This window comes from Durio zibethinus, chromosome 14, assembly GCF_047325235.1.
Source record: "Durio zibethinus cultivar Kanyao isolate XHJ-2024 chromosome 14, ASM4732523v1, whole genome shotgun sequence".
Lineage (NCBI taxonomy): Eukaryota > Viridiplantae > Streptophyta > Magnoliopsida > Malvales > Malvaceae > Durio > Durio zibethinus.
The window spans coordinates 12,068,798-12,212,976 of record NC_143175.1 but is presented as its reverse complement, the minus strand read 5'-3'; the positions used below and the strand labels follow the sequence as shown (position 1 = coordinate 12,212,976).

The 144,179-nt window shown below is 29.8% G+C and overlaps 6 protein-coding genes and 2 pseudogenes across 18 annotated transcripts in view; 2 read left to right on the top strand and 6 right to left on the bottom strand.

Moving 5' to 3' along the window:
* LOC111294516 (Zn-dependent exopeptidases superfamily protein) overlaps window positions 1–12,779 on the bottom strand; it is a 21,849-nt gene extending 9,070 nt beyond the window's left edge. For 2 of the 4 annotated variants that reach the window (XM_022887867.2, XM_022887870.2), the window contains exons 1-12: window positions 12,662–12,779; window positions 12,244–12,357; window positions 12,002–12,116; window positions 9,633–9,715; window positions 9,447–9,523; window positions 9,233–9,310; window positions 2,772–2,843; window positions 2,584–2,657; window positions 2,197–2,284; window positions 576–713; window positions 411–482; window positions 192–311 (exon numbers count right to left, since the gene is read on the bottom strand). In XM_022887867.2, the coding sequence (XP_022743602.1) occupies window positions 192–311; window positions 411–482; window positions 576–713; window positions 2,197–2,284; window positions 2,584–2,657; window positions 2,772–2,843; window positions 9,233–9,310; window positions 9,447–9,523; window positions 9,633–9,715; window positions 12,002–12,116; window positions 12,244–12,357; window positions 12,662–12,725 (1,095 nt within the window). In that variant the 5' untranslated portion in view covers window positions 12,726–12,779. The remainder of the gene's footprint in view (window positions 1–191; window positions 312–410; window positions 483–575; window positions 714–2,196; window positions 2,285–2,583; window positions 2,658–2,771; window positions 2,844–9,232; window positions 9,311–9,446; window positions 9,524–9,632; window positions 9,716–12,001; window positions 12,117–12,243; window positions 12,358–12,661) is intronic. The other 2 variants (XM_022887868.2, XM_089743548.1) reach the window with 1 other exon arrangement.
* Window positions 12,780–29,346: 16,567 nt separating this feature from the next.
* LOC111295385 (uncharacterized) lies at window positions 29,347–31,797 on the top strand. Of its 3 annotated transcripts, none has more exons than XM_022888849.2 (5): window positions 29,347–29,528; window positions 29,848–29,998; window positions 30,112–30,228; window positions 30,848–30,952; window positions 31,380–31,797. In XM_022888849.2, the coding sequence occupies exons 2-5, from the start codon at window positions 29,855–29,857 to the stop codon at window positions 31,533–31,535; spliced, it is 522 nt and encodes a 173-aa protein (XP_022744584.1). In that variant the 5' UTR covers window positions 29,347–29,528; window positions 29,848–29,854; the 3' UTR covers window positions 31,536–31,797. The 3 variants fall into 3 exon arrangements, with proteins under 3 accessions (XP_022744584.1, XP_022744585.1, XP_022744582.1); XM_022888850.2 differs by having other exon boundaries at window positions 29,349–29,528; window positions 29,870–29,998; XM_022888847.2 differs by having other exon boundaries at window positions 29,350–29,528; window positions 29,834–29,998.
* A 3,808-nt stretch (window positions 31,798–35,605) lies between these two features.
* LOC111294529 (Polynucleotidyl transferase, ribonuclease H-like superfamily protein) lies at window positions 35,606–41,715 on the bottom strand. Its single transcript, XM_022887884.2, has 8 exons — window positions 41,383–41,715; window positions 41,182–41,253; window positions 40,557–40,680; window positions 40,385–40,472; window positions 37,152–37,289; window positions 36,974–37,061; window positions 36,745–36,865; window positions 35,606–35,953 (listed from the first exon to the last, which is right to left on the bottom strand). The coding sequence occupies exons 1-8, from the start codon at window positions 41,465–41,467 to the stop codon at window positions 35,779–35,781; spliced, it is 891 nt and encodes a 296-aa protein (XP_022743619.1). The 5' UTR covers window positions 41,468–41,715; the 3' UTR covers window positions 35,606–35,778.
* Window positions 41,716–61,387: 19,672 nt separating this feature from the next.
* IQD12 (IQ-domain 12) lies at window positions 61,388–64,867 on the bottom strand. Of its 2 annotated transcripts, none has more exons than XM_022887651.2 (6): window positions 64,590–64,867; window positions 64,044–64,183; window positions 63,641–63,928; window positions 63,052–63,282; window positions 62,515–62,646; window positions 61,388–62,323 (listed from the first exon to the last, which is right to left on the bottom strand). In XM_022887651.2, exons 2-6 carry the CDS (start codon window positions 64,116–64,118, stop codon window positions 61,805–61,807), a joined length of 1,245 nt encoding a protein of 414 aa, XP_022743386.2. In that variant the 5' UTR covers window positions 64,119–64,183; window positions 64,590–64,867; the 3' UTR covers window positions 61,388–61,804. The 2 variants fall into 2 exon arrangements, with proteins under 2 accessions (XP_022743386.2, XP_089599673.1); XM_089743547.1 differs by having other exon boundaries at window positions 64,499–64,591.
* Window positions 64,868–83,579: 18,712 nt separating this feature from the next.
* Window positions 83,580–86,282, top strand: LOC111295667 (uncharacterized; annotated as a pseudogene). The gene is made up of 2 exons (XR_016327529.1): window positions 83,580–83,992; window positions 85,166–86,282. The product of XR_016327529.1 is annotated as an uncharacterized LOC111295667 (transcript).
* A 4,456-nt stretch (window positions 86,283–90,738) lies between these two features.
* Window positions 90,739–98,080, bottom strand: LOC111295666 (uncharacterized). 3 transcript variants are annotated; one of them, XM_022889263.2, is made up of 11 exons: window positions 97,461–97,918; window positions 96,906–96,993; window positions 95,965–96,056; window positions 95,740–95,858; window positions 93,761–93,876; window positions 93,558–93,685; window positions 93,377–93,463; window positions 92,718–92,778; window positions 92,574–92,614; window positions 92,370–92,490; window positions 90,739–91,220 (listed from the first exon to the last, which is right to left on the bottom strand). In XM_022889263.2, exons 1-11 carry the CDS (start codon window positions 97,814–97,816, stop codon window positions 91,203–91,205), a joined length of 1,227 nt encoding a protein of 408 aa, XP_022744998.1. In that variant the 5' UTR covers window positions 97,817–97,918; the 3' UTR covers window positions 90,739–91,202. The 3 variants fall into 3 exon arrangements, with proteins under 3 accessions (XP_022744998.1, XP_022744997.1, XP_089599672.1); XM_022889262.2 differs by lacking the exon at window positions 90,739–91,220 and adding an exon at window positions 91,656–91,952 and having other exon boundaries at window positions 97,461–98,080; XM_089743546.1 differs by lacking the exon at window positions 90,739–91,220 and adding an exon at window positions 92,019–92,303 and having other exon boundaries at window positions 92,340–92,490; window positions 97,461–97,927.
* An 826-nt stretch (window positions 98,081–98,906) lies between these two features.
* Window positions 98,907–105,786, bottom strand: ARP (apurinic endonuclease-redox protein). Of its 3 annotated transcripts, none has more exons than XM_022887896.2 (12): window positions 105,662–105,786; window positions 105,392–105,578; window positions 105,090–105,154; window positions 104,618–104,697; window positions 104,198–104,443; window positions 103,710–104,035; window positions 102,729–102,839; window positions 101,938–102,075; window positions 101,779–101,826; window positions 100,601–100,681; window positions 99,793–99,952; window positions 98,907–99,444 (listed from the first exon to the last, which is right to left on the bottom strand). In XM_022887896.2, the coding sequence occupies exons 1-12, from the start codon at window positions 105,709–105,711 to the stop codon at window positions 99,323–99,325; spliced, it is 1,614 nt and encodes a 537-aa protein (XP_022743631.1). In that variant the 5' UTR covers window positions 105,712–105,786; the 3' UTR covers window positions 98,907–99,322. The 3 variants fall into 3 exon arrangements, with proteins under 3 accessions (XP_022743631.1, XP_022743632.1, XP_022743633.1); XM_022887897.2 differs by having other exon boundaries at window positions 105,392–105,572; XM_022887898.2 differs by lacking the exon at window positions 100,601–100,681 and having other exon boundaries at window positions 99,181–99,444.
* Window positions 105,787–107,389: 1,603 nt separating this feature from the next.
* Window positions 107,390–113,428, bottom strand: LOC111295340 (glycosyltransferase-like At2g41451; annotated as a pseudogene). Its single transcript, XR_016327528.1, has 11 exons — window positions 112,894–113,428; window positions 112,283–112,430; window positions 112,120–112,172; window positions 111,364–111,473; window positions 111,114–111,248; window positions 110,916–110,960; window positions 110,514–110,700; window positions 109,685–109,826; window positions 108,791–108,837; window positions 108,191–108,278; window positions 107,390–108,052 (listed from the first exon to the last, which is right to left on the bottom strand). The product of XR_016327528.1 is annotated as a glycosyltransferase-like At2g41451 (transcript).
* Window positions 113,429–144,179: the final 30,751 nt, after the last annotated feature.

Sequence of the window (144,179 nt, the reverse complement as noted above, 5' to 3'; positions counted from 1 at the left end):
TTAAGAAGATTTAATTTCTTAGTTTACCCACTAGTTAGTTGTATATAAACCTAAGGTGCTTGTATAACTCTTAATGAGCAGTTTTTTAATATACATTCAATTTTACTCTTAGTTTTTCACACAGTTTTATTTCTTAGTTTTTCCACACAATTACAAGATGAAAAACAAATTCAACCAAAGGAGAAGGATACCAAATGCATCAATGTGCTCTTGAGGCCATGAACAGCATCTGACTGCTGATCAAGTTCAAGTAAAAATCTCCTGCTACCAAGGTAACCCCAGGCCTCACCAGTGAAAACAAGAAAGACAAGCTGCACTAAATTTATGGAAATATTAGCACACAAAAAAGTTTTCTTGGAGGTTGACCACCTCCCTCCAATGTAGCAAGAAAAATGCCAGTCTTAGAAAACCTGTCTATTAAGGTCGTCTAAACCATCTACATGAGAAAGGGCATCAACTGCTGCCAGCAATGATATCATTCCCTGGAAAGTATTTGTAACATAAATTTGGATTCAATCAGACAGAAAACACAACATATAAATAAATGAATCTTACTATGAAAGACATGAACTTACAGATATAGGGGAATCTGCACCAAGGCTTTTGTCCCGAAAAAATGATTGAGCATCCATAGAAGCCACTGCTAGTATAATGGGCTTGGACTGATTTGAGGATAACCTATCAATTGGTGGGAGAGCTGACCAAACACTGCCCTTCATGATAAGGATTGATAAAATTAAACATTGATGTAAAACTTCAGAAAACATAAGAATCCTTGAACCTCAATAACAGCATACAGCAACAAATAAGTTTTAGCTCATGACAAAACATGACATAACATTTCTTTTTTATTTAAATTTCGTTTTTTTTTTGGATAATTAATCACATTTTTGTAATATATATCTTCCCAAAAAGACATGATTTCCTACACATTACCTTCACTATCCCTTTAAGAACATAAGCCATAAAATGGTCAAATAATAACAGAGACGAGCTCTAAATTTCATCAAAATTCAGAATCAAAGAAAAAGTTAACCACAATTCAATTATCTACTTCTCATAAATGGATAAATGCCAACTAACTTAAACAAACTGAATAAAGAAGTATTTAGAAATTCCAAGGTCAGAAAGAAGTCATGCAAGGAGCTTTGAGGCAGAGGAGGGTGAGTGAAGCATACAAAAATATGAAGAGGTGAAGAATGTTGTGGTGATTATAAAGCAGGATGGCACCTTCACTTCATGGGCTAGTCTATTGGGTTGGCCATCTTGTGAGAATGTGGTATCAAATTGACCCACTGCCTGATCAAATTCCATGCTAAGTACCTTGAGGGGTAGGAAAGGCACGATGGAAACTAAAACTGGTAGCATTCACTTGAGGTGTATAAAGGGAAGGGAAAGTTAGCTCTAAGATGCAAATTCCAATTTGGGATTCCTTTGAAGATTTAGTGCTGACATGGGATCTTGATGATTTCCTTCAGGTTGAGTTTAGTTTAGTGTAGTTTGGTGCTGTTTTCAAGTTAATTTTATAGCTGTTTCTGTTATAGTTTTCATTTAGTCAAGTCTCTTATGTAACGCTTAAATTGGCTAGAAAAAAGTTTTATTTTTGTGTCACAGGTCTCATGTCAGTATAATAATATTGTTGCACCTTACAGGTAGGTAGCCCAAGAACGTGTTAGGGATACATCTAATGTCCCAAGTCTACTTATCTGTTTCTTTACTCTCTTAATTCCAGCATACCTAGAAAGAGTTTTCTCTCAGAATGTTGATTTCTTATAACAGGGTGATAGCCATATCTGTAGGTGTCCTAAAATTCCCCTTCAAAGCTATTGTCCAGCAACTCTAAGATCCTACATCAAGGCAAGATGGTCCAACTATTAACAAGGTTGTCACAACTCACAAGTTCAGATGGGAGAGAATAGTCAAACCAAGCACTCCAAGGAGTAATAAGCAAGATGCATCAATTACACATTGGATAGGAAGGAAAATCAAGGAGCTAATTAAGTGAGATAATTTCCTCACTTAGCAGGCTAGTCTTTTTTGGTTATGGCCCATCTCATGACAAAGGGTAGCTGAATTTTGGCCAAATGAAAAGGGATTTTAGGTTAAAACTAACACTGTAAACATTTTCCAGATGTGATTCTGTAGAATGAAATTCACAAATTGAAGCACAGAAATATAATGCAGCATAAGGCTCACCCCTCTGAGCATTCCACCGCGAAGTAAAATAGTTATGTCACCATAAGAATAAACATCACTCCTATTTGCAAAGCTCATTTTTTTTCTACTAGACAAATTGAAAACACAGATAAAACAAAAATAAATGAGGAAGCAATTGTTAATTAAGCAAATAACAAATTAAATGGTGCTTCACACTATTTCTCATATTATTCCCCAAAATATTAATCAGATTTTTACTTTGTAAAGTTTATAATTCTGAAAGGACAGAAATGAAGGAATTGATGAATTGCATACTTTTAGATACCAGACAAATAAGAATGTATTTATTGTGAACCCAAATTGATTAAAACTGAACTAAAAGATAGCACTATGTAGTAACTTCATAAGAAAAGAAGGAAACTTCACCTGTATCCACCTAATGGAAGGCAAGTCTCTTCTTTCAAACAAGATTCTGAATCATGAGTCCCAACCTTAGTTGTCTAATCCACGGCAAATGTATAAAAAACTAGAATATAAGTCATAAAGTGGTATGAAAAGTTATATAATCAACAAAATCTGCAAGACCACAGTTAAAATCAGTCGTAACACTATACCTGCATCACTACATCAAATTCTGCCACATTAGTAGTATAAGCTCTCTCTGTTTTCTCATTCTTCATAGCAATCTGCATTGTATGTCAAATCATTAGGACATTTGCATCAGACCAGGACTAAAATCTAACTGTGGGAAAACATTTAGTTACAATTGGTTGTAATCTATATCCCTAGAATTAAGTATGTTTTAATCTATATCCCTAGAATTAAGTATTTGTATCTCTAGAATTAAGACAGAAAATTAGGATAGACAATCCCTCAATTATAAGGATCAGTTTTAGGAAAATTTAATTTCCTAATTTACCCTCTAGTTAGCTATATATAAACCTGAAGTGGTTGTATAATTCAGCAGACAAGTTTTTCTATATATTCTCAGTTTTTCCACATAGTATCAAAGCTTTAGGTTCTTATTGGGAAGAAAACCATTTCAGCCTTCATTGCTGAATTCTATGACAAGCCTCCATAGCCAAATCTTGTTAAGTATTTCATAGTCTTATTTTTTTTTCCTTCTTTGGCCTTCTTTGCATAGAATCATCTCTGTTCAAATCTTTACTATCAAAACTTGTTTCAATCCTGAGAAAACTAATCATGTCAAAACTGCTCTACTGCTACTACCCGTTTTGAGAAAGTGACAAATCATCAAACCACAGAAGAACTACAAAATATCCAAGATACATACAAATTGAATGGAAAGAACTAGACTTGGCAATCTAAAACACAACACAGTGATACGACACGAATAAAGCACACCAAGGTGACACAGCTTAAAATTTAAGATATAATCATATATGGGTTTAACAAAACTGAAAATACACATTTCATGTTTTTGTGTCGACACGAATTTTGACACACAATTTTCGTGTAAAACATAGTATAAATATATGAATTTTAGTATTTTACACCATGAATACACGAATCGCCAGATTTAGAAAGAACTACTTGTAAGTGGTCTTGATTCAAACCTTTCTTTAAAAAAAAAAAGGAAAATTGAGCCATCTTCTTGGTACCGGTCCTAAGACAAGAGATCCAAAATTTGAGGCTTAGGTTAAAGAGGATTCCATGGTTATGTCATGGTTGTGGAATTCTATGACACCAGATCTTAGTGACACTTGCATGTTTTTGTCCACAGCCAAAGACATTTGCGAGTCAGTTCAGCAAACCTACTCCAAAGTTAGGGATGCTGCTCAAGTCTATGAGATAAAGATCAAGACTACAAACAGGGGAATAAATCAGTCATAGAGTATGCTATTCTTCTGAAAAATCTTTGGCAAGATATGGACCACTACCGGTGCATAGAGTTACGTGTAGTGAAGATGCAGCAACTTCAAAGATGTTTATTTAAAAAGATCAAGTCTATGATTTTCTTGCTGGACTTAATGTTGAGTTTGATCAAGTCAAAGTCCAAATTTTGGGAAAGGAGGATTTGACGTCTTTAAATGAGGTGATCTCCATAGTTAGAGCAAAAGAGAAGTGATACTTGACAACCAGCATGTAGAAGAATCTACTATGGTGTCTAATGGTGGGAATAACCAAAGCTTGGAACAATTACTAGTTAGTGAGAAAGGGAAAGGTGATTTGGCTAAACCCTCAAGTAGCGACAATCTTTGGTGCACCTACTGCAAGAAGCCAAGGCACACCAAAGATTGTTGGAAACTAAATGGAAAACCCTCAACTTCACGCAAAGAATGGGGTTATAAAGGAGGACAACCAAGAAATCAAAGGCAAGCTCACATGACTGCAATGGAGTCAAACCAAGAGAAGTCTCGAGAATAAGGTGAGTTTGACAACGAAGAGATTGAGAAACTAAGAAGCCTATTAGGAAGCCTTGAAAAGCCTACTGGTGTATGTTCCTAGGCACATCCAAGTAAGGTCTCTAGTTCAGGTAAAGTCTCTAGTTCTCATAGATTAAATGTCTCCAATAAGTCTATTACAAGTTCTTAAGTCATTGACTTAGGAGCCATAGACCACATGACACATTCTTCACATAAGTTTAGTACATATATCATGTGTCCTAGTACTAAGAAAATTGTTGTTGCAGATGGTTCACTTATTACAATGGCAGAATTAGGAGATGTACAAATTACTCCCTCATTTGCTCTTAAAAATGTTCTTTGTGTGCCTAGATTGTCTACTAACTTGATACCTATAAAAAACTTAGTAGAGACATGAATTGCAATGTGACTTTTTATCCCTTCTATTGTGAATTTCAGGACCAGGTTTTGAGGAAAAGGATTGCACTTGCTAAGGAGAAGAATGGACTATACTATCTTGAGACATCACTATCTTGAGACATCAAACAACACAAATAATATCAAGAATAATTTACCTTTGTCGTTTCTTTCTGAAAAATCTCCTAATAAAGACAAAATTCTAGCTTTATCATTTTCGTCTTGGACATCCTTCTTTTGGAACTTTGAAAAACATGTTTCCTTCTTTGTTCAAAGGATTAAATATCGAAAATTTCCATTGTGATGTCTGTAAACTTGTAAAGCATAAACGTGTGTGTCTTTTCTAGTTAGCAATAAAAGAAGTTCTACTCTTTACTTGATTCATAGTGACATGCTTGATTCATAGTGACATGTGGTCCCTCTACAATTCTTAATATTTATGGTGCAAGGTGGTTTGTTTCATTCATAAATGATTGTACCAGAGTCTTTAAGATTTTTTTACTTCAATCCAAATCATATGTGAATAGTATGTTTTTAAGCTTCCAAAACATAATCCAAAATCAATTTGGAGTGAAAATCAAGAGATTTAGATCTAATAATGTAAGAGACTATTTCAAACAGAGTTTATCTAGCTATTTCCAACAAGAGGAGATTTTTCATTAGTTATCTTGTGTTAATACTCCACAGCAAAATGGAGTGGCAAAGAGGAAAAACAACCATTGACTAACCACAACCCGAGCCCTACTTTTTCAGACAAACATACCCAAATCCTACTAGGAGGAAACTATTCTTACTGCCACACACAGTATAAATTACCTTCAAAGGTTTTGAGATTTAAAACTCCTATGGAACTACTCTCACAATTCTATCCCAACTTTAATACCACAAACAACCTCACACCTAGGACATTTGTTTGTATATCATTTGTTCATATTCACAATCATAATAGGGGGAAGTTGGATCCAAGAGAAGTTAAATGTATTTTTGTGGGGTATTCATCAATTTAGAAAGGATATAAGCGCTATCATCCTCCTACCATAAAATTCTGTCTGTAGATGTCACTTTTGAATAAAGTAAACCATTTTTTACTCAACCTTATCTTCAAGATGAGAGTTTATTCATAGAAGATAAAGATAAAGACTTCTTTTTGCTTTACTTGTCCTCCTCAACGTTTTCACCCATTAATTCTTCTCAATCTAAACCTATTTCTTAGGTCAAACACTGAATCTAAGTCTAAATCCATTCCAAACACAAAAACTATGACTAAAAAAAAATATTGTTCTTGATTCTATAAAGGAATTACAAGTGTACTCAAGAAGGAAATTTCCAACTCCTGAACCAATGCAAGTCCAAGAACCTGATCCTAACTCTAGAAATGAGGTAACTGCAATCTCTGACTCTATTTCTCAAAATGACCATGAATCTCCTAAAACTAAAACTAGTGACTATGATTTGGCTATTGCCATTAGATAAGGAACTAGAGAATGTAATAAGCATCCATTATACCCAATCTCTAATTTTGTGTCAATTAAAAAACTCACCATCCCACAAAAATTTCCTTGTAAGCCTAAACACTATTTCCATCCAACTACATTATCTGAGGCATTATCTAGTGAGAAAATGGAGGCAAGCCATAAAAATTGAAATGGAGACCTTAAAGAAAAATAAGACATGGGAATTGGTAGAGTTGGCTAAAGGAAAAAATCCAATTTGGTATAAATGGATTTTCACTATAAAATACAAGGCGAATGGTACTGTTGAAAGCTATAAGGTGAGGTTGGTGGCTAAGAGCTACACTCAAACTTATGGAGTGGATTATCAGGAAACTTTTGCTCCAATTGCCAAGATGAATACAATCAGGATTTTGTTATCCTTGGCTGCAAATTACAATTAGCAACTTCAACAATTTGATGTAAAGAATACTTTTCTATGTGGTAATTTGGAAGAAGTAGTTCCACCAGGATTTGGAGGTCACTAGAAGCAAACAAAATATGCAAGCTGAAAAAGACTTTATACGGCCTTAAACAATCTCCTAAGGCCTGGTTTAGGAGATTTGCCAAAGTGATACTAGCAATGGGATATAAGCAGAGTCAAGCGGATCACACATTGTTTATCAAGCACTCGAATTCAAGAAAAGTCACAGTTCTATTAGTGTATGTTAATGATATAATTGTAACCAGATTGATGAAAAAGATAGAGAATCTCTAAAACAATGATTGGCCAGAGAATTTGAGATAAAAGAGCTAGGGAGATTGAAGTACTTCCTAGGAATTGAAGTAGCTTACTCACAGCATGGTATTTCCATCCCACAACAGAAATATGTGATGGATCTTTTGAAGGAAACTAGGAAGCTCACATGTAAACTTGCAAATACCCCTATAGATCTTAATCATAAACTCGGAGAAGCTAACGAAAATGCTGCTGTAGATAGAGACATGTACCAAAGATTAGTTGGAAGACTCATTTATCTCTCACATACTACGCTTGATATAGCTTATGATGCGAGTGTGATAAGTCAATTTACACATAATCCTAAAAAAGGGCACCTACAAGCTGCCTACCGTATCACATGTAAACTTGCAAATACCCCTATAGATCTTAATCATAAACTCGGAGAAGCTAACGAAAATGCTGCTGTAGATAGAGACATGTACCAAAGATTAGTTGGAAGACTTATTTATCTCTCACATACTACGCTTGATATAGCTTATGATGCGAGTGTGATAAGTCAATTTATACATAATCCTAAAAAAGGGCACCTACAAGCTGCCTACCGTATACTACACTATTTGAAGGCCAATCCTGGGAGAGATATCTTGTTCAAAAGAAATTCAACGCTTGTACTAGAGGCATAGACAGATGCTAATTATGCACGTATGGTAACTGATAAAAGATCCACCTCAAGCTACTGCACTTTCCTAGGTGGTAATCTTGTGACTTGGAGAAGTAAAAAATAGAATGTGGTAGCAAGATCAAGTACTGAAGCAGAGTTTAGAGCAATGGCCAAAGGAATTTGTGAACTACTATGGTTAAAAATGATCTTAGAAGTCTTGAAGATAAAGTGAGATGGGCCAATGAGACTCTGCTGTGATTTGCACACTATATGTATCAACCAAGGGAAAACTTGCAGATATGTTAACTAAAGGTCTCAGCAATGCAACATTTTAGGAAATTATTTCCAAGCTGGGAATGGAAAACACCTATTCACCAGCTTGAGGGGGAGTGTGGGAAAACACTTAATTACAGCTGGTTGTAATTTGTATCCCTAGAATTAAGGATAGAAAACTAGGATAGACAATCCCTCAATTATAGGGATAAATTTTAGGAAAATTTAATTTCCTAGTTTACCCTCTAGATCACTATATATAAACCTAAGATGCTTGTATAATTCAATAGACAAGTTTTTCTATATACTCTCAGTTTTTCCATACTAACCAAATAAGTGAAAACACCCAGTGTGATGCTTCAGTGCCCTAAAATATTATATTACCAACAAATTTGCAGTTATGGTATTAAAATTGTACTAACTACACCTCATACACAATTAATTTGACACAATTTGAGATGTAGGGGCATCTAAGAACCAATATAGGGCTAAAAGGACAGTTCATGTCTTCAGTTTTACTAGCCTCTATTGCAGTCTTCACATTCCCTTGCATTATTGTCTCGTTTTATTAAAGAGTCACACAAATAACATGTGATTTACAAGCTTGGACAGTCTAAATTAAACTAGATGTGATGTTAAAGGCCATGATTGCAGAGAAATCATAACTTTCTCTAAAAAGTCTAGTTAGAGGCCATAATATTATAGTTTTAGATGCATATTTTCATTTGGTTGCCTTTTTTGGGGAACTTTTGATCTGCTTGCTTTGGCTGTTTTCCCATTTCCTACTTATATTCTGTTGAATTCTTCTAGCTTGACATCAATATAGCTTGAATAAGTGCATCACATATTGCTTTTATTTGAAATAAACACTACCCAGAAAATCAAAACCAGAAATGAACCAAGCAGGCATTGAAATTATATCAGAATCAGAAAACTAAATCTATCCTAGAAATTTAACACAATCACTTAATCTATTTTCATCAATCAACTAAAATTAGACTAAATGAATCAAGAAGATCATCAACTGTTAACCACCGTAGCAGGCTGGCAGAAACAACCTCAGAAGCTTCTTTCATTTCTTGCATGCAAGAGATATGATCACTACATAAGACTTAATACGATATTAAAATCCATAACAATGACATCATACTGAAAGATATTGGAAATTGGAAGCAACATGAAGTACCTCTTGCAAGGTTGATGTGCTACTTTCAGAAAGTAGAAACACAGGAAAATTATAAGATTTCCACATGATTCCAGATCCCTGAAAAAAAAAGCATGAAGGCCCATCATAACAGATATTAATGACAAAAAACAGAAAGTTCCTACAACAAGAACTAGCTAACAAAGATACTTCAAAACTCAAACGATCTTTATCCTACTATAGACTAATGGCATACAATTGGGTTCCACTCATAAGTGGTGTTATGATATGGTGAAAATTCAGCTTGCGGAAACTTCTGAGCAGGAGAGAATCCTGCAAGAAAAAGAAGATTAAACTGTTAGCAAAATAAACATAGTTCCTTGATGCACCCTAGCTCTGTAGAGAGAAGATTAACAGTAATAAGTAAGAAACTGCATTTTACCTTTTAGCTTATGTTGGATTTCAACACCCGATTCAACTAAAACACCACCAACATTCCTAGCAAAGCTTGAATCATTTGATATTCTGAAACAGAGACAGGTATTTGACAATAAGATTATTGAAGAGAATTACAGCTTCAACAAGCAAACTCATCAGAAAATCGTCTGCATACAGCATTCATTCCAAAATTTGCAATCTTCATCATCCTATAGAAAGCTAAAAGTCAGCACCTAAGCAATAAATTGCAATAATGGGCTAGTAGCTCTTTAATAGAAACTTTCACAAAATTTTCAACTTGGAAACATCTAATCAGTTAACATTGGCCAATGATCAAGCTGATATGATAAATACCTTTGGCCCAAGAACTGGTCATATTGCACTAATATTGCAAACTTTCCCCATATTTATTCCAGTGTAGTTGTCAAACTCAGAGTAGAGAAAAATATTTACATCAATTCTTAAATGAATTTGACATTTGAATATGGTCCTGAACGTAGAGAGATTGCCTCAAAACCCATCCCATATTGCTGCAATAAACATCCTTTTCCTCATAAGCTTTGTTATGACCCCAAATGCATAAAGATTACCTCAAAATGTATCCAAAGTGGCCACAATAGCCTTCCTTTTCCATATACTATCATAAAACATAGAAAAGGTACATTCTTATCTTTTTTGCCCTTAATTAACCCACAAGAATGTTAATCTTAAATAGCTTTCTAAAACTTCAAGAAAATTAATTCCACATTCACCAAAACAAGACCACTAATAGACCCTAATCTCATCCATATCCTTTAGATCATTCATCTCAAATTTAAAACTAAAATTGTAAAAAGATTAAAAAAAAAAAAAAAGAAGCATATCTTTGTTCTTGATGTAGTGCACTGCCAGCAGCCTTCAAAGGTGTTTAAAAACCATGCTAAACCGGCTGGGATGCCCAAACCTAAATTTGGCAGATGGCGATGATGAGAAGCTGAGATGGGAACTTGGGTAGGCTTTATTAGTTGCTTTTGAGTCTTAGATTTATGTTTCTTTATGTTAAAGTCATTGATTCTCATTTCATTTTCTGTTTTTCTTGAGTTTTAAGTGCACAGGTATTTTCTTAATTTCCTGTTCGTAACTGTAGAATCTTAGTTTGGGTAAGCTTATTAATTTTCTGTCTGGAGTCTAAGTATTTGTTAAAATCATGATACAAATAAGAGTTCTATTTCTTTAGGATTAGGAACGCTAGGAATCTATACAAACCAATACTCTCTGTGAAATATAGTTTAATATCAGAGAATTTCAGCATTATTGCTTTGTGATTGTATAATGCAATCAACCTTAGGTGTGACTCCTAAGGAACCTTAGTAAGGAGTTTAGGGATTGGTTTTCTTTTTTGTTTCCTTTATTTAATTTTACCTCTTCTCCTCAAGTATTTAAATTTAAAGAAAAAAAAACTGTCATAAATCCTAACTGCCCAGCAGTCCTACATCAATCCTAGCCATAGCCTTGTCTTCTCAACTTATGTTTCTCATCTTTGTTTTAAATTTTTTTTTTTTTTTGTTTCAGCACATCCTAGTCAACAGATACTAATCATTGCCACAGTGACAATATGTTAGCATTCATTTATCCAAGGTTTATTGCCTGTTCTTATGAAACCAAAATTAGAGACAAATTTTTAAGTATCATAACAATAGGACCTTTTCAAGAGTCTATCCAATTGATTACTTAGTACTTACTGAAATCAAAAATAGAAATGTAATTTAAAAGGCACTGATTCAATATATTATATAGTTATCTTTCTGATAGAATATTTAATACATAAGACAGTTTTGTGACAGGTTTGATATCATAATTCAAAGCAGTATAACATGAATGAATCAAAAAGAAGATTAATAAGAAATTACTATGCATACTTACACACCTAAAGAAAACAAAATTGAAATGAACCTATTGGTAAAAAATACCAGTTAATGAGGAAAACTAATCTGTAAAGGAGAAGGAATATACATTTTCCTTTATAATTAGAATTAGAAAAGAATAGAACAAAGACCCAGATAGAAGAAATGAAATGTGCATGCATTTGCGCAAGACAATCCCAAGGGGGCTTCAAAAATAAACTGATGCAGTGGTGGATCCACCTTTAGTGGGAGGGTGTCCATGGACACCTCCCAAAATTGAAAAATAACAAAATTTAAAGGAAAATTTTTCACTGGACACCCCCAAAATTTTTCTTTGGACGCCCCCAAAGATGAGAAAAAAAGAAATTTTGAACAAAAATTTTCCCTAAACACCATAAAATTTGTAAATCTATCAACAGTTTTTTATGTATATATTATAAGTGGACACCCCTAAAAAAAATCCTGGATTTGCCACTTCTGATATGCATACCTACTAAAGAAACCTTGCACATCATCCATTGACAACAAAATTGCAGATGGCTGAGCCAACTCTGTGGTGTTCTTGTATTTTATAATTGGAGCTACGACCTTGTCTCGTCCGGGATCTGAAAACAAAACATTAGAAGGAAAAGCATAAGTTGATGAACAGTAGTTGAAAGAATTACTCTCGGGAAATACTTAAATATAACTGAGCATGATACAACAATTTCGCAATCCTTGAAGAGGTCTTACTTGAGCACCCAATCTCTCCCGAAAGATTGACTAGTCGTACACAAGGGAATCCATCAACAACCATATACATTGACTTTTGAAGATCAGGAACTGACTCCATTGAGCTCATCTGTCCTAAAATTTCCAAATTAAAGAGAAACAAAATTCAATTCAAAATGTCTAATCAATAATGTCCAAAATAAAAACAAAAATGAAAACTGAAGTAAACCAAAAGATAGCAAAGTAGACATCGCAAAAACTGGAACAATCATAGAACAAAAATTAAAAAAAAAAAAAAGAAAGAAAATGATGCTTAGTAAATTTCACTGGATTTCCATTTTCTAAGCAACCAAATCAAAAAGCATATCCAATTTTAAGAGATTGTAAATTGAAGAAGAAATTAAGAGTTAGAAACTGCATATGCAAAAGAGAAGCTTACCAGACAGAGAGAGACGAAACTGGAAAATGAAGAGCAAAAAGAGAGAAACAATTTTCATGGCCATGACGGAGAATCGGACCGAAATCAGAAACCCTACGCCATTCGACAAACAAGCTTCAACATGGTAGAGCCGAAATTTTTCCTTAAAAGGAATAAGAGGAATGAGGTAGGGGATTCTTTCGTTGGAAAAAAAAAAAAGACAAAATTTTAGGGGTAGAAATGTCAAAAGATTAAAATATTAAAAATGCCTCGAAGTATATCATCGTGGGAGCTCGTAAATATATCTCAAATTACAATAGTAAGAATGGATGTAGTAAAAAGTTTAAATTTGACAAGAAGTTTGTTACTCAAAATTTAGTTCAAATTTAATTAAATTTTAATTTTTAAATTTTAATTTTTAAATTTTAATTTTTAAATTTGAATTTGATTTGAAATAATTATTAAATTATTTAAATTTGTTCAATTAGTTTTGTTTATTAAATAAAAAATAAATTTGATTTTCAATTTTGACTTTTAACTTAATTATTTGTATTTGAATTTGAGTTCAAATTAATATATAAGAGTAAAATAATAATTTTTTAATTATAATATTAAAAATATATTAAAATATAAAAATCTGATTATAGTAATAAGTAACTTAAACCAAGTATTATAATGCTCGACTCCCTTAATAAATCAAGTTATTCGAATTCGAAATCAGCTTAATAATGATCAAATTAAATTTAAATTTTATTTAAGTTGAGTTCAAATAACTAATTAACATTTATATATCATTTATATCTTTACCTTAGATAATGCTATGTACACTTTCCAATTTTCATTATAAAATTACCTTTAAATGAAATAATTTGATTATATTTTAATAAATTATGTTTTTAACTCTGTACACCCCTTTTTTAAAAGTTTATCAAAATATATTTTTTAGTATTTTAAAAATTTACAAAACTTCATTTTCATAAGTTTTAAAAGACTTATGAAAATTTAAATTCATAAACTTCTAAAAGTTTATTGAAAAGAATTTTTGTCAAATGAAAATTTAAATTCATAAACTTCTAAAAGTTTATTGAAAAGAATTTTTGTCAAACTTCAAAAGCTTATAGAAAACTATTTTCATAATACACAATTTTGAGAAATAAAAAATAAAAAAATCTAAAACAATTAACTAAATCAATTAAATTTCATCTTTAAATAGATTGATTAGTTAGAAATTTATGATTTGAGGATTTGATAAAGGGTTGTAAGGTTGAATTTGAGTTGAGTTTGGTTAGGACCAATTGAAGAATGAAGAAAATTAAGAAGAAAGGGTTAAATAGGTGAAAAGGCTATGAATGGAAAGATGAAAAGCTGGGGTGGGGCAAAAAAGTTTATTTTGTATTTTGAATTTTAGATGTATTTAGCATTTAGGTGTAAAGAGTATTTTTTTAGGTATAAATGAAAATTTTCTTTCATTATTCTTATCTAAAGTTTATATTTTTATTGTCTCTAAATAAGTTATTATCTTTTGATTTATATCAAATAAATATTTATTTTGTTTTAAAAAATAAGCATTTTATTTCAATGAAATATTGATTTATGTTAATGGTTTTATTTAAGAATGAATTAAAAGCTAAAGACTTATTTTCAGTACAAATTAAAAATTAAAATTTTATTTGGATATAAACTAAAAGTTAAAATTTTTTAAGTGCAATAAAATATTAAGAAATTATCCAAATAAAAATGATAAAATTCAAGGATTTAAAGTCAAATTATGTCATTTATCATCATATTAATACAAAATTTAAGATTTAATCACTCTAATATGATTCATAAAAAAATGAGATTTCTTACCATTTCAATATGGCAAAGTCAATCTAGTTGATAACATTGATAAAATTAGTTGCCTTACATTTAAGGATGAGGCTATTAACCTAAATGATGTGGCATTGATTATGAATTTTTATTGCATTTTAAAAAAGAAAATGACACTAACATGGATTTTTTATGCCATGTGGCATTCTTGTGAGTTGGGTGGGCCATTTTTCATCCAAGAAAATACCACTTGGTATTTATATTTTATGCATTAATGAGATTAAAAAAAATAAATACTATTGAATTAGAAAAAAAATCACAATTTGTCGGATTTAATCTAAGTTTTGAACTTTTTTTTCTGACCCAACTATCATATCCATTCATTTAGCAAACGGTTACAAAAAAATAACCTTAATAAATAAGGTTTCTGGTTAACATATATAAAACTATTATACAAACCAAACATTCTCTACTCTTATTATAGCGAAGACAGAAACCAATTTCAAATATCAAAATTTAAGGTTCATTGCTTATTGTAACTTCTATCTGTTAAAATATATTATCCCACATCTAAATAAGTATTCAATTGCTTGTAACTTTATATTTAAGTTTGACCTATCCACTTACTATCAATTGATTTTAAGTTAGTTATTTAACATGGTATCAAAGTCAAAAAAAATTTTTATTGTCCTTTCCAAATCTATAACATAGTAAGTTTCTGCCATCTCTGCCTACATGTGATAGGGGTCTGTTAAAGTAAAGAATCACACATCTAGTAAATATCTAATTACTTATAGTCTTATATTCGAATTAAACTCCTTAACTTACTGTTAATTAATTTTAAATTGAATGCTTAACATTGCCACCAAACATAAAAAACTTTAATTATATCTACATCCATAATAGCCAAATTTTCAACTTTTATGAAATAAAATCCAACCATTGCCAAAACACAAATAAAAAATTAATTTTCAAACTTTCCAAAAACCCAAAGTAAAAGAAATATCCTAAAATATTTTTTAAAAAATGATTTCCCTGATCTTGCCCATATCAAACCATTCATTTTCATCTGCATCGACAACCACAATGCTGCTAAAATCTAAGATCAATGGTTAAGGTTGAACCATCCACAACTTTTCTCATTTTGTCACAATTCTATACAAAAAAGGCTATTCCAATTAAGCTTATCCTACTTAAAGCTTAAGTTACAGTAACACAAGCAATAGTAATAACTCTATTGCTTTTATCAACAAACATTAGTGGAATGTTAGGGAAGGGGTAAAGGAAGGAATTTATGGTAGTTTTTTGACGATACAAACAGTAGAAAATGGCAGCAGTGGTGGTGAATGAGTTCTTTTTCCTAAGATTTTGGTTTTATAGCTTTTATGAGAATTTTAAGAAATTGCAAAGGTGGGAACCTAAATAAAGAGTAGGGGAAGATACGATTGAAGTTTAATGGCCAACAATGGCGGTGATGATAGTAGACCTACGTTTTACTCACGCAAGCTCTTGGGGTTTTTTAAGAGAAAAGGAAGGCATTTTGGAGAAATCAAAATCGTTAAAGTTATTTAAGAGCTCAAAAGGAATAAAATAGTGAAATTTTGGGTAAACTTTCTCGGGCAAACTACAGACGTCAACCATCAAGGTAACATGATAGCCACAATCTGGGTAAAAGGTTGGCTCTGTTGGAATTTTTGGGTTTTACAGAGAATCTCGTAAAAAAAGAGAGAAAAAGAAAAATAAAGTAAAAAAAAATGGCTTTTATTGTGAAACCAAAATAAAAAAAAAATGCATGTGGCATAAAAATCCACATCAACATCATTTTTTTTTTCAAATCAAAGTGAAAGCCATGTCAACGAAGTCTATACCACATTACCTAACAACTATAGCAGTAAATCTAACGGAGAAAATTTAATAGAGTTATTAATTAGATTGACATTGTCAAATTGAAATAATAAGAAAACTTATTTTTTATGAATTATACTAAAAGGATTAAATCTTAAATTTTGAATAAATACAAAGACTAATGATATAATTGAACTTTTATTATTATATTAATCATGTCAACATTACTTACTAAAGAAAATAAAGGTTTAATATCTAAATTTACTCTTAATTTTTATTTGGTGCAAATAAACTTATTATATTTTATTTTACTCTAATTATAATCATAAAATTTTAAAATTATATAAAAAATTTAATTGACTTAATTGGACACTAATTTTCATTATATATGATAGCTAATGTCTACATGTCATATTGACATATAAAATAAAAAGAGTTCTAAATGCACTCTCGTTTTTACTCTATGCACCCTCACTTTTTTAAAAAAATTTTATAAATAAAATTACTTAAATATCTTTCTTATAAGTTTTCAGATATTCACTATTTTTAAAAAATCATAACAATTCTCGAAAATGAATTTATGAGAAATCATAATACTTATTAAAAATATATTTTCAAAAAACCATAACAATTCTCATAAATGCATTTGGAAAAGTGAAATTTTATGAAAAATTACAAAAAAAAAAAGGGAATGTTGTTAAAAATATTTATAAATTAGTATAATGAAAAAATTTATAATTAAAAAATAATAAATTTAAAAACTAATAAAAAATTACTTTTACTACTTTGATTTAGAGTTAACATTTCAAAGGGTAGGAAAAAAATCACTCTTGCTATATCATCAGCCCTATAAGAATTTGAAAATCAATGGAAAAGGGTGTTAAAAGAATTAGAACTAATTCAAAGTTGAAGATTTTCTTGATTAGCATTGTATGCTTATGAATAAAAAGACAGTAATACTATTGATACTAGATAATTTTATCAAAATCTAATAAGCTAATTGGAGAAACAAGTCATGATAATAGATAGAGATATTTCTTCAAGAAGTTTAGTTTAATTAAAACTATTATATATTTTAATAATTGATAAAAATATTTATTATTCTTTTTCTAATAGTAACATTTTTATTACAATTATTTATAAATGATTTTAGTAAAATTTATTTTTTTGTAATTTTTCATAAAATTTCACTTGTCAATCTCAAAAAATATTTTCAAAAAATGTTATGATTTCTCGAAAATACATTTCTGAAAAGTATTATGGTTTTTGAAAAACAAATTTTTCAAAAATTATAAAAATTATAAAAAATATTTTAATAATTTCACTTATAAAAAATATTTTAAAAAATTATATATAAAACAAAAATGATGGCACAAATAGAATTCCCCATAAAATAAAATAAACATGAACTGCTTATATATAAAACATAAGGTGTGAAAATACCATATATTTGTTATTTCTTTCAATATAATCTTCTTTCTCTTTCCAGTTCTTCAAACTTTAAGAATAGTCACCTATATCTAGGTTACGACCATTCACCCCCGTGTCCCTCCCTCTTGATTGGTTCATGATGCAAATTCAAAATGCTAACAAAAAGTCAAACCACTTAAAACTAAACCTTTAAAATCCTTAATAACTGAAGAAATTCTTAATAATATTCAAACAACATCACGACTAAGGATGGTAAACCTATTTGAAATGGTTGGGTTTTAATTTAACTCTATAAAATTAATATTTTTAAAATTAATTATTAGGTTGAATTGATTTTTTTTTTTAAATTGGAGTTGAATTTTAAGTAAATCTATCTTGTTCCGACTTAGTATATGTAAATATTTTTAATTATTTATATAAATTTATATTTATATATATAATATTAATAAAATTATTATTTAATACTTTAATTTAAAATATTAACTTAATAAAAATATTATATTTTTATATAATTAAGTTGTAATTTATACTAAAAAATAATATTTTATGAATATTATATTAAATTAAAATTATTAAATTAATTTTGGATCAAGTTCGATTGCAATTTTATATATTTGCTGGTCGGGTATAAAAAAAATAATGTTTTGATGTCGAAGTCAAAATTGGGTGTAAATTTTATGAAGTCAAATTGAAGTTGGGCAAACAAAAACCACATAAAATTGAGATTAGATTTTGAGGGAAAAATGAAATTTTTTTCACATTTGCCTGCACTTAATTACATTTTCGGATTACATTATCCTTTCTAGTCTCCTAAAATTACAAAATAAATATGATTTTTGTTATTTATAGTTTCAACAATGATTGCATTTTTAAGATAAAAATGTAATGGATGTTACAATTATATTTTTAGAATTTCATAATTTCAACAAGAGTTGTATTTTTTACATAAAAATATAATAGATGTTGAAATTATATTTTCAAAATTCTATAGTTTCAACAAGAACTACGTTTTTAAAATAAAAATGTAGTCCTTATTAAAAATATATTATGAAAAAATTTTATAGTTTTAACAAAGACCACATTTTAAAAATAAAAATGTAGTCTGCGCATTTTCTTTACGTAGAGACAATCAATATTAAGATAGTAATTAGGCTTCATGCAACTTAACAAAATATATATACAAGTATTTTGAAAATATTTATTTACACAAATATTATTTGATATATAAAAATAATTTTAGTAATTTCTAATTTTTATTAATTTCACAAAAAATATTAGAAAATATGTACACTTTAAATAAATAAATAAACAAGTAATTTAAATATAACTATATGTCACATGTTATTTCTATATATTTATAAGTGTCACGTATTATTTATATGTAATTAAGGACAATATAATAAAAGACTTAATTAGGTAAACTTACTTTCCTCTAATCAAATATATAAATCTTACATTCTTAAAAGGTTAATAAAACACAAGAATCACCCATTTCCCCAATTCTACAAGTTTCCCTAAAATCACTTTTCTTTTCAAAATTTTAGAATTCATGAATCAAGCGCCCTTTTAAGAGTTTTTGGATTGATTTTTTGAAAAATCTAAGTGGATAGAAGCATAGAGGAGGAAAAGAAAATTTTGAATAGTTTTTTGAAGAATTTAGGTGTTGGTGGCATGATACCAACTGTGACAAGTGTGAATTTTAATCAGAATTTGGAAATTGGTGGTGGCAATTGGATTTTATTTATTTTAAATAAAGGGTTTTTATTTAGAAAGAGGAAAAGAAAGAAAAAAATGAAGTGAAAAACTTTTGGGTTTTATAATGAAGGCAAATCTTTGAGTTTTGAAGAAAAAAATAAAGAAATAAAAAAAATTGACAAAGAAAGGTTGATTGATCTTTTCTTATACCATATAATAAATTTCACATTTATTTTATTTTTTATGTCATCTTGACGAGTGCTTTTAAGTTGTAGTAATAGTTATTTTAAATAATTTGTAACAATAGTTAGTGTTAAGAGCCTTTATTATTATTTTTATTATTTTTACATTGGAGGCTATAGTTTGGGATAAGAAAAGAAATAGTAAATACTAATATATAAATCATAAACTTGTTGGATATCACATCTCAAGATAATTTATGAACCAACTTAGTTAAGATATGAGTTCACTTTTTTATAATTGTAAAAATTTAATTTATATTTACTATAAAATGAAAGATTAAGAGTTTATTTCCATTTAATAAAATAAAACGTGAAGAGCCTAATTTCATTTTGCAAAAGCAAAGGTAAATATTACATTAATACTAAAATTAGGTCCCATTATATTGGGATAGATTTTCTTGTTAAAAATTGTAAATGTTTTGAATATATTATAACTATTTTAATATAAAAATAATAAAAAATAAAACAAACAAAAATATATAAAAGTATTAAAATTAAAATATACATAATATTTCATATATTGCGATTATATTTTTTGTTAAATTTTTTTACTATGTTATGAATGTTGTATTTTAAAAAAAAAAACAATTATGACCAAATATATGATATTTCAATTTATTATAGATTATAATTTAAAAAAAATTAAAACAAAAGAAAAAATAAAAAGTAATTTAATTTTAAATTGTTATTTTTATGCTTTTTATTTAAATTTATCATTATTATTATATTATTATTTTTATTTTATTTTATTATAAATAATAAATGATAAAAACTTAAAACTCATAAAAAACAATTACCTCACAGCTCAAAACCTTATACCTTAATGCTTCATAATTCAAATACCTCGTAACCCAAAACCTCATAGCTATAACTATATATAATATCAGTCTCCATTTGATAAGAGATTCACAGCTCATCAATGTCATAAAAAAATGCTTAGCTAATTTTGGAATTAAACATTTTTCGGAAGCTTCTTGAAGACAAATCAAATCTAGCTTCTTGAACACAAACTAGAAAACCTAAGTCCAAAGGTAAACCTTTTTTGAAAAAGAATTCATCAATTTCTCATCAACCAAACAGAATTGTCGACTCTCTTAAAAACCCTAATTTTTTTTTTCTAAATTAGAGAGACATGAAGGAGAAAGAGGGGGAATAGAGATTGACAAAGTTAGAAAGAGAGTTTTTTTTTTTATTTAATGAAGGATGTCTATGGCAGTGTACGAAAGCAAGATATCATTGTTCAAGGATATCCTGTCATCACCATCAGCTTTTGTCTCTAAGAAGTTCAAGCGCTACTCACCTTTATCTCCTTCATTTATTTGTTTCACTCTGTCACTGTTTACATGCAACTTTGTTCTCAGTGTTCATTCCTATTTATTCTACATGCAGGGTATGACATATTTAGAGTATAATTTTTGTTTGGGTATGTGTTGTTTTGTCTTTTCAATTAATTATTTCTATTTTCATACATTAATTTCTTTGCTAGTGTTCATGAAAGTATTTCTTTACATGTGGTGATGGGGTTTTTCTACTTTTGTTTCATGTTTTGTTTTTATAAATATTATATCTCCAAATTTCACAAGATTCCGCCTTTAACCACAAGAGGAGTAGCAATGTTGGGCAAAGGTAAAGATGATTAAAAGACGAGACCTAAGTTGGTGGATGTGAGATGTGTTCAATATCATTGTTTCTTACAAGGTGTAAAATTTGGTTATAGCTAAAAATATGGGTTTAAAGCCAAGATTCTTGTAAAATCAGGGCATAACCTATGTATTTCACGAATTTATGTTTATGTAGGAATTTGTTTTAAGTTTTTATAATGATGATAATTTTATAAGTAACCTTTTCATAGATTCTAATAGGTAATTTTTTATGTTTTATCTTTTTTAAGAAGTATTGATTTTTAAGTTTGATATTTAAATTTTTGGGTACCCATTTGACTGCATTTTGTTATTTTGAATTCAAAGGTTATTGATATTTACAGTTTTCCACTTAACTGAATCTTGATTTAGAATAGTCCTTATTGTTCTTATTTGTGGGATTTATGTGATTTTTATGTTTGTTACCTTACTGTAATATAGGTTGCTTATGCCTTGGGTCAATTGCAAAATAAAGCTATTTCAGCTGCACTTAGCAATATACTCAAGATTGTGAATAAGCACCTAATGATTAGGCATAAAACTTCTAAAGCTCTTGATTCTATTGTAGGTAAGATTATGTGTCTATTATATTTATTTAATTACCATAAAGTTTATTGTCTGTTGGTAGATTGTAGTATAACTTATATTATTCTGTTAGAATAGTAAAGAGATCATAAGCCTAGCCATATATTAAAGTTTAAGTTTCATATACTTTCTCTAATCCTAACAAAAAAAAGATACACTTGAAATACATTTACTATATAAAAATTTTAATATATAAAATGATTATTAGATAATAAAAAAATTATCTATAAGTATATATAATGACTATCCCCTTTAAGTTTTAACATTGATAGGTGAGCAATGCCATTAAAAAAAGATTGCTAGGTTAATTTGGGAATACGTGTTGTTTTAAGCTTAAGTTTGGTAATTTCGCTTCTGTTTTTATTTATTTTCAGACTTTTGTTCTCTTTCTATCTATGCGTTCACTTTGTCTCTACTTTTCTTTGTTTGGTTCCTCTAGGTATGTTTCTTTTTTTTCTCATTTTTTTCTTTTTTTGGGGGTCTGTTTGTTCTTTTCTTCTCATGTTTCTACTTTTTATTTTTTTAGGTTTTTTTTCAATGGTAAATTTAAAACTATTGAATCGATAATTTGAGTTGTTGTTCAGTTTATTATTTTAATTTTTCATGGATTATTTTGGTTCATATTTTTTTGATTTGTGGGTTTTATTTTTGAGTTTTAATTTTTTTTTTGTATATGTTTTTTTTTTTGTTAAGTGGTGTTTTTTTTTTAAAAAATTTGGATTAGTAATCAAACGTGATTTTTTGATAGAAAGTCAGTTTTTATTTTATTTTAATGTTTTTTCCTTCATTTTTTATGTTTTTTGGTGGATGAAGAAATTTTGAATGTTTTAACTGTTAATTTAAGTTATTTCCACATATGGATGTTTGGTTGTGTTAACTATAACTGTAGGTTATTTTTCATTGGATTGCTTATTTTGGTTAGTATGATCTTGGATGATTCGCCATTATTGGCTCAAACATTAGTGGGTTTTGAAAAGAGTTCTTGACATAGAGGATAAAACATTTATAGCTTCATGATAGATTGTGGCTGAAGATCTTTCTCGGATGGTAATTCTCCATCATTATCTTATTGGTTTTGGTTTAGATTTAAAGGGAAATGGCAATTTGATGTCAATTTTGTTGTCTCTTATTCCACTGGCTAAATGACTCTCATAGGATAACCTTAACTTTTTGCTCAACCTTCTTTTTTCTATTGTCACTGTCTTAAGTATTGACCAAACCATTATGGTAATACGCCTTATGGAATGGCTTTTATATTATGGTTGTTTCAATTTGTGTATCAATCTTGAGATATTATTTTGGGGTTCTTACTCCTTTGATAAGTGTGCCTTTATGGTATTCAATTTTCGTGAGCTTACTCACTTTTTGCCTTAGCCTATTGTAATATGTAGAAGATGCTATAGCTTATCAGTTGTGTTCCTTGGGGTTGTGATTGGTGTTGTCTTTGTACAATCAAGGTATCTCTTGGTATCAATGTTTTTGTGTTCATACTCCATATAAGGCCTTTCGCATGGTATTCTCTTTTCTTAAATCTAAATGTATTTTTGTTTTCTTTTTCAAAACAAATATTTTTCTTGAGAAGTTTTTTTATTTAATTACATCTTATTATTTTGCATCAGATGAGTGTTGTTGATGGGTTTAAAAATTTTCTTATATTTTGAAGCCTCGATTTAATAAAAGGAAAATGGATTGGCGCTTATGATGATAACACTCTTCAGGTTTTTTATCATAACTTTGAGCTTTCTTTTGGTGTTTGTTTTCATGTTTTACTTAAATCTTTTTCAATTGTGATTACATGTTAACATTCCTTTAACTGGGAAAATTATGGTAAATGTTTCCTTCATGGGTAAACGGAAGACAAATAATCCCATTTCTTATACATATGATGCTTTTAATTGTATCAAACAAATGCTTCCAATTCCTCTTCACTTCTTTTGCTTATTTGCTATCATTTTTTTTTATTAAATTCATTATTGTCGCATCATATTGAAGAACCAATATGATTTACATAGTATGCCTTTGCTCTCTTTTTTAAAAATTTTCAAAGCATTTTATTTTATTTTTATTTTTCAAAGTCTTCCAAAGATTTTTTAAGGGCTTTTTTTCTAAGGTTGACAAATTAAATAAAAAATTAATGGTTGAGTTATTTAATAAAAAAGCTTAACTTTGCTCTGCTAGTTTGAGAATCTTTTTGAAGATGTGTGATTGATTAATTTTCTATTTAAGTTCATGGCATGATTATTGTTTTCTGAGTAGATATCGAATAAATGAGTAATTGAAACATTAGAGAATGAAAGGCTAATTCTAGATCTTAGGATTGGTGATATTTTAGAGATTAAATTAGTAATTCGCATTGCTTATTCTGCCTACTGTATCTTTTTTTTTTATGATTTAGTTGTTATTTTTATATTTTTTTATGTGGTTGAATTGTAAGAAGTTCCTAAATATAGATTTAGGCTATCTATATACAAAGGTATAGTCATATTAAAGCAAAATGCTAATATCCATAGCACAATTTGAATTCGAGGAATTATTACTGCCAATAGAGTTGAGATTGTATTCCCTATGCAAGTATTTCTTTTATTATAATGCCTAATTGTAATGATGACCATAAAACCATTTTCTTCATTTGGATTGAGCATAATGGTGGTTCAATTATTCTGCCTAATTAACTAACTAATGTATAATCTTAAATTTGAGAAAGAGAAATTAGGAAGCCAGATTTGTACATAATTTTCTTGAATTATAAAATTCTTGAAAATAAACAAGAATATAGAATGATTGCAAAATTGAAATCTTAATGACATACATGCTTATTAATTTTTATTGTAGTGACTTTTATGTAGTGTTTGGTATGATTCATTGTAGTCCCAAATTTTTTTATGATATTAAGATGATTGACCTTTTGTATCATATATGAAACTTACATTTGTTGTTACATATACCATGTCTATTACTATGATGATTTTACTTAAACTTTCATTTTTTTTTATTGTTGTTGCTGGTTTGATTGTCGGTGGGCACTGACAACTGCTTATTCGCCTTTTGAGGATTAAAAGTGAAATGAAAGGAGATGGTAAGCAACAAAAGGCATAACAACACCTTCAAAACAATCGTAGTCTTTTCACGTTTAATATGCAAGTAAAAGAATTTCTATTTAAACTTCTTTACATTTTATATATCTTATATTAATAATTCCAAAAATATGAAATCCATATCTTTAGATCGATTTTTAAGTTAAAGAAATGTGTTTAAATTTTGATTGTAATTGTTTTAAATAAGCATTTTATCCTTTTTTTTTTTTGCATTGAATATTCAATGTTTATTAATTGTTTAGTTTTTATGTTTTTATATTAAAATGGTTAATTTTAGAATTGGTTTTAATTTGCATTATTGAATTATTGTTCACCTGCGTAGAAATAACATCATTTGCGTAATGCAATAAAGTTGCAGGTTTGGTTTTTCTTTTATTATCTTTTGAGTTGATTCATTTTTTTTTATCATGTGCTTGAAATATTTAATAGTTCAAAGAATATCAATGATCACAAATCAAAAGGAGGCAAGGTATAATTTTTTATTTCTTTTCATATTTTGCCCACACTTTAACCTGTTTTCCATCCATTAGATCAAAATTAGATTGGCTTCCTTTTATTTTTGAACAGAGACGAGTATCATAAACGGTGAATATGTCTTTTTTTTTTATTTTCCATTTAATGGAGTCCTAAGAATTTGTGGTCATTTTTGTTTTTTAGAATCGTAGGTGTTTTAAGACGGACAATGCTATTAGGATGGTAGAAGGGTTGAGAGATTTTAGAAGGAAGAAATGTATAGGTTGATGGATATGGTTAGCTTCTTTAAGATTTGGAAGGTTGGCTTTTATCACCAATTTTAGGAAACTTCAATGTATTCCTCAAGCTAAAACTTGAGGATACCTTTGTGTTTGTTTCTTACAAGTAAAATCATCTTCTTATTGATTCAATTTTTACGCATTTCTTTTCATATTTTCATGATTGATTTTGCTAAGATTAAGGTGATTAAGGAAGTTAAGGGGTTTATAGATTTAGGATTGAAAGAAGCTAAATATTTGGTGGAAAAAGTGGCTACTTTGTTAAAGAAATGGGTTACTAAAAAGAAAGCTAAGAAGAGGAATGACCTATTTGTAATTTTGGGAAATATGCACTAGAAAAACGTGATGAAGAATTTAAGTAGGAAGAGTGTTGGTAATTCAAGTCAAAGAGTTCAACAGGGAAAGGGTTGTGTTGAAAACCGTAAGAAACCTATGAGAAAAAGGGATAATTTAAGGAGGAAAACTCTAATTCCAGCATGGATTCTAACTTAAAAAGCTCTAATTTTGTCTTTGTGTGTGGTCCATTTTCAATGACAAGTAATGGAAAGTAAAGTGGAAAGGCCATGGATTATGATGGGGAAAATAGTGATTAAACTCATAAAAGTGAACACCAAATCAGTGAGGACATTTAAACTACTTATAGGAAAAAAAATTTTGGTGAAATTGAAGAACTTACACCAGATGATTTAGTTGCATATTTATTTTAGGAGGCTAAGGTCAAAAAACAAAAATTAGAATCATTAGCCTTCACTAGATCAAAACTTATTGGTCAAGTCTATTTTTGGCCATCAATATATCTAGAAAGCCTTTAAAAATAATGTGTGATATCATTTTAATAACTTTGATAAACCTTTCTCATGGTTTTCTAATATCTTGTTATTACTCATAAGTACTACATTATATATCCCCCAAATCCAGCTTGATAATTGTACTCCACTCTTAATTTATCCATATTTTAGTTAGTTTATTTATTTAACAATCCTTAGAAATATTTCTGTAAGTACTTATTTAAAGTTAATGATAACTATGTTTTTCTTTGTTTCAGACTTGGGACAAAGATTAAAAAATCTTTCTGAAAAAGAAATCCAAGGTCTGAAGCAAATGTTTGCAAACATTGACATTGAATAGTGGCATGATCACCTATAATGAACTTAAGACTAGATTAGCTCGATTTGTATCAAAACTCATAGAGGTTGAAGTTCAACAGTTGATGGAAGCTGTAAGATACTATTTAAATTTATAATATCTAGATCTTATTTAGTTTATATCATGCATACTAACCTCGATTTTTTTTTAGTATTATGTTGCAGGTTGATATAGATGGAAATGATACTATTGACGACATTAAATTTATCATAGCCACAATGTGTAGACATAGGTTTGAAAGAGATAAACACCTAGACAAAAGCTTTTTGACATTTTGTTAAGGAAAACACCATGTGAGTTTCTCTGTCTTAACACTGAAGATAATTATACTATTCTTTTTCTGTGTAATTCTCCATAACTAGAGTTGGCAAAACATCATACTTGATATTTTCTTGGTATATTGAGTTTTGCTTTAGTTTGGTGGATATAAACATGTTATAGCATTTTAGTATGGTTCTATTATGTTAGTACTGTTATTCATGCATCATGTATGCATTCTATTTTGTTATTTTATTATAACAACCAAATATGCATTCTATTCAATTTATGAATAACAAAAAAAAAAAAAAAGACTTATTTTACTATAACAATGAAAAAGTATTTAGTCCCGTCACAACACATGGGCACGCTGGATACCAATTAAAATCAAAAGTCATCAACTCAAATATCTCATAACTCAAAATCTCACATCCCAAAGCCATCAAATTGAAAAAAAAAAAAAAAGCTATTAAAATTAAAAGATCAAATTATACAAAAGATGCCTATACTTTGTCAAAATTAAAAATTTAGTCTCTGTAATTTAATAAATTTGGTCCAATAACTAACTTTGTCAAATTTTTATTGTTAAAAATATTGACTTGGCTTTGACTTAGTGTGTGTGTCTACTTTACTGGCATGACAACTTAGATAGAAAAAATCAATTATTAAATTATGCAAATGGTCTCTGTACTCACACGAAATTTGAAATTTAATCCCTTTGGTATAATTTTATAAAAATTTCATCCTTTTACAATTTGAAATTAATAATGTTGGTACAATTACTAATAAAAATCATATTTTATACTTTTTTTAAAAATCATATTTTATTTTTAAAAAAAATCAAAATTCAAATTTTTAGAAAATTTTTTATATATTTAAAATATTAATTTAATATTTTTTAAATATTTTAATTTTTTAGAATAATATATATTTAAAATTTTAAAATTAGATTTTAATTTTCAAAATTCAAAAATTTTAATTTTTTTATAGAACTTTTCTAGTTTTTTTTTAAATGTTAAATGTACTTTTTTCAATATTTTACTTTTTCAAAAAAAATCATTTTTTTAATTTTATTTTTTCAAATTTTAACATTTTACTTAATCAAAATATTTAATATTTTTTTTCAACTTTTTGGACTTTTTATAAAATTTTCTATATTTTTATGTTTTTTAGAAATTATCTATATTTTTTAATATTTAAATAAAAAATAAATAAATTATACACAAGACACATTTGTTTTGCTTTGGTTTATTTGAGGTGAAAGAATAAAAGAATGAGAAATAGCAAAACATGAAAAGTTTTTTATTCTAGTTTATTATTTTCTTAAATAAGATTAAAAAAATGTAAAATATTTTTAAATTTTATACTTTCTTTTTAAAAACATAAAATATTATAAAAATTTTCTAAAAAAATAAAAATTAAAGTATAAAATATTTTATAAAAAATTAAAAATAATAAAATTAAGTTTTTTGTTTGAATAAAATTGTTAAATGTTGAAAAAAAAAAACAAAAAATTTTGAAAAATGAAATTAAAAATATTAAAAATATTGAAAAAAATAAATTTAATATTTTTAAAAAATCTAAAAAAATTATAAAAATTTTGAAATATTGAAATTTTATATTAAAAAATTAAAATTTAAATGTCATGTGAGTATAGGAATTAAATTTTAAATTTCAGATGAGTAGATAAATCATTTATATAGTTTAATAATTGATTTAATTTATCCAAATTACCATATCAATAAAATCAATGCAATGTCAATAAAGTCTATGTCATCAAATCAAAAATCATATCAATATTTTTAATGATAAAAAATTAATAAATTTATTAATTGAACTAAAATTATCAAATTAAAATTATATAAAAATAAAATTATTTAAATTACAATATAAAATTTAAATTTTAGCAGAGTAAACTTTCTGTATAATTTAATCAAATTAAAAATTGTAACAATCTCAAATTCAATATTCTCCTCCAATTGATTTAATAGAGATAAAAAATAATGAAAAATTATCAAATATATTAATAGTAAAATTTTTAATTTCATAAATAAAATTAAGATGATAATATATATCTTCATCATATATTTAAAAAATAAAAAAATTAATTAAAAAAAATATGTCATTATCTCAACTCATGAGTAAAAGATTTCAGTATCAAATAATTCTAAAAATGAAAGTATCTTATTGATTCCAATATTAAGTAAAAAATATAAAAATAAAAAGTGGAGGAGAAATTAGAGAGCAGAGAAGACGTGGGCTGCTGTCATAGGTCCTGTACCTTTCCACTCAAAAGAAAAAAAAACCTAACGCAGCTGAGCTCCACCCCTCGCTCTTCGCCGGCGGGTCATTTTCCCTCCCCACGCCCTACTTTCCGACGCCACACTCAGGTAATGGTTTTAGCTCTCTCGCATCTGTATCGCCTTCGTTTCCCTCTTGCTTTTCCTTTCAGTTTTTTTGGGTTAGATTTTCCTGAACAATTAACCATTAAAAATTTAAATTTTGTATACACGTAAATGCATGATTGTACTTTTATATGTTGCAATTTTGTTCAATTTCAATTGATCAAAATTCTGATTATGAGCTTATCACTTAAAGATAGGTTTGAATTTGGTAGATTAATGGAGATACGTTAAAGCATTTGAAATATTTGTGGTTATTTTAGTTTTCTAAAATCTTTGTATTTATGTGGAAGAAATCTTGAAATAGGAATTGAATGGCTTATATCCAGCGTGGCAGAAATGCCCTCAGGCGAATTATCAAAGACACCAATGCTCAGAATCATGATCGTTTGATGCAACCTCTCTTGTATGCCTGTCAAGGAGTTAGATATAGGAAGTTGGAAGTCATTCTTACAACGGTGAATACTTAATACTTCCAATCCATAAATCGTATAATTGTTTCGTTGCAATTTCCTTTTATATATATAGAAAAATTTATTATTCCTTTTTTGCTTACCCTCTATGTGTTTAGAGCATTGAGAAGCTCGGCAAAGCTGCTCCCGGTTATTTTCGCAACCACCTGATGCCAAAATTGCTTGCGGTCCCTAATATTGATAAGTTTGCTTATCTCAGTAGGGAGCAGCGTAAGGTCACTTTCTTCGTTGTTTTGTTGACTCTATCCACTTTTGAGTCCGTTCTATGTTTGGTGCTTGGAACTTTATAAAAGAAGTTTGTCAGTTGATATTGATAAGAATTAAATTCTCATCTTAACACACACACCAATTTGCTCTCCCTTAAACACACACATCTATATGCATACCGAAGTCTTAGATAAATCTTTTGTTATGACACATTCTAGGAAAATTGAGATTGTCATAAGGTAGAATGTTTTCATATCGCTACTGGTTTTTACTTAGGTTTTGCTGGTTATGATTTAAGTAATGCCATTTCTTAAATGTGTATCATCAGCTATTACAGCCTTAAGGAGGAAATACGTCCCCTAATGCAATTATATCCGTTCTCGGTTACTCTCACACTCTTTCACTCTTTTTTGAGGATTCATATGTTGCTTATGGATATTAGATATTGATGCAGTAAAAATGCATTCTTTATTTTAGATAATTATGCATATTCTGCTTTTCTAGTTTGTCAATTTAAGTTACCATTGTGAAATCTTGATTCACTGGAGTTACTTCTGAAATGGGGGATATCAACAGTTTACATTTTCAGTTTAATGATAACTTACCAGTGTTCTACTTGTGCATCAGATTTATCAACCTGAGGAAGAGGAGGTTCAAGTAGTCACAAAGAAAGTGGAAGATAACACAAAAGAATATGAAAAGGCAGCAAATCGTCTAGTTAATGCCTGGCTGGTTAGTTCCCTCTGTATAAAGCCCTTAATCTATGAGCCTTTTTTTAGGTTTAAATGTCTGCTATTGCCCCACCCCCCCCCCCCACCCCCCCCTCCAACACACAAGAGTCCCAGTAAAAATGTGATTTAGAAAGAAAAAAAAAGTTTGGTGGAACAAGGTCAAGGGGTGGGGGACTGAAACATTGGACCTAGACCCTCTACTGGTGGTTTAACAAAGGTACTAAGCATATGTTGTTAAACAATGGTGTTAAGAATTTGAATTGGGACTTGCTTAAATTCCGAAAGATGCTAGAAAGTGATAATTGATTCAACTTGTTATTGGTGAACAATTATCTTTTAAAAAATTTGTTGAAGTTCAGAAATAATAATTGCATTTATGTTGGCTTTTTGTTTGGATGTAGTGCATAACTTGTATTGCCATTTTATAGGTATTGAGGAGATTCATCAATGTTGAAAAGTTTCGAGCTCGTGCTACCAAAGATGATCCGATTGAATCGCGTTCACCTGTGACAAAAGATGAACTTATTACTGAGGTATGGCTGTGTTCTTTATTGCTAGTAATAGTTTCTCTCACATCTTTATAATACAATTTGCTTGTGTTATATCTGGTATTGGTGTTGTATATCTGCTCTTGTTTTTGCAAAAGGAAAAACAAGTGCTCTTATAATTTGCAAAGAGAGAGATATGTCTATAGAAGGTCTCTAAGATAAGAATATTTTTATGTGAAGTTTGTTTTTAAATTTGTTGGAGGTGTGGCTTTTTTTTTTTTTTTTTAATGAGCTACCTATAAATGTTTGAGATGTGGATTTGGGACATTATATTTATATATTTTTTTATTTCGATGTACTCCATTGTTTTTTATTACTATAACCAAAATAATGGACTTGAAGTTTTTTGGACTTTTGGCAATAAAACATTATTTGTGAGGTAATATAATTTCGAGTCTATTTAAATTTTATGTGTTTTAACTTTCATGTATTTTCTTTTTGGATTTTATTCTTAAGTTTTTTAATAAACACGTGATTAACAAATTCTACTTGCCTTCTTCAAGCAAATAGATTTTACCCAGTTGATTTTTTTTAGCCAAATAACCCCAATATCTTGCAGACAAATCCTTATCAAAATTGAAAACTCAAAAACCCGTATTATGGGAATATACCATGCCTCAATAACAGATTTTTTCTAAACTTAAAACGAAACCTCAGTTTTATCAGACCATGAAAACTTAGTTTTTATCAAACCATAAAAACTCAGTTTTATTAAACCACAACCCACAAAGAAACACCAACCTAAATTACTAAAGCCAACTTTTTCTTGAAAGTTAAAACCTCAAAGAGACCTGCTTTAAATCCAAAGACAAAAGAAAAGGGTTTAGTGGGAGGCTCGGGTAAGAGTTTTTTTTTAGGTAAGACAGTTTTTCTTTTTGTTTAGTGGTGTAGGACGGGAAGGTAAGAGAAAGGGAGAAGAAGAAAAACGGCACCACCAGAAGTGACACTGCCAGTGGCGGCAAGAGAAGTTTGGAGCACTTTGAAATTGTGAAAAGAAAGGAAAGGTGGAGGAGATAAACTTATTGAAAAGCAGGACCGTTTGGAGCAAGGAAGGTGGGATTTTCTGGGGATTGAAATAGCGGGTCTTCTTTGTAGATCTAGGCATTTTCAAGTGTTTGTTGGAAAATCCATGCAGATAACATGAATAAGAGGACCAAGACGGACCAGTGAATGAATTTTGGGCTCATTCCGACAACGAAGATCGACGATCGACGCTGGATGACGGCGGCTACAGTGCTGGCCAGTTGTCAATTTCTGGGTTTATGAGATGCCGTTGGTTTTGGTGAGAGAGCAAGTGAAAAATGAAAGATTTGAGAAATTTTTTATTTTATAGTAAGAATTTAATTTAATAAAAAAATTAAAATCAAACTTTCGGGTCATATTTAAAGTATTTTTAATTAATAAAAAATAAAAATTTATCGATAAAATAGATATTTAATAGCAGGTATAAATCAACACATTAAAAAACATTAAGTTTTATATTGATTTAAATTAGAATTAATATCTTTAATTGACAAAATGTCCAAATATTATATTTTTAATTGAGCATTTATTTTAAAAAATAATTAAGTAGTGTTTCATGTGTTACTGCGGTTCAATAATAAAAATATATCTATTTTATTAACTTGTGAAATATTAAATTTTTTAAAAATAAATATGAAAATCTATCATGAACAATAAAAAAAATTGAACTAGGTCAAGAATTTTGCATAACTAATAAACAAATTCATAATCAAATTCTTTCAATACCTTTCAATTTATAAGTTAAATCTTTTAATTAATGGGTTTTACAAAAATAAAATATATAAATTAGTCAATATATTTATCAATAAATCATAAGGTTTAAATAAAATAATAAAAAAATATTTACAAATCAACTACTAGTTTTTAAAACAAGTAAAATCTAGATGAAAATTGAAGAATAAAAAATAGGTAATTTTATTTTAAGGTTTTTCATAAAAGCTTTTGAAATATCAATAATACTAAATTGATTGAAAGTAAAATAATTAGATAAAGAATAAAAAGAGATTTCTTCATTTTTAGATTTAATAAATAAAAATTTTCATTTTTTTTCATTTAATGAACGGATTAATTGTGATAATGAGGTGAAAAAATTGATAATTATTAAAATTAAATACTTGTTGATTTGAATATTCTCTTGAATAATTGTAAAGTTCTAATTGTAAGTTAAAAAGTCTAATTGATTTGTAGAGTTATATAATCAAACAAATAAAAAGATTTTTTTAAAATTAAAAAAAAAGCTTATTTATGAAGTTGATATAAGTTCAAATAAAATTACATTAGATGTGATTGAGACAACGTGGCATGATAATGTGGTTAAATTCTTTTTATTTGTATTTTTTTTTTCCTTACTAACCGATGCCGTTTACTTCTCCCTGTGAAAGCCCAAAATTTTTTTTCCCTTCTCTTTCTCTACCATATCTGCAAAATCTAACCTATAAAAATAGAAGAGAACATCAATTGGAGGATTTTGGTGAATTTAGGAGGTTATCTAACGCCGACAATAGCGGCCCGACAGACATCCCGTTGTCAGAATCTATAATTAGGGGTGGCGGTCGGCGGTTGTTCTTTCCGAGCCAGCAAACCATACATAAACAAAAGGACAGTGGCAAGATCCTATCAGATTCAGGGGCGTGTGAAATTAAGAGGCTACTAGGCTATTAGTTTTGCACCCTTGATAAAAAATCCCATGCACAACTTCATTCTGGGGCATGGTGATACTAAATGTGATTAATGATAATTGCATCTTAAATGCAACTCTTTTTTCTTACAGGATTACATTTATAAATAAAATTACACTCATAATCCAATAATTTTAAGGTAGAAATAAATACCCTTGATTGTTTTGTTAGACAGGCATTGGATTAATGGACTCACTTTGTTTGTAGTCTTATGATTCTATGCAACTCCACAACCTAACAATTTATGCATATTAAGCACTGATTAACAATGTGCTTGGATTGAAGAGAGAAGAAGGAAAGAAAAATAACATAAAATAAAATAAAAGAGACAAAACTTTTTTTCCCTTGAATAAATATTTAATTTAAAAAAAGAGAAAGAAGTAAAAACCAAATAACTTTTGATTTTTTTTATAAATTCAATTTTTTTAATATCCCAATTTAAAAGAAAAGTTAGAGAAAAGAAAGTTGAAATTTCTTTTTTTATAAAAAACTATTATATCTATATTTTTATTAATATTAAAAATCAAATAAAAAAAACCTAAGCAAATCACATTCGTTTTGTAATTTTTTTAAAAGCATTTTTTTTTTCAAATAAATTTCATATATATCTTTCAATATAAAAATTTTTTATAATTTTTTGATGATTTGATTTTAATGAATAATTAAATATAAATAGATATATTTTTTATATTTATGAGATATCAGATTAATTCAAAATTTATCAATGCATATTTACAAAACATCTTACTGTTTCACTTAATTAAAAATCATTGATATAATAACAATTGTAAAATCAAACAAAATAACAAACATATTATGATTCAAAAATGCTTCATAATCACATAAATTAAAAAATTATAATTGAAAAAAATTATTATAATAAATCATTTTTTTTCTTTCACTTTTTATCCAAACAATAATTGTTAAAATTCTTTTTCTTTCCTTTCTTTTATTAATTTTAATTATAGTTACATATATCATTTTCTTTCTTTTAAAAAACTTTTTTTTTCTTTTTTTTCTTTTCCTTTCTTTTATTAATATTTATCCAAACAGAGTAAGAGAACAATAGTATGGGTTTTGTTGGCTCTTAGCTTTCGATCCTTCTGTTTCTCTTGAATTCAAATTATTTTCAATCCGTCCAATTACCACCTCGCCTCTAGACTCAACTCAAGGGTAACACATGGCAAAAGGAACAAGTTAGAGATGATAAATAAAGAGGGAACCTAAATCTATTGCCACAAATTGTTCATGGTTGATTATCACAAGAAAATTCCTACCATTGTGTTCTTATATATAGCAGAGTTTGGAGAATTGTAGTGGTGGTAGTTGCGTCAGCAAAGAGGCTGTTTATTTCAGAGATGTATAACAATTCGTATGCATATGGATGTTTGGAAATTGTGAAAATGAGGAGCAAAGGAAAGAAAACAAAGCTGATTTCTTCGAAGTGCTACTACAATCTCAACACATGGTGAATGTTAAGAATGCATAATCAAGATTGCATGGAATTTCATCAAGAAATATAAAATCTCAAAGCGAATCAAGGATTCAACAGGAATGAAGTCATCGATTTGATATTCCTAGAAATGAGTGAGCTGCTCAAGCTTACGAGTCTGGAAGAACTTACAACGCCCTTTGGCACTTGATTCCATTTCTTCACTCTTCCTCTTTGACGGGGTGAAACCAACATTCCTTAATTTCAACTGCTTTCCACTGCTGCTGTTAGCAACATCCTCATCCACTCTATCAGATTCCCTACAAATAGAATGCAAATCAACAAAATTTTTTCAAATAGGCAAACCTTACAGGTAGACATGTAGACATTATTTTTGGTAATCAAGGATCAGAGTAGCACGGATTAAGATTACCAATTCACCGTCACCCAAATTTTGATAGAAACAAGATCAAGATGAATATAATTGAAAATTCATTTTCTCATTTTATTCAGAAGCTGCTTTCTTAACTCTTCTGTAATTGAACAAATTTTAAGGTACTATTCTCTAACATTTCAAAACAAAGTCTCCCAAACCAGAAGGGTGGAAAATATTACATAGCCAAAACATCATTAAGCTGTCAGCCAAGAATACATTCAAGCTTGAGTTTGTCTGCTTAACTTGAGTTTTGAGTTTTGGGAATCGCTAAAGATTAATGCACATGAAAAACTTAGCTTAGAAGCTAAGGTCAAACTCTCTTTGCAAAGCTTATCAAAAAATCAAATAAAAGTCAAGCATCTATTGTAGTTGAGTCAATCTCAAGCATTCTACCAGTTAGCTCAGCTCATCTGTAGACCTATCCATAAACATAGAGAATAAATAATTCTAAAAGCATGTCAGGGTAACAACGTCTTTATGGTTCAAAACTGTTGTACCAACCAGGACTTTAGCATATATGCTTTTTCTTCTTTTCTTATAAATAATTAATCAGCTGTATTCTCTCGATTAAAGCACATGAGCACATATTGACATAGTAAACATCGAGAAGACAAGACCATGCACAATTATGCAGAAGCATTAAAACTGAAGGGAATTAGAGTGTTTGTACAATACCAGAATACTTCAACCATGTCCTTGTAATATGAAGTGCATGTACCCCAACTGAAGCGAACCAGTGTTGGGAATCCAAATACTGAGTGTTTGTGATGTGCCAGCCAGGCCTTTGTTTCAGGATCTAGATACATCACAGATAACCAGATTCCTTGTTTAATTAACCTTTTCTAACATAAAAAAAAAAAAAAAAGAGAAGTTATGGAGAAAGATGATTTCAAGCACTTTCAACCTCCTGGATATCCAGAACCAAAACTCCTATGCATGTTTTCAGTTGTTTCCTCCAACACCCATTCTCGCAAGGCTTTGTCTCTGGTTACCTGCGGGTTAAATAAAATAATAATAAAAAATAAAATGAAAGCAGTTTAGAATGAGCCAAAGGTGAGGATTTGAAAAGGGAAGCTAATTACCTTAGCAACTATGCTGGCCCCACTCACAACTGGATAAAGACTATCAGCCTTCTTTGCAACCACAAATTTGATGGAAGGAAATCTTTCAGACAATTTGATTCTATACTTGTCAGCATCTCCAACTGTATCAAGGTAAACCTGAAATACACGGACATACTTCCCCCTTCTAAGTTTTCCTTTCCCCAAGCAAATTTTAAACAAAAAGGGTGTTGCTAGTAAATTTTGCCTAGGGCTAACTCTACAACAAACAACAACACACTAAGTCTTATATCCCATATTCTGAGGTCGGTTGTATGAAAAATCAAATAAAAGAATCAAATTAGGTTATAGTTTGAATCCTCTTCCACCACTCATTTCTATCAACAACCATCTTTTCCTCTAATTCCTTAACCATTATATCGTTTTTTATTACTTGCACTCATCTCTTTCATGGTCTACCTCTAGATGTTTTGATCTCTCCTAGATCTAAGGACCAATTCTCCTAACCGGTGCACAGCTAGGCCTACGTTTCATATGTCCAAACCATCGCAAATGGCCCTCTCTCATCTTCTCTTCAATTCGGACTACCCCTAATTTTTCTCGAATTTCTTCATTTCTGATTTTGTCTCTTTTAGTCTTACCACACATCTATGTAAGCATCCTCATCTCCACTACGTTCATTTTCTTTTCATGTTGTTTCTTAACAGCCCAACATGTACTAGGTAGGAAGTCAGAGGTGGAATGCTACCTAATTAAGGGTTAACCATTCCCTCCTAGACATAGGTGTCATAACAATATAGTCACTTCACTTGACATGTGATGACCCAAAATATCAAGTTTGTCATTGATAGAGTTTTAAGGTTCTTAAATGTAGGAAGCAATACCTAGGAACTCTTGTTATCTTAACTGTAGGGGTTTACGTTGTAACATAGGAGAACTTATGGCACCTTATGACCAACGTTGTCTCCCAAATTTCACTGAGTGATTGAGACAGCACCAAAAGATCAAACTGCACTTAAATAGCCATGAAGGCAGCTGAAATGGAGAGAAAAGAAGGGACACACACCCCTCATGCTGCTGAACAATTCAGAAAATTTGTTTTCTAAATTTGAAGCATTAATAATTGAGTCATTTTGTGAATTCAAGGGCTGATCTTTGATTCAACATTTAATGCTGAATTCTGTTTCATATTATTACACTGTTAAATTTGATTTTGCGGAAATGAAGTGTTACAGTCTATTTTTTGCCACATCTGGCTGAAATACACTTTTTTATTGCAAAACAGCAGCTTCCAGCCATTCAAACATCCAAATTTATTCTGGATCACGGATAATCATATTTTTCATCAATCAAATGTTAACTAGGTATTCTAGCTTAATTTACTGTGTTGGATGTTTCTGGACAATTTTGTCAAGATTTCTTGATTTCTATAAACTTAATGCAGAATTTCACCATTCTACAATACTTTTAATGTGCTCAATCATTGTAAACTATAGATATTAGCCTAAATTAATCTATCAAACTGCTACACTAAAAACTAGATGAATGAACTTTTACTTGCAATGTATGATATATTTATCAGAATTTTGTAACTTTTTAATGAAATTGAGATTGAGCAATGAGACTATCAAATGTATAGTTCTTTGAGTATGACCTCTTATTTGAAGCATTGAAACTAATTCATGGTTTTTGTCATCTTCCACACATCACATCAGTGAAGCCCCAGATTTTATGTGCCAATTTGGATTTCACTGATGCGATATTGAACACATCCAATTCACTGGGCAATTGACCCGACCAATCCTTTGATAGGAGTTTGGACCCATCCAATTCACTTGTGGCATTTTAGTAAATGGACTTCTGAGCAATTAGTAGTCCTCCACTACTAAGGGAGTTTGACCAGTTTATATGCATCCACATTACTTTAAGTTTCACTTTATTACTTTCAGGAGAAATTATGAATGCTTAGATTCTTTCACTTGCTAGATCATTACATGACATATTCAAAACTGAATTGCAAAACAATTCGCTTTGAAAGTGTCCATTTCTGTCATAAGAAAGTGTGTTATACTAATTTCTAGTTTGAATTTTTTTCAGTGCAAACCCGTGAAGTCTACATTTGTCATTGTTTATTTTCAGTATCTGAATCATAATTTTGATATATATCCTTAACCACCTGATATGATATCCTTAAAGCTCTTTTGTTTGTAGTCTTATTCTAGTGTGTCGAAAATACCCAATTTGGCCTAGCTTACTTCCCATCATGCTTATTTGGGCATATTTCATTTAAATATGATTAGCTTAATTATTGAACTTTATAGCTCACTAAATTGCTTCTCTTTTCATATTAGAGCTCAGAAAGTTGGGTTGGAGTTGCTTCCTTTTCATATTCATGCTTGTATGTTATACCAAGTCCATGAATGTATATTTTGTGTTGTTATGGGCACAGGTTTATGTTTCGGAGGTGTTCTTGTACATTTGAGGTATGACCTTATTTGAAACAACTTGATTTTGTAGTAAATTACTAAAGGGTTAAAGCAAATACAGAAATGTGACTTTGTTATGTGGGTTTTTGATATATGAAATAGCTGGGTATGTTTAAAACAAGTCATTATGCTTTTCAGAATGGTTTGAATTCTACCTTATACAGTAATTTTCTAGCTTCGATCTTTTATATCTCCAAATGGCATTAACTGTTAAAAATCAGTATTAGTTCATTTTTGTATGCTTTGAATCTTGGGTGAAAAGTATGTATGTGTTGCTTGGGGTATGGCTTAGGCTATACTTCCATGCATGACAGAACAAAGGTTTGAAGATATTAATTTTTGTATGCTAAGATAAATAGATTTTATACTTGTGCATTCAAAATCTAGGAGTAAAATCCTATCATTGATCTTTTTTTTTTTCTTCTCATTAACCTCTTTCTAGTTTTAGATTAATCAGAATATCCAAGCAATATTTACCTCATCCAAAAACAATTAGCATTTTATGTTTGCTTAGTCAGTATGGTCAGTATTTCTTCCAAACTTTCCTCATGCATAACCATCCAAGTGTATTCAGACTTCCATTCCAACTGTCAATTGATATTACCTTACAGCATCCAAAAGCTAACAACTAATCAAACAATGTAACAGCTCATAATAATAACAACATGCCATTTAGTTCACTTTGTTATGCTTGTAAAGTACCAAAAATACTTGAAAAAGCCATACTAAAATAACAAATCTTTTCAGAAAGGTTAGAGAAAGTTCTACCTCAGTTAGAAGAACTCCCATGTTTAATACCCTATTGATCAGGCCAATTGCAGAATCATGTGATATTTCGTTCAGGTTCACCTTATTCCTGTTGATTAAAACGCATGAAATCTTGTAAAAGATCAGAAAAACACAAGGAAAAACTAAAAGATGTTATGATTTCACAACTGACTTCTTTAGCATTTTAGCAGAGAGCTCCCTCGGATCTATAACATCAACAGACCACCCTATTGACTCATCAGCCTTTAAATTCTCGAACAATTCTTCCCTCTTCTCTTCTTTTAGAGTCTTTGAATCTACAGGTGACAAAAGGAAACTGTAACACTCATGAAACCAAATAACTTCTTTTAAATTTATAAATAACTTTTTCATGATATTAACAAATACAAGAATTTTGGTTGATTTTTTATAGCTTAAGATGAGGAAACAAATGCAATGTTGGATTATAACCACCAATCAGTTAACGTAGTTAAATTAGTCTTTGTGAAATGCTTTTGAAAGAAAATCAGACCAAAATTTCCATACTCAACTGCTAATTTCCTCAAAGACATTCTTTTCTTCCCTAAATTTATCTGCTTAAACCAACCTAAAAACAAAAGAAAAGAAAAGCACATAGTTTTTATATTAAAAAAAACCCCCAAAATTGTTAAATAGAGCCTTTACATTGTACTCCACATTCTACATTATGCCTTTCAAGTGCCTAACAGTATAATATATCATTATTTCAAGGTCTAAAATTTGGGACAAAATGAAGTTAAAAAGGAAAAAAAAAAAAAGATATTTAGAGGGCTTTGAACCTGCAAAATTCAAGGTAGCAAGAGTTTTCTGATAAGAGCGAGCACAGTAAAGGCATCCGTACACCATGGGTCCTGAAACCAACAAAAGCAAAATAAAATCGGCCAAGAAAACATGGCTAAACCGTGTGCTAAAAATTGGGGGAAAATCAAAAGGACAAAAAAGACAAGGAAGAGAACAGAGAGAGAGAGAGAGAGAGAGACCTAAAACAGGGCCACGGCCGGCTTCGTCGATGCCCATAATGCAAGGAGTAGAGGCCCATTTGGGAAGAGCAGCTTCCGATCCCATTTCTGTTTTCCACAATCTGATTCACTCAAAAGGCCGCCTCTATTCAATATTTTTAGGACTTCCTTTTTTTATTTTTTTTTTATTTTCACTATTCCCGCCAGAAATCAAAGGGTTTTGGTTTGCCGTTTGCGCCTTTGCTGTCCCCGTACCCCGTTATTAGAACTTAGAAATTTCTCTGTAACTAGTGGACAGGCGTCTAAGGAAAGAATTACAAATCTATGATATCTACCTATAATATTGGATTAGAATTAGAACTCTGCTTCGTTGAGATTATTTTTTTATTTTTAAAAATTAAATTTTAAACATGTTAGAAGTAAATTTTTTTATGTCAAATGTTAATTAATGATAATATATAGATAAATATAAGTATATTTTATTTTTTAATATAAATTATAACTTAATTATATATAAAAATATTTTTCATTAAATTAAGTATTAAATAATATTTTTATTAATATAATACATATAAATATAAATTAAATAAATAACAAAATATATTTTTTATATATTCTAAAGAAGGTTAGACAAAGCATTTTAAATCCAATCTTGACTTAATTTAAATTATTTAAAAAAAATAAAATTTAACTTAATCTTTATTTTAAAAAAGAGAATCGATTGAATTATAACGAATCAAAATTTATTAGATATATGTTATTTTATCATAACTACATTAATTAAATTTTTTTTTAATTTATTTAATAAATAAATTTTTTAAAAAATGATAAGGCAAATAGGATGACAAGTGAATTTATTAATTAATATATTAAATAATATTTTAAATAAAATATATAAATATAAAATTAAATAAATAATAAATATATATTTTTATATATACCATGGTAGAAGTGTAATACCAAACTTTTACTCTCATTTGAGCTCAATTTTTTTTTAAAAAAATTTAAACTAATTATCCTAAACTAAAAGAATGCATACCAATTAGATTAAAGTAAATCAAAACACATCATATACGGATTGTTTTGTTATTTTTTATTAATTTTTTTATTACAAAATTTATCTAAAAAATAAAAGTAAAAAAAATTAAAAATCATAAAATGAAAAAGAAAAAGTTTTAAAAAACAAAAAAAAAAAAGAGGTGTTACATGAAAACTCAAGATATAGTAAAACACTTTAAATCCGTCTTCAATCTAACCTCATTTTCAAAAATTATTTGATCGAATCTAGGCTTTTTTTTTTATTATTTTGTAAATGCACCTATATTAGATTGATATGAATAAAAACCAATCAAATGGGATTGTTCTATCTTCCTAATTTCATTGATTTTTTTACAAAATTTTTATAATAAAAAATAAAATATAATATAATAAAATAAAAATAATTTTAATAAAAATAAAATAAAATAATAAGAAAAGGTAGAAATTGATGGAAAGGAGAGGTGCCATGTGGACACCTTCCGTTTGCATTAACAATTACAAAATTAATAAAATAGATATTTTGCATGGTTACACGTATCAATCTCTCGCGTTTTTTGCTTTTTTAGGTTTTTTGTATATTTATTTATTTACTTACTTTTTTAATGCTTAATAAATATTTTTATAGTTATTTTTTATATTTAATAAATATTTTTTATATTTTATATTTTAGTAGGATCCATTTGATATTATTGACTAAAAATATTTTTTGATTTCATAATTTTTTAAAAAAATTATATTAACAGATGTGTGAACATGTATCACATTTCTTTTTTTTTTCATTGCTATTTTGTTTTTTTTTTTTTGTTTTTGACTTTTATTTTTTAATTAGATAAATATTGTAACAAAAGAAATCGATAAATCAATTTTGTAAGAAAAAGTCAATGAAGGAATGGATGATAAAACAATTCTATTCGATGGGTTTCAATTTGTTCAGATTCAGAAAGTTCATTTTTTTATGGCTAAATTATCAATTAAGAACTTAACATTTGAGTGATTATTCAATTCATGACTAAGCGTTTTAATTTATATAAATGAAAATTAAAAGTTATTGACTTATAACAATGAAATATTTTTTTAAAATGGAAAAAAGGCAATAAAACACATGTCGTTAAGTTAAAAAAATATTAATAGATGAAAATTATGTGTATTTTTCAATTTTTAAAAATATTTTGCCCATATTCTCCCTTTTCAAATATATCTCTCTTTTTTTTCTAGTTTTTCTTAATCATAAAATTTTAAAAATTTTAAAAATTTTTTAATTATAACAATCTTGATTAGTTGAATCAAAATTTCTACTTAGCCAAAGGAATGTCCATTTTGGAAGCTTCAAATACAATTTGAAAATATGAAGCTATTAATGGAGATTGTCATTTGCATAGCAAAAAGCATTAGAAAGCATAAAGAAAAAAAAGGGGATAAACCAAAAAGGAGCTAGACGAGCGAGACAACAAACAAAAAAGAGAGACCAATGATGATGATAATGGTAGATTGAGGAGATGATAATGATTTTTTTTATAAATTACATTTAAAACTACTTTTTTTATAATGGTTTTTTTTTATATAAATTACATTTAAAATTAATTTTTTGTATCATCTTGCACACGTGGATAATAGTATTGCCATATCAGTAGAAAATGACACTATTGACTTGCCACATCAACAAAAAATCAGATGAGTTGAATAATTCAATGTTTTACTTTAGCTAACGTGCATGTAATGCACTTTTTAAAATTTATCAAAGAAAATCCTATATTATTACAAGTCGATAATGTTTAATCATCATTCGTATAAAATAAAACATTTAGTCAGGAATTGAACAACCACTCAAATGTTAAGTCCTTAATTGAGCATTTAGCCTTTTTTTTTTTTTTAATTTGGATTGGATCAATTTTTTTTTTTTTGAAAATCGAGATTTGTTCAAAAGCAAGTTTAGGGTCTTTCACCTCTTTGGATATATAAATACATTTTATTATTTTTTTAATCACATATATGTATTATATTGAAAAAGTAATTATTTAATATTTTAATTTAATAAATTTATGTGGCATCATTCCCATTTGGTTTCCTTTTGTTTTTTCCTCCATTTCCTTTTTTTTTTTTTTTAATTTTGACTATATTTTTCATTAGATAAGTTTTGTAAAAAAATGTAAATAAATGTAATGACGACAAAACAAACCATATCTTATGGGTTTCAATTTTTTTCAATCCAATATGTGGTGTAAGGTTTTAAAAAATTCGATATCAAGTCAAAATTTTTTCTTTTTTTAAATCATAGTCGCATAAAAAACGGGTTTAAAGTGATTCGTTTTAACGAAGTATATATATAATTATATTTTTAATTAATTATTTAATTATATATATGTATTACATTAGCTAAATTATTATTTAGTATCTTAACTTAATAAAAAATTATTTTTAATTATTCATATTAAGATGTAATTTATCTATCCATCTATTATATAAATTTTATTCATTTTGATTTTTGTTTAACCCTCATTTAATGTATTGATATGGCATCTTATGTTTTTTTTTTCTTTTTCTTTTTTTTTTTTTTTTGCTTTTTTGAACTTGTCTTGATTTTTTAAAGTTTTATTTGAATTTAGATGAATTTTGAGAAAAAACATTTGAGGTGTCCACGTGGTACCCAATTTTTTTTTTTTTTGGTTTTTTAATTAAATAAATTTTGCAACAAAATGTATTGATGGATAACAATGATAAAACAATTTGTATCTGAAGAATTTCAAATTTATTCGATCCAATAGAGAATTAATTTTTTGAAATTGAGATTAAGTAGAAGCAAATTGGGCTTTTTAAGAAAAACAAGGTCGAGTTAGTGAAAAGTTAATGATGCTTTACTCCAATTATCTCAGGGTATATATGAAAGTATATATTTTAATATTCATAATACAAACTATGCACATTTTTTACCTTCATGTAGTGTTCCTTTTAACGTATTTTCTCCCTTTTTTCTCTCCATATTTAGTAAATATCTTTTTAGATTAACGGTGGGATTCATTTAATATTATTGAATAAAAATATTATTTATTTATTTATTTTAAATTAGATAGTTTTTCTTTTTTTTTTTAGTTTTTTAATTAAAAAAATTGTAATAAAAAAGTAAGTGTAAAGTGATGGGACTCTATTTTGATTTTTTTTTTTTTTGCTTGGTTGTTTTCATTTTTTTGCTTTTTGCTTTTTACTTTTAGCTTTTTTTTGTTTTTTTGTTTTTAGTATAAATCTTACACATCCATCCATACAATAAATCTATCTATCCATGCATCCTTAAATAAAAAAGGTTGTAAGATTTTAAGAGCAACAAAATGCCCACGTGGCATCTCTTTAGCTCATTTAATTTTTTTTTTTTTACATTTTACATTTTGCTTTTTATCTTTTGTTTTTTTAATTAGATAAATTTTGTAAGAAAATAATGTCATTTTTTTGCTTTCATTTTTTATGTATTTTAATTAGATAAATTTTATAATAAAATGATCCAATTAATATTGATAGTAAAATAATCAATATCTGATGAGTTTCAATCCGTCTCGATTCATTGTGGGTATTTTTGTAAAAAAATGATTTCAAGTTGAGTCAGGTCTATTTTTTTTAGAAAGTGAAGATAAGTTTGAAATGAATTTAGGATACTTTCCTAGGCCACCTCGTGATAAATATAAAAAAATATATTTTATTATCTATTTAATTTTATATTTATATATATATTTATATTATATTAATAAAATTATTATTTGCTACATTCATTTAATATATTCACATTTTAAACTCCGACATAGCACCCTAGCATCTATTTTTTTTCATTTTTTGTTTATTTTTTATTATAAAGTTATTATCCGATATCTTAATTTAAAAGATTAACATTTTAAACTTATTAAAATTTTTACGTAGCACCACAATGAGCTTTTTTTCCCTTTTTTTTTCTTTTTTTTCATTTTCATTTTTTATTTTATACCTTTTTAATTAAATTAATTTTGTTAAAAAAAGTCAATGAAGTGTTCACGTAGCACCCTAGTTGACTTTTTTTTCACTTTTACCTTTTTTGTATTTTTTAATCAAATAAATTTTGTAACAAAAGGTATTGATTGATAAAAATATCAAAACAATTCCTATTTGACAAATTTTTATCTATCCTGATCCAATAAGGAGAGATTTTTTTTTTATTTCTATAGTATAGATTTGTATTTGAATATTAAGAACATCACTATTTACAATTATTTTTATTTATTTATTTCTATTTTAATAATTGTTATTCCTATTTAAAATATAACAAATATACCTTTTATCATTCATTAAATTTAAAATCAAAATTATTACATGCGAACAAGCAAAAAAATTGAACCTACAGCAAAGTGTGGGTCAATTTCTAATTATTTTTATTGTTAATTACTTTTATTTTACTTAAGGTTTTTTTACTCACTTATAGTTGGAGCTATTTCTTTTATTAAATACACACCTTTTATTTGAATTAAAATTAAAATATTATAATTAAATACTCGTTAATCAATTATAATTTAAAAGTATATATGATTCGTTTAAATTTTATAAGGAAAACATAAAAAATTCATTTCATTAAATAATTACTAATTTATCTAATTAATGAAAGTATGTCTTTTTTATATTTAAAATTGTCAGGATTTGAATTTTGATCACTAAATTAAAAGTCCAATATTCTACCAACAGAGTATGCGATAGGACGGATCCAAGATTTACATTCAATGGGGGCAAACTAATATATATAATAGTAAATATAAATTGACTAAAAAGTATAAAAAAAATTACCTTATTTATACATAAAGATAACACATTGCAATTGTTCTTTATGAATATCATAGTTTGAAAGTGTTGTAAAAATTTTTCATTATCAATATTACAAAATATACATTTCTCTATATATGTAACCAAATAATCATTCATCAAAAAAATTTTCATTTGGTTGCACAAATGATTCTTCACAATCTTCATGGCAAAAAATTTTTTTCAATTGATGTAGTAGAAATTAGTAATATCAAAGCTAATTTCACAAGTAAATACATCAATGAATAAACAATAAATTTCTTTATCTTAAAAAGTTTTATGGAGAGGTCACTAATACTTTTAAAACTTATAAACTCATTATGAGATTTTAAATCAACAATGTAAGTTTCAAATTGATCATCAATAATAAGTAGCTTCACATAAGAAAATTCAACAAGATAAAATTGAGTGAGATGAATTAACTTTTCCTTATTAAATGTTGCAAAAAAATCACAAAAATTTAAATAAGCCAAAAAAAAAAAACTACATATTCACCTTATTAAAATAATTGTTGTGCTCCTAAAGTTACACATCAATTACTGTGTAAAAGACTTAACTTGATAATGATATGAATTTGTTATTGTTTGAGCATTGTGTTGTGATCTTCTACAAGTTATAAACATATCATCCTATTTAAGATGACAATATTATTTTTTTTTTTACAAAATAAAGAAACCTCATTGTGTAAAAATTCTCATGCATCATTTCTCATCATTTGTAGATGTTCTTTAGCTATTGTAACTAAAGCCATTGCATTCATAATATCTTGATGTTGCCTTTATAATTCTAAAGACAATTCATTTGTAATCTCCAATGTATTTTTCATCAAATACAAGTTGAAAACAAAGTCAAAAGATTGAATTGAATCTAATAAAGCATAAGCTTTACTTTACAACAATTTGAAGCATATCAACATTGAAACTAAACATAAGGATCAAATTTATCAAAAATCCATTATGTGAACCCACATCACGTATCTTTGGCTCATTGAAGACTTGATTCTTTATTTAAACCCCCTTGTGTATCCCTACTTCAACAATTTTATTAAGTTGCTTTTCTCTCACAACATCTTTTTGTTTACATAAAGCCCTAACAATATTCACTACATTTGTCACAATATTAAAGAGCAATGCAATTTGAACATTATTCTTGCCATGGCTACAAGATTCAATTGAAATTGATAAGCATAACAATGAACATAACAAACGGATGCATTTTCTTTCATGATCAAAGTTTTTAGACCATTGAATTCACATTAAATGTTGCTTGGTCCATTATATCCTCGGCCATAAATTATTGAAATACTAAAAAATGTCTTAATAGCTACTTTAAATGATAAAGTGGTTGTATCATTGACATGTACTATATTAAGAAAACGTTCAAAAACACGTACTTTGAAATTCATATAGCATAAAGCAATAACGGCTTATTCTTTGATTAAAACATCATGAATTTCATCAAGTAAAATAGAAAATAATTCATCTATAAAATTTTCCATGATAGCATTTGTAGTATCAATTGCATTGGTAGGAACAAGATCTTTTAAAATATCATGTGCAATCATTTTTGAATTTTTAAAATATTTCTTCATAACTAATTAAATTAAATAGTTTAGTTTATGTGATTCATAAGGAATAAAAAGATATATTTAAATACAATTATGCAAACAAAGACCATTATGCATACTTTATTATGCATTTTAAAATTAAATTAAATTAAATTAAATTAAATAATTTTATATATGAAAAAAAAACTTAAAAAAATTAAATTACTTCATTCAACTTTAAGTGATATATGATATTTTCTATTCTTTATCTATATTTAATATAAATATAAATAAATCATAAATTAATATTAAATCAAACTACATAATATAAAAAATTTCAAATAGTAAAGAAATATTCTATCACATTAACAAATTATAAATATACAAAAAAAAATTTACTTTTTTGAATATCTTGCTAGGAGAAAAATTTATTCCATTCCTTAATATCTTTATTTTCCTTTTTACTTCTTTGGTTCTATTCTTTTTATTGAAAATTTTAGGCTAAATGCTCAATTTAAGATCTAATGTTTGGATGTTTTCTCAGTTAAGGACATTATCTTTAATTTGGTTCAATGTAGAATTAAATGTTTTTAGATTAGTTAAAAATAGAACTCCATCGTTGTAGTGTGGCACATGTATGTTAAACTAGAGTGATTTATTTTCTACTATAAAAGCTAATTTTTTTTTACTTTATTTTTACATTTATGTTTCTCTCTCTAATAAAAAGAGAAAGAGTATCTCTCTTTAAAAATAGAACCTACTGAAAACCAAGCTATTCAAAATTTGATCATTATCACTGCCCAGACCGATCACATTTTGACCCTAAAATTTTATCAGATACTTTTTTTGACCTCCTCATCTTAGATCCATCCTTGGTTTTATTCGAAATAGCTTTGAATCGTCTAGATCTAGACCTAAAGTCTCAACCTAAAACTTTAAATTACCATCAGATTTACATTAAATTTCACCCATTCTTTCCTTTCAACCTTCTATTTCACGTTCTCATGTTAGATTTTCTTAAAAATTGACCAAACTCCTTATATCTAACCTTGAACCAACGGTTTTAACCCTTATAAAATAGCTTCTATTGTTACTCCAAACACCACAAACTCCTACTATAACCTTCTTCTTGCTTCGACCTCTCTTCCCTTTAAATTTTAAGCCTTGAAGCCCCTTAGATCCCCTTAAAATTGAAGCCCCCCTTTTTTTATGGTTTTGGCATTGTTTTCCCTTCTTTAAGAAATGTGTTTTATCTATTTGTTTTTTTTTTATTTCGTGGATTTCGATTTTAGTAGAGGTAGTGGGTTTGGTTATTATATTTGGTGCAAGGGTGGTGATAAGGCTGGTAGTGGAATGTTTGGAGAATGGAGATAGATTGGGTTATTGAGGTGCATAGGAGTAGGTTTTTGACTGGTAGTGTCATGAATGATTTGCTGATGTGGGTTTAGGATTCAACGGTGGTCGAATGAAAATAGAGCATTGGTATCGTGTAGGGTGGTTATGGTGGTTTAGGTAAAAATGAGCTCAGGTAGAGTGAGAAAAGAAGCAACATGGTCAAAAGTAAGTTTTGAAACAAAAAAAAAAAGGCTTTGAAGTTTCCTGGGAAGTAATTTTGGTAGTGAAATGAAAAGGAAACTAGCAAGAGGTTTGATTTGAAGGGAAAGAAAAACGAAGTATTTGAAATTTTTGGGAAGAGGGGTTTTAATTTTTTCTAAGAAGATTTAGCGAATTAGGTTGCTATTTTTTTGTTTAAATATTTTGCTAAATTATGGGTTCTCAAATGTTTTTAGGGCAGATGAATTAGATAAAACAACTAAAGAAAGATAGGGGCAGAAAACAAGAGAAAAATTTATTTTTTTTACTATTTTTTATTAATTTTAATGGTTTTTAACCAGATGTTAGAGTTAACAATGTGTGATTTACACTATCGTTATAGAGTCCTTATTTGAACTAATTTTAAAATGTTTAATCCTACATTAAATCAAATTAAAGATTATATCTTTAATAAAGAAAACCCGAAAACATTAAATCCCAAATTTGGCATTTAGCCAAAATTTTATTGGTTTGAGAAAGTGCAAAAAAAAAAAAAAAAAAGTTATAGATAAGTTTAGAAGAAGATAACCTTAGTTTTTTTTTTTTTGTCGAGATAACCTTTTAGCTTTCTTGGCATGAAAGAAAGAGCTTTTAAGATTTTTTTTTTTTTAGTAAGGAGCTTCTAAGTTTTGTCTCTATTTTTTATTATGATAACAAAAAATCTACACATTATTATGGGTTTAAATTTTTTTTGCATTTAATGATATTCATAATTAATTTAATAAATTAGTAAGTATGATTTTGTTTCTAATTTTCTAATAAAAATAATGAATAGTAAAATTTTATCAATTAATTGGTAAAAATGAATACATTTCATTTTTATAACTTATATAATAAATTAAATCCATATCTACTCTTTTAGATTTATTTTTACAAACATAGTTAAAAAATATTGAAATAAAGAATTAAAAAAATTAAAATTGAAAAAAAAAAAAGACCTAAGGGAAAAAAGAGAGAGAGCGAAATAGGGATGTTATGGAGACATTTCCATTTAAGAATGGCATTGGATTGGGTAGGGGAAGGCTTATGCTCGTCTCGACTTCAACTCGACATCAGATTATTTTTCTTTAGACTTGACTCTGATCCAACATATATATATATATATATATATGTATAACCCACATCCAACCTAACTTGATAAAAATATAAACTCAATAGTATAACATTAATGAAAATATTATTTTTTTTAATGTAAATTACATTTTAATTATGTATAAATATAATATTTTAATAAGTTAAAGTATTAAATAATGGCTTTATCAATATAATGCATACATAAATATAAAATTAAATAAATAATAAAATATATATTCTTATATATACTTTGGGATGGTGCAGGACAAAGCATTCTACACTTGTCTCCAATATTATCTTGATTTTTAAAAGGAAAAAATCACCTCACACTGACCCAATTTTGGCTTTAAAATAATCATCTTTGTTGGATCAATGGATCGAAACCCATTGGGTATAGGTTATTTTGTCATTATAATCTTCATTGACCCCTTCTTTATAATATTTTTCTCATTAAAAAAAGTAAAAACAAAAAAAAAAGGAATGGCTAAAAAAAAATGAAAATGAAGCCAAATGGAGGTGACATATTGACACTATAATTGTCCCACTTACTTTTCCAAATATAGATAAGAAATAGTAAAATAGACAATTAAAAAAAAAGCCAAAACAAACAAAGGAAAGAGACCAAGAAAAAAAAATTCAAATAAGAGTGTCACATGGATACCTTAATTTAAGGATGGAAACATGTGGGTAGGTTTATATTTGTCTTGTTTGATTAGTTTTTTTTAATAATTTAATTCGACTTCGATTTCGACCCAATACCAAGTTATTATTTAGTTATAACTTGTCTCAACCTGACACATAAATTTATAACCCGCATCCAATCCATATTAATAAAAAATTAATTACAGGATCTAAATTTTGTATAATGTTAGTACAATTTTCAATATGAATTATATCTTAATTATGTAAAAATATAGTATTTTTATTAAATTAAAGTATTGAATAATAATTTTATTAATTTAATACATATATGTAAATATTTAAATTAAAATAAATAATAAAAAAATATATTTTGATATATACTTAAAGTGGGGCAAAACATCCTAAATGGCTAAACCCTTTTAAGACTCGACTTTTGTTTTTAGAATAAAAAACTTGACCTAATCTCGAATTTTAAAAATAAAACAAATATTGGACCAAAATGAATTGAAATTCAGTTGATATTAATTGTTTTGTCATCTCTACATCTGTTAACTTAATTTTTACAAAATTTATCTAATTAAAAAAGTTAAAAACAAAAAAAAGTAAAAAAAAAAGAAAAGAAAACCAAATGGAGGTGCTACATGGACACCTCAAAGGTCTCATTTTTTAAAAACTATTTAATGTATATATTACAAAAACTTAAAACAAAACAAAAGGCCAAAAGAAAGAAAAAAATCTAGATGTCATGTCAACTTCTTCATTAGTATTTTTTTATAAAATTTACCAATTTAAAAAAAATAAAAATAGTAAAAATTAAAAATTAAATAAAAAATATCAAATGAACCCCATATAAAATTTTTTAAAAAATAAAAATAAAATTATTTAGTAAATATGGAAAAAACATAAAAAGAAAAAAAAGAAAAAAGAAAATAAATAATGAAAAATTGAGAGAAAAATTTAATTGATGAACGAAGGATAACTAAAGTAATGAGAGTATGATGGGTAAATGTAATAATGAAGTTAGATTTATAAGGTAAGTGTATGGAAAAGAAAGATGGATGCAAAAGTATGAAAAAAGTTTAGGGGTGAGTAGACATTGGTTCAAATCGATTTAACCAACTAAATTAATGAAATATGGTCATTTCAGTTTGGTCTAGTCAGTTTTTGGTTATAGTTGATTTTGGGATCGATTAAATTGGTTAAAACGATCAGTTATCGATTTTCAAAATTGATAACGAAATTAACCAAATTAACCGATCTTATAATAACTAAAGGTAAATATGTATATTTCAAAAAAAAAAAACCCCTAAATTTAACTCACTTTTTCTAACCCACTCCAACCACGTCGTGCCATCTTTCTGCCCTTTACCTCCTTCTTAGTCTCTTGTATCTTTGTCTCATTCTTAGTCTTTTGCTTGATTGCTTCTTTTTTAATCTTTTTCTCTTTCTAATTTGCTGTATAAAATCTACATAAGATTAGACAGTTGTAGAGATCTTCCTTTGTTGCACAAGACTTACAACCATTGTAAGTTTCTGAATCTTAATAACCTTTATTTTTTCTTTTACCGTGATATTGTAACAGTTGCCAAGATGGGATAAATTTCTTCTTGCTTCTTGAAGCTAGTAAGGAGTAAGTAAAAGTCTTTTCATACGTGTCCTTGTTTAGGGTTATATTCTTCCTGTCTAGGCTAAGCTAAAGCATAACAGCAAGAGGTGCCAAACCAACTCCTAGAGTGTGCTCATAAAAGGTCAAATTGAATGAAATAGAAGCCCTTTTTTCTTTACTGTTGCTTTTCAACACCTTTGGCAAAATGTAATAGAAGCCCTATTTTTTTCACTGGGCTTTTTAGCAGCTTTGGTAGACCTCAAATAGTCTCGACTTCCTTCATTGGTTTGGGTGTTCTTTCTTTTTCTGAGTGAGATCTCTTAGGAATCATAGTTCCCAATAGTGCTTGTCATCAAAGCATAAAATAAACTCTTGAAAAATGCCGTACTCTTTAAATTTCCCAAAATATATTTTCATTTTTTCATACCTTTTTAATTTTGACATAATTTTAAAAAATTTACTTTTTATTTATATTTAAAGTTATCATAATTTAAATTTAAATCATTGAAATTAATAATCATTTATTTTTTTATAAATGAATTGAAATGTTGAATTTTTTAGTGACATAAATGCAACTATCACAATTCATAACAATTAATGATTAATGTAAAGCTTATGAATCATTGAAATCAAATTTTGAATGGTTAAAAATTATAATCCCTACAAATTACTAGTAACATCCAAAGACATTGAATTCTGAGTTGTCAATAATGGATGAATAAAGAATTCCTGACTTTTTATTTCCTACTTTTACTTTTTGGCCTTAGACATTGAATATTGAGTTATCATAAAAACTAAAACAAGCAACTAATTAATCTAAATTGTGCTAGATACTTAAATTAAAAGCTAAAATAAATTAGCCTAAATTATGCTAGATACTTAAATTGTTCATTGATAAAACAAGCAACTAATATATAGTTTGATCAATAGACTATTTCATTATTTGAATATCCAATGTGTTCAATAATTGTGTGACCACTACTTTATTATTTTTTCATTATTTGAATATAAATTTATTTTTATTTATTATTTAAATATAATTTAATTATTTATTTTTTATTGTTTGGATATAATTTGATCACTTTTTTTTTTAAGATGTCAAATGAAGTGAATGATATGACTTTGGATTTTACACCTAATTAAACACAATCAGCCTCTCAACTTCCTGCACATAATGAAATAACAAAAAGTGAAACTGTAAATTCTAAAGTGATGAGACGAGCATCTAAGCCATGATTAGAGGTATGAGATCACTTTACTAAATTTGTTAACGAGAAAGGTAATCGTAAAGCTAGGTGTAATTATTGTGATAGAGAATTTTTTGTTGATCCTAAAAAGAATGGAACCATTACTTTAAAGAATCACATGAATTTTTTAAAAAGCTTTATTGTGTTAGTGGGATGATGGTACTCAAACAGAATTGGTGTTGACGTCAGGAGAAGCAGAATCTTTAGGCACATGAAAATTTAATCAAGATGCTATTAGAAAAAATATGGCTAAAATGATCATTCTAAATGAGTTGTCATTTAGATTTGTGGAGTCGAAAGGGTTTAGGTATTGCATGTCAGTTACATGTCTTAGATTTCATGTACCATCAAGATGGATAGTTGCTAGGGATTGCTATTAACTTTATATTAATGAAAAGCCTCATTTGAAGTAATTCATGAAATCATCTTTCACAAGAGTATCTGTTACCACCGGCACATGAACCTTATTACAAAAGGTCAATTACATGTGTCTTACGACTTATTTCATAGATAAAGATTGAAAACTAAACAAAAAGGTATTAAATTTTTATCTCATTTCTAGTTACAAAGGTGAAATTATTGGTAAAGTGGTTGAGAAATATTTGCATGATTAGAGGATTGATAAGATTTTTACTGTTACAGTTGATAATGCTAGTTCAATGATGTTGCAATTGCATATTTGAGAAAAAAATTTAACAATGCTGAAACTAGTATTTTGAGAGGCAAATATCTTCATTTAAGATGCATTGCACATATTGTTAATCTTATTATTTGTAATGAATTAAAGGAAATGAATGAAACAATTACTCATGTTAGAGGGGCAATAAGATATGTGAAACAATCACCTTTTAGGTTAACTAAGTTTAAAGAGTGTATTGTGAATGAACATATTCAGAGTAAAAGTTTATTATGTTTGGATGTTAGTTCTAGGTGAAATTCTACCTATTTGATGTTGGTTGTAGCTCAAAAGTTTAAAAGGGCATTTGATGCATTTGATGATGTTGATCCTTATTACAAAGGTGAGCTTTTGATGGGAGATAGGGTGATCGATCAAAATGATTGGGCAATTGTTAGGTAGTTTTACCTTTTCTTGCAATAATTTTATGATCTCACCGTGAAAGTTTTAAGTACTTCTTACGTCACATCTAATACTTTTCTTGATAATATATGTGATGTTTATTCCACTTTGCGAGAATGGCAATTAAATTCTGATATTGAGTTGAATGCAATGGTAAAGAGAATGAAGGATTAATATGAAAAGTATTAGAGAAATATAGAGAAGATGAATATGTTGGTTTATATTGTTTCTCTTTTTGATCCTTCAAAAAAGCTTTCTTTTGTTGAATATTACTTCATGAAAATATATTCTTATGATGAAGCTTTATTGATGATTAAAAAAAGTATAACAAGCAATAGAAGATTTGTTTAATGAATACAAAAAAATGTTAGAACCTTAGTCTGAACAAGTTGATGAAAGGAGTCAAGTAAGCCGAATGTCACAGCCCATTAATGATGAAAGTGGAAATAAAATGACAAAAAATAAGCAAAGCTTTAAGTTCAAGTACAAGAGGTATAGGATTGAACATGGTAAAGATGAACATAAATCAGAATTGACTAAATATTTGAGTGAGAAGCCTAATGATGATAGTGATGACTTTGATGTTTTAACTTAGTGGAAACTCAAAAGCCATAAGTTTCTTATCATTTTCCATTTAGCTTGTGATGTATTGGCGATTCCTTTATCTACAGTTGCTTTCAAATATACTTTTAGCACTGGTGGTCGTGTGCTTGATGTAAATAGAAGCTTTTTAACTCCTAAAATTGTGCAAGCCCTTATTTGTGCTCAAGATTGGTTACGTAGATCTTCTAATCTTGATTCATTTCAATCTAAAGATGATTTGACATGGCTTGACAAAATGGATTTAGGTAACATTTTATTTATACCATCATTTATTTTTTAAGTATTATTATTATTATTATTTATTTGTTTAAAGCTTACTTTTGTTATTTTTTGTTTATATATTTTTAGAGTTGTCAAAAATTACCTTAGATCCAGTAATTGATTAAAAAAAAGGTGCATGGACCTTTTGAGGTAATTTTATTATTAATTTCTATAAATATTTGCATTTAGAAAATATTTATTTTATTCTTTGACAACTAATTAAGGTTTTGATCTCGTTAACATCTTAGGAAACAATCAAAGATGTGTACCAAAGCTATGGGGTTCATGTATGAAGAATGTTGATAGAACTTGGAATTTCCTTTAATTAGCTTGTTTTATGTTTTTTACGAACTTTTATATCTATTTGCCAACTCAAAATGTCCTTAGCTTGTTTTGTGTTTTGTATGAGCTGTTAACTCCATTGCCAACTTAAAATATCTTTTATGTTTTGTACCAAAGTTATGAGAACTAATTTGCTTAATTTGCTTATTTAAATTGGCTTGTTGATCATTGAAAACTTGTTATGTGTTGAAATGACAATATTATTTGTTGATGGCTTTATTTGTTATTTGATATATGTTAGAGTAATACTTTTTAAAACTTATTCTTTAATTTATTTTGATTAAACAAGTTTAGATGAGTATTTATTTATCTTTTTTCTTGTAAAATATTGTAGAAATTATTAAATTCTTTAGTGATTTAATTTGAATGGTATGTGAATTTCAGTTTTATTAGATTGAATTTATAGCTAAATAATTATTCAAAATAAGAAAAAAATGATGAAAAATTCGATTATTTAACCAAACTAACCGAATCGAATCGATTTTTGGTCGGTTTGGTTAAATTGGTTATTTAAAATTTTGTTGGTTGATTCAGTTACTAGTAGAATAAAAATCGATTAATTCAGTTATTAATTTTTTCAGACCGAACTGATTGAATTGACTGACTGCTCACCCCTAGATAAGTTGATTTATGAAGAAAATAACAAATCATGTGAGGGAAATGAAAATTAAAAAGAAAAATTACAAAAGGAGATAATGTAATATAAATATTTATTATTTTGTATCATAATAAAATATTATTTACTTAAAAGGATTTTTGAATATACAAGATATTTATTATCTTTGTATTATAATAAAAAATTAGTTAAAAGAAAATTTTAATGTAAAAAATTAGTAAAAAAATGTACAATTAATAGACAATTACAAATTGATAAAAGGTCAAACTTTCATGTTTATTAATATATAGTAGAAAAATATTAAAATAAATCAATTATAAAGCATAACTTTTAAATATTCATATTTATTTTAATTTTTTAAGATTATTGATATCTGAATATTATAAGGTAGTTTTACATATTTTAAATTAAATACACATATATTATGTTTTATTTGCAAATATTATGATTTTATATTAAATTCATTATGGGGTAAAAATTAATTAAAGTTTTTTTATCAATTTAAAAAATTAACGTTTTTTATTAATTATTGTATATCATAATATTTATTAATAAATAATCTTGTTACAACATCCCACTTTCTAATTTTTCTAAAAAAATCTTCTTACATCAACCCTTTGTGTTTAGAAAAGAAAGAGAGAAAAATATCAAACTAAAAGAAAAAAAAGAAAAAAAAAGGAGTTGAAGAGGTGGACAACATTGACACGTTGAGTGACTAAGATGAGGTTAAAGTTAGGTTAAAAGTTTGCAAAATTTATAGTATGAATTTTAATATTTAAAATATTTATTATCTTTTGTATTATAATAATAAAATATAATTAGTTAGAAAAAAATTTTAATATAAGAAAAACATTAAAAAAATATGTGCAATTAATTAATAATTACAAGTGATAAAAATTTAAAATTTTATATTTGTTAATAAATATAAGAGAACAAATATTAAAGTATATGAATTATCAAGCATAATTTTTAAACATACATATTTAGCTTAATTTCTTAAAGTTATTGGTAATTTTATTTTTTTTATTAAGCATACATATAATAAGTTTTTGAGTACATATTATAATTTTATATTCTTTGATAAAAAGTAATTATATTTTTCATTAATAAAAAATTGATATTTTTGGAAAAAATTGACATTTCAATTAATTTTTTGTCATAGAATTAATTAATAAATAATTTTATTGTAGTATCTTATTTTATAATTTTTGTTGAAGAAAATTCTCATATTTATGCTTAAAAAAAAAAAAACGAAAAGCGAAGAAGTGATGCGTTGGCGACACCTGAAGAAGTAAAGGAGTTGTCAAAGTGTTAGTAAATTTAATATGAATTTTTTTTTTGTATAAATGATAAAACTTTAGAAAATAAATATATTATTTTTTATAGAAAAAGTGAAGGTAGAAAGTCAAAACTTAAAGTAAAAAAGTGCAAATGACGTGATTGATCATTAAAGGAAGACTGAAATGCTGTTTGCCTCTGGTATTATTCTCTCTTTTACTTTACTGTTTTAGTATTAGAGTTTTGCTATTTTTAAATTCAGTGGGGGCAAAATATAGAGTAATTAATTTTTTATAAAGTAGTATTTAAAAAAATAAAATATATAATTTGTATCTTAAATTTGTGAAAAATGTATAATTTATACATTGAAAATTTAAATTATGTATTATATTAATCAAAATTTTAATTTCATTAATTTTATTAATTATATATATGTGATGTTTGATAAATATTTATGTATTTATCACATATATTATTGATATTTTTTAATATAAATTAAAATAATTATATATATATTTTTTGAAGTGTAAAAATTGTATAAGATAATCAATCATTTTTTATAATGAGACATATGTATAAAAGCTTTTACAAAATATTTAATATTTTTATTTAACAAATAACATACATATAACAAAATTACATTGGTTAAATATTATATAAGTTATTTAAGTTAACAATATTAGAATTTATATTCAAATAATATATTATTTGAAAGTTTACGATATAAATTATACATTTTATTTGTTTAGGTGTCATTTGAATTAAAATAATACATCATTTGAAAATTTAAAATGTAATTATAAATTTTATTTTTATAAAAATCAATTTATATATTTTTTAAAATATAGGTATAAAAATATAATTAACTCTTTTATTAAATATTCAATGGGTACACGGATATCAGGGGCAGCTGCCCCACTGTACATCCGTCCCCGCATGCGGCTGTCGGCAAATGTGCCCTACTTACAACAACCATTATTTTTTCTTTTTCTTTTTAATTTTCTTCCATTCAACTACTGGCCGTCTGAATAGTTATAAATACCATAATAGATACACTAATAATGATCTATACTTCCACCTCATCTCCATCACTTCTTAAATCAGATCTACGTAATAATTAATGAACCCCATGCACAATACAAGCATATAATGAACTCCAATTATATTCAGATTTGTTGCTAGGTCGAAAGCAAATGAATAAGATCATATATTGGGGTGGTGCATATATGTAAGAGCAAGTTAAAATTAAGCTGTTATTGAATACTAATCTGATGCAGGTGCCGAAGTCTGCGTTTATTATGGAATGATTGATGGCTAACAATTTACCACCAAGATCAGAAATTAGAGCCCTCTACCAACAAAAAGCATCCAAAGAATGCAACTCCATGCTCCGGATAAAGCTGCTGTCCAAGCCCTTGGAGGTCCCGACATCAAGCTTTTGTTAGATGTTTCCTAATCCCGGACCTCGAACACGTTCCTGCTAGTCAAGGCAATGCAGATCAATGGGTCCAGGACAACGTCAAGAATACAACAATGTTAATTTTCAAAAAATTATTATTGTTTGGCGTATTAATACATAATTATGGTATGATAATTGTGTTTTACATATGTTTGAAAGGAAATAAGCAAGGCACTGATTACCAAGTTTTTTCTGAAATTACCAGGATTTTTCTGAAAATCTTTTCTGCTATAATAATGCTTACAGCAGACTGTCGAAAAGTTAGCCTTTCACCCCCGACAATCTTATTAATGGATTAACAATGATTTTGATCACCAGAAATTTAAATGTCTACAAAACTCCTTTATTTGGTTCTTTCTCTTGACATCTAATCTCCTAGAATTAGAAGTCCTTTTCTTTCACACATTTCTACTGGAGTAAGCAAAAACCATTTCACCTTTAGTCGATATCTTCTTTTTATTTATTTGTTGGGGTAATTTATTATTTCCTCCCAAAATCCTGAGGATCATTAGCATCTGTTCTTGTATTGGAGAATGGACTTGGAACTTGTGCCTTCCCCACCATAGTTGACTATAAATGTAGGGAAAGTGTTCAGCTATGATTGATCAACTCTGCACTGCATGCACTGCAAATATTATAGGCAAAACATATTGCATTTTCATAACAATATGTCTACCAAGAAATTAATTGAAGAGGAAACTTACAGAGGCTCTCCATATGACCACCAAGCTGCTTCATGCAGAAGCATACGGTGAGAAATAACATTCTCATCGTCAGAAATGGAGTTCTCAAGAATAATGAAACGATTGGACATTTTACAAATAACTGCATGAGAAATTTCTTTCAAATACAAGCCAAATCTTTCATTGCACATTATTGGCACAAAACTCTTTCCAAATCCTTTTTCCACAAAAAGAAGAAAAGAAAAGACAAATGACAAAAGTAACAAACAAACAAACAAACAAGCGATTATCTATATAACTCATCAAATGCGGAAATGAGTTTTGACAGAAACGAAATTTTGCAGATTCACCAAACTAGCTCATGCCAACTTGACAGGCATGGCATCATAACACCGAAAAGGTCTTCCTTGAAATATGAAGCTGTTCTAATTCTTACATGTCTTAGAGCCAAAAGGGTAGCTTCCGTGCCATTTTATAACTGGTAAATGAACAAGCTTAGGTGGAATTTCATCCTCACTTAGTATTCTGATTTCAACATTAAAATTAGTCTCACATCCAAAGCTATGTCAGCTCAATAAAGTCGATTCATAGGGAGACTGTTCTTCTCATTGATAGTGAATGGTTCACCATTATAAGTAGACCAAAAAGAAAGTCCACCCTTGTATGGCACGCTATAATCAAAGCAAGTATCCAGAAATCCTACCCGTTGCCTTGGTGTGCTCATTGACCTTTCCTTTGCTTTTGCAGATTCTGTTGCAGCCATGTAAGTAGGAAAAACTGGAGAATTTGGGATGGAACTCTCATCTCCAGCCTTACTCTGCTGCACACGACAAAATGACCTTCTTGGAAACAAAAAGGGAGAATTTAATCCATCTTCATCTAACATATCTTGCTTTTGCAAATTTCTAAATCTAACATGAGGTGGACCATGTAATTCCCAGGTACTCAAATTTGAAGGTACATTTTGTTTTAAAACCATCACTCTTTCCGTTTTATTTCCCTCAGCATTTGCTTCTGCTTCCACAAAGCTGCTCCTCCCAGTTTCTTTGATGTGCACAGATTCATCAAGCATACGAGCATTTGCTCTCTCCTGAAGGAAAAATGAGAGGAGATACTCATGCTTCAGTTAACCTTGGAAAAAGAAAAAGGATACATATTCAAAAGCTTTCAATATTTGGGAATAGAATAGTTATTGAAGTGGCAACAATTGGTGTTTGTTCTTTTCCTTCATTCCACAGCAGAATAAAGCCCACTAGAAAAAACGGTATGAGATGAAATTACCCGATAGGAATATGAGTATTTCTTCATACGCTCTCTTTTGGTCATTGCCTCCTGCCTTCTCAACCATATGGCTTCAACGTCTTCCTTAGACAGCACACTGTCATTCCAACTTTTTTGACTGTTGCATTCATGCTTGCCATGAAAAAAATGTTGAGCGAGTGAACAAAGGTGCACAATTTAGAACCGGAATCCATTCAAAGTAAACATAGGTAAACATGCAGTCACGTTATATATGAATGTTTACAGCAAATAGACAAACAAAAAATGAAGCTTCACCTGAAATTGAATATTACACTAGAAACTAATCATAGATCTAAGAAAGAATTCAGTGGAAGATTAAAAAGGATGAGTATGAAATAATACTTACCCTGTCTAAACTACAAATTCTGAAGATAAATGCTCTTTGCATAAAAAATCCAATGAAAATATCATTATCTTGAAAGTATTGATTATTGTGGCTCATTTGTTCCTTAAATGTATTTTCAAAGATAGAAAGAATAGTTAAAGAAATAGTTTGACTTGAATTATCTAACATACTGTAATGTCCCTCGACCGCAACTCATCTTTGAGTATGAGGCTTTGTTTTCTCCTGCTGTCTTGACACATTACTTTTGTTGTAGAAGTGCTCTTCTCCTTGACCTCTGGGTACTTTTTTTTACCAGAGTGCAAGCACTTCATATTTTTCATTGCTTGACGTCTCACAACTTGGCCACGTACAATGGCTTGGAGTTTCACCAGTCCCTTTAGTGCCCGTAGTGCTTTCCTTGCCTGTTCCAAAGCAACTTGAAAATCATATCAGTCCAAATTGAAGAACATGTAAAGATAATGATGCTTGATGATTTCTAGAGTTCCAAATAACCTTGCATAAATTTGCTAAATTCAAGCATCAAGGAAGCTGGCTGCTTAAATTTTCATTAAATCAAATTGAATACTTATCTGATGTAGGGATTCCAATTAGTATTTTAGCTATGCTGATAAAGGTTTTCTTACATTTGGAAGGGTTACTTTGTAGATGACTGACCCTTGTAGACGCTTGCAAATGAATATAACAATTACCTCAACCAAATCAACATGAGCAGAAATGAATTTAGATAACAAAGAGCAAAGATTTCAAAGGTAAACTCACCAGATGTGCCCGGAAAGCACTTTGGATCTTAATAGCAGCCCAATTTCTATCCCTTATTGTGAAATGATGGAAAGGCTTAGAGGCACCTGCAAGGCGGACGACCTCAGCTGCTGCTTGTGCAGCAGCAACTGCAGCCTCAGCTGCAGCAGCTGTTGCAATGGCAACATTCAAAGCATGCTTTCTTTGCTCCTCCGTTGCTTGACAAAATGATTTCTGTGGAGCTGGAAGTGCAGGGTGGTATTGCTTAAGCTTCAGTCTTCCAAAAACCCATCTCCACCTCCTTGATTTCTGGAAAGTACAACCGAATAATTACAAACAATGAAAAAAAGAGTACCAACAAGATCAATCAAAGCTATGGTTCGGAAAGGGGCAAAAATAAAAAGAAAAAGTAGTGTAAATGAACCTTTTCTGTTTTTGACTTTGCATCAGAAGCAAATATCTTCTTCACCCAACCAAACCAGCTCCGTTTCTTTCCCATTGAAAATTCATGGAAGCAATCTACTCAAATCCATTCCACACCATCTTTTATGCTTGAAGTCAGACCTTATTTTGAAGGGAAAAAAAAACCAAGATTATAATAAAGAATACAGAACATCAGAAGAAACTGGAAAAAGAAAAAAAAAAAGAAAAAGAAAAACAGGGCAGTTGAATAGAATTAACTGATATTAGGAAAACAAAATCATCTTGGAAATAACCTATAAGCATCTACATCTACAAATCTAACCCAGAATTGAAAAAAAAAAATTGTATATGCAAAGTGCTATTCTATCAAATATGAAAGTTCCTAACAAGTTGGAAACCAGCTCTCAAGTTACAAGTACAATCTAAAAATGCATCAGAATATTTAAAAAATCCTACTTTTCCATGAGATCAATCATAAAAAGAACACCAGTGAATTGAGAATCCTAGAAACCTGAAAAAAAAATATAAAGAACAAGCAAAAACAGACCTGAATTCTTTGTTTCATGGTATTGAAATGACTGAATAAAACCCAAGGACGACCATCAGCACACATATTGATGATGATAATCCAAGTTGGTCATTGCCTTTTACTCCCACTATTGACGAAAGCTACTAAAGAAGAGTGGACTTGACAACATAAAAGAAAGTATGAAGTTTTTGCATTACCACATTAATTCATTTCCAATGATGTGGCAAATGCAGGTGCTTTGATGAAGAGTGAGTCATGAGTTAAGAGCAAGCGAGTGTGTTTGCCCTTTCTGTCCCAACTGTCGTTATCACAACTGCCCATGACCTCTTCAAATGTCTGTTTTTATGGAATTTACAGACATGTCCCTAGTTCATGTGCTTCATTTTCTTCATGGAAATTGGCACATTGGTCCCATCTCCTTTCCCTAGATAATGATAAATCGACCCCATGGACTTCCCCTCTGCCTGCTTGCTGGCCCATTCATCCATCAAAGTCCCATGTTACTTGTTAATTTGTCAATTAGCCAATCAAGATGCAGATTTCCAACATGACCCAAAGATTCTAATGGAAATCAACATGAGAATTTACGGAAGTTATTCATAATAATCAAAATGGATTTGACAAAATTAGATGATCAGAATAGAAAATCTCTAAAGATTAAATCATAAAAAATATTTACCTTATAATCTATTTAATAAAACAGTAAACTGCTCGCAATTATTTTTGCTGAAATTGGACACATCTAGACAAAACCGAAAAAATGACATGCTCTTGACCCACAAATCCAAATGATCACCCATTGAGTTGGTCCTTACTCGTTTTGTTAAGGGAAAGTTTCATTTAGTTAAATAAAAAAAAAGAAAGGGAAAAACAACTCTTGTTTCCTTGAACGTTTATATTTATGACATTATTATTCATTGATTTTTATTGGTGTTATTGGCTATGAGATTTCTGTTCCCCAAACATTTTTATATTTTAACCCTATTCAACATTTTTTTTAAAGTTGTTGTTTTCTATCTTGCCAACTAAACAGGTTGAGACGTTGATTTTAGCACTTCATATGTCATATATTATGAGTTATCCCAAAATTTTAGGTATTTTGAGGTTGAGTTAATTACATTTTTGTATTTGAACTTCAAGAAAATGTACAAATTGATACTAAAAATATAAAATATAAAATTTATATTTTAAACTTTCAAATAATGTATAATTTACATCCTGAACTTTCATATTGTATACCATATTAATTCTAATTTTATTAATCATCTTAGTTCATATATGTAACATCTGACAAATATTATCAAGTTATATATTCAACACACATACTATCAACATATTTTTTTTAATATAAATTAATATATATATATATATATATATTATCTGAACTGCAAAAAATTTTCTAAGATTGGTTTTTTTTTTTTTCATGTGACATCCACATAAAAGTTTTTATAAAATATTTAACACTTTTATTTAATAAATAACATGCATATGATAAAATTATAATGGTTAGACACCATATAGGATTAATTATCAATATTAAAATTTGGATTAAAATGATAAATTATTTGAAAGCTCATTATGCAAATTGTAAATTTTATTTCTTTAGGTATTAATTTGCATATTTTTCCAAAATTTAGATAAAAAATGTAATTAACTCTTTGAGATTTATGTTTAAATCTTGAAAAGAGATAATGAGATTTATAAAATGCAAGATAGCTTTTCCTTTCTATGCAAGTCAAGTCCAATGGATTTAATTTTTTTGCATAAGAAAATATAGTTTAAAAAAAGAAAAATTATAAATGTTGGATTTAAATTTCAAATTTATTGAATATTATTTTTTAAATTGATTGCATGAACCAACTTAATTGTTGAGTTCAAATTCAATTGATATTTTATATGTAACTTAAAAAGAAAAAAAAAATTTATGGATTGATATAATTACAATACTGATTAAAAGTTAGTATTTGTCACTGAATGCAATAAAACTTGAAGAACTAAATTCCATGCATATTTAGGTAATGTATGAGGTATTTCCATATAAGGATTAAAAGTTTTTTTTTTTTTTTTTTGCTAATTACCTGAATCAACCATGCTAATAATTTAATTGACATTCTAAACGTTGATATTTTAAGTGAAGTTTTGATTTGTCTTGCAAATTGCAATTAATATTTCATGCCCCGACATTATTGATGTTGCAAACTCTTGAATTTTGTGGAGGAGCTAAGCCACTGTTTTTAACGTTGCTTTAAGTCAAATAAGGAGGCCTTAATTAATTTGGACGGAATATATATTTCCTTGGCCTTACGAACTCAAAAATTGACCAACTTCATTTGAATATTTGACTTAACGAAGTTGAGTCAAAGACTAACATGATATGTCTTAAGTAAATTTTTTTATATTATATAGTATAGTATCAAAGAGAAAGTTTTTTTTTTTTTTTAAATTACACTCTAAAAATAAAAATAATTATAAGGGTTAAAATTTAAATTTTAAAAATTATTTTTAAAAAATAATTATATAAAACAATTAAATAAATTTATGGTATATATAAAAAGTATTTAAAAAAAATAAAAAGCAAGAAGCGACAAAACTGTTATAAAAAAGGATGGTTTTTAGGAGAAGAAAAAAAAGGGAAAATCCGCAAAAAATGCAACATCTTTTTAAGGTGTTGGCATCTTTTGCAATGTGGCTTTGGAGCTTTGGAATGACCCAAGGATAAAAGTCAGCAAAATAAAGCAAAACAATTCGTTAAACTTTTGCCCAATTCAGCTGCCATGAGTTGTCCTAATTAGACACATGAAAAAAGTTGCTTTTGAGCTGTTCACTGTCACAACCACCTACGATATGGCACATATTTGTGGAGGAGCTTGCGTTACACTTTAGATATGAAAGGCCAACTTTGCTAAAAAGATTAGTATAATTTTGTAGACATGATTAGTATTAATTCCATTTAGATTTGATTAATCAATGGTATTAAAAATTGTCCTGATTTTGAGCACGCTCAAACTTAATTAATTTTTACAATCACTCAATTTTCCTTTTAATTTTTTAATATATAATCTAAATGTAAAATACTCATAGCATATACAAATTTGTTGATCTTAATTAGTCCGGTCATGTGTTACTGAAGTTTATAAGATTTACAAAAAAAATTCTTGTTTTTTTATTAAAAAAATTGAGGGATAAATAAATTGTTTTGTAATTTTTTCACTTTACCACGAGCTTACATTTCAGATAACATCGAATAGAAATTATTTATGTTCAAATTTAAAATTTTTTTTATCATCAAATATGAATGAACGAATTAATCAATTAAATCAACTCTTTGATAATTAAAAGAAATTGTTGTTAGATATGAATGAATGAATTGATCGATTAAATCAATACTTACATAAGTAAGGGAGATTATTTATGTTTTCATATAATCTAAAAATTAGATATCTTCTTTTATCTAAATTTTAAAGTATAGTGTGTCATTAATAATAGTTGCATTGTTGAAATGACCAGTCAAACAAGATGATAAATCAACAAGTAAACACTAGCCAATGTAATGATTCATCTCTCTTTTTGAATTAAAAAACACTTCAAAGTAGAAAATGATGAGAATGATCTGTGCTAAAATTTCTCATGCCAAGAACATGGATCAATCAATCATCTCTTGCCATGGAAAAAACTTTTCTTTTCACAAAAAAAAAAAAAGAAGAAGAAGAAGATGATGAACAATATTAAAACTAGATTCCTGTTCTCTTTCCCCCATTTGAAGCTACCAACTTCTCATTACAATGGATATAAGGAAAAGGAGAAACATAGTTTACTACAACTGTCGCTATAATTAAACACACCCCATTTGCCAACATCAATGCAAGCCTTTCCTTGATTGATTTAGAACAATTTATAAAAAGAAAATAATGGAGTGTTATAATTATTATCTTCGTTTCTAGATTTGTCTTGAAAAATGGGACTACCCTTTGATAATCATACCAAAGCAGAAAGCTTCGGCGAAGCTAGCTATAAATTTTTTATTTCAATGGTCAGCATCTATTAAGATAACGTAAACAAAAACAAGAAAGGGACCAATTCCGGAAAGAGCATGCACATGAAGAAAAGCATGCTATCATTTATGTAAAATAAACTACCTTTGTATGGAGCATAATAATATATTAAAACTAAGATTTAGAGTATACTTGTTAGTATTTATGCGAACTTTAAAAATTCATTTAATTTATTTGAATAATGAGTCATGACTCAACATGTTTAGATTGATCATAAAAAGTCAACAATTTAATCTCGTCCAATCCAAAACTAAAAATAATCTGAACCCAAATCAAATCAAAATTGAAATTGTTTAAATTTAAAATGATCTGAAATCAAAATAATTTGGACTCAAAGTTATCCGAAAAATTAATCCAAAATAATTGAAACTAAATTAAGTATAATTTTATTTTAAAACATTAATTTAATAAAAATAATAAATACAACACAAATAAAAATAATAAATATAAGACAAATGATATCTTATTAAAATTATTGAAAATGTCAAATTAATATATATGCTTTTTAATATCAAACTAGTATAAATTATATTTACGTTGTGTTGCTTATAAAATTTCTTATAATTTATAATATGATTTAAAATAAATTATATATTTTTAATTATTATAGGTATACAAATCAATGTATATTTAGAAGAAATTATATAATGTCTTATAATTAGACATGGGTATAAATTATTTGATTTTTATACATTATGTTTATGTTATAATTATATTATTAATTTTTAATCATGTAATCTATAATAAATTATATTATGAGTTACAATTATATTAAAATCCAAAATAATAAACTACTAAATAATGAGCTAAAATTATACTAAAATGATTATTTATATTGTACTTATATTATTAATATAAAAAATAATTATATACTAAATGTGTATCCTAAATAAATATTTAAAATAATTTTTATATGATTATATTAAATAAGTAATTGTGATTATAATTAAAAGTTTAAAATATTTTTTTATATATTTATATTAAATTAAAATAAATATAAAAAACTATTAAACTTATCAAACGTGACAAACAAGTTTCTTGTGTATAATACTTGTGCTCATATGGAACAATTTAATGAAACATATTTTTTATGTTTTATATGTGTCAAAATTTATGTCGACATTACTAAGCATGAAATATATTTTTTTAAAATTCATATAATTTTTTTTATATAATTTTAGTGTTATGTCATCGTGATGTATTTAAGTTTATCAAATCTAATAAAATCACATTTTTTTATTTATATAAAAATTAGTTTTAATTTAAAGCATATAAATTACAATATTTATATTTATTTTTAAAATATTATTTTTTAATTTTATCTTTTAATAAAATTATAATAAAATATGACTCGAACTTAATCAAATAAACTATTTAAATTTAATCTAATATGATTCTAAAAATTAACAAATTAAACATGAAATAATCCATGCCCAAATAACCCATATCTAAATAATTTGAATGTTAAGTTCAAAATATCAAAATTGCAATGACTCGAAATCAAATTGGCTCAAACTAAAAATAGTCCGTATATGAAATGATTTGAACTCAAAATAACAAAAAACCAAAATGATTAATTGAAAATTATTTCAATTGTTTTTTTAAAAAATTTGAAATGATCTAAACTGAATTGATTCGATCAAAACTCAATTTGGCTCGCTTAGGTATAATTTAGAGGAACATCGAGCATTTAATTTTTCCTCAAACGCACAAAGATGTATTTAGGCCATTGAGTAAGAAATTTTCCTTTTTCAAATAAAAAAAATTCATTTTATGGGTAATATGTGGAGAAGTAGAATTTGTGGCCCATGGACTTCTAATTAAACGGCTTTGGATTTTGGAGGTTTTCAAGCCTTGATATTATACAGATTACAGTCAAGTGTCAGGACTATCATGAACAAATATGTCATAACGACGGGACTCGAAATTTGTAGCTGGAAGCTCAAGTGCCTTGAGAGTGGCCCTTCTCCAGTTATTACTTGTGACATCTATTTTCTTAGCAGTGCCCGTGTTTTTCCTATATTGTTGCGGGTATGCGGTGGGTCTGAGGAAGACTTGGGGAGTTCATCCTGGTTGCTAAATGATCAGAAAAGATTTTCCTTTCGATGCAGTTGGATCATTCAAATTTATTGACAAGGTATTCTTTAGTTAGTGGGGGTGATAATATATTCAGAATTTTCTTTGAAAAAAGTTCACTCTAGCTAGCATTGTAAATAACTTTTCGTAACAATTTGACAGGCTTTTGGAGATATTAGCATCGCATTTATACCATCTCAAAGAACACATTTTTTTATTACCTTGCTTTTAGGGCATCCTCCCCTTATCCATCTTCCCATGCACTGATCGGTATCAAGACTATTTAAGATTGTTCACTCTTCCTCTTTGCCTCTCCTCTCTTACTTGTCCCACTATAATGCAACAATATCTCATGCACACGTAAACTTAAAAAAATCGTTTTACCAAACGATTGAAGAATTGTATAACGATTTTTTAATAAAAAATTATTAAAATATTTTTAGTTCTACCAAATGATTAGAAAATTCAATCTCAAATTAAGTTTTATGAAATAATTGAAGTACTTAATGAATTTTCAAAAAATTATTTTTTTCAATTTTACTAAACGATTGAAGAATTTAAATTTTTATTAGATGCTACCAAATTATTGAAAGATTTAATGATCTCATTTAAAAAAAAAATTCACAAAAATTTTTTTTAATAATAACCTCACCAAATGATTAGGGGATATGCATTAATATAAAATTCTATCAAACGATTGGAGAATTTTATTAATTATTTTTAAAAATAATTTCTTAGAAAAATATATTAACGAATCCGTCGACGAAACATTTTCAGAGTGAGACTCGAGTTTCCTTGAATACTCTTGAGGTTAAAAAATTATCTTAAATTATTACTAAATAATTGGAGTAACTTTAAGACTAATTTTTAATATTAAATCTACTTGGTAAATTAAAAATACATTTTAAAGCTTGGATAACATGAAATTAAACTAGTATCATCATTTGATAAGCGTTGTGAGGGTGTTATAATTTTTCTCACATGTAATTGCACTTTCAGACCTAGTTCTAGTTTCATGGACTAAAATCTAAATTTTAAAATGCCTAAATCAAGCTTGAAATTTCTCTTTAAAATGCAATAGATTCAGTTTGGAGACTAACCTCACCTAAATAAAAAAAAAATTTGATGGCAACTCATAAGTTTATGTCTAGCGATAAATCTACGGATCTATACGTTATGACAGTTTGACGACTCCGTTGGGGATATATCGAGAGTCAAGTCAGTAAATAATTTCATGTTATCCACGCCTATTTTAATAAAATTTTGAACTTTTGTTTTGTTTCTTGTGTTTTGTTTTTATGTTATATATTATTATTCATGTATATATGCATAACATGAGCTCTACATTCGAGCTTCATCCTTTTAAGAAAGAGTAAAGTACCTATGCTTTCGTTAGATTTTATATCTCTACATAGGCTAACAAAATACTCTCACTTAAATCGAACTATTTTCATTTGTAGCCTATAATAGGTGAAGATTAGAGTGCCTTACTAGTCTGTGATGGATAATGATGAAAAAAATAATTTGAAAACTGCTAGAATTAACCCAAAACATATATAGTTAACATTATTAGCCAATCTATAAGTAGAACCATGTCTCTTTTACCTTTTAGAATTGACCCAGAGTTTAGGATCATATTATTATATTCTATTTATTTTGTACTAACATGATTCATTTTATTTTTTATATTACATTAACTAACGAATTTCTTTCTTTGATTTTCTTTTTGCATACTCATAAAACATGCATATAAATTGCATAACATATTTGCCCAGAAGATATTTTCAATAAAAAGCTTTCATGGAACCTACGAAACATCGAGTTTGTGCTTCGTCCATGTTCGTCAAATGCAAGTCACCTAATGAGTTGAAGATTGAATCAGGAAAGATCCAACAAAAGGAAATAGATTGTTTACCACTCGACTATGTTTCTACATTACCTAAAAAAGTCTGGATACTCATCAAATAAAATGATCTATAAGATTTGACAAGCATATGAAAAAACATAAGTTCATCAAAATAGTAAGCCTTTTATCATAAATTTGACCATATTGCACACCTCTTGTTAGTAAAAGTTGAGAGTTTACTCACAAAAGCAATGGTGCTATTTTAGGACCCTTCCTATTATTGTTTTATCTTTAGCAAAGTAGATATGGTGCTAACCATAGAAGAGTATTCAATTTTAGTATATGCGCATTTCTAACATCCAAACAAAGTTTATATGAAGAAACAAAAACCTAGGTATCGCAAGAAGTTAACTCATATCTTGGGAGTCAATAAGGAGTTTGTATATTCACATATCTAAGAAAAATAGCATATAAAGGCATTCCTTGAGAGTTTTTTCGTGACTTCATTATAAAGCCTCCAGACGATGACCAAAGATTGAATGTATTTGCCTTAGCCATATATGGTATGGTGACCTTTTTTAAAGTCCTGGGCCATGTTGAGATAGAGGTGCTAGATTTGTTTGAGCAAATAGAAAGATGATGCAATCTTTCATTAGCGACCTTGGCAAAGACCATTAGGTCATTGGATTATTGTCGACGAAATGATAAAAAGCGATTTTTGGGTTACACACCATTGTTGTATTTATAGATGAAGAGTCGTTTTAAATGTAAAAAAGAGTGCTTTCTCCAAACTCTATTTTTACAATCGAAATCCTATTAGGAAATTCTATAAAAGCAAATGGCCATAAACGAAGATAAAAAATGAGCGTGAATGTTTTCTACAAGGGCTCACAAGTAGTTAAGTGCAGTGGCTAGTCTGATGGATGAGTCGAGAACCTATGTTGTATCAATATGGAGATGAAACTGAGGTCCCACTTTTAGGATTATGAGGATCAATAAGTTATGCACCTCTTATGGTATGAAAAGAATATGGAGCTGAGTAGTTTCTTCCCATGACACACAAGTTGAATTAATTAGACTACCTATATGGTGAGCCTAAAACCTTTTAAAAGATCGATAGCATAATCAAGGCATGAAAAAAGTCTAAGAGGGTTAATCTTAGATCCTTCACTGACAATGTCACTCTAGGATATATGACATAAAAAGCGAGAAGGGGTAAATAAGTTGTGTTTAAAAGTTTCTGCCAATCTGTGGAATAGCATGTGAAAGAATTACCCTCAAAGTTGAAGCTTACAAAAAAAAAATTCAAAGCTAAAAGGAGCAAATTGAGGTTACAGATTTAAAAGCTCCAAAAAAAAAAAAAGAAGGAAAAGATAGAAGAAGAAATAAGAAAACAAAAAGTTAAGATGGAAAAAGTCATTAAAGAATGAGCCATAACCATTAATGACCTGTTAGAGTTGCATCAAAGGTGTAAGAAAATGGCTAATGAGGCAGAAAAGTAAAGGGGTAAAGGCCCAAAATATGGCTAGGGAATGTGACACTGCTTTTAATGAGCTGATGGATCACATCGAGAGCGTAAAAAGTCACACATCCAAGTAGAGGCCAAAGATTTCTTTTTTTCACTTTAATTGCTGCATACTTTCTCCAATTGTTCTCTAATTTTTTCTTCGTTGATTCCTTTGTATTCTTGGTTGTTGATAACAGGTCTTTTTATAGGACTAATTTAAGATAATTTTAAATTAACCATGATTCAATTTTCAAAAAGATTTTTGTGTTATCATAAAAAAAATTAGAATTTATCCTTTACAAATTAAATCCAATTTCAATTCTAATAACACCTAGCTTTTATTGCTAATCTTTCTTAGATTGATTCTCGACAAAAAAATTTTTAAATTTTTTTTTTTTTAAACTTTAAGAATTATCTTTTATCTTTAATATTAATATTAATATTTATTATTATTATTATTATTATTATTAACACTTAATCTGATACTATAAAAACCAAAGATTAATTTTAAAAAATCAAGGATAAATAAATAAATAAATAATCAACGTTAGATATATACAAAAGAGTAAAGATAAAATATAACAAAAAATAAAAATAAAATGAGAATTGGGCTTGAATAAATTTAGGCCTAATTTGTTTGGACCTAATTGGTTCAAATCCAATTAATTCAGACCCGGATCAAATAAGGTAACTATAAATATCAATTAAATTTTAATTATAAAAGATGTTTTTAATATATTTTTACATATTATTAAACTTTATTAATCTAACCACTTAAATTTATTATTAACATTTTTATTGGAAATTTTTCTTGAGTAACTCACTAAGGAAGATAGGACAAAAACTAATGACAAGAGTTTGTCCATTCTATGGTTCTCGTTTAGATCTTATCATGGAAGGTAGCAAAGGTAGGTTTGCTTAATAAAAAAAAAAAAAAAAGGCGGAAGAAGAAACAGCCAATAATTATAGAATAAAACATGGGTCTACCATGTGTTAACTAATCGGTCAAACATCCAGCCCGACAAAGAAAATGACAGGTGATGTATAGCACATTTCCTATCTCTCTCTGTCGGTCTCTCTAAGTTTGACAAATTTCCGACTAAAAAAGTCGCTACATTTTGCATTCTCCAAACTGAAAATGCACTTGATTTCTGTAAATAAGGATTAGACAAAGATATTTCAGGACATATATCTCAATCTCTTCTGCTCAGTTAGCCTGTTCATTTTGTTTTGTCCTTTTATAATACAGTAAATATTGGGAAATAACATGTTAAGAACCTCCAAATCTTAGGAATTTGGTAAGGTTTATGGACAAAAGAGACATATACTAGGACTCTGTACCAAAAAAAAAAGCATATTTATCCATGAAATACCTTTCGACAACCATATTCGTGATGCTCATTTCAGCTTCTTGAGCGGCAACCTTTTATTTGTTAATGGAACCGACACAAGGCTTGCGTATTCTAAACTTAGGGAGCCACCTTCTTATAAGTTTTACGTGGCATATGCCACAAGATTAGCTCTGGGAGTCAGTCAAATAACATGTCTATCGTTCACACAAACACAGGAAATAAAATTTGAGAGAAAGGTCTTCTATTTGCTTGAATTGAGCATCCTTCTATTATAAAGACATAAAAAATCAGAGTAAACTCATCGGAATTTAATCAAGTTGACACAGTTGAAATGTTCTCTTTTCCTCCGAGGACAAACATCATGACACCAATATGTAGAATTATTCATCCATTTACCTTTACATTTTCATCCCTTATTACCTAACCTGGCTAATGTATATATGAAAAATCAGTAAGAATTTCAACTTATGTTTCAAGAAACCTGTCTAATAAAACACCGAGAAAAATTGTTCAAAGAGAAATCATGCAACCATTTTTCTACCTTGAATCAGGATCGATTTCTTCAGATATGTGCTTGAACCATCATACATGCAAACGCAAAACAAATGCATATATATTTTAACAGCAATGTTAATTTGGCATATTGGCCACTTGTGCTAGATCAGACTGGTAAAGAAATCACATAAGTATTACATGCTGTGTGATTCAAAAGAATTTTGACCACAATGATGCAAATGATTAAACAGAAGGATATTTGGAATTTATCAATCATATTCCACTACCTAATTTCAAAATTTTCTCATCAGACAGACTACCACTCAAAGTTGAAGATCTTGGCAGTAACAAGTATTTGAGATCGAAGCGAAATCCTAATTCGCTCTTGATGTTTCAATCAAGTATTACAATAACATATTGATAAGGTATTTTTTAGCTAGTGGGGCGATAATACGTTCAGAATTTTCATTGAAAAAAAGTTCAGTAGTCTGATCTGGCAACCCTGACTAGTTATCATCTACATTCTGATCATCCTGCTTACCTGAATATGAAGAATTGAGTGGCACAGGGCAAACAAGCTGAGGAATTCCAGAGATGAAAACCAGTCCATTGGCCACACAAATGGTGTATCATCATGGTTTCCAAACACACTAGCCCATGGGAAGCCTCTGGATCTTGCTGGAGAGAGTTCCTGGTTCCCATATAAGCTTGCAATTGCAATTGGGATGTTGTTCACCGTAATAACATCCCCAAAATATACTGCAAAATCTGCAATACATTTTGATTCTCAATAATGAATAAATACATAACCAAGCAAACACACAATGGTAAGATTAACGTTTGAGTTTCATTTAAGAGCATAGTGTTTCAAAACTTTTTCCGAGCTCTATTAAACGAGGTAGTATAGCAGATTTATAATTAGATATGAATTAACAAGCACAGATTTGTTTGCCATTAGCTTTGGAAAGCAGAAAACAGAAGAAATTGATGACAAATGTTTTCTTGTGTTTCTTGTAGTAGACTTAACTGCTCCAAGCTATTCAAAGTCCGTTGATTTGCATGTGTCTCTTTAACATCATTACATGTGCAGGTCCATCATTTATTCTAAGATGAGTTTGTGGGAGGCAGATTATGCATCAACTTAACCTCGGTGGCAGCAATTCCTCGTTTGTTTGATAGTTCTATCAAATTCTACACCACTCAACTCATTTAGATCAATATCCCATTCTGGTTGCGTCAGTCACATGAATCTGTTTCCTCCATTGCTCTCGGTTTAGTCATTTAAACTGATAACATCATGCACATGACATGTCTATTCCTAATTTACTTATTTTGTAAGATTTAAAATTGACATTTGAGGCAGCTTTAAAACATGAGCTGTCCTATATTTTCTGAATTAATAAAGGCAATGAGAACCGGCTCTAAACATGCAACTTGAGCAACATTTAATCCATGTCTCGATCTAACCTCTCAAATCTGACAATTTAAGATATAGGTGGTCTCTCTAACCAAAAGAAAAAAGATTTTCGCTGGTACGGTTATGACTAACATCTATTAGACCAACATGTAAAAATCTCATGAAATCTCATGAATAAATGTTATATGCCACCATTGCATATGGCAGCTTCTGGTCCTATTAAAATCTCAGTACAAATGGTCCCCCTGTTGGGGAAAATAAAGATAAAATGAGCGGTGGACACCAGCTCTGAGGGAGGTCACTCAGTATTCTGTTCTTTGGGGGTAACGAGTGCCGATATGCTCCATTATTTAAGCAAATTAAAACGGTGGTGTCCGAAAGCAAATTAAGCTCCATGATAATGAAACAGACCAGGCCAGCTTCAGCGCTTTTATTGCTTACTTGTAAAAAACCAAGTATTTAATCTATTTATTTATTTCATGATTAGTATATAAAATTATAATAAAATATGATAAAATGATATTATAAATAACATTGAAATAAATAATATAATTTTATTTTGTATTTAATTTGTGTAAGGATTATATTATGACAATTTTATTTATTGATCAAAACTATTTTTATTTAAAATTTATTCAATCTAAATTATTAATATATATTTTTAAAAATATAATAAAATATGTAAATTCAATTTTATAAATTAAAAATAATTTTCGTCACTTTAAAAAGATTTAATCAATCTATTACATGAATTTTATTTTTTAATATAAATTAAACATAATATAAAATAATTATTATAATATTTTATTAGTTATCGTATACATTAATCATAATAGTTACTCTTAATATCATTTACAAAATCTAATAAGATGCCAACGAGCAATCTAAATGTGCTATTTAACTAAAACATGTCACATTACCTTTTTTCTAATGTTTCATATATACAGGTGGTAGCACATCACACTGTCCCATTCATTAAAAATTTTAATTTAAAATAATTTTTTAATTTTGCAAAAAAAATATAAAAATATATTTTATTTTTAAAAATAAAAATAGACACTTTTTCTTTTTCTTTTTTTCCAATTTTTAATTTTATTATTTGAAAATTAAAATAAAAAATTATAAAAATTATTTTTTAAAAAATAACAACCAAAATTTAAAAAAAAATTATTTTTTCTCTTTCTTTCTTTCTTTCTTTCTTCGCTTTCTTCTTCTCTCCTCATTCTTCCTTCCTCACAATGGAATCCGACTAATCACAATTGGATCAGACCAGTTCAGGCTTGATGCTACGTCGATTGATTGAAAATGGCTTGAAACGGGGTCAAAATCAACTTGAATGAGGCTGGATCCGCCTCAAACGCATGACAAATTTGGCTTGATTCGTGTTGATTTAGGTCTTGTTTCAGGCCTTTTTCAATCGCAAGACGATAGATTCGGTTTTAGCTACCCTGATTTGAGTATAATTAGCCATATTTGACCATAAAGAGGTAAGAATTGGAAGAAAAGAAAAGAAAAAAAATTAAATTTTTTATTTTTCAAAAAATTACAATAATATGAAAACAAGGACGAGAAAAAAATGAATAGTCTTATTTCTACTCTTTTTTTTTACATACTTATTTCTACTTTTAAAATGGAGAAAAAGTAAAAATAATAATGAAATTAATATTTAAATACTAAAATTCTTTTTTATAAATATTTTTTAACTTTGAGATGGTTACCATAACGAAATTAAAAACATGTTATTTTTCTAAACATATTTACTTTACAATTGATTTTTTTTGTTAATTTGTTTATTAAATTAGTATATCATTAGTTCATAATATCACCTAAATTAATAACTTTATTTTTAATACAGATAGTTAAGAAAAATAATTTTAGTCAACAACCATGTAATTTAATGATAAATATTAAAATTTTAATTTTTAATATCTAAAATTCTGATATCCCTAATTAAAAAAATATATAGTTTGAAAAGTGAGGGAATAAACAATTTTTGGAAAGTTCAAAACATATTTATTAATCACCATGAAAACCAAAAAGAAAAAGAAAAAGAAAATAATAGCAATTCCAAAAGGCCGGCGAAGCATGTTTGAGAGCAAAGTATTAATTCAATTCAGCACGTTTCAATTGAATTAATACGCGAAATCAACTCAGTGGACCCACAAACTACAATAGCTCAACAAAATTGCAAAACTGTACCACACTTAGCGTTTAAAGGCAAGGGTATAAATGTAAATGTATGAAAAGGAGTCTGCGCTAGGCAATAGGTGTTTGCGGTCGCCAAGGAATGGTGACGCGCTAGATGGTTTACTTTCAACGAGTCAACAACACGGCAAAAGCTGAGAGTCATAGTAATATAAAATTTTTTAAGTAGATGATAGGGGTATTCTTGTCAAATTGTTTTAGTTCTCGGTAGTATTAATCCTCACTTGCTTCGTGTCGTCTACTCTTAAGAAAAAAAAGATTACGTGTCAGAGTTCGACTCTTTCTGTCCATCCTCGCTCTCCCAAATTATTATCCATGCGCGTATCCACACCTCCTTAAATATCAAGGTTTTTTTTTTTTTTTTTAGAATTCGTTTATTATACGTAACAATTTTAAACTTTACAAACAAAATTAAAGAATTGATACGTATTAATTATTTAATTATTTAATATGCATAAAATATCTCATGAGGATATTTGTCAATTATTTAATATTGGTGAATTTTAAAGTTAGTGTATGAGAAATTTTTAAAACTTTTAAAATTATTATTATTTTATATATTATTGTTGAAAATTTTAAAATTAAAATAAAACAAATTTTTATGATTAATACATGTTGATTAAGTTGTTGAGGTTAATAATTTTTTTTAAAATTGTTGAGTTTAAGAATTTTATCATAGGTATAGGGTAATTTTTCTTTGTCTACAAAATAAATTTGGATTATCTATAAATTTATCATGATTTCCTAACCATTTTTATGAGTAGTTAAACTGATTTTTGAAAAAAAAAATACATTTCTCCTTTACAAATGAAAAAGAAAAAAAAATAAAGCAGTACAAAAAAAAAATCATCCACGTAATGTTTAGAAACACATTTTAGGAAAATATTACCACTTCTTCCTAATTTTTTTATTCAATTTTTTATCCTTAAATGTACTTAATTCTTATTTTTAAACATTTTTTTATTTTATATTTTTATCAAAATTTCGTGATCTTTATTTACTTTTTGTCATAAAATTGTGTTGAACATTAGTGTATATAGGAAATTAAATAAAATATTTATATAAAATGCGTTAAAATTAAAATTTCAATTAATCTTTGTATAAAGTTTCTATTAATTTTTATGCTATTTTTTTTAAAAAAGAGAGATTTAAATTACTTTGTTTAAACAAACATATATGAGTAAATTATATCATACATCCATGATTATTGTGTAATATTTTTTTATATTATGGTTTGATTATGTTTTACACTAGTCATCATTTTCCGCAACCCTCCTCATTTTATTTGAGCTTGAGACCTGCAGTATGGTAACACATAGGTTGAGTTAAGATAAGAATGCTTAAATGGATAAAAGAGATAAAATTAGAAATAAAGAGATTAAAAAAATTTAAGGATAGTCCGAATTAAATAAAATATAAGAGATGGTTGTTTGAGATAGTTTGCACATATGAAATATGGATCTATTCATGCTTAGGTAGAAGAAATAAATTTTTGGATTTGGGAGAAATAAAAAATTCTATAGATAGACCACAAAAGACATGGACATAAATAATAAGAAATAATATAAGAATTAAGAAAATAGATGAAAATATTATTTTTATAGAAATTAGTGACACAAAAAATCAAAATTACGATTTAACATGATTTTTTTAAAACTTTTCATACAATTAACCATAGAATTATGAGATATAAGATTTAATTTATTATTATTATTGTTATTTCATTTTTCATATATAAATTTTTAAATTAATTTTTTTTTATTTATGAAAAATGTTTCAAAAATCATCAATGATCAACCTTCGTTAAATCCGACAACATTTGTAACCTCGGAGTCATGTGTATACCAATGTAGATGGTGCATGACAAAAATGTGAACTCATTCAACTTTTTGAGTTAAAATTTATGTCATGTGAACATTCATGTGATGTTCATATGGCATTATTCATTAAACTTTAACAATAATAGATAAAATAGATGAATCTAAAACATTTTAAAAAAATAATAAATAAAAAAATAAAATTTAAATGTCATGAATGAAAAAGAAATGTTACAAATTTACACCAATTATTAAATTAAATGTTTAGCGATCTTGTGCTAAGTTAACTATGAACAAACTAATGGATATGTTTGGTAATTTTCAGGGATGCCTAATTTGTGAGAATATAGCAATCTTTGTCATTGTATGTCATGTGTTTTTAATTATTCTTATTCCTTAAAGATATTGGATTGATGAGGGCGAACCCACAAATCCTTTATCATCAACAATGGAATAGACTATTTTTCCCTATTTGGAAAGGTTACTTACGAACAAAATATGTCAAAAAGGATGGACAGTGTCCAAACTAGATAAATAATTTTTCATGTAAGTGGACAAAATCTAATGTTGTGGCCGCTCATCTTATTATTCTTTATCTTTGTTTATTTCAATATTAAAAAGGAAAAGGAAAAGAACAAACTATCTTTTTAGATTTATTGATTTTTTATGGTACAGATATTAAAAACATAGTATGAGGGAATCTAGATCTCAATTCTCTTAAGAAGTGATTACAACTAATCGTCCGTTAAATATATTAATTAACTAGCCTAAAGTTAATAGATAAAAATTGGAATAAATATCAAAACCTAATAAAAAGAAGTACATGGAGGAGTTAATGTAAAAGGAGAAAATGAATCGAAATCTTTTAATGTAAATTGCTGAAAGAAAAATTGATGGTTTTAAGCATTCTTTTGGTCTATAGAAAGGAAAAACATTTAGGATTAATATATAATTTATTTCTTGAACTATACCATTTTTATTGATTTGGTATCTAAAAATTTTTTTTTTTTCAATTTGGTATATAAATTTGTGTTTTATCAAGCAATTTACTCCAATTGATAACTCCATTCACCGAAATGCTTACATGGCTTAAAATAGTTAATAATAAACCGCTAAGTGTCAATAGAATGCCAACTCATGTAACATTTGAGTGACACATCAATGGAGAGTTTTTTATTTTTAAAATTTTCTTTTATTTTTAAATAAAAAATTTTAAAATTAAAATAAAAAAATTATATAATAAAAGTTCAAAAAGGTGAGTTTGTGGGTAAATTGCTGCAAGTTTAGGTACTCATGGTGTATTGGGTATATAATATTATAATAGAATAAAATAAAATAATATTATAAATATAATTATATTAAATAATATTATCTTATTTTATATTTGATGTATATAATGATTAGGATAAGATAATTTTATTTATTAGTTAAAAATATTTTTTTAAAAAATTTATATAATTTAAATTATTAATATAATTTTTAAAAGTATAATTTGACATATAAGTTTAATTTTATGAATTAAAAATAATCTTTTTTATTGAGAGGATTATATTATCTTAAGTCAATAGAATAATTAACCTTTTTTACAGTATTATCACTTTCTTTAAATATAAACTAAATATGATATAAGATAATAATTATTTTATTTTATTAATCATCCTATACACTAAACATAACTTTAATTTTTAATGTTTATTTTTTAGGTATTAAATTAATAAAAATGGTCTAATTTAGGGAGAAAATTACTCATTAACCCTATTTATTATAAGTTATGCACATCAATTTTGAAGTTCTATATGATATATTTTTAAAACACTTTATTCTACTATATATTTAGGGATTAAAGATTTTATATTGTTAAAAAATAAACTATATGTTTTTAATTAATTTAAAATTTTATGCGCATAATTTATATAAAATATGTAAATTTATGCTTAAATTAATAAATATAAATTATATACAAAATAAAAAATAAATTAAAATAAAATTTATACCAATATAAATGTATCTATTTTCTAAACATATTATTACGTCCTTATGTACGAAAGTTCAGAAGCATCTAGACGACAATCGCCACTTGAACGCGTGGAAGTCTGGCCAGTTTCACCGCCAATGACTCGGTCCGTATCACCGAAGCAAAGCGCTAAGAAGGTCCAAATTTGTAAAATCAACAAAAACCAAGGTCCGTAAAACAGCCAGACCAAATTGTTTCCTAGAAAACTTCTAAAAGCCGTTTCTTTGAACACGCACAAACCTTATAAAAGAAAAAGAAAAAGAGACATTCGCAGTTATGATCACTATCCCTATAGAACGCAACCTTCAAATTCCCGCAACCTTCAAACCAATAAAAGAAAAACCAAAGTTTCAGATCATAATTCTGACACAAATTCCACATAACCCAGAATTTTCCTTTCAGCTCTTTTTGGTTTTTTATTTGAAATTTTTTTTGGGTTTGGGGTGTTGAAGAAGTCGTTCTTTTGCCACTGTTTATTTCTTGTTTTTCAAGTTGTTGATTTTTTTGGGTGCTTTTAATCTTTTTTTTTTTTCTGGGGAATTGTTTGTGGTTATGAATAATAACTGGAGGAGACAAAAAGGTGAAATTCATCATCAAAACATGCAAGGCACAAGATCACACAGCAGAAAGCCACCACTTGGTACTTTCTATTTTCCTTTTGTCTTTCTCTTAAATTTGTTATAAGATGTTATTTTTTTATTCTTTAATTTTCTTTAAAAAATGGCGTGTCTTCACGTGACCGCCTCCTGTTGTGCGTTTATATTGTGGAATTTTCATTAATGGGGTATATTTTTATGAGCTTTGGTCTTGAAGCCTTGATGCAAATCAATCATTTTCTGTTGTTTAAGTTAGAGCAGAGCTGTTAAAGCTTTTTTAGATGTTTCTGTTAGTTTTCATGTGTTATAACTGTTTGTGTAATATAATAGTAATATTTTTCCTGGTTGTTGGTTTTCAATTTTAGTTTTGGAGCTTTTTTTTTTAAATATTTTTTTGGGATAAGGGTGTGGGGGTTGGGGTGAGTATGTAAAGAGAAAATTTAATTTATTTAATCAAATTCAGAGTTGGATGTGTTCTGTAAGTAAATTTGTTTTCAAGGAATTTTTTTGGAGGGTTGGAGGGGTTGAATTGAAGAGCAATTGAAGGAATATTTTGTTATCTATTGCTGATATTTATGGTTTAGTAAGTTTGAAAATGTGTGTGTGTATTTTGATAAATTAAGTCCCCAGCCTATTGCTCTGGGTCATAGTCTTATAGAGACCCCTGGATCTCTTTTTAAACTGTTATAATGTTCCTTTATTAGAAAAGGAAAAAGAAATGCCTTTTGCATAGGTGCTAAGGAACTTTTTGTTGCACTTCAGTTGAGTGACAAATGTAAGACGTGATATGGAAACCCACTCTGACATTGATATTGTTATTTTGAGATCATGAGGATTGTTCCAAATGAGCAATGCATTGCCAGAAAGAGTATGTGTAATTATTCCAGCAGGACCCAACATAATGCATGAATATTTCTTCTAACTAGTGCACCCACGGCATTGAGTCCAAATTTGCTCAGCTTTTGCTTGCAAATTTTTTTAGTTATAGTTTTCTAGGTCTTTCCATAAATAGCTTATGGGATCAGCTGTATTCGCAATTAGAGTAGAGTTTCAGGATATCTTTTATATCTAGTTTTTTTTGTGCATTTCGGTTTCTGTAAATTATGGAATTGTGTTTCATTGAGAACAAATATGCTTATCATTATTCGTCTGATTTTACTGCAATAGTAACTCCTGCATGAATGATTATCCTGACATTTCTTAATCCTGTATCTCAGCTACTTGGCAGCCAACCGTGCCTTCATGGGAGAAGAAGTTTTGCACTTTGGTAGGCTCTGTTCCGTGGTGCAAGCTTCTTGAGACCAAGAGATTTATGTTTCTTTATGACAATGTAGTCCACTGGAATGACTCTGCTGGTGAAGAGGCATTCCATAATGCTAAGAACCGATTCTGGGCTGAGATTAATGGCCTTCCTTGTGACATAAGACTCCCAGATCCTGATATTTACATTGATAAGATAGATTGGGACTCTGAAATTGATCCTGAGCTTCTTCTGGACTTGGAGAGAGAGCCCAAGGCCCCTGATGAGAAGGATAAAAGCGAGAATGTTGTGATTCTTGGTAGTTCTTTTCTTTTAAATCAGTCATTTTCTTGTGGGGGTTGGGGGGATGCTGAAGAAGGTGTAGCAAAGGAGAATAACATATCTTCGAATTGGAAAACCAAAGATTATGAAAATTCTTGGGAGCACAATTGTGCTGCCAATAATGGCAACATGAAAGATACTAAATATGGGAATTGTTGGAATAATTCTTGGGAATGGAATCGAAGGGAGAATAACTATAATGAGTGGGACAATAATGAATCCAGCTATGTGGATTATAGAAGTGGTGGAGATTGGGGAGCTTGGGATGTTACTAGAACAAAGAGAGAAGGTGCTGGTCCGTACATGTCAAGGTTTAAAACCTCAAGATTCCATGGTGAAAACCGTCAGCATAATCGGGGATGGAGGAATGTAAAAGGGAGGCAGAGGACAGATTTAGTGTATGAACAACCACCTGTGGGTTCGACACCGTGGAACACTTTGAATTATTGTGGTTGGGCCAATTAACCATAATGAATTTGGCGAAGCAGGAGTCTCCATGGTATAGGGTGGGGGAAGTTTTGTAAGTATGAAATTTAAGCATATGGTATATAATGCTGTAGATTCTAGGTCTTAATATTTATTTTATTTGTTTTTCCGTGCTGGAACGGATAGCATAAAAAAGGATCACAACAGCTTGGCAAAGCCCCCTGTTATGTTCGGTTTATATCACAGTTTTGTAGTTTGCTTCTTTGGAAGGCTTGTTAAAAGTTTTGAATATTATTTGCAGTCCTGAGAATGGGTTGTTACTTGAACTTTCGATGCTTATCGTGATTATTGTGACTAATTGGATTGCATACCTTTCATCGGTATTCTGTAGCCTTTATGCTGAAGCCCAAAGGGCTTCAAATGTACTGAAATCTATAGGAGGTGCATGCCTGTCTGGGAGTTTATGATAAAAAAGGTTGTTTGCATTGCTCCATCATGGTTCGCGCAAACTTTTTATGTTTTTATTCTGTTTATATCGACGTACCGCTTTTGCCACTCGCTCTCATACGAAATTGATCTCTGTTTGAAGGAAATACCGCTTTGGTTGATCAGTTGGATTTCAGGATCGATTGCCATCTTTGATGCTTTTCTAGCCCATTTCTGCTGCTGAAAAGCCTAACGTAGGAAGCTGCAAATTTATTAACTTTGATGTTAACTGGAAGTTGTCTACAAATGAAATTTAAAGACCCACGGTCCATGAAACCGTGCAATTACACCCTGGAAGAGGATAGCAGTCTGCTTGAATCACCAGGTACATCAAATCCTTACATTAATGTCTCAAAATTATGCCCAATTTCACACTGCAAACCATTCGTCTCTTGTCCAAAATTGGGCACCTGATTAGATTCCAAATCAGTCATTGTAAGAGTAGGATACAGTGTTGTATCGTAGCAATTCTTCTGACAGATTCTCCACCTCCAGATTCTCAATATCAGGTAGCTCACTGTAAATATCGTCATCAAAACTGCCGCCATGGCTATTCTGTTGTGTCTGATCCTGATATTCTATGCTGCCACATAAAGAGCCCAAATCCTCAATACTTCCACCGGTAGCCGCATTTAGTTTGTTTGTATCCTGATTTTCTTGGTTAAACAGACTCTAAACTTGTTTGCCCAAAATTCTCTTGAATCAAGGCTAATTCCCATATTTAATTTTTATTTTAAGGATTAGTTTTACCAATAAGCATTCATCTCAGTATGAAAATCCACACCAATTATGCCATCAAGTTTATGCCGTTTCTTTTGACCCTGTTCTTCTTTCCCGTCATCAATATAGTCACGATTCGAAACATTTCCATCAGTAGTCACATTTAGTTTGTAGGGATCTTTGGTTTTCTTGATTATGAAGACTCAAATTTGTTTCCCCACAATACATTTCAATCATGGTTAGCAGGCAAACCTGATTTTGATTTTAAACACAAGCTTTCTTGCTTGGAACTTGAGCCAACATCCCATTGATGAACAGCAATTGAAATTCTACAGAATTTTAGAGAACAACAGAGAAGGAAGAAGAAGCAGAAAAGAAGAAAGAGAACGAAAATTGAGAGAAAAGAATATTATAATTGTATTAGATAAAGAGAATAAATCACAAATTCTTCACCCCTCTTTTTAGCACCGCTGTCTGTAACAAACCGATATTCTCGATTGACGCTACTTCTCTCTCTTACCTCAAACTCCAATGGTCTTATAATAGAAAATAATTACTAAAAATTTAAACATAACAAAAGTAAGAAAGCCTTTATAATAACAGGTCTAAAACACAAGTCCACAATCTAAATGCAAATAATTGGCACGTAACAGCACTCCTCGTAGAGAAGATACTTGTTCTCAAGGATCAAAAGATAGATACTTCTTTTTCAATTCAAACAGAGTTTCCCAAGTAGCATCTTCTGAAAAAGAGTTAGTCCATTGTACCAATACTTGAGTAATAGCCATGTTTCCCTTTTTAACCACCCTTCTGTCCAAGATCTGAGCTGGTTCTTTGACTAATGTCCCATAATCAACCACAATAGGTAATTGAGAGGCCACTACCGAGCTACCAACATGTTTCTTCAGCTGAGGAACATGAAATGTGGGATGCATTTTAGAGTCCTTGGGCAGCTGCAACTTGTAAGCTACTTGCCCTACCCTTTTATGACGTGATAGGGTCCAAAATATTTGACAGCTAATTTGTTACTACTCCTGTTCTTCACAGACTGCTGTCTATAAGGCTGCAGTTTAACATAAACCAAGTCTCTTGCATTGAACTTTCTGTCAATTCGCCTTTTGTCAGCCAAATTTTTCATACGTGCTTGAGCTCTAGTTAAATAAAATTTTATAACCTTGATTTTAGCTTCCTTGGTTTGTAAACTCCTGACAATAGTCTCCACCACTGAATCTCTTGCCAGGTAAGGAAGATGTAATGGGGAAGTTGGCCATACAACACCTCATAAGGGGTTGTGTTAATAGCTGATTGGTGGTTAGTATTATACCACCATTCGGCCAACGACAGCCATTTGCTCCATTCCTTTGGCGTCTCACCATCGTCTACCTGAGATAAGTCTCTAAACATCGACTGACCACCTTTGTCTGTCCATCGGTTTGAGGATGGTAGGTGGTGGACATGTTAAAGGAAGTTCCATGCCTTTTAAATAGCTCTTTCCAGAAGTTACTATTGAAAATTTTATCTCTGTCTGACACGATAGAATTTGACATGCCACGTAACTTACATATGATCCATCCATAAACAGCAGTGCAACTGTTAATGTTGTGAAGGGATGAGAAATAGCCACAAAATGAGCGTATTTACTCAATCTATCAACAACCACCAGTATAGCATCCTTGCCATAGGACCTTGGTAACCCTTCAATGAAATCCATGGAGATATTTTGCCAGACTCTGTCAGGGATAGGGAGTGGCTGCAGCAATGCAGGTGAAACTGAATTGTCAATTTTGCGTTGCTGACAAACAGTGCATTCTTTTATCATCTTCCTTAAATTTTTTTGAGGCCCTTCTAATATAATACTCCTGCAACCCTGCTCGTAGTGGCACTAATTCCTAAATGAACTCTAGTTGGGCTAGCATGAAAATATTCAAGAAGCTCTTTCCTTAAAGATGGCACCAACCCTACCATCAACTTCCCTTACCTTCTCAGCTGACCCTTATATCACACATACTTAGAATTGGAAGAGGAATTAAGTTGCAACTCAGTTATCAATTTTTGTAACTTCAAATCCTCCTGCCAAGAGTCTTGAATTTTTTTGCATTAAATCTGTATTCGTGGTGGTCACTGACATGAGTTGACCAGAATGCAAATTAGGTTTCTTCGACAGTGCATCGGCTATGGTGTTAAGTACTCCTTTCTGTACAAAACTTCAGTCATAACCCATCATTTTTGTAATCTAAAGCTGTTGCGCAAGAGTAGTAGCTTGGTTGGTAAAAAGGAATTTGAAACTTCGATGATCAATCTTAATTATAAAATGTCTCCCTACAAGGTAAACATTCCACTTCCCAAGCAGCTAACATTTTTTTTTCTCGTAGATAGAAAGAGCTTGACGTCTTAAGGACAATGTTTTTGTTGAAGTATGCAATAGGCTGCCCTTGTTGAGTAGCACAGCTCCCACATCGGATCTGGATGCATCTGTTTCAACCAAAAAAGTTTTATTAGAATCACCAACAATGTTGATTCAATCGGTTAGGTTCGTCTTTTTCGATGTAGAGGTCTTGATTTTGAATTTTATTGGTGATCATTTATTGGGGTTATTTTAAATGCATGCACGATTTGTAACCATTTGTCTTAGATTATTAAGTATGACATATTTTATCATGATCGAAAGAATTGAATAACTTATTTATCTTGAATTTTTTTCTTAAAAAAAAATAATTTTATTAGAATAAGGGAGAGCTAATGACACGTCAAGCGATCAAAAAGTGGTAGATAGGGTGCATGAATTACTCATCATATAGGAAATTGAGGTTCCTTAGGCAGATAAACGTTGGCACCATACTTTTTAATAAAACCGGTTTTGCACAGAGAGAAAGTAATGGCTACGTAATAAATGATATTAGAGTCAACCCTTGATTCAATCCAATTTCACGTCCAATGACCAAGTGGGAGTAAACAGAGTGGGCCAGTCTGGTTACTTAATAAGGTGTTGAGGTAAAGCATGGTAGTAAAGTCTGACTACGTCAAGCATTCCAAAGAGGAGCAGGCAGGGTGATAGCAGTGATAAGAGCGTCGTGAGACAGAGTTGGGGAGACTATCATATCAAGCGTTCAAAAAAATAAGTAAGGCGTATTCATCCCATATTGGATAGAAAAAAAAAGGTTTTTGGGTCTATAAGTATTGGCATTGGACGACTAGCGATCTTAATTTTGTTAAAAGAGAGTAATGATTTCATGACACTGTATTGAGGCAATGGTAATGGCCATCTTCAAACTTCAAAAGCCCTATTATAACCTGTAAGACCCAAGAATCCTCTATTCCTTAGGAGACTTAGGTGGTGGCCAATCCGATGTTTTTGAAACTTTCTGCTTGTCCATCTTTACTCTTTTTTCAGAAATCATATGGCCTAAGCATTCCACTTCAGTAGCCCCAAACTCACATTTGCTGCGTTTGAGAAACAACTTGTTTGATTTTGAAATCTCAAAAACCTTCTTCAAATATATCACATGACTACTCAAATCAGTAGAATAAAAGAGGATGTCATCAAAAAATACTAAAACAAAATTTTTCAAATATGCCTTAAAAATACAATTCATGAGGCTTTAAAAGGTGGAAAGTACATTAGTGAAACCAAATGGCATAACTAGAAACTCATAATGCCCTTTATGTGTTTAGAAGGCTGTCTTATGAATATCTGCTTCATTCATCCGAATCTGATGGTATTCAAACCTTAACCCTGATTTAGAAGTCCACAATCCAACTGCAAATAATTGGCCCGCAACAGCCATCGTCATTATCATCGATCTATATGACTTTACTTTTGGGCTTCAAATTTTCAAGCGTGTCTGATTCTTAACCCACAACATAATCTTTGAACTTTGTAGAAGAAAATTCGTGCATGACCAAGATTCCATAATTAGCATGGCATAAGCTTGTTTCCTTGCTGAAAACATTCTTTGTGAGACGCAAGAGGCTGAACTCTAGAAGTCCTGGTCAGTTTCAAATTGCCAATAACCACAGCCAGCAGCCCTTTCAAACCTCTCTTATCCTTCTTGATCAACCTGGTTAAAAACCAAAAATGTTTGATTTTCATTTTATTAAAATCTTCCGAGGTTCTTTGTTTTCACCATAAGTATCACGTTCTTCCACAATATCAACAGGCAGCTTTTCTAGTTTTTTTTATGGATTGCCGGTTGAAAGTAGAAAACAAGAATCCCTTATTTGGTGGGTCGAAAAGGAAACCCTTTAGGCATTAAAAGCTTAGAAGCTAAACTCACCACCGTTGTTGCAAGCTTTTGTTATCAATTTTCTTCTTGCAAAAGTGATAAATTATCAAAACCCCAAAGTAAATTAATATATAAATACTGACGCAAAGTCGGTTCCTTTCCACTTGTCTAATTCCTGCAAGGACTGACGAAGACCAAAGAGCTTTAAACGGTAACTCACGTTTAATTTACTTGAACACCCTCCATTTTTTTTTCCTTGAAACATTCAACTGAGTTAAAGACTCAAAAACATATTTTTACCTTATATAATAAATTAGGGAAAACTTATATGACCAAATTCCAAATAGTTACAACCGTATTTTTCATAATTCCATGCGAGTAATACTAAGTCAGCATTTATACCAATGATGTCACAGCTAAAAATGTACTCGTGTTCCTGTGTTAAATTATTCTACAACACAAAACCGTATAGCAAAAGCATTTTGCATTTTCTTTGATGTTGCTACCTTATTTGTACCAACCAGCAAGGAAGTATCTCAGCATAAAACAGAAACAACATCCTAGGGCCTGTTGAAAAAGGCAAACATACACCAATGTGAGACAGAAGTTAACAAATGGATGATGCATGGTACTCGGAGATCATTCAATTTGACAGTGAAATTAGAACTAATTATCACAAACTATAAGTTATGAACTATATTTGTGTTTAAATTGGTCAATCAACAGAAAGCAACTCGAAAATAACAAGCTCCTAGTCAGGATTGGAAACCAAAAACCAAATTTATTTGGTTGGTTAGAATTCTGTCATATCTTTCCGCATCTAGCCTATGTAAGATGGTACAGTCAAAATGTCTGCTATAAGCTGTTCAATACAACCTGACTCTGGTACTTGGAGATTACAGAAACAAAATGTTGGTTCCGTTACTTGGAGATTATAGAAACAAAATGTTGGTTAAGTGAAGAATGAAGGCAAATATGAATTACCTGAACAAGAAGAAGGTGGATACAGAGCAACTTTTCTGATTTCGGCCCAAATATTCTCAAGTAAAAGTTAACGAGTGTCCCATCACGTGTCCCAGTAAGTAGTCCAGTCTCAGGATTGAACCTAAAGATACAAAAGATATTAATAATAAAAGACATAAAAAAACTTTGACGCAAGCTAAGTCTGATATGGGTACACAGAGTTACCTTGGAAGACGATGTCGGGGACATTTGACATAGCCAGAAAGCTTACAAAAAATTATGTAAATGCAAATTAGATGTTTTGCATATTATTTAATAGAGTTCTAAAGAGAGAGAGAGAGAGAGAGAGAGAGAGAGAGTAGATCAAACCTGAGGAAGTGACAAGAGAAAGTTTAACACTTGAGGAAGAAAGAAAATCAAGAGTGTTTCACTGTAACAAGAAATTTTAAAGAGGAAAAACAGAAAGAAGTTCAATTAATATTTATAAGCATAGCACTCTACATTAAAGCTTGCTAATGGTAAGCATAAATAGTTAGTTTGTCCAGAAAAAAACATGGATATTAAGCCACATATGTCCACCAAAATAGCAGATCGGAGTAGGACGCTTAGATGTGCCTGCTTCTAATCCATGAAAATGCATTGAAAACCCAGTTTATTCACCAAGAAAAAGAAAGGATAGTGGTCAAATCATAAATTTTGGTTTAACGAGGATATATATTCTAGAATCAAACATGCCATTGGTAGCAGCAATAGTGCATATTTATTAAAACATGGCATTTGAGTTGGCTTGCCAGGATCTCTTCCTTGACCATATTACCCCTTTTTATTATAAAACTAAGCCATGTTAACTCCCAAATGTTTAGTCAGAAGGCACTCTGTTTGATGCTGTGACATTTGGGTAAAAGTGTGTATACATGCATAAATTCATGTGTACAAATATGCATATGCATCTATGTATGTATGCATACAGTTACTGCATTATGTAACCAAAAACCTAGCAAACAAAACAGAGTGTGAGGAACACACACCTATAATGTCCAAGAATCCCAACTACAGCCATGGTCATTCCAGCAAAGTATGTGTATGTATCCCCAACAAAAACTGAAGAAGGATACCTACAAACAAGAGAAGCAAAAAGCTATTAATAAGACTTTATTAGCCAAGAAGTAACATTTATAAACAGCTGATGGTAAAAAGCAGGATTATTACCAGTTGTAAGAAAGTAAAGCCAAGGAAGTGGCCAGTAAGGGTTGTACAAGATAAATAGAGAAAGCATGAGCTTGTTTATACTCAGGATCTGAAGATGCTCCTATTTGCATTAAATTATGTATCAAAATCTGTGAATTGCAAAAAAAAGTTAGAGTGCATAAAAAGGCCAGACTTTTAAATATCATATTAGTGTTTATACTTACAGCCGATGCAATGACAACTGTTTGCCCAACTTCAAGGCCATTCAAACCAGCGTGAATGTTAATGGAATTTGTGCAGAAAACTGCCAAAAGTCCCATATACAATTTGTACACCCATCCTGCCACGACAAAACTAACTGTGAGTTAATTGCAAGGATAAAAAGCTAGACCACTTGTTGATCTATTTGAAAAAACAATTTCAATATTTCTTTTGAAAAAGTTAATGAAAATTGAAAAGTTGACCAAAAAAATTTTAGCAATTAAAAAAAGGATAAATTATAAAAAGGTAAACTAAGAGGGGAGAGAAAACATAAATGACAAAGATAAAAGGTAACTTTTACACTCAAATTGAAGTCCCAAACTCTTCATAAGTTATAGTAATATTTGGCCCTCAGTTTTTTTCCCACATAAAAGATTATATGTTATCTCCAACTATATCCAAGACATATCTCAACACATTCCTTTGTATCCTTACATATCCTTCAGCATGTATCAGCATATAGATATAACATTAATAAGGTAGGAAATCTGGAATGTCCTTGCTTCAAAGACATATTTGTCTGAACATAAAGATAAAAAAGGGTGTATGCTCGTATGTATGATACTGAAAACTTTATCTAATAACAGACTCCATTTCCTGATTCAGTTCATCATTGAAAACAATCCATGCCGATTGATTGCTATGCATGACTCAATTAGACTACATTCATAATTAAACCCTAGGTCGACACCGAGCTTCTTCCATCCATAATATATTATCCTAGGCTAAAGGTTCAATTAGCATATCTTAGTGTTTTTTTCATTAAAGAGAACAGAATAATGTACTTCAGAACTCGATGGTTGTCCAGCTTTACTTTTATGCTGTAAAAAATAAGTGCTAAAGAGTGCATCAAGGAAGACCTGAAAAATATTGGCAGTGTCCTCTTTAATCTATAAAGGCTGGGTTCTACCAAGTGACCAAGTAAAATATTTGACTCAGATGAAAAAAGAAATGCTGCTTGCTGAGTTCAATTATGTTCATCAACCAAAGGGGCAAATATTTCCACCTCTGGAGGATAATCATTTTGATTATTGCAATTATATGGGCAGTCAATTGCTAAAGCTCAGGACATGTAGCACGTAACACAAGTATGTTTAGTGTTAACTGAATGACAGGTTTCATACTTGATACAACATTTTGATGCCATGTTTTCATTACACTGTGAGTACTTTCTAATGGCTAATTCATACTATATCTCCACTAAAGAGACAACTTTAAACTTCATCATACCCCCATTTGCAGTTCACTTTCACAAGTTTACCAAACTTTGTTTTAAACAATAATTCTCCCGTGTTATTTTCATATGGTAAAAGCCCTATATGTATGCATTTACTTTGAGTAGAGGTGACAAAAGCTGATTCAACCCCAAAAAACTACCCGTCAGATGTGAAACCCAAACCAACCAAATTTATTGAAAAGGTTAATGCAAAATATATGTATGCATTTACTTTGAGTAGAGGTGACAAAAGCTGATTCAATCCCAAAAAACTACCCATCAGATGTGAAACCCAAGCCAACCATATTTATTGAAAAGGTCAATGATAAAAACCGAAAACCTGCACCTGAATATTACCTCAAGCAAAACCTACTTTACTTGCTACTTATAGAGTAAAATGTTGTTTGAAGCTGACCCTAACCCAAAGACCACTCTATTCGGTCAGAACCCAACTCGACCAGCCTGATTAACACCAAAGTTCAATGACTTGAACCTCAATTCGAAATAACCCAAAAAAGTCAAAACCCTAAATGACCTGAACCAAGGATGACCCAACATGCCCAATAGCCAGAATTTTAAGGCTATAGGCTTTCACTAGAGTTAGACTACTAAAAGAAAGAAAGCATCCTATCTCAAGAAAATGAGAAAATCAGAACAAACACCATCATAATATCACAAAAGGTTCTTATTCTCACTGCCAAATTAATTCTCAGTACTGTTCCATACCTAGATCCAACACCTCTTGCCCAACATATGAAACAAGAGGCTTGGGAATGATGATAGTTGTGTTCCCAGCATAGGCCATCAACAATGGAAGAGCAGCAATTGACGGCAGTATTAGTTTCCTGCTCTTCATAAAAAGAAAATATGATCTGGTTAAACATTAGTTCAGAAGCCATAGACATCCTTCCAAATAATTAATAAGCTTTCATAGGGTAAACATATACTCACACTCTCCAAGGGACATCCAGGACATCATCTACGAATCCAAGTAAAATCATGAAGCAGATAGATGCTAAGGCTGCATTGTACTCAACAAGCCACTGAATAAACAATAGCAGTAGAAAATGTCATAAAAAGTTTCTTAGAAGTCAATGCAGGAAAGTGGAGTCATCTCCAAGTTCAATGTTCCCAATACTATACTCAACTTAACTAAGCCTTAACCCCAAACTAGTTGAGGTCATCTACATGAAATTTCCTCCATTCCACTCAATTAAGGGCTTTAACAATTGATGAAAGATTTAAAGAAGCTATATCTTTTTCTAGAATGAATTCAACTATGTCATATGGTTTACGTCTAACTCCTTTTGTTCTTTCTACTTGAATCACATCTAGCATTGATAAATCTATATGGTACTCCTTTTTTCTTCAACACCTACCAGAAGCATTCTCTAGATATTCTATTGTATGCTTTTGCTAATGTTATGTTTGGTTTAACCAAAGCAATATGGCAGGAATACAAACGGAAATAAGAGTAAGAATGCGAACAAAGAGTACTACTATTTCAGTTGGTGAAAGGGAATAAAGCTTGAATTTTTTTTTTTACTCCATTTTTATGGTTGCTATAACCATTTTGCCCTCATTATGCATTCCAATAAAAATTCCCAATTTCCTGTTTTTTGCTTGTTTTTCCTTCTCTCACCACCTTGCCCTTTACAATCCCACTAATTTCACTTTCATACAAGTTCCAACATTAATACCTAAAATGCACCAATAATTATATGTTAAACCATACACTCACTTCCTCAAAAATGGTATCAACCATCCCTAGTGTTTGAATATTTTCATAAATACTATACCGTAACATACAACTACACAATGTCAAATTCAAAAAGAAAGGAATAAGCAATAAAAAAAAAATGATAGAAACTTCTTGGACACATCAAACTTACATTTGAATCTGCTGTGAAGTTAAAATACTGGAACAAGATAGCCAAGACCAAGAAAACAATGCCTACAACAATTCCCAATGACTCAGGCCTGCAAAATCCAAAGCTGCCTTCACTAAGTAGAGTGCTATTGTTTCATTTTATAAATGTCATGAATGGACAAAATTCAAACTTAAGCATATGAATTTGAAAGCATGATGGCAAATAGTATCAGCATCTACTCTACAGGAATTACCAACATAAATTAAAAAAAAAAGAAATAGATAGTATTAAAATAGTATTTAAAAAGGTTCTAGATCTAACTTATAGACAATTCATGACTTCATTGAATTGAAAGTAAAATAATAAAGTAGAGACATTTATTAAACAATGTAAAATTAAAAAAAAAAAAAGATTTTGCTAGATACCCATTTTATGAATTTGAATAAAAATCCAAACTCAATTTAGTTAGTCAAATCAAAATTGCAAATTAAAACATACCCTGTTTATCGTATTTCGAAAGCAATCAAAAACCAAAATTTTTTTCTTATAAGAAAAAACAAAAGGGTTTAAACTTACACTTTAACAGTGCCTTCATGGGTTCCCTTCTTGTTGATATCAAATCCAAATAAACCACGTTTCAGAACATATCTAGACGCAACAGGAATCATTCTCAGAGTAACGAAGAAGCCGGCAACGCTAAGGGCAGCATTGACAAGGATGGATCTCTTGAGGTCTTCCTCAATCTTATAGTGTTGGTAAAGAAGGTAAAAGTATGGAATTGAAAAGAAAATACAGAACTTAAGGATTATGCCTTTCTTTGGCGGAGAGATTGGTGGGTCGATTTGGGTGTTTGTTTCTTGGGTTTGAGGAGGACTTGGCTTTGTGTCTGTTCCTGCTGCTGTGGTTGCTGAAGTTCTCTTGCGAGCTGCCATGGCCGCCGCTCTGTTTCTCTGCAATTTTTTTTTTTTTTTAATTTCTCTCAAAATTGTTCTCTTTGAATTTTCACTGAATCTACTCTACTTCTATGTTACATGGAAAGTTGGACTCGGTCGTCTTGAATGAATCAGTTAATTTCACTTTTGGCGTCACTGAACCAACGAGATCTTGCCACGATAGTGTACTGCAGGCCAAGGTGTCACGCATTTTCCACGTAAGCTATATTGGAGTAAAGGACTGAGATGGTGCTTGGGTAAGTATAGATTGGTATGTCTTTGTGCTTGGGTTATTTAAGAGATTTGGGTCCAAATTGTTTCGGATTTCAATTATTTTCAATTTAAAATTTTGGGTTTAGCAATTTTTGGTTTGGTCTGTTTTGGGTTTGATCAATTTTAGATTAGTTACTCTTTTTAGATTAAAAATTAGAGTTTTACTAGTTTGACATTGAAATGATTCCGAATTTGGTTGCTGCAGGCCTGTACTTAAGACTCTTTAAACAAGTTTGTTTTGAATTTGAGTTTTTTTTAGTTTGAATTGTTTTAAGATTTGTCTTTTTGATTTTTTTTTCTCAATTAATATGAATTAGATGATTTTTTTTTTAATTCAATGAAAAATAAAAATATCTATACAAATTGAGTTATGTCATATTCTATTTTATTGTTAAAATATTTTTATATTAGTTATTAAAATTTTAAAATAAAGATAAATAAATATTTATTTATTTATTTAAATCTCTCGAACCGTGTCAAAATCTAAAAAGTCAGGTATAGCTTGTGAAGTCTTGATCTATTTTAGATTACACGTGGTACAAAAGGATGAGTAAATCAAAGCATAAAAGGTGTTTCGATTCAATGAAAATGTCAAAAAGAAAAGGGAAGGTCGTTGTAGCATAGTCATTAGATTGAAAAAATTCCATATTCTCCTAAAAGCATATGCCTTAACAAGGAATGATGAGAAATTGCCAAATTTGAGTGCAACTGAAGTGTAATTGATTATACCCTTCAATGACATGCAAATTCATCAACAACAAATCAAGGAGACAATCACTGACAGCGACAACAATTGCAACAAGACTTTCAGGGCAGAGGCAGGGAAATATAATTTCCATTAGCATACATATTACTACATACAAAGATGTTCATATAAATGAAAGTGGACAGCGAAAAACAAGATTGTACCAACTCTGCAAACCCATACATTTTAACAAAATCTTATCAAGTTCCAATGGCTTTTGGCTTTCCACTTTCCACCCTCTTCCGATTTTCTGCACTCCAACCTCTGTGCAGATCTCCTTTCCACAAAAAACAAAACAATACTAACAGCATAAGATATAATCAATTTCTGCAGAGTCAGGAGTGCAGCAGCCAGCTATTGTATCAATGACATTCCATTTTTTTAACTAGCACCAATCTCAAGCTTCTTTCAAGTTGGGTTTTGGTTGAGAATAATGTTGCACTTATCCCATCAGCATACAGCCAATTGACCAGTGTTGGTGGGGCAGACTAGACCTTCAGTGTAAGGCCAATAGGGCAGTGATCACTACCCATAACATCAGGGAGAATGTATGAATCATGAACATCATCAGCTATAGCTTCTGAGACTAGGAAGTAGTCAAGCCTCCAACCTTTTTCCAAAAACAAAATTTTAACTAAATATGAGGGCAAGACCAAAACAAATATAGCAAATATTTATTTATGATGGAGGCTAATCACCAGTGACAGTTACATTAAGCCCCCAAAAAAATCTTTCTAATATCTAGATACAACTTCAAAACAACATTCAAACATTCAAGCATACAAAATAGATATATAAATACTCATTAATCATTTTGAGTTTCAGGAAGTATCTTCCAGTAATGGAAACTTGAATTGATCTCACACTTTAGAATACAAAATTTGGCACAAAATTTATCTTACAAATGAAGAAGGATAAAAACAATAAGAGGGTAAGTTTAGAATGTAGGATGTCACACCTTTGTTTGTTTTGCGCGCACCATGCCTATAACCCCAGTAAGTATAGCCAACAACACCTGGATGCTGCTTTCTAAAGGTGTCCACGAACCCTTTGGATAAGAAGTTTGTGCCAAAAGATTGCCTTTCTTCAATTGTAAATCCAGCACTTCTTTTGTTTCCCTACGTTTTAAAATTTGAAACTAGTATTACAGCATTTCAATGAAAACAGAGTTGCAGCTCGAATTTGCAACAGACAACAGGCAACTGGCAAGTATCATAATGCAGTTATAGATGAGGCAGCATATTGTGTATTTCACAAACTCCTGAATCCTGATGCATTGAGCAGAATACAACTAAGGAACATTCTTATACTCTGCCGATCATCATAGAAATCATTATCAAGAAATTTATGGACTGAAACAGAGTTCTATCATATTGCATTGTTAAACTCTTAGAATTTCTTGCTCAGAAATGAAATCCTTATTATTTTATGGGTAAGAGATGGCTTTTGTCACCCTTGATATTTCCACATGGGTTTGCATATGAGAACACTGAATGAAATGTAAAATCAAGGAAAAGATAAGTAATGTCATAATTCTTAGACAAAGTTCATTATCCATGGATAAGGAGGTAACATATCAACTTTATTAATCATCAATGGCTCCATAGTGCTAATGCAGAAGGAACTTGTAATGTTTGTTAATCAAATACTGCTATATGGAACACTTAATAATAATTCTTTGCTTGAATATATTTGCTTATATTGGTTAGGCTAGTCAAATAAAATCATGAGTACTATGAAAAACATCAAAATCTTGAATGACTTACAGCAGGGTCATGAATGTCTATCTCTTCATGAGCACAATTCAGATCCCCTGTCAAAATGACTGGCTTTGACTTTTCCAGTTCCTGAATTATACAAGGCAAGCAACTGAAGCATTAACTCTCCAGACAGGGAAAGGTAAATTTTAAATATGTTTTTGCAAGAACAATGTTGGTCTTGGTTCTATTAAGAAAGAATGTACAGAAGCTCCCTTAAAAGCATTACAATACCTAAAATACTGTAATCTGGAGCTGTCCTATTCCATAAAATCTATGTGATATAGAACAGAAAGAGGAATAGAATAGGCAGGGAGAAAGATAGGGGAAATAGAGAAAATGGAGATTTGAGAGAAATCACAGGGAAATAGGGGAGCAAAGGATAAGGAAGAGGGAGAAATTAGACAGAGAAGGAAAACAGAGAATAGAGGGAGAAGGAAAAAGAAAGAGAAGAGGAATAGTGAAAGAGAATTAAAAGTCTCAGTAATATACAATTCAGCATCAGCATATGCTACTTTAATTTGAAATTAAAATAGGTACTTAAGGACTACTGTAAAAATGCAAAACAAATTAATAATATAAAAACCTAAAATACCTAGAGATATTAAAAAAGAAGCCCCACTAATGCTTCAATTCCATCACCCTTCCCTGCATATGCATACTGGATACTGCTAAAATAATTACCATTTAGCTAGAGATAAAGCTTGGAAAGGGTGAGGGGATAACAGCTGAAAAACTTGGGTATGATACCAAAGGAACAAAATATAATTGACTAACAAGATTCAAAATTGGAAAAATACAACAATTTGTTTCATACTAATCCAAATGAACAAGTAGTATGTCAAAAATAACCAATGTGTTGCTATATCATTGATGACCAATTGACAGTCAAAGCAGAAATCAATTTTGCTAAATCTTTTTTTTTTCAATTTGGGGGAAAGGAGATATGAACCCAGCTCATTGAGCATGGGGATACATGCATGCACATACCACTAAGCCGAATGCTCAGTTGCTCAATTTCCTTAATCCAAAGATGCATATCTAATGAATCCCATGAGTTCACAGGACAATATATGCCTAAAGTGAATATCGAGTCAAAAGGGTGTAAAGGAGAAAGCAAGATATAGAGGGTGGTTAGACTCTGCGGTATAGAGCACAAATGAAACAGCGAAAGCAAGCACGCTTACCTTTATGTAATTGCTAAGAGATGGATCCCATTCTGTGATCCTATATGTCTGGATTAAAATAAAATCCATCAATCAAAAAGTTGAAAAATTCACATGACAAAGATGAAAAACTTCATGAATATTGGCAAGTAACATACAAAAGGTGTTTAAGCCCATTACCAGCCTTTTCAAGCCATCCCCAGAATTAGGAACATAGACGCTTAACAAATAAAAAGTATCGAACTCTGCTGTCACAACCCGTCCTTCACTATCATGGTCTGATATGCCTAGGCCATATCTGACCGAAAGTGGTTTTATCTGTCAGACAACTGCTACTTTTTAACATCAAACTAATAAAAAAACAAAGCAATCAAAACATCAAAAGTACTTGATATTTGAATTTCAAAAGGTCAAGCTCTTAACAAATGTACAGTAGACATGGAATCAAGAAAACTGATACCAAATCCCAGTTAACCAGTACAATCATAAGATTGAAATGAATCCCATTGATTAAAGTTTGCTAAATGGATACAATCAAGTATGATTACTCTTCACCTTTGCAAAGTTTCCTGTATCAGGTCAAGTCCCATTTCATCATTAGAATCTAAAGGGTAGCTAGAAACAAGAAACTTGATATTGTGATCTTTTAAGTTCTAATCTGCCTATTCCATCAACATTATTTCAAATTTTCAATGTGAGAGACAATCATTTCCAAAATTAAAGCGTATATTGCAAAATTAAGAAGACAGCAAATAACAGAGTTGAGTTAACAGATTTAAGATACTGCTGAAGCTACTTTAAGAACTGCCACAAACACTGAATACTTGTTTGATATAGTACCACTTAATCCTAATGTATAAACAAGAAAGGGAGACAGACAGGTGGCATATTTTCCACAGTAAAGGTGCAAAATATTCTCCATACCACACATAAGATAAGCCTCTTTCCAATCGTCAAAAGAATAGGCATACCCGAGATATTATTGCTGTACCAGAATAACCAAGTTTTGAATGGCTGCATGTCCAGAAGCTATTCTCGTATCCTTCTATAAGAGACTGTTTAACTGACTCGACATCTTTCTCCTGCTCCAAGATTAATACATGCATTCAATATGTCAAGAAATTTAACATGTCTAAATGCTCACATATCTATGTACACACAAACAAATACATGCGCACAGAGGCACACACATGTAAAGAAAATATACGCACACACAGGGACACACAAATTGACATTCAAACAAGTGCAGTTTCAAACAAACAAAAACAAAGCAAAAAGATGTTAATGGCTATTTATATTATCAACAAATTGGGATCTCCTAACATGTCCTGAATTTTTTCTCAGAAAGAAATAAAATGTTCTCTCAATTTTCTTGGAAGCTAGTGCATCCATGACTAAATTAATCTAAATTTCTCAACTTCTCATCATTAGAACCCTAAAAGAAGAAAGCGAGAATTACCTGGACAGATTGGGTCATTAAAAAAAAAAAAACGCTTAACTATTTAATTTAGAAGGCTACTCATTTCTGACCCTTTTTAACAAATTAAAATTAGAAGTCACATTCAACTTGACTAAAATGTTTATGAAAATGAACCCTACGTACCAAATAGAATCAAATGTCAACAAAATGCCCAAAGCTAAAGGAAAGAATACAATATTTAACATAACTGAATATCAACATTTAGCAATGAAAAACATCATCAAGAGGAATAATGTCTTAGCAGCTGCTTTATAAGTTTGCTGCTAATTGCTATAACTATGTTTGAACATAGCAATTAAAGATGTAAAAGGTGAATCAAGAACTATAGTAAAATATCTAGTTACCAATTAATGCAGAGATCATGGTAAGCTAAAGCAGAAAAAGTTGTATGCAACAATAAGACTTTCTAAAAAAGCTACTTATACTATATTGAAATTTTTTTAGCTACAAAATAATAAATTCATATACTTGCCTGCAGTTTAGTCTCTTGCAAACACAGTACATCAAAGTTTTCCCTTTTGGCAAGCTCCAGGGCAGGGAATCCCTCTACTTTCAGCAATGCTCTAAGCCCATTGACATTCCAAGACAGAACCTTGACAACCTTTGTATTCCCCATAGAAGGTGGACGTCTCATGGTTCTAGGATTATATGCTATCCACCCTTTCTGAGGCTTCTTATGGGCAATAATAGTCCATGGTTCATTTTGATTCACAGGAGGAGTAACTCTATTTTCAGCCCTAACATTGTTGCTATAAAGATCTGAAGATACTTTCCTCTTTGTCTGAGAAGGCTTCCTACCTAGCCACATCAAGGATCAAATCAAACACAATAGTCCATCCTTGCAGTCAAATTAATTGAACAACCTAAAGCAAATATGTGAGAGAAAGATGGAATAGTTCCATAAATTAGAACAACAGCATAGAATACAATTGCTATAGATGTCTATATTTTCAGCAGTACCTGCAGCACGATCAGTTTTGACGGATAGCTTCTGCTCTATGCTGACAATTTTAGCATCAACTTCAACAGTTTCACCTTTAATTTGCAATTGTTTTACAGTCCTTGTGCTCCGTTGAACCCTACAAACCTCAGGAGTGGTATTAACATCTTGGACTTGGTCCTCTATGGCTCTTTCCTCCACCCTCAAAGATATGCTATCATCAGAATTGAAGGGATCTTGTTTATCTGTTAAAAGGGAACTTTCACCTGCACATGCAAGGAATTTCTGGGATGAGAAAAGGAAGCTTGGAAGTGCAACTAATTATTTTAACTAATAAAAAAACTTAATGTCATTATGCTCAATCTTGGCAGCTTTCATATGAAGGTTTGCAGTATATCAAAATAAATATTAAATTTTAATTTCCACAGAAAATTACATACCATCTATTTCCTTGGCCAAATAACTCTGCAAAGCAGATACAAGGTCACGTTTAAGACCTTTGATAGGGATACCAGCAGTCCTGTCAATTAAAAACAGTTAAAATAAACTGAAATGCCAATAAAGTTACCCCTTTCATGGTTCAATAAAATCCCATCAAAAGGTTTCAAACCAAAGAGTCATGATTACATACTTTGCAAGTTGAAGAAAAGAGTTTTGAACTGAATGAACATTGAGTTGAAAACCAAATGCAACTAGTTCGAGTTGTTTATATGAATTATTTCACCACATAGCTCCATTTTTAGAAAATCTTCTTTCCAATCAAAATAAAAATGTAGCACTCAAAGCACAAAGCTTTTTTCTAAATGTGACACACATAAACACTGAAATCAATCCATAATGCAGAAAGCAAGAACATTAAACAGAGGAATTATATGTTTTTACATGTTACCCCCTTGAAACTTGTTATTTTACCTCAATGCAGTTCTGAGTTGTTGAACTGTCATTGCCTCGATTTTGCTTGGATCATCCATGATATCCTGCAATTTAACCACATTTACATATAGCTTCCGAATTCCGATCAACATAAAAAGCATAAAATTAATAACTTATAACTCAAAATATGACATCTTATTAAGCATTAGAAGTTGTACCCATTAATTCTTTTCACTTGTTTATCTTTATTATGCTTACTAGTTTGCTTTTCTCACCACTTTCATTAAAACCCAAATAGAAAACTAAGAAAAACATATTTATAAAAATTTAAAAGAAGAAACCTTGAGAAAAGGCTTATCAGAAATGGGGTTGTCGTTGTCTATCACTCCTTTGAGCTTCTTATCGATGTTTTGGTCAGCAACGGAGGATGAATTCGAAAAGCTTCTTCTCTTGGATCCCATTCCTTTGCCTCTTAAAGGAGCCAACCTTCCGATTCCAAAATTCCTCGGGCCCGCCGCAAAGCTACACCTTATTCAGTCAGTTTAAATTTCAGTAAGAAAAAAAACAAAACAAAGGAAAAATTAATTTGAGAAAGAAACAGAAAAGAAAACCTTGAAAGATTGATGAAAGTTCTAAAACCAAGTTGCAATGCTTGGTTCATCTATGGAACCTAATGCCAGAGGGAGGGAGGCGTGGCATAGGTTAAGTGGGAGGAAGCGCAGGTTAGCAGTTAAACAGCCATACTAAGTGCTTGCTTGCTCCTATTAATACACAGTGGAAGCCACGGGTGACTCTCTAACCAGACTATCTGGATCTTTCCCAAGATTCGCTCACCTCGTTTTTCTTTTTAATTTTAAATAAAATAAAATGGCAACACGTTCATGGCCAAACTATCAGGGAGCCCGATTCGGTCCAGGTCCCAGACAGGGGTTTAAATGCAAGCCCGGCCCGGGTCATATTATTTTTATTAAATAAAAAATTTTATTTAAATTTAATTTTAAAATATATTCGAAAATTTTAAAATATTAACATATAATAATTTTTTTTTATATTTTTTAATAATTATCTATTCAAACTTTCAAGAGTGAATTTCATTGAATCTTAAAAAAAAAAAAATTAAAATATTAGTCAAATTGGATTTACTGAATCTATGGATATATATGTTTTTAATAAAATTTGATCTCTGATGTCATTGACGCCCGTACAGAAAAGCTCCTCTCACCTTGCCCAGTTTCTCGTAGCAGCTCAATTCCTGCACTATTCTCCTTTCTTTCGAGGTCCCATCAAAATTAACTTTCAACCATATTTCCATTTGTGATTTTCTCTGCCTTTCTTGAGCTCTATTGTACTTTAGCAAGAGTTGGTGTACAAACGTCATTGTGGCCTGGGCTGTTTTGATTATATTACTCTCGGGTTCATCGATCCTAGCCCCCATAATACCCAGCACATCGTTGCAAATCTGCCTAGCTCATCCTTATTCAGTTCATTTTGTCACCCAAGCTAGTCATTGTTTGACACCTCTTATCTGCCTATCCTGCTAGTCTTCATTTGGGTATGCAAGCCTTCAGCTTTTCTTCGCGCGTATACAATTTTTCCTTGTAACATGCATCGTTGTCTCATTTTCCTCGTTGCATATCAGACATCGTGCATTTTCTATAATTTTTTTTGTAACGTTCCATGTAGTGGTAAGTTATCATTCTACATCCTTCATAGAAATATTCTAATCTTGATAGGAATTGACAATAACTAGATCGGCTTCAAGAACATATTCATTCCACTGTTGCCCGTGCCTCCATTATCCTCTTCTCTTGGCCTGTATTCATTTTATTCGAGACCAGTTTATAATATCTACTCTTGGTGTAGTGCCAAACCAAACCATCCTGTTGACCCATTAATTCTAATCTCTTTTGCCGTATTCTTGTGGAACATACTATCCAGCTTTTCATCGTTACATTGTATCATATTTACCTGGAATAAATCCTTCATCATTCCATTGCCCAGTATGTGGTCTGTTTGAAGAGTGAGACTAAAGTTGCACACTTATAAGGTCCACTTATCATGCCAAAACCTAATTCTTTTCTCATTTCCCATTGGTCATCTCAAGCAAGGTTTAGGATAGCAATTCCCTGCCAAATGCATCTCCATGTATGGGAAGGATCAATCTGTGAACGCATTTAATTGTATTAATGATCGTGATTTTATTTTTCCTTCGCTTACATAAGAAATTTGTTGTTTTATGATCTTATTTCAAATTATTATGTTTATGTTTTTATTTTTCTTTCGTTGTTTTATACGCAAAGAATTAAAATTTAATAGAAAGACGAAAAATCAAGGAGAGATGAAAATAACCTTCTCTGGGTTTTTTTTTTTTTTCCTTACAAAACTATTTCATTGTTGGCTGTATCTCTTGATGAACAGGTTTGGTATTGACTGACCCTCTTGACCAACTAGTTCATATTACAGCCTCCAGCGTCATTCAAAAAAATATATCAAAGATGCAACAATCATCGATCTGTAGTCAAAATTCCGCTCTACGCCTCTCACTCTTATCATCTACTTTAATCTAAACCTGAAATGTACAGCAGCGCTTGGGTAATGATCGGGAATGGCCCCACGAAATCGAACACTGAAATGCCTCATCAGAACCAGCAAACCAACTTGCCTGTCTACTTAACCCTCTTTGCAGGTACAATGAAGCAGCAGTAATCACTGTGAATTTAATTTCATTATATTCCAATGTGGAAATCATCCAGGACTGGAGGAGAAAGTGATGGGATTGCCAAATTGTAAGAAAAATTATCCGTGATCTCCAAGATCCTTCTGGCAGTTGCCTGAGATTCTTCGACACCAATCTTTCTGGAAGAAACTATTCCTGGTTTATCTACTCTAGAGGAGTTGCCACTCTCAATTGAAGACAAAAACTTGTCCTTTGAGAGAGTTGTCAGTGCTGATCGTACAACAGAAATGAAAACACGAGATTCCCTAAGTCCATGAATTATAGCCTGTTAACAGAAAAAAGTGGACGACTTGAGGAATCTAACACTTCAGCCATACATGCTCATCCATAAAATATTCCATAACGAGGGTCAGCAAAACAAATAGGCAGGCTTCAGATAAAAATGTGCAGTGGTTTTACTCACAATGGGAGCATAAATCTGAGTTAAGATGCCCTTCCACAAAAGTTTCAAGTTTAATGTTTTATCTGCCCACACTACACGCTCACGGTACCTAAGTCAGAAGAACAATATTATTTGAGAAGACAAATATAAACTCAGATTCCACACCACCATAAAATAAATTGATGGGTGAGAAACAATTTTGTCCACTTTGGGAAAGTAAGGAGTAGGTCATCATAAACAATTCTTCAACAGTTAACAATTTGCAAAGAGATTATTGACTATAGTAAGCCCTGTAAGTGTAGGCATTTGGCACATGTAAAGACAACCTCGTGTATGAAATAATCCTACAAGAAAACACTGGAGCAGACATTCGTTTTTATCTAAACATATCATCAAAATGTCTGGCTAAGATAATAAGAGGATTTCAAGGAACCAACATTCCAAGACCCATTCCTTCCACCTGGAAGTGCCATTCAGAGTAGCGCCTCACAAAGCAACCTTTTAAGGTAAAAAACAAGAAACCCTCTCTCATAACATTTAACACCAGAAACTCTATTTGTTTTATATTTGAAATGAAAAACAAGAAAATAGAGGCACTTAAAATGTTAATATAAGCATTACCAGTGGAGCATTTCCTCCTCTGTTGCAGTTGAAGCAATCATGAATGCCTGTATGAAATAAAACATGAAATAACTATAAGCAAATTAAGCCCAAATATTAGGAATATCATTTAAAGTCCATCTCAATTCACCATATAGAGTACCCAAGAAAACGCTTGCTCCCCCTCTCTTCATCCAAATGTTACAAGCATTAGTAAATATGTAATCATCCAACTATCTCCCTCCCCAATAAGTACAAACATTACAAGTATAGTCAAATGCAACATAAACAATGAACTTTCTATAAAACAACCATAAGTCAAGATTAACATAAATGACACTTGATGACAACCTTGCAGTGGCGTACTTAACTAACATGATTATAATGCAAAGAACAGATCAGACACCATGTATTATGTTTATGACTTATAAAATTGTCAAAGCTGACATCACGGAAAGCCTACCTATTAATTATAAAGAACAATAATTTTATTAATTATAAATTTTCTTTTATTGTTCCTTTCTTTGACATGTACTTCATTTATACATTAATATCTAAACTTACCATAGAAATACAATCAGGTTCAACATACATACAGATCAGTAAATACAACAAAAAGTTTGACATAAACTAGCAATATGCCTGCTCAACTAGCCTTGAAAATATTATAAGTAATACTCAAGTTTGCAAAGGATAGGTAAGCCATGATTCAATTTCCCAATGCCACAACCATTTATCTTAGAGAACACATTATTTAAAAAAAAAAGTCAGGAAAAATGACAAACTCATATCTAAGATTAGATGGATAACGCAAAGGCAAAACAACAGGAAATCCTCCAAATAAAAGCAAGGGCAAGAGAAACTGAATCGCAAGTTAGATAAAAGGAATATGATGGTGCATCAATTGGAACTCACAGCTCTATCAAATTCTAACATGAAACATCTTTTAACATCCTCCTTTGTAGGCCTGCAGCCACATCGATCATGCCTTGAAGTGAGATCAGAAAATTTGGGGTATGTATAATGCAGAACAGCAGCCTCATCCAATTTGATCTCACTATGAAATGTTACACAGGATCAAGGTAGTTATATACCAATAAATATGAAAAGAAAGAAGTTGTGCTCTTCAACCATAAAGTATATGCCTCATAAATAGGTTTAACAAAAAAGGAACATAACATATAAGAACTCCAGATTAAAGTACAGATTACTCGTGTTTGACAGTCATTAACAACCTATAATACAAAAGTACATATCAATGTTGTCAAAGGTGTAATGGCCCCCTCTAGGTGCTACAACCCTTGCGTCACATGAGGCACAAGGTGCAAAAAAAGTGTCCACCCAAGTGAAATAAGGCACTAATTTTTAAAAGATAATTAATAATATACATAAAACAAAGAAAATTCTCTGAATTGAAAGTAATAAGCTTGAAATTTATGGTTTTGTCAATAGGAAATAAAGAATTAGATTTATTTATTGTTTAACATGTTCCAAAGATGAAGAATTATCAAACTATTAAACTAAAAGTCATCATCAAAGAAAGCTCAAAACTTTTTAACTTCAATCTTCAACAAGAAATTGTGCATGGACCATATTATGATTATTATCTAATCTTTTTTGTGCAAGCAATTGACAAGGTTTGCACTTAATAATAATAATAATTATTATTATTATAATAATAATAATACATTTAACTAGGTCAATTCATTCACACTAAATCAATAGAACAGGAAAAATACCATACTTTGGAGTCTTCAGGTAGTATGCCATCTATGTGCACCATTAGGACAAAGATGATCTTGAACATGAGCAGCTGATTTCCCATTTCCATAGGTCAGAAAGTAGTTTGGATTACCACGGGTTGCCTCCTTATAATTGCCAAAATACACATCCTTGGGAAGATGATCATAGTTCTTCTTGAACATTGAGACCTATGCCAAGATAGAAGATGGAATAATAAACAATGAATGCATAAATGATATAACTCCAGCAAAAAAACTACTGCACATAGACAGTTACAAAGAAGGTGGTCTCTGCAAAATGAGAAATGGGAAACCTAATAATCTTCCCACCAAACTAAATATTAGTCATATTGTTATAAACCTAACCAAAGTAAAGCATGAGAAACAAATAAAGGAGATTATACCTCAGTAAAAGGTTCCTTGATATTATCCCGTTCGACACTGCTTTCCTGAAAATTTTATATGATATAATCGCTTTTGGTGTCAACAACAATGATAGAACAAAATAAAGACTGAAAAGACAGCTTCACCAACTAAGCCTCTTTATCACCAAAATAAACACAATTAACTTTATCCAAATCCATTGAGGCAGCTCAACTCACATAATTTGGGAAGACAACCATATCAACATTTCCAGACACATTTGACAGCAATTGTCTCAAAGAGTACTCATGAGCACCTGCAGGATGTATAAGCTCGTCGGTGTCGAGATGAATAATCCAATCCAATCCCGCATCCTAAAAATGAATGAAGAAAAAAATAGTAAGGTTAAAAGTTATACCTTACCATCAACATGAATTTATGCTATACATGCATGTATATTATGCTAAAGGTGAAAATGTAATAACATGCCCTTGCCAAAAGAATAGCCATTTCCGTGTTAAAGAGATTGCTTCACAAACAACTCATAATTACATGGTTTGTAGAAGAAGCTTGCCAACCAAGTCTCATTCCAGATCCGACTACAAGCACCAAAAGCAAAATTGGAAAAAGAAATAGGAAAAAAAATCAAGTCAGACTCTAAGGACATGTAACAGGTGCCTTTTTTGGCAACACAGGTACTTCGATAAAGTATTAAAAAAGACAAAGAAAAAGAAAGAAAGGGTATCTCAGAAAATCATTATATGGAAGTAAACACAATATCCCACCAAGAATAATATATCCAGAAAACCATGCTAACATATAGACACACCAAAAAAAAAAAGGTTGATGGAATAAATCTGATAGTAATTTTAAAATATTGAAGGTCATCTTCAGTTTACATCTTGGACAGAGCACTATTAATTTCAGAGCTCATGTCTCTCAACAACGTGCAATATATTGTGATTTAATAGGGCTCACCAGAATGGTATTTGGTCCAAAACTATCGGAAATTTGATTTCATTGCTACCAAATCACCGGTATTCCAGGACTGAAAGTAGGTCTCCTGTTACTGTAAAATTTAATCTCTCTCTCTCTCTCTCTCTCACCCTTCTATATAACATTGAGTAATACAACAATCATTTAAGTTTTTTGCAGAAATAAAAAGTGCAAAAATGCCTTTTAGAACAAGACCATAACAAAACAAATACTTTAGTTATCAGCTATTAAACCAATTAATGTACCAACCTTTTAGCTTGTTGTTCCTCTAATTCTTTTGTTCGGTATATCACTTTTACCCCCTGCAAAAGATGCATTTTGCTCTTAGCAACAGAAGCAAAGTGAAATACACTGTAGAACATAATAACAAGGTATTGATAATGAAAAGGAGGAACAAAGTATTTATACTCACTGGAATCGATTCTAGGACTTTAGATACATTGGAAGAGGCAGCCTTCCCCTCAGGAAAAAGGAAAAAGGTTGAAACTCCAATAACCTAGTAATAAAAGATCCATGGTAAAGTCTGTTCTAAGCCTGCAGATGTACTTGAAATAATATATCTTGCATACAGCAAAACCACCAAAAGAATGTAAAAACAAAAAGCATATGTAGTTCACCAAAAAGTTTAAAACGCATACATGGCTGATAATAATGGTCAAAGTAGAGCAAAAAAATTTTCAAAATTGATGAAATCCTTTTGTTTTGATGGAACTTCAAGGAGGAGTTTATAATTTATCCTCACGTCTTTAAAAATGTTTTTGCGGCTAAATTTCAGAAGATGTTCACTTATAACACGGTGTGCAACTGCAAAACATGTTATTGCAAAGAGATTTCATGCCCAGCGAAATCTTATAAAATATACAATAATCCTTTTGATTATCATGAATTTAATTTCGTGGGAATAAAACGGAGCAACTTTTTTAATAATAAAACTGACAAAAGAAAGCATCATAGTTCATAGAATAAGAATATACATTTTTTTACTATCAAAACTAAAATGGGAGACCCACCAAAGTTCAAGACCCAAAAATCCAACTAACCTTAGGCCTAAGATCCGACCCGAAATCCAACTTCCAATCATTATAATAAGGGAAAGCCGGGGACCGGCTCTGACCCAAAAGATCGACACAATCAGAAACGGAGTGCCGATCCAAGCGAAAGCTTGTACCGGAATTTCCCATGCCAGGGAACTGGAAAGGATCAGCAGAGCGACGATTGATGGGGTCGGTGAGACCGCCTCGCCATTGGAGAACAAAAGCAAAGAAGGCGAGGGTTAATGGGAGAAGAGTCGAGAGCAATAAGAGACGAGAAGTATAGCCTTGCTGAGAAGAAGGAAGGGAAGAAGAGGAAGACGATGAGGAAGTGGGTCTTGAAGAAGAGTAGAGATCCGCCATGATGAGAATGAGAGAGTGGTGATGAGATGCAGAGGCTGAAGCATAATGTACATATAAATAAGTATAGGTTGGTGAGAGTGAAAAGGAAAGAAGAATTTTGAAACTGAAGAGAAGTTGGCAACGGAGAATGACACCAAATAGACGTTTTGTTCTTTGCCGTTGTAATTGCCTTCTTCAGCCTTCAGTTTCTTTCTTACCTATTTTATTTATTTATTTACGTAAAAATGTATAATAATCTTTTCTATTGCCAAAGTCAACAAGTTTTGGCTTATTCGCTAGGGTAAAAACCTGATTTCAATGAATTTTGATCGATCTGATTTTATAAAATTAAATTTTCTTTTAAATTTGAGTTCCACATGTAATCGAATTTGAGTTTTAGATAAATCTAATTTGATATTATCTAAAAATATTATTTTTTTAATTAATTAATTAATTAATTATATATTTATATAATTATATTTTTAAATATTTTATATTTAAAAATAATATTTTATTAATTTTAGATCGAATCAGGAACGATTTATATAATATTGGATCGAGGTTAAATCCGGATATGAAAAACTAAAAACATTTTCAAGTCAGATTGGGTTCGGAATGGGTTTGCTCGTCTCGAACCCGACCCGATATCAACTCTATTCTTCACCTTATTTTTTTTTAACTTAATTTTAAAAAATATGAAATTATATATACAAATAAAAATCATCATACTAAAATAATTCTCCAATTATGCAACCTAACTATAAAGAAGAGTTGAACAAATTAAATATTACAAAAAAGTTAATTAATTAATTTAAAATTAAATCAAATTCATACATATAATAAAATTTGAAACCAAAAATTTAAAGGACTCATTTTTTATCACCTAAACAAGATTTTAGTGAAAGAATTTAATAACTTAAATAGCTCGTAAATAAATTACCAAGTTAGGAAAGATTTTTTTTTTTTTCATAATTGGTGGCATCCAAAACAGAAACATCATTGTTGTTTTATTACTTTCCTTAAATTATCTTCTTTGTAAAGAAAACTCATTCATTTTTTTATTTAGACTCCGTTTGGTAAGTTGAAATTAATTTTTGAAAAATAAAAAAAATTTTGAAAGACATTTTTTTGAAAATAAATTATTTTTATTATTTGGATATTTAAAAAAAAAATTAATTTCTAATGTTTATTTCAATTAAAAAATACTCAATATTTTTTTCTTTCCCCTTTCTTCTCTTTATCTTTTATCTCATTATTAGCTCTCTCTCAACAGAAATACTATAAAGCTCCAACTCCTACAAAAAAATTGGAGCAATGAATATACATGTAAAATTGTAATGGCTTTTGGAGGTGGAAATGTGATGAAAAAAATCTAATGGGTAGGGGAAAGAAGAAAAATTGATAAAGAAAACCAAAGTTCCCATTTTGCGACCAAAACCCACCAACAAGGAACAAAAAATATGTGGGTAATCATGTAATGCCATTACTTTTCAAAATCATGTGTACCAACTTAAGTTTGTGTACAAGTCTTTTATGGGTATTGAAAATCATAAAATACCTCTCCTATAATTTATCTCTTCCAGCATTTTTAGTTTGCTTTGCAAAAAGAAATTAAATTTTATTGAATAAATTTAAAAGATTATTAGTGAAATTTATTTTTTAAAATAATTATATTTTTGAATGCATTAACGTATGTCTATTTTATTTTAAAGATATAAATTGATAAAATTTTTATATTTGATTTTTTTTACAAAATAGTTTAAATTATAAAATTTTTAAAGAAATAGTTTATGGTAAAAGAAGAATAAATAAAGAAGAAAAAACTAAAAATGAGAAAAAGAATTATAATAGTAAAGAGATTTCATACTTTTCATTATTTTATTTTTTATTCCTTTTTTATTCATTCTTAAGATATCCTCTTATATAATATTTATAATTCTAGGTGAAGAATCATCTATTACATAACAATTTCCACTTCTACTAAAAGCCCAATTAGTCATAAAATTCACACATAAATTAACATCACTAAAATATGTCTAACCTTGCAATGCCATTATTTTATGATATAAAAGATCTTTCCCATGCAGAATACCTGTAGCTTTTCACACTGCTAATAACGAATCTAATTCAATAACCACATGCCGAATACCTCATTCTCAAGCTAATGTCAAACTTCTTACTCCTTTATTATTTTCTTTTTATGCCAAAATCCTACAACTTTTTACTTAGTGTTAATAAATCCAATTTGTTAGATTTACATATGTATGCTTGTAACATTTAGCTAATTCTATTTTAAATCATAACCTTTTTTTTTTTGAAGATTGAACCATAACTTTTTGAAAATATTAAGAAAAAATGAAAAGAAAAATAAAGTGGAAGAAACAAGGACAAATAACGTAGAAAATAGTCCAAAACTTTTTCTTAAAAAATTGGATGAAAACTCAAAACCAATATTATTTTTATAAAAAGAAAATGAAAAGAAACAAATTAGTTTATAAAAATTTACTATTTAGTATTTCAATTTTTTAAATATGATTTTTTAAAAAAAGTTATCTAAAATAAAATAAACATAAAGAAATGAAAAAGAAATAAGAAAAATAAAAATAATATAAAAATTCATATTTTCATATTGCTTTTTCCTTTTTACTATGTATTTTTCATTTTTCTCTTTGTTTTACCAAAAGAATCTAAAATGATAAATTCAAAAGCAAATGGGTAAAAAAGCCCTCAAATAAAAATTTAATAATTATCTAAGTCTTTGAATTTTATAATAGTTAATTAAGCTTTGAATGTTCTATTTCAGATTAGTCAAATCTTTAAACATCTATTTTCACCCTAATTGAGTCTTAAATTAGATAGAAATAGGTGTTGATAGTTAACCAATTTTCTCTAATAAGGGTTCAATTAATGAAAATAAATGTTTAAGGGCTTAATTGATTGTAATAAAATGATTGGACTTGGATGATTATTGAATTCTTGTTTAAAGGTTTTTTGACCCTTTAACCTAAATTCAATTACTATATATATATATATATGTTTAATAACATTATTTTTTCTTAAGTTATTTTAAAGTATATTACTTTTATTTGAAGATATTTTAAAAATAAGTAACGTAGAAAAATACAAAAACTAAAAAATGACCAAAAACAAGAATTTTTTTCTTTCCTTTTTTCAATTTTTTTCTTTATTTATTACCTTATTTGTCTTTTTTTTTTTTCTTATCCTCTTTTATCCGATCAACTTTTTTCTATAAGCAACAAGAGCTAGATCTAGCTCAATCCTCACTAATGAAAGGAAAGCTAATTGACCTAACTTAGCTAGTATCATAGGCACAAAGGATCTAATTAGCACTTCATATACGTTACTCTCTCTTTTTCTTCACTTTTTTTTTCTCTAGTCTCTTATCTTCATTTTCCTCTGTTGATTTACCATTCTTCGTTCCTTTTCTTTGTTTCTCTCCAATAATTTTTAAGTTTGTCTTTTTTACCTCCACAACTACAACCTCTTTTTTTTTTTTTTCTCTCTCTCCTCATTTCTCCATCCAAAATTTAAAAAAAAAATCAAAATCTAAAAAATATCACAAATAAACAAAAAAAAACCACAAAATTTTAAAAAATAATGTCCAAGTCCTAAAACATTGGTTTGATTATAATTATAGATAAAATGTACTACCATTTTAAAAATAAATTTGAGAAATAACATATCTAACATATATATATATATACATATATATGTTTACAAGTTCTTAGTTGTGCAACACCTGTTTATTTGATGACATAAAAGAAATTTTTTATTTTGTCAATGATATTTTTCCATTTTCATAGATAAAGATAAAATTAATTTATCTTTGTAAAAGAAAAAATAGAAAAATATTATAAAAGATAAAGAAGAGTCTTGAGAAATAAACGAAAAATGAAAAAAAGGAAAAAGGTGACAAAAAGATGAAAAGGTTGGAGAGGGAGAGAAATGTAGAAAAAAGAAAGAGAAGGATGTTAAGAACCTAATGTAGCTCTGTTCTTCTTCCATTTGAATGCTTATGCCAATTTGTATGATTTTTCATATTGTTGCTTGAATTTTTTTATTTGAGATTTATTTTTACTAATTTATTTTATTATTTTTTACCCTTTAACCTAAGTTCAATTACTAAATGTATAGGTTTATTAACATTGTTTTTCTTAAGTTATTTTAAATTAATTTTTTTTTTTTTAAGATTGAACCATAACTTTATGAAAATATTAAGAAAAAATGAAAAAAAAAATAAAGTGGAAGAAACAAGGACAAATAACATAGAAAATAGTCCAAAACTTTTTCTTAAAAAATTGGATGAAAACTTAAAACCAATATTATTTTTATAAAAAGAAAATTAAAATAAACAAATTCGTTTATAAAATTTACTATTTGGTATTTCAATTTTTTAATTATGATTTTTTTTAAAGTTATCTAAAATAAAATAAACAAAAAGAAATGAAAAAGAAATAAGAAAAATAAAAATAATATAAAAATTCATATTTTCATATTGCTTTTTCCTTTTTACTATGTATTTTTCATTTTTCTCTTTGTTTTACCAAAAGAATCTAAAATGATAAATTCAAAAGCAAATGGGTAAAAAAGCCCTCAAATAAAAATTTAATAATTATCTAAGTCTTTGAATTTTATAACAGTTAATTAAGCTTTGAATGTTCTATTTCGGATTAGTCAAATCCTTAAATATCTATTTTCACCCTAATTGAGCCTTAAATTAGATAGAAATAGGTGTTGATAGTTAACCAATTTTCTTTAATAAAGGTTCAATTAATGAAAATAAATGTTTGAGGGCTTAATTGATTCTAATAAAATGATTGGGACTTGGATGATTATTGAATACATATTCGAAGGCTTTTTTGACCTTTTAACCTAATTTCAATTACTAAATATATATATGTTTAATAACATTATTTTTTCTTAAGTTATTTTAAAGTATATTACTTTTATTTGAAGTTATTTTAAAGTATATTACTTTTATTTGAAGATATTTTAAAAATAAGGAACGTAGAAAAATACAAAAATTAAAAAAAGACCAAAAACAAGATTTTTTTTCTTTTTTTCTTTCTTTTTTTCCAATTTTTTCATTTTCTTTAATTATTACATTATTTATCTTTTTTTTCTTATTCTCTTTTCTCCAATTAACTTTTTTTCTAATAGAAAATAAGAGCTAGATCTAGCTCAATCCTCACCAGTGAGAGGAAAGTTAATTGATCTAACTCAGCTAGTGTTATAGGCACATAAGATCTGATTAGCACTTCATATTCGTTACTCTTTGCTTCTTTTTTTTTTTCTCTAGTCTTTTCTCTTCATTTTCCTTTGTTGATTGACTGTTCCTCATTCCTTTTCTTTTTTTTTTTCCCAATAATTTTTAAGTTTGTCTTTTTTACCTCTATAACTACAACCTTTTTTTTATCCAAAATTTTAAAAAAAATGTAAATCTAAAAAATATATACAATTAAACAAAAAAATATCATGAAATTTTTAAAAAATTATGTCCAAGTCCTACAACATTGGTTTGATTATAATTATAGATAAAATGTACTACCATTTAAAAATAAATTTGAGAAATAACATATCTAACATATATATATTTTTGTTTACAAGTTTTTAGTTATGCAACACCTGTTTATTTGAGGACACAAAAGGGATTTTTTATTTTGTCAATGTATATATCTTTGTAAAAAAAAAAAATAGAAAAATATTATAAGAGACAAAGAAGAGTCTAAAGAAATAAACGGAAAATGAAAAAAAGGAAAGAGTAGAGAAAATGATGAAAAGGTTAGAAAGGGAGAGAAATGTAGGAAGAAGAAAGAGAAAGACGTTAAAAACCTAATCTAGCTCTGTTCTTCCTCCGTTTGAATGCTTATGCCAATTTGTATGATTTTTCATATTGTTGCTTGAATTTTTTTATTTGAGATTTATTTTTACTAATTTATTTTATTATTTTTTACCCTTTAACCTAAATTCAATTACTAAATGTATAGGTTTAATAACATTATTTTTCTTAAGTTATTTTAAATTAATTATTTTTATGTTTTAAAAATAAGGAATGCAGAAAATACAAAAATTAATAAATGACCAAAAATGAGAATTTTTTTCTTTTTTTCAAATTTTTTCGTTTTCTTTACTTCTTTCCTTATTTGTCTTTTTTTTTCTTATCCTCTTTTTTTTGACCAATTTTTTTCTCTAATAGGCAACAATAGTTAGATCTAGCCCAATTCTCGTCGATAAAAGCAAAAATTGTAGACACTCAATTTTGTTTGGTGTCATTTAAAATTATTTTGAGTTCTGATAATCTTGGATTTTTGGTGGGCTTTGGATTTGTCCATTTCCTGGTGGATTTATTTATGATTTGGACCTTTTAAATCAAGAGCACAATACTTTTTTAGAGATAATTTTGGTTTAGTTTATCTTGTTATTATTGGATTTGGAAAATAAATCAAATAAATAAAACTAAAATTTTAGGGATAAATCTCAAGTGAAGATATGTTTAAATTAAAGTATGATTGAAATGAAGTTCTTATCAAATAAAATTTTTGAATTAATTTATATCTCATTCAAGATCTATATAAACATATTCAATTTAGCACAAAATGGGCAACAATTATACAAAAATCATCGGAAAAAAAAACACATTTTTTTGTAACCATTGTCAAAAACCTCCAATCATCCTTTACTTCATCTGTCATTAAATAGTCTCTACACAACCACTGTAACAGTTTTTACATAGCCATTAAAATAGTCCCAAAGAACCATTAGCAACCAAAATTGGCAAACTGCAACCATTAAAACAAATTTCTCAATTTTCAAATTAGTGGTTTAATCACCTTCTTCACTCAATTTTCCACATCACTCTACTATAGCCAGCTGTAACAACCTCTCAACTGCTAATGCATGACACAACACAACCAATTCACTAAGCCATTACCTTATCACCAAAATAGCCCACTATTTTTGCCATTCACTACCAAAAATTGAGCCTCCCTACTACCACCACAAACCTAACAACCAAACATAATTTGACACAAAAAATCAAAAAAGAAATAGCAATACTTAAAAAAAACCATAGCAAAAAATAGAGAGAAAAATTAAGCAAATTTTTGGCAAAACTCTAGCAAATACCTAGCTTCAAACAAGTCCCAACAAATAAAAATGCATTCAAAAAAATCTTACAATTACAAAGAATCATGGTTAAACATCTACACCCTGCCATTATCAAAGAGAACATCAAACAACAGAGGCAAGAAATCATAACCAACCAATATCAAACAACAATCCAAGGAAAAAATGAAGCAAAATCAAAGACAAAGAATTAAATAAAGAGAAAGATAAGCAGAGTAAATGGGAGGAGAAATAATGTACCTCCAACAGTTATGGTGATCGATGATTAACACGTTTGTTAGGAGATTCAAATTTTGAAAAAGGAGATAATGATGAAAATAATGACATCTTGAAAAATCAAGACAATCGGATGGCAGAAAAAAGGCTAAAATAGTGGTAGAAAGGCTGTAGTTAAAGTTTCAAATCTAGACTCTTAGGAAAAGTTTTAGATCTAGACTTTTAAGAGGTGATTTGTGAAAATTCAAGCCTAGTTCCAAGATGAAAAGGTTGAGAGGAAGAAGTGGTGGAATTTTGGGCTTAAAGGGACTTTAGCCAGTGGTGTTTAGTGGTAAGTTATGACAACTAATGTGACATTCTTTAGCCTAAATTTGGAAAACTAGACACAATTCTTAGATGTTCATCTGAATATTAAAAAGAAAGTTTAAAGAAGATAGGCATAAAAAGAGAAAGCAAAGCATGAAAATAAAAAAGAAACTAAAAAGGGACTTTTATACCAAAGTCAAAACTATTACGTTTTGGGAAATGGAGGTAGTTGGGCCATTTGACCTAATTTGAAACTCACAACCTACTTTAAACCCAATCCAGATAGCAGTTGAGACTAAGCCCATTCAAATTGGTTCAACTTATGACCAAAGTAGGCCAATCAACCCAAACTGATTTTTGATCTGGTTTTTAACCCATATTCATGTATTGTATTTTCTTTTCTATTCTGTTTTAGTATTTATTTATTTATCCATTTTTACTTGTTTTATTTATATTTATATTATGTTTATATTGTCATATTAAGGATATGTTTCCATGATTTAAAAATGTTGGTTAATAATTAAAAAAAGTAATAATTCGAATAAAGATTTTTTTAATTAAGCAATTATCTTAATAAAAAATTTTAAAAGTCAAGAATGGCTTTTTTTTTTAAATCTTAAGTGAAAAATTTTCTTTTAAATTCTTTAGAATGGTAGATAATTTAGATGAAATTTCTAACAAGAAAATAATTACATTCATTTCCAAATTAAATTAAAATATTACTTATAAATTTGTTTAAAAATATATGATAATTATCCAAGGATGAGATTTTAAGAAAAATCACAAATGGCTTAATTTCTATGAAATTTCTAGTTAAAATTTTTTTTCTAAATTGAACCCAAATGGTGAAAGAATTTAGATGAGACTTTAAAAAATAATTATCATATTATTTTTTTCTAAGATTAAGAAATAAATGGTGAAACATGTATAAATCTCTAGGTGAAAAGATTTCTAATTTAGGCCTAATGATGAAAAAATTAGATATATTTTTGATAAAACAAAAACTTAATAAAAAATAATTGGTTAAATTTTTTTCTGACGATAGAGCCTCTTCAAGAAAATAAATATGGTTCTTGAATATTTTTACGGTGAGAAAGTATTTTTAAAAATTCTGCTAGATTGATGAAGAAGCCTTAAAAACTATTTTCAATATTTAAATATTAAAATTTAATAAAAGACCATTAGAATCAAAACTATTAAGATAATTTGAAATTAATTAGTACCATTTTAGGATGGGCATATGAAGTGTTATAACCTTTCCTATACGTAACCTAACTTTCGAACCTAGTTTTGAAACACAGACCAGAACCTATTTTTTAAGGACTCTTAGTTAAACTTAAGATATCTTTAAAAAGATAAATTCATTAGGTGACCAATCACATCTTGGATAAAAAAGATTGGTGATGATGCTTTTTGTTATGTTTAGTAATAGATCCACGAATTTATACATTATAACAATTTGACAATTTCACTGGGGATATAGAGAGTCGAGCTATTAATTAATTTTGAATTATCCTAGCTTTTGGTTTGATTGATATCGAATTACTGATTTTTTTTGTTTGCATTTACTTTATTTCTTATCATTCTTTCATTTGGCTTGGTAGAATTGTGAATAAAGATATATGTGTTTCTTTATACACATTATTACATGCATATACATTACATGAATTCTACATTTGGACTCTATCTCTCTTAGGAGAAGTAAAGTACCTATACTCTCGCGAGATAATCTCTACAATGGCTAGTAAAACACTTACACTCAAATTGAATCTTTTTCATTAGTAACCTATGCTAGGTAAGGATTGGAGTACCTTACTAGTCTATCATGGATGATGATGTGAGTAACAATTTGAGAACCTTTTAGATTGTAAACATTCTAACCAAGCATATAGTGAACTTAACTTAGGACTAAGCTATGTCGATCCCTTGTGTAGTACATATTTTTGTATGGATCTTGTCTTAGTTGATATTTTTGTTTTGGTTGAGGTTTAAATTTATGAAAAACTTTTCAAAAATGTTTTTTACTTTAAAAAGGAAACATGTGAGATTTTGTGTTGAAATTTTTTTATCATACATGTCATAACGTCTAGATCCGGGGATCTATCGCTAGACATTGGCCTGAAGAGAGTCACCAACAATCTTTTTTATCTAGGTGCGATTGGCCACATAAAGAATCTGTCCTTTCAGGGAACACCTAAGTTTAAGGGTCCCTAAAAGAATAAGTTCAGGTCTACTAACCAGAACAGGGTTCGCGAGTTCGGTTACGTGTGAGGAAGGTTATAGCACCCTCACAACGCCCATCAAAAGATGGTACCAGTTGAAATTTGTGTTATCTAATGAGCCTTAAAATTTTACCAAGTAATTAATTATTGAAAATTATTCTCAATTAACTCTAATACTTTTAGTAGAAAATTGAAAAAATTCTCTCACCTCAAGAGTATGCAAGAAAACTACTGTTTCACTTGCAGAGGCTCCATCATTGGAGTATTTAACATAAACAAATAAAAAATAAAAAAAGGAAGAAAAGAATGATTGTTCTTATGCACGAAAAATTGATACTTTCAACTTTTCCCCAAAATATCTTTTGAGACTTTAATTTCAAAGAAAATTGATACTTTCAATTTTTCCTAAAAAAAAACCTTTTTTGAAAATTTATTTTTAAGAAAAATTGATACTTTCAACTTTTCCTCAAAAATATTTCTTTTTGAAAATTTTGATTTTCGAGAAAAATTGATATTTTCAACTTTTCCTCAAAAACTTTTTTTTGAAAATTTATTTTTAAGAAAAATTGATACTTTCAACTTTTTCCCAAAAATATTTTTTGGAAACTTTGATTTTCGAGAAAATTGATACTTTCAACTTTTCCTCAAAAACTTTTTTTTTTTTGAAAATTTATTTTTAAGAAAAATTGATACTTTCAACTTTTTTCCAAAAATATTTTTTAAAAACTTTGATTTTCGAAGAAAATTGATACTTTCAACTTTTCCTCAAAAATATATTTTTTAAAATCTTTGTATCTTCAATGGTCATTTAAAAGATGCTTGACAAATCAAAATTTCCTATGAAACAGTTTAAACTTACTTGGTATCCAACACGAGAATAAATGAACAGCTTCGTGCACCATATTTGCTTACGAGATGGTGATGGAATTAAGTGCATTGATTCTTGGCCCTTTAAGACACCGATACATGTATGATGTTTCAACAAAGTCAACCATCTCCTTCTCAACAGCAAACCTAGTCACTTCAACCACTAGGTGAGGCGTAACATGGACAGTCTCCTAGTAACTTTGGTGAGTTAGTTTACAGGAGGACATCCAAAGGAACCTCATGTTATAGTAGCGATGTAAACCAGAAAACAAAGCTGTATCCCCAAATGGGCCAAGGCATCCCAACAAGAAGTGAAGTTTTGTTACCGTATCTAAATCCTTTAACAACTGCAGTAACTACCATTGTTTTAATAACAGTCACTAATATTACAGCTACTAGCAATATGTCAACGTGATTCCAAAAGAAATGCACATGAATCAACAACCCCAATACTGGCCAGGAAGAGAGCAAGAAAGCAATTACGAATTTGCTCAACTTGTTCAAGTGTATGTTGATTCAGATCAGAGGTTGATATCATCATTCCAGCAACAAATGAACCCAGCTCATCACCAAGCAACAAGCAAGCAAAAATGCTATAGATGTCAACTGATAGAGCTCCTTAGTCAACGATTTAGTCATGGATAGTACTCCCTGAAGGACACCAAAACTGCCACCTAGAATTGAAGTAAAGCAAACAGCAAACCCACAGCACAGTCCTCCACATAACTGTAAAAAGCATATAGTGAAATTGTTATACCACACGAACATGTGAAGAGAAAATTTTGAAGAAAACCTCCAAGGACAACAACTGCTCGAACAACATGAAGCTTTGTTGTTGAAAACTTCAAGCTTGATGCGTGAATCCTTGGCTGCATATTTTGGTGTAATTGATTGAGCTGCTGTTGCAAACCCAATTGTTGCTGTAGCTGAGTAGGCTGTAATTACATATATGACATCAGTTGTTGCCTTTCGCATCATCCAATATGTGCTTCCAAGGCGTTCATGGATGCTTTGCCGTAAGGATTCCAAGCTCTGAGGTGCAATTGCTCCCACCTGTGACAAACTCGCCACTACTGACAAAAGGAAAGCCTTAGCCATAAAATTTTGATTATTCAACAGCTTGCAGATCCTTGGACACAGCTTCTGAAAAGTAACCAAAGGAGGATCAGTTGCACATTCCACCATCTTAGCCATACACGTTGCTCGACGTAACAAAGTAGAGTGCCTTTTCCATTGTGTTCTCTAAAACAGGTTCTACAAGTGATCTTTCACCTCCTCTTTCGAAGTAAAGCCTTCTTTCATGGACTGTCGCCATGACTGCTGAGTCCGAGATCGAGACAGCTACGATTGGGCTCAGCTTACGCCTGTGCCAGCTTTTGTTGCTCCATAGACCTGCTCATGCGCTCAAGTAACTGAGCAGCCTTTCGCTTGCCCTTGTCTGTATCATTTTGTGCCAAGTCCACCAAAGGACTCGTCGTTCTTAGTTCCTGGGCCTCTGCTAAATGTTGTTAGTCTCCAGCACAAAGGTGAACCAAAATTGCAGCTAAATTCTCTCTATTCCTGCTGCCCAATCTTTTTTTCGATTCTTCTTTTTTTTTTTGGTGCTAGCAGCCTCACGTTCCCTTACCTGCTGTCAAGTTTTTCTCCCTCTGATTCTTCTCTATACATGGCTGCCACTCATAGTGAAAGAAAGTGACACCAGAAGGAATAGAGACGCGCAAAGAAAAAGAAAAAGAGAAGTGCGACAGCACCAATGCTAGATGTGGTTGTTGGGCAAAAGGAGAAGCGGTTGTCGGCGTCTTGGGGTAGAGAAGCGGGTGTTGGTGCTTTGAGGCAGAGAAGCTCGATGAAGTGGGAAGTGAGGAAGAAAATTTTCTTTTTTCTTCTTTTTTCCCCCCTTTCCAGCTTGTATATTCATTATTGATATATAGATCCATGCTGATAGAGTTTCAATTCAACTCCAATTAGTCATCCAATGCTAAAGATTAGCATCTAGATAACAATTATCACAATCACCAAGCTTTCAGCCCTTTTTTTTATCAGATAATCAAAAGAAAAAAAAGAAAAAAAATCATAAAAATAAAAATAAAATTGATAAATATGAAATAAAAAAAATCTAAAACAAAAATGAATAAAAATCCCTGCAACTGAGCTAGGATTAGTCTCAATTAACAAAGGATCCCGGATAAAATAGGGTGTTTACAGCTGCCCTTCTTTGCACATTTTTTGTGAAACAAAAATTGTGCAAAGACGTAGACACCCATTCAAGACTCAACTGGATTTTTTTTGCCCACTTTTTTTGCTTTTTTTTTTTTTAAAAAAATCTTGATCAAAGCTCCTCTAAGCAGAGGCTCAATGACTTTGAGAAACATAAACAAAGCTCCTCTAAATAGAGGCAACCTTTTTTATTTTTTATTTTTTTTTGTTTTTTTGTGTTTTTTTTTTGTTTTTTTTATCAAAACTCCTCTAAACAGAGGCTCAACGACTTTGAAAAATAAATTGCTCCTCTAAACAGAGGCACCACGACTTTGAAAAGTAAATTGCTCATCTAAACAGAGGCACCACGACTTCGAAAAGTAAATTGCTCATCTAAACAGAGGCACCACGACTTCGAAAAATAAATTACTCCTCTAAACAGAGGCACCACGACTTTTGAAAAGTAAATTGCTCCTCTAAACAGAGGCACCACGACTTCAAAAATTAAATTGCTTCTCTAAACAGAGGCACCGTGACTTTTGAAAGTAAATTGCTCCTCTAAACAGAGGCACCACGACTTTGAAAAGTAAATTACTCCTCTAAACAGAGGCACCATGACTTTGGAAAGTAAATTGCTCCTCTAAACAGAGGCACCATGACTTTTGAAAAGTAAATTGCTCCTTGACAATCATGTCCAAAAGAGTTGAAAGTTGTGTTTGAAGGAATTTCAGGAGATTATGCCCAAAGGTCTTATAAATCAACCCTGATACCAAAAGACATCCTATTTCAAGGATTAAGAACTTACCTGATAAGCTCTTTTTTTTTCAATTTTGAAAATGTCTTCACATCTATCTTCTCTATGTGGGATCTTGAAACACCCCTGCTTCTTAAATTTATACACTATACTTTTTTGAAAGTAGTGTATGCTATGCAATGCATATGAATTTCAATGAATGCTATGCAAATGTTGGCCAATTAATTCCTATTCAATGTATGGTACTTAAGTTTCTCAAGCTTTTTTTTTTCTTGAGCGTCAAGCCTTTTGATTCTTTAAGGATTCAATTACACTGCTCTCCTAAGATCGAACCAGTATAGCTCTCAATTATTTTTTCCACTCATATTCTTCTTGTAAGAAATCTCTTCCCAAATTCAATGTCTTAATTATTTAATTCATCAAATTATGAGCATGTACTATTCAAGCGACAATGCCACCATGATGCATGTAATGCAGATGTTTATGTAACAAAATTCTAAATAATTATAGAATATGGTCCTCAAGACCCTACCGTCTTACATTCTCCCTTGTTCAGTTTCTCAATACCTTGGAATAAGCTTCATCAATCGATCATCATTTGACCATCATTCAATGAACTTTTCAGCACTAACAAATTTCAAAACAAGTTTCATCCACCATCACTGGGTCATTACTCATAGGTATCTCAGCATTAACCATTCCAAAACAAACTTTGTCCATTGATTGTTCTCATCATTTAATCATAACTTGCAAGTCATATCGACCAATTCATCTTTGTACTCATCACTTGGTTATACCACTTTTCAAAATTTGCCCCATCATATTCTCTATTTGGTCACATCATATATCCTTCCAAATCATCTCTTTTAGGTCTCTACCATTTCTTCATTTTGTCACCACCATCATTTTAGATTTTTTTTCAAATGAATGCAAGACTCTTTTAAGCACATATTCAGTCATTCATTATCATTTAAAATCTTAACAAATACAATGCAATCAAGCATTTTCTCAATTTATTCTAGGGGTATAATAATAAGAGAATGCAAGGTGAATTATGGTAAAGATAATCAATGAAGATCTATTTTGGTACAAAACAAATGGGAAAGGAAATAAATTGGATACATGTCATTGGGATGGATGGTATGTCCAAATGATGAATATTCAGATAATTCTCAACATTAATCTAGGATTCTTTTTTAAAAACTCATTCCATTTACTGTTGAAGTCATCTTGAGCTTGGCAAACTCTGTTCCAGTCTTTGAAGGATCTTCAGATGTCTTTGGTCTTCCATTCATGTGAGCCATTTGACCTGGATCTTTTTCTATCAAAATCAACCTTTCAGGTTTTCAATTTGAATCTCTTTTTTTCATTTTCTCATTTCTTCTTTTTTTTTCTTTTTTTTAATCATCTTTTTTTCTTTTTTCTCATGTATCATCTATTGTTGATATCTTTCATACATCAAACTTTAGAGTAATATAGCATGACTCCATTGCTTCATCATGAGCATACCTTCGCTCAACATATGATCATTCAAGTTGAGCATTCACACTTAATCCAAATGAACTTTTCAAGGTTGTAACATAGGCTAAGGTGAAGGGTCATAAAAAAATGGATATAATAGGCTCAAAACATGTATTAAAAAGGTTCAAAACCAAAAGATCATTTGATGCAACTTGGCATTTTGCTCCCACATCGTTTCACTATTTTTTTCTTTCTTCACACAAAGGATTCTCATTACTTTGCCCCAAATCATTTGTGGAATTTAATTTTCTTTTGCTTTTCTTTCTCTTTCTTTTTGTGGGTTTTTTTTTCAAAAATTACCCTCCAATGTAGAGGGTGATCCTTGGTTGGGGTTCTTTAGAAAAAGAAATCATAATAGGCTCAAAGGGGTAGCAATGAATGGTTTTTCGAATGGTAAAAGAAAGATGGCCATTTTTCATCTCAATTGTGAATACTTTTCTTAAACATCATCTATTGAACAAAGCTCATGAACTTGTATAAAAGATTACACATCTTCAAGACATATCTATTTCACTTCCAGTAACAACTTACTTTTTGCTCAAATCATCTTCTCATATTAATGTGGATGAGTTCTCAAAATTAAATCCCAGAATTATTGTTATCATTATCTAAATATTCATCATTCAAAATTTGAGAATGAGAATGTAAAGTTATGAAAGGTAACAGGACATAGAATAATGGTCGAGTGAAAGAGAAAATGTAATGAAATGCATTAACTTACCCTTATTAAGATGATAACAAGTGAGATCATATTGCAGAAAAAAAATCCTAACATTACTTTAAAAGAACTCTTAGAATGACAAGTGACATTCAACCAGTTTTAATATCCTCTTTAAAATCATGCCCCTGGGCAACCAAATGAAGGATTTTTATCTCACCCCATTGATTCATTGTGACTCTTTATATTCTTGATCCTCAAACAAAATGATTTGGCTTTTCCTATCGAGTTTTAAAGATACAAGCTTGACCATTTGAGTAGCTGCTTCCATTATCATGCTCCTTGTTGTAGTGCTTCTGGTAAAGGTAATCTTGTCAACATTAAGATGAGATGCCAAAGAAATCATAACTTTCAGGCCCAATCCAGTCAGAATATTCAAGACATCTGGAGGAAAACCAACCTTCCTACTACGTTAGCCAGCTCCAAACAGGTGATAGGTACCAACCCGAAAGGCTTCAGTATTGCAGCACAATCTGTAACCAAAGCAAGAGCTACTTTTCAGGCTATTATCAACAATGGATACTTTCATAGAGTAATCAATCCAATGACCCCAAGTGGTTTTTTAAGCATATAACTCTTAAATGTCTTTATAGGAGGAGAGATAACAACCTTTTGCTTTGTATCTAAACCTTCAGCAAGGTACGTATAGTACTCAAAACATCCAACAACATCATCAATGTCCCAAATTACTTCATCAAGTAGTTTCTTGTAATCAATTGCTCAAGCTTTGCTAATTCAGATTTTTTCTCTGTTATCTTGGAAACGATGGCCCGTAAATACTTGGCACGAATAGTGCCAAAAGCTGAAGCTCAATCCATCCTTGATTAACCATTGCACCTCATGCTTTAGAGTAGTGTAATTTTCAGTGCAATGACCAGTAACTCTATAGTGGTAGTCATAATGAGCTGTAGGATCATACCACTTAGGATGAGGTGATTTGAACGAGTTCACAGGCTTAGGGACAATCAAGTGGCCATGATAGAGCTCTCGGTATAGCTCCGTATAAGTCATGAGGATTGGATCAGATACAAGTTTTTCTTGAATAGTCCATTGCTCTCGTGAACCACTTTTCAAGCTAATAGGATGAATTTAGGGTTGTATATGAGAGCTTGGGGGATAAAAATGGGCTGGTATATGGATGAATCAAGTGGTCGTGGGGCTGGTTAGTATGGATAAGATGAAGTATTGTTCACAGTAGGATAGTATGGAGAGTAATATGAGGGTGGATAGGGTTGATATCCCCTGAACCATCTGTCAAAGCCTATAGCTTGAGTTTCAGTCTCTTTCTTCTTGGGTGCCTTCTTGGTTTCTTCTCCTTTCAGCTTGTCATTCTCAATGATTTTGCCTGGGATCACCATGTCAGCGAAATTTTTTGTGGCAATCCCTATCATCTCTTCATAATAGAGGGATTTCAAAGTACTGACAAACAATACGGTGGTCTCTTTTTCAATAAAAAATGTTGCACTTGAATGGCCATGTTCTTCCACCTCTAGGCATATTCTTTGAATGATTCAGTTGCTTTCTTATTCATATTGTGTAAAAAAAGATGATCAAGGGCCAAGTCTATTATATGCTGGTATCGACTAATGAAAGTATAAGCCATATCGCTTCAAGAACCAATACGATTCCTGTCCAACTGGACATACCACCTAGCAGTAGAACCAGTGAGGCTGTCTTAGAATGCATGCATCAAGAGCTTTTCATTATTGGCATGGGCAGTTATTTTTTGACAATATATAGTAATGTAAATTTTTAGACACTTTGTATCATCGTATTTCTCAAACTTCAGCACCTTGAATTTTAGAAGAATAACCATATTAGGAACTAAACAAGACCTAGCAGCATCAATTGAGCTATAAAAACTAACTCCCTCCACTGCTTGTAGTGTTTTTTCTAACATGTTCATCTTCTGTTCAGCTTTTGAGGCTTCTAAAGCCCTCTTCTCCTTAGGCCTCAACTTTTCTTCTAAATCATCCAAATTAGGGACTGATATTGGTTCTACTGTCTTTTTAGTAAAGACAAAAATTGTCCTTGACTTGAAGCTGATGGCATTCTGGGATATGTGTACCCTACAGGATAGGTGAACCGCTGTGGTGGTAAACCTTGTGCAGATTAAGCTTGATATGGCTCGAAACCAGGAGGGCACAATGGGTCATCCTCATCCTATTGGCTAGCATTCTTCTTTATTGCCTTCCTCTTGGTTAGCTTGTTCAAAGCCTTTAATATCTTATTCAACTTTTCTTCTAACTTGTCTTGAGCTTTCTCTAATCTGTCAAAATGATTGGAATTTTCTTGTTCCATTTGTCTGGCTTGAACTCTTGTGTTGTATTGGTGAGTGGAGTTGCTTGGTGGAGCTATCCTTGAACCTTTAGCACCACAATTATGATTAAAAATGCTATGCTATGCTTTATGTATGATGCTTTGATGCACGAATGAAATGTACATTTTCCTAAATGAAATCTAATATGAAATGGATGCAAATGATTGTGTTAAAACATGAGTAATACTGATGCATACAATCAGACAAACAACATAGTTAGTTCCATGGATGAAATAAAAGTGATGCTGATGCATAATGTTACATATGATAATGAAAATGATGTACAAAGTTAAACAATCAAAATGATTAGATAAACACCCTTTTTGTGTCTTAATTTCAGGGTATATCTATCATTGGGTAGAAAGGGCTCTATCCTAGGTTTAGGCACTCTTAAGGTTCACTATATGCGATTTTAGGGTCAAAGTCTAAAGGTCTTCAAATTGTTCCTTACATCCTTGTCCATCACATACTAGTAAGGCACCCTAATCCTCACCCATTATAGGCTACAAGCGGAAAATGTTCAATTTAAGTGGGAGTATTTTGCTAGCCACTGCGAAGGCATTAGACCTCACGAAAGTAATAGGTACTTTACTCCCTCCTAGAGGGACGGAGCTCGGGTGTAAAGCTCATGTTATGCACATGCATATGAATGACATAATTAACAAGGTAAATAAACATGAATGAATAATAACACATATATACAAAAAAGGTTCAATTTTATTAGGCTTTTGGATAACACAAATTATTTGTTGGCCTAACTCTCAAATTCCCTAGCGGAGTCGCCAAGCTGTCATAACGTCTAGATTCGAGGATTCATCGCTAGACATTGGCTTGAAGGGAGTCGCCACCAATCTTTTTTATTTAGGTGCGATTGGCCACCTAAGGAATCTATCCTTTCAAGGAACACCTAAGTTTAAGGGTCCCTAAAAGAATAGGTTTAGGTCTACTAACCAGAACAGGGTTCGAGAGTTTGGTTACGTGTGAGGAAGGTTATAGCACCCTCACAACGCCCATCAAAAGATGGTACCAGTTGAAATTTGTGTTATCCAATGAGCCTTAAAATTTTACCAAGTAATTAATTATTGAAAATTATTCTCAATTAACTCTAATACTTTTAGTAGAAAATTGAAAAAATTCTCTCACCTCAAGAGTATGCAAGAAAACTATTGTTTCACTTGCAGAGGCTCTATCGTTGGATTATTTAACATAAATAAATAAAAAATAAAAAAAAGAAGAAAAGAATGATTGTTCTTGTGCAGGAAAAATTGATACTTTCAACTTTTTCCAAAATATCTTTTGAAACTTTAATTTTAAGGAAAATTGATACTTTCAACTTTTCCTCAAAAAAACCTTTTTTTGAAAATTTATTTTTAAGGAAAATTAATACTTTCAACTTTTCCTCAAAAATATTTCTTTTTGAAAATTTTGATTTTCGAGGAAAATTGATACTTTCAACTTTTCCTCAAAAACTTTTTTTTGAAAATTTATTTTTAAAAAAAATTGATACTTTCAACTTTTTCCCAAAAATATTTTTTGGAAACTTTGATTTTCGATGAAAATTGATGCTTTCAACTTTTCCTCAAAAACTTTTTTTTAAAAAAAATTTATTTTTAAGAAAAATTGAACTTTCAACTTTTTTCCAAAAATATTTTTTGGAAACTTTGATTTTCGAGAAAAATTGATACTTTCAACTTTTCCTCAAAAATATTTTTTTTAAATCTTTTTATCTTCAAGGGTTATTTAAAAGATGTTCGACAAATCAAAATTTCCTATGAAACAGTTTAAACTTACTTGGTATCCAACACGAGAACAAATGAACAGCTTCTTGCACCACCTTTGCTTACGAGATGGTGATGGAATTAAGTGCATCGATTCTTGGCCCTTTAAGACACCGATACATGTATGATGTTTCAACAAAGTCAACCATCTCCTTCTCAATAGCAAACCTAGTCACTTCAACCACTAGGCGAGGCGTAACATGGACAGTCTCCTGGCAACCTTGGTGAGTTAGTTTACAGGAGGACATCCAAAGGAACCTCATGTTATAGTAGCAATGCAAACCAGAAAACAAAGCTGCATCCCCAAATGGGCCAAGGCATCCCAACAAGAAGTGAAGTTTTATTGCCGTATCTAAATCCCTTAACAACTGCAGCAACTACCATTGTTTTAATAACAATCACTAATATTACAACTGCTAGTAATATGTCAACGTGATTCCAAAAGAAATGCACATGAATCAACATCCCCAATACTGGCTAGAAAGAGTGCAACAAAGCAATTGTGAATTTGCTCAACTTGTTCAAGTGTATGCTGATTCAGATCAGAGGTTGATATCATCATTCCAGCAACAAATGAACCCAGCTCATCACCAAGCAACAAGCAAGAAAAAATGCTATGGATGTCAACTGATAGAGCTCCTTAGTCAATAATTTAGTCATGGATAGTACTCCCTGAAGGACACCAAAACTGCCACTTAGAACTGAAGTAAAGCAAACAGCAAACCCACAGCACAGTCCTCCACATAACTGCAAAAAGCATATAGTGAAATTGTTATACCACACGAACATGTGAAGAGAAAATTTGGACGAAAACCTCTAAGGACAGCAACTGCTCGAACAACACGAAGCTTTGTTGTTGAAAACTCTAAGCTTGATGCGTGAATCTTTGGCTGCATATTTTGGTGTAATTGATTGGGCTGTTGTTGCAAACCCAATTGTTGCTGCAGCTGAGTAGGCTGTAATTGCATCTGTGACATCAGTTGTTACCTTTTGCATCATCCAATCTGTGCTCCCAAGGCGTTCGTGGATGCTTTACCGTAAGGATTCCAAGTTCTGAGGTGCAATTGCTCCCACCTGTGACAAACTTACCACTACCGACAAAAGGGAAGCCTTAGCCATAAAATTTTGATTATTCAACAGCTTGCAGATCCTTGGACACAGCTTCTGAAAAGCAGCCAAAGGAGGATCAGTTGCACATTCCACCATCTTAGCCATACACGTTGCTCGACATAACAAAGTGGAGCACCTTTTCCATCGTGTTCTCCAAAACAGGTTCTACAGGTGATCTTTCACCTCTTCTTTCGAAGCAAAGCCTTCTTTCATGGACTGTCGCCATGGCTGTTGAGTCCGAGATCGAGACAGCTGCGATTGGGCTCAGCTTGTGCCTGTGCCAGCTTTTGTTGCTCCATAGACCTGCTCATGCGCTCAAGCAACTGAGCAGCCTTCCGCTTGCCCCTGTCTGTATCATTTTGTGCCAAGTCCACCAAAGGACTCGTCGTTCTTAGTTCCTGGGCCTCTGTTAAATGTTGTTAGTCTCCAGCACAAAGGTGAACCAAAATTGCAACTGTATTCTCTCTATTTTTGCTGCCCAATCTTCTTTTCGATTCTTTTTTTTTGGTGCCAGCAGCCTCACGTTCCCTTGCCTGCTGTCAAGTTTTTCTCCCTCTGATTCTTCTCTGTACATGGCTACCATTCATAGTGAAAGAAAGTGACACCAGAAGGAATAGAGACGTGCAAAGAAAAAGGAAAAGAGAAGTGTGATAGCACCAATGCCAGATGTGGTCATTGGGCAAAAGGAGAAGCGATTGTCAGCGTCTTGGGGCAGAGAAGCGGGTGTCGACGCCTTGGGGCATAGAAGCTCGATGAAGTGGGAAGTGGGGAAGAAAGTTTTCTTTTTTCCTTTTTTTTTCCCCCATTTCCAGCTTGTATATTCATTATTGATATATAGATCCATGCTGATAGAGTTTCAATTCAACTCCAATTAGTCATCCAATGCTAAAGATTAGCATCTAGATAACAATCATCACAATCACCAAGCTTTCAGCCCTTTTTTTTTATCAAATAATCAAAAGAAAAAAAAAGAAAAAAATCATAAAAATAAAAATAAAATTGATAAATATGAAATAAAAAAAATCTAAAACAAAAATGAATAAAAATCCCTGCAACTGAGCTAGGATTAGTCTCAATTAACAAAGCATCCCGAACAAAATAGGGTGTTTACAATACATACGTTTATATATATATATATATATTTTACTTGTCTATGTATATAAAATAAAAATGTGAATTAAGGGCAACTCTACCTTTTTTAGTTTTATTTTAATTAAAAATGAATCTTGCTTTTCATTATTAAATTATTCCAATTGCTCTCTTTGATTTTGTATATTTTTTTGAATATGAATTTTCAATTTTTTTGTGTAATGAATACATGTGTTTGCAATTTTTTTTTCATGAAAGTATCTTTATATGTACATTAGTTCATTTGTTTGGGGTAATTCTTATTGTCTTTACTTTTACATAATTAAAATGGGACAATTGTTTGGCATACATCTAATTGTACATACATTTTTTCATCTATGTAAACATTCTTGTTTGTTCATCATTTCATTTGATTGGAGTAGTTTTTGCTCTCTTTAGGATTTCACATAGTTTAATTGGAAATGAATTTTTGCATTTGTACATACATTTCTTTTCATCCATGTAAACATCATTGTATGTAAATTATTTAAGGGTTATTTTGTTTTCTTTAATCTTATACAAAGTCTAATTGGAAACGAAATCTCATTTTTCCTTATGCATTGCACACATGTAACTATACATAAAATTTTCATCTGTGTAAACATTTTTTGTATGTATAATGTTTCATTTATTTGGGACAAGCTTTGCTTTTTTACATAGTTTAGAATAAACTCTTGGTTTTATTTATTTGAAAAAAGCTTTTTGAAGCATTGTAACATGTTGCCTCAAATTGAAAAGATTTGTAAATACTAAAAATTGTTTTGAGTTTAGGCATCATTGATAATAGAGATCTATATGATTTTTCCTTGATTAAAGAAAATGATTTGATTTAACAAAAAAGAAGAAAAAAAATCTTTGTGATAATAATCTTGAGGGAATTGATGATTAGTGTTAAGAATGAACATACCCAATTGTTTCACTAGCCATCCCATGTAACGACACCATTTAGAAAGCTAGAATTCTTAATTTTGATAAACCTTATTTTTACTTGACCAAGATACTAATCTTCATTAAAGCTATGAGCAATGAACTGGATGAATAATTTGCAAAATCATTTTGAAATTTCTTTGGAAACCAATACATGAGGCACCTTTTGAAAAATTTTGAGTTGTAACAATTTGATAAGTGTAAAGGCTATCCCAAACACATCATTACCCAGGTTCCTCTAGAAAGTTCAAATCTTCAATCTTTTCATAGGGTAAATTACTAAAAAGCTTGATCTGATTTTGAAATTTAATATTTTGCTTTGAAAATAATTTTTGCAAAAGTCAAGCTTTAAAATGTGAAAATTTGTTTTAGCAAGTTTTTAAGTGCAAAATAAATTTGAATATCTTGAGTTCAATGATTTAAACTTGTTCAAACAAAGAAAATTTGGTGACTTGCAATAGTTTTAATTTTAGTGTTACATGCAAGTTTTAAAGGATTTTGAGGCTTAAAAGATCAAATATTGTTTTCAAGCACATGTAGGCATTTGGACAATTTCAAATTGTGATATAAAACTTTTCTAAATGGTTTAAAGAGCTTAAATATATTTTTAACATATTTGCCCATCATAGTAGCCTTTACAAGGAAATATGGGGTTTAAAAATTGACTTTTTGATTTCCTTGTTTCTAAGGCCAAATGACCACTTGAACAATTTTTTTTTTGTCATTTGAAATTTGTTGGAATAGTTCAAGATGGTAAAAAATGTGCTTGACTAGTTTTAAGATTTATCAAGGTCTTTTTTAAGCAAATAAGAGTTTTAATGTGCCAAAAATCAAAATCTTTGATATATTAAGTTTTGAATAATTTATCCTATTTAGTTTGTCATAATTGATGTTACTTGAGTGAATTTGATGCCATGAAAATGTGTTTTAATGTTTTAATACACTTTGGATAGTATATATTGATGTTTGAATAGTAAAGGCCTAAAGAGCTTGCTAGAGAAATTTGTTCATATTAAATATTTTATGACTCAAACAAGTTTTCTTACTTATAAAAAATATTTACAAATTTGTTCCATAGTTTTTTGATTGGAAGTTATAAAGATTTAAATGTTTCAAGGGTGTTTATGATGCTATTCATTGCATAAATGGAGTTTGAACATTTGGAAAATTAAAATATAGGCATTTGTTGAGTATTTGTGCTTTTATCATATTTATTTGATTATTTCAAACTTGTTTGAAGTAGTTTCAATGTATAAACTTTGTCCAAACACATTTTCAAAGATGAGTTGCAAAAAGGGTTAGTTGAAAATTTTCCAAAATTATGCCAAAATTCGCGTCAAAATATTTTTAATCCAAATGCCTTATTTTGACAAGTCCAAAATTATTTTTTTTAATATGTTTAAATCCTATTTTTGACTAAAACATCAAAATCCTGAACTTGGAATAAAAATATGTAATTTTTTTATTATTTTATTATTGCAGCAGAAAACAGATTGATCTCTTATTTTATCCAATCAATCTATTTTTGTTACAGAAAGCAAATTTTGCTTAAAAACCCAAAATGGATCAAACCTATAAGGAATAAAATTGATCCATTCTTGCAAAATGCAACCAAATTGAATTTGGCTATTCAAATGGATTGGAATCTCACGTACTAAGCTTATGTTACACCCCTTTGACCCTTTGACTTTCAATTTTGGCTTTGATCTTGAATTTTTCAATAATTTTTTTAAAAAAATTATTTTTTATGATTAAAAAATGTATGCATTATGAATATTTATTTGATTTTTTTTTTAATGCTACCTTAGAACAAATATTTGTGTTAAAATTGAGAATTTACTTCTAATGCTTGAATTATTATTTCTCAATTTTTAAATTCAATTTCATTATTTTCATAAATCAACATGTGCATATATGGATGAAATTATCTCTTGATGCAATGCTTATGGGGTCAAAATACTTGATTTTTTGAAAATTATAAATTGCTTAGTTCTTGATTTTTGTGACATGATTTTGAAATATATTTTTATCTTTATTAATGATTCAAAATTTATTTGCTTGCTTATGATCATGAATTGTGATTAAATATTCTTGAAATATCGTTTATCTTTGTGCTTAATTGAGTTATTAAATTTTGTGAAATATTTTTGATATATGTTTATTTTTGTGTTTAATTGATTTTTTTTTTTTTTTTTGGTTTGAGATTTTGAGTTGATGCATTAATGAACTTCTTAAGCTTAAACAAAATATATTATTAGTTCATCTATTGTTTTTGTCAAATATATGTTTATAAGATAAATATTATTTATCTTTACTTGACATGCTAGCAATATGGCTAAAGTGAGTAATTTTTTGTAATGCTTATTTTTATCTTAAGTCATTGCTGATTATGGCCTATGTTTTGTGTAGATGTATTTATCTTCTTATGCTAAATTTTTCTTGAATATATTTGAATATCAAATATGTTTTGCTTGTACTTATTTTCTAGATGGCTTAGAAGTTTGATGTTTGTGCACATTTCATTGAGAACTTTAGATTTAGTGCCATAATTGTGTTATTTGATGTTCGATGTGATTTATGGCTTATAATGACTTAGAACATGAAAATCATTTTCTCTCTTTTTTCTTTTTCTTTTTGGGATCGTTTGAATATCTAGAATGCACAATGTAACCATCAATATTTTTTATTTTTTATTTTTAAAAATTTTTCTTTTTATTCTTATTTTCATAATTCACATCACAACCACTCTTTGTCCTATCTTGTTAAGTCATCAAGGTTTATATGACAATGAAAATCATGTTGAAAGGGTTTATTTAGGTCTCAATTGCACACATCATCATGAAATTACCTAATGCCCTAAACTAGGTAATTTTAGGGCAACTAAAAATCATGTTCTTCTATCAGTATGCCCCATAGACGAAAACAATGGTGTGTTTGGCTATTTAAAAGACTTTTTTGTTTGAGGCATAGTCTTGACATCAATCAAATCATCAATATCTAGATAAAAAAGTATCATATTTCTCTGATTTTCAAAGAATTCAAAAGGCTTTTTCAAATTGGTCATTTCGGCGTTTGTCACCTTGACAATAGGTATCTTAAAGTTCAAAATTGTATCCTTTGGAGCATTAAAGTTTTTCAAGTGATTTTGGGACATGGAAAGGACACGAGAATATTTTATTCAGGTAGGTTCATAATAACGACCACCCAATTTTTTGAGACTTTTTATTATAAAGAAAAATTTTTTAAAAAAAAAACTAGAGACAAAAAGAAAAATAAGGCTCTTAGCATTCATATTCAACTTTATACAAACCTTAATTACATGTCATGTCATATAAAAACCCAACTTAATTATGAAACTTTAATTTCATTAACAATTATCTTTAAATCAATTTTTTTATAAAAATAGAAAAGTTAAATTTATTGAAATTAAATAAAGAGATCAAAATTGCAGAATTAAAACAAATTTTGTATGTATATAGAATCAAATCATTGAATTCAAAGTCTAGTTTATATATATATATATATAAATTTGATGGTCCATATATAAATAAAAGAATAGAACCCTTTTCTTTATTTCAAGCAGCTGTTCTAAATTACAAAGAGGACGTGGCAAACTATACGGTGAAGGCAGCCACTGATCCGAGAACAGCTAATCGTGTGATCATCATCAAGCCTCCTGGAAACATTGTATCTCAGTTAGATATTATTTGCGTTTGGGAGGAAAAGACGGCCCATACCTTGAAAAAAATCCATGTTTCCCATGAAGAAATTGTAAGGCTTTCGGAGAGTAAGCAACCCATCTGCACTTAGATCCTTTTATTATTTTCTTATTTATAGTTTAATTTGGTTTGTTTTAAATTTTGTATTAAAATACTTTTATATTAATACAATCCAATCAAAATTTATTCATAAAAATTAAAAAATTTTCAATTAATAAAGAAAGGATATTATCTTATTATCAATTAGATTAATTCGTATCAGTGGTTTTTTTATAAACATATCTTGAGTAAAATGTAAACAAGAAAATAATTAAATAAATATATTTTTAAGCAACTAACTTTTTGTTCCACCATATAAAAGTTCATTTCTCCACTTAATTATGCATTTAACCAATTTGATTGAAATTATTTTATTTTGTTAAACAGCATTGCCTCATCCAGATAACATTCCTGTGGCAATCCTGCACAACATATTTATCAAAGGTGATCAAATGAGCTTCGAACTCAGTACGGAAGATCTGGAGGCCTCTCAGCTATTTCCAGACTACAAATATACTTCAGTTGATAGCCTTTTAGAGATGTTCTTGGTTGAACCCCCACAGCCTAGATTGGCAGCATTTGCATAAGCCTAGGAACAAAACATATATAGCATATGGACGGTAAAATAAATATGGTAAAATATTAAAATTTTATGACATAGTCTTGTATGTCAAAATAATCTTGCATGTCAAAATATCAATTAATAAACCACCAACTTGACCTAAAGTGTGCCTCGTCATTTTTTATTTTATTTTATTTGAACATATGAAAGTTTATTGGATTTGAATTATACAATATATAGTAGATAAATTTTAATCATAATTATAAAAATACCCTTTTATCATAATTATGAAAATACCTCTGATATTATAATTAGTTAAAATTATTAAAATACCATCTAACCATTATTACCTAAAAAGCATTGTTTATTACTTCATATAATGGCTCTCAAACCTTAATTACAAAAATATCCCTCATCAATAGCTCGATCAACAGTCAAATAGCTTAGTGAACTAGCTAAGATCAATGGCTTTAACTAGCTCAGCTTGGCTTGGTTCATGGCTTGGCTTGATAGCTTAGTTACTATTTTAATCAAAATGATATCATTTTGATTATAGTATAAATAGCCCAAAATCACCCAAAATTTTCATTTTCATCTTCTCCTCCCTCTCTTTACATTCACACTCTAAGTCTCTCCACTTTCTCAAATTGGACTCCGATAGCCACCATTATCCAAAATCCAATGATCGGCAATCGATTGGACCGTCGATCATTGCCATCGATCATCAATTGCGACATCCATTTTCCTTCAAAATTTTAACACAAGCTCATTTTGGCCTCATGATCACCGTTCAAGCCTCAGTTTCACATAATTATCACCGGATTTTCTTAGATATGAGCTGTTAACTGGCATTGATTAAGGTCATTGTTAGTATTTCCTTCATTTTTATTTTATTTTTTTACTTTTTCTTTTTTTATATATATTTTATTATTTCTATTTCTATTTTTGTGATTTTTTATTTTATTTTTTGGTGAACTTTGATGTGGAAAATAAAATAGTTGTGAAAATATATTTAGGAAAATTTTTGTTAAAAATAATTTTTTAAAGATATTTGTAAAAATAAATTAAGGAAAAAGTTAAACTATCAATTTTTTTTCAAGTGTAGCAATCAAGTCTCCTGGACAAAAAAATCGTTATGACAACAATTTTGTGGCAACCTTCAGTTCCTCAACTAGAAAAAAAAAAGAAGCTCCGACAAAGATTTACTAATAAAGTCCTAATACTATAAAGAAGTTATAGAGCAAAAACTAGCCAACTATTTACGTATTTGTAAGAGTAGGGTGCCAAGAGAGTTTATTTTAGATGCTAACAAAATCAAACAAAGCCCTAGTTGATGTTTCCATAATATGAAATGTGAAATTTTCATATAGAACTCCTTTAAACTAGTTTTGGGTGCACATCACCTTGTATTTTAGATTTTTGAGAGCATAAACCACTTTGACACTATCAATAAACTTGACATGAATTTCATTGGATTTGGCTAGTCAGATCATCCTATAGATCATAATCACGTATCATCTCTTCTTTCCAAGGCTTTTAATAATGTCCCATAGATCAAGATAATATTTCTCATAAATTATTATTATTAAGAATCTTCTATATGTACGCCAGATCCCAAGAATTATTTTTACTTGAAATATCACATAATTTTATCTTTTTCTAAAACCATTTTTTCTTTTCTTTTTAAAAAACATTGTTTTTTAAAACAAGTGAATGAAATGTATAAGTATAACAAACTATAATATACGAATGACAATTAAAGTGTAAATGACAAATAGAAATGCATGGGTGAAAACGACAACTTAAGAATGCTAATGCATGTAACAATTTATCGAAATGAAATGAAAATGTATGAGAACAGATTTAGGGTTAGCTTTTAGGGTTTATGATTTGATTTAGGGTTTTAAGGTTTGCCATGATTTTCATGAACCTATTTAAAAATCTCTAATATCTAGGTGAACTTTCAAAGCAAGCCATAAAACTATGATTTCCAAATTTATTTAGGTTTAGTATTAGGGTTTAAGGTTTAGTTTAGGGTTTAGGGTTTGGTTAAGGTTTAGTTTAGGGTTCACTATGATTTCCATAAACCTCTCTAAAAATTCTCAATATCTAAAAAGATTTTTGGAGCTAGCCATAAAACCACGGTTTCGAAATTTAAGGTTTGATGATTATGCTAATATTACATGAAAGATGCATATGACAAATAATTAAAATGCAAGCGATGCATAAAATTAGAATACCATACAATTTACGACTAATGCAATTTCACAAACACTTAATAAACTAACCATGCATGCATAAACTTAACAAGCAAAAGTAAGTAACAAGGAATCAAAGAGAGGAATTTTCTATGTTGGACTTTGAACAAAGGCAATGTACCCATTATTAGGACTTATGACAAACACTTGGAAAACAAACCACTAAAAATTCACTCAAACATCATTTTTATTTTGGGAATTTTCATCAAATAATTGGAAAACTTGAAATTTTAGTTTAAAAACCAAAACAAGAATGCATTTTAACACCGATATTTAGCCATCAAAGTAATGGGGGAGCTTTGACCATGGCAAGAAATGGTTAGGCCGAAAGCCTCCTTTGGCTTTTCCACAATCATGTAATTTTTCTTTTGCCAAGATATATTTCAAACACTAAAAAATGAACTTGAAAAACCTTTTTTTTCATTTTCAAGGATTTTCACCAAACATTTGAGGAACTATCAAAAAGGAATATACCAACAAAACATTTCATTGTCAAACAAGAAACATATAACATCATAATAGTAAATAAACATGAACACAACAATCTCCAACATCACAAACACACTACAATACATCAAACCGAACAAGCAAATCACAATAAATGAAAAAGGGAGTTTTGGCCATAGCATGGAAAACTTGGGCCATGAACTCCACACTTGGGTTTTGTTGCTTTTTTTATTCTTTCTTCAAACTGTACTATTAGCTTGGTAAGATGAAGTTATTGAATGAAAAAGAACTATAGAAAAGAACAACCATAGGAAAAGGCTATCTTTCCTTAAAAAATCATAGGGATAAAAGAAAACCACATGAATAATATTAGAGCATATATAGAAAATGCATGAAAGTGAAGAAAGGTTATCTCTTCCAAGCTTCTCCAAAAATTTTTACTTTTTCTCTCTCTTTTTTTTTTTTTGTTTACACACCACTTCTCTTGTTGCCTTCCCTATTTTTCAACCCTATATGATATGTTTAAAGACCAAGACCTATTTCCTTAGCCCTTGGATCAATTTCATCTAAGGGTTATAGTTATTTTATCTTCTTCTTCTAAGCTTGGTGACTAAGGAAAGCAATCTTAATCCTTGGATGTAAACCTTTTGAGATCAATGGCTTTGAAAAACTAAAGCATCCATCTTGGCCTATAATGCAAAT

What these genes read in the sequence shown, in the direction of transcription:
- ARP (XM_022887896.2), bottom strand. Translation starts at nt 105,711, where the DNA reads ATGAACCAAGCATTGCAACTTGGTTTTAGAACTTTCATCAATCTTTCA. An exon ending in TGCAAGAGACTAAACTGCAG is followed by an intron (nt 102,840 to 103,709) that starts GCAAGTATATGA and finishes ATCTTGGAGCAG; the next exon opens with GAGAAAGATGTCGAGTCAGT. An exon ending in GTACAGCAATAATATCTCGG is followed by an intron (nt 102,076 to 102,728) that starts GTATGCCTATTC and finishes GTTGTCTGACAG; the next exon opens with ATAAAACCACTTTCGGTCAG.
- LOC111295385 (XM_022888849.2), top strand. Translation starts at nt 29,855, where the DNA reads ATGGCTTATATCCAGCGTGGCAGAAATGCCCTCAGGCGAATTATCAAA. An exon ending in TCAGTAGGGAGCAGCGTAAG is followed by an intron (nt 30,229 to 30,847) that starts GTCACTTTCTTC and finishes CTTGTGCATCAG; the next exon opens with ATTTATCAACCTGAGGAAGA. An exon ending in GTCTAGTTAATGCCTGGCTG is followed by an intron (nt 30,953 to 31,379) that starts GTTAGTTCCCTC and finishes GCCATTTTATAG; the next exon opens with GTATTGAGGAGATTCATCAA.
- LOC111295666 (XM_089743546.1), bottom strand. Translation starts at nt 97,816, where the DNA reads ATGGCAGCTCGCAAGAGAACTTCAGCAACCACAGCAGCAGGAACAGAC. An exon ending in ACTTCACAGCAGATTCAAAT is followed by an intron (nt 96,057 to 96,905) that starts GTAAGTTTGATG and finishes TTGTTTATTCAG; the next exon opens with TGGCTTGTTGAGTACAATGC. An exon ending in TTCTCTTGTCACTTCCTCAG is followed by an intron (nt 92,615 to 92,717) that starts GTTTGATCTACT and finishes ATTTTTTGTAAG; the next exon opens with CTTTCTGGCTATGTCAAATG.
- IQD12 (XM_022887651.2), bottom strand. Translation starts at nt 64,118, where the DNA reads ATGGGAAAGAAACGGAGCTGGTTTGGTTGGGTGAAGAAGATATTTGCT. An exon ending in CAAAGTCAAAAACAGAAAAG is followed by an intron (nt 63,929 to 64,043) that starts GTTCATTTACAC and finishes TGTACTTTCCAG; the next exon opens with AAATCAAGGAGGTGGAGATG. An exon ending in TGCGGTCGAGGGACATTACA is followed by an intron (nt 62,647 to 63,051) that starts GTATGTTAGATA and finishes TTTCATGGCAAG; the next exon opens with CATGAATGCAACAGTCAAAA.
- LOC111294529 (XM_022887884.2), bottom strand. Translation starts at nt 41,467, where the DNA reads ATGGGATCGGAAGCTGCTCTTCCCAAATGGGCCTCTACTCCTTGCATT. An exon ending in CGGCCGTGGCCCTGTTTTAG is followed by an intron (nt 41,254 to 41,382) that starts GTCTCTCTCTCT and finishes TGTTGGTTTCAG; the next exon opens with GACCCATGGTGTACGGATGC. An exon ending in TGGTTCTGGATATCCAGGAG is followed by an intron (nt 36,866 to 36,973) that starts GTTGAAAGTGCT and finishes TGATGTATCTAG; the next exon opens with ATCCTGAAACAAAGGCCTGG.